Source organism: Sorex araneus, chromosome X (assembly GCF_027595985.1).
Source record: "Sorex araneus isolate mSorAra2 chromosome X, mSorAra2.pri, whole genome shotgun sequence".
NCBI classification, from domain to species: domain Eukaryota; kingdom Metazoa; phylum Chordata; class Mammalia; order Eulipotyphla; family Soricidae; genus Sorex; species Sorex araneus.
In genome coordinates this window covers 316,195,425-316,339,603 of record NC_073313.1, presented here as the reverse complement: position 1 = coordinate 316,339,603, position 144,179 = coordinate 316,195,425, and the positions used below count along the sequence as shown (strand labels likewise).

At 46.0% G+C, this 144,179-nt stretch overlaps 3 protein-coding genes across 4 annotated transcripts; all 3 read right to left on the bottom strand.

Annotated features, from left to right (window-relative positions):
* Positions 1-24,955: 24,955 nt before the first annotated feature.
* Positions 24,956-55,694, bottom strand: MALL (mal, T cell differentiation protein like). Its single transcript, XM_004609243.2, has 4 exons — positions 55,576-55,694; positions 31,252-31,419; positions 28,560-28,682; positions 24,956-26,223 (listed from the first exon to the last, which is right to left on the bottom strand). Exons 1-4 carry the CDS (start codon positions 55,678-55,680, stop codon positions 26,161-26,163), a joined length of 459 nt encoding a protein of 152 aa, XP_004609300.1. The 5' UTR covers positions 55,681-55,694; the 3' UTR covers positions 24,956-26,160.
* An 11,110-nt stretch (positions 55,695-66,804) lies between these two features.
* On the bottom strand, positions 66,805-122,988 carry NPHP1 (nephrocystin 1). Of its 2 annotated transcripts, none has more exons than XM_055120992.1 (20): positions 122,863-122,988; positions 120,771-120,844; positions 117,557-117,617; positions 114,524-114,648; positions 113,745-114,045; positions 113,228-113,329; positions 110,763-110,863; positions 110,402-110,444; positions 109,438-109,522; positions 107,729-107,823; positions 105,035-105,163; positions 94,644-94,718; positions 92,912-93,022; positions 90,149-90,231; positions 88,042-88,118; positions 85,873-85,972; positions 76,881-76,993; positions 73,619-73,692; positions 70,116-70,160; positions 66,805-67,993 (listed from the first exon to the last, which is right to left on the bottom strand). In XM_055120992.1, the coding sequence occupies exons 1-20, from the start codon at positions 122,929-122,931 to the stop codon at positions 67,721-67,723; spliced, it is 2,136 nt and encodes a 711-aa protein (XP_054976967.1). In that variant the 5' UTR covers positions 122,932-122,988; the 3' UTR covers positions 66,805-67,720. The 2 variants fall into 2 exon arrangements, with proteins under 2 accessions (XP_054976967.1, XP_004609363.2); XM_004609306.2 differs by having other exon boundaries at positions 66,806-67,993; positions 109,438-109,525.
* A 2,130-nt stretch (positions 122,989-125,118) lies between these two features.
* Positions 125,119-128,974, bottom strand: MTLN (mitoregulin). Its single transcript, XM_055122031.1, has 2 exons — positions 128,683-128,974; positions 125,119-127,873 (listed from the first exon to the last, which is right to left on the bottom strand). Exon 1 carries the CDS (start codon positions 128,957-128,959, stop codon positions 128,789-128,791), a length of 171 nt encoding a protein of 56 aa, XP_054978006.1. The 5' UTR covers positions 128,960-128,974; the 3' UTR covers positions 125,119-127,873; positions 128,683-128,788.
* Positions 128,975-144,179: the final 15,205 nt, after the last annotated feature.

Genomic DNA, 144,179 nt, shown 5'->3' with positions numbered 1-144,179 from the left:
TTAGCCTATTTGGGCTGCTCCGGGCCAGTAGCCACTACTATTCTGGCCATGGGTGTCCCTCCTGCTCTGAGCATCAGGCCCTGAACTTCGGCTTCTGTTTTTTTTCTGCGTCTACCCAAGCATCTATAACAATTGTTTCATCTTGGATTGTGCAACAGACATTTAAGGGAGGCCCTGGAGAACCCTCAGATTGTAGTGCATGAACTTGGGACTTTAATATTTGCTGTTTCTCAGTGTGCAACGTCAGGCAAATCACTTGACTTGTATTGGTTTCTGGTCCCCCACAGGACCATTTGCAAATGAAATGAGAAAAAAGCCATGCAAAGTCCCTTCCAGGAGATGCTGAGTGTCAAGATACGGAGGCTGGTCTTAATAGAAACTCACAGGTCACACACAGCCTGTATGTGTGCCTTGATGTGCGCATACTGCGTGGCTTGTGTACATTTATGTGCATGTGTGTTCACTCACTTCCACCTGGCCTCACTCTGCCCTCCTGCGCAGCAGATTCTAGAACATTCTGGCACTCATTCACACACCTGTGTCTCCGGCTCATTTTCTAGCGTCACCTCCTGGACCTGAGGCAATTTCTGCTTCTTCCTCTTTCTCCTAGTGGAAGTTTCTGTTCTGGTGATTGACAAACCACAGACCGTGAATGCCTGTGACTCAGCACATGGGAAGGCCACCGGAGCCAGCCCCACAGCCAGTGGTTTCGAGCGAAACCAAGGATGACATGGCACGGGTCACCCTGTCTGACCCGGGGCTCTTCCAGGGGTGGTCTGTGGCTCGGCTGTGTGAGGACAGAAAAACAAGAAACATCCCATTGCGGTCAGCAGTCTCGGCCCCAGGACAAGCCCGTCCGTGACAGATGCACGGCCTCCATAACTGACTGGACACACCGGAAGGGCTGGGGGCCAGCCGATCTCCCCCTGCTTCATGGGGGCCACAGTCACCTGCTTGGCTGGGTCTGCATGTTTCAGCCTCAAGTGGCCTCTGAGGTCTGCGGCTGGGGCCCAGTCCTACTCAGACAGGCCCTGGAAACAGAAGCAAGTCACCACAGACAGCTCCCCGGGCTCCACCTTGGGGCAGGCTCCTTCACTGGACCCCAAAGGCCCCACCCGTGCCTCCATAAGAGCCTTCTGAGCACCACCTGCATGGAGGCGCTAGATCCTACACCCTGCACCCCCCTCCTGAGAGTTGCCCTCAGCCCCACCCAGGAAGCGGGGGACATGGCACTGACTCCTCCCCTTGTTCCTTCCTTTGTCCTGCTCACATTTACAGTCATTTCTACCCCGCCTCCCCTTTACCATCTGCAGGAGCCCCTCCACAAATGGTCCCGGGCCAACTCAGACACAAATTCTCTCCCGAGATGTGCCGTCGATGCAGCTGCAGGCTCTCTTCTGCGCTGTGTTCTCTTCTTGGGTGCGTTGCTCTTACGGCGAATACTTGCTCTGCCCTCGTTGGCCCCAGTGTTTCCAGCTGCTTCTCTGAGCCCTTCGAGACCCTGTGATTGCCCAACACCTTTGATTGAAAACACTCTGTTCACGGTGGTAGGGAACACTGGTACACCATCGTAGCCACCTTCATCTTCACAGTCCTGTGACACCGAGGACATCCACATCGCTGGGCAACCGTTACTATCCGTCCCCCAGATTCTTTTCATCTTGCAGAACAGAAACTCTGCACCCACTAAACACCAAGGGGTCCTGTCTCAAGAGATAGTACAGGGCTTGAGGGGCTTGCCTCGCCTGTGGCTGACTCTGGCTCAATCCCCGGCCCTGCACAGGGCCCCCTGAGTCCTGCCAGGAGCAATTCTTGTACACAGAGCCCAGGAGTAAGCCCAGAACACTGCCAGGTGTGGCCCTTAAACCAAAAGAGAACAAACAAACATAAAAAAACCCCAAAGGATCCTTTTTCCCCACTCCCCACCCCACCCCAATGGAAATAGCTGTTCTTGGTTTTGTCTGATTCTGACTCTTCGTTCCTCGTAGAAGAAGAATCATGAGGAATTTGTCCTTTTGTGACCTGTTTATCTCACGTACCATGATGTCCTCCACCTTTATCCTAGTTTCAGTTTGTGTCAATTTATTTCCTTTATAAGGCTTCGGTAATATTCCACTGTATGTTTCTGTCACATAACATCTCGCATATCCAGGACACTCTATGTGTCTGTTAGATGCAGTTTACTGTGTCATGGAAGTCCTTTAGTTTCTCACTTATCTCCTCTCTGGTTTTTCTATCTGTTGTATGAAGCGCCTTGGTTTGGGTTTAAAGTCTATTTGTCTCCTTTCACAGAGCCAGACCCTGCTCTCCTTCAGTTACTGTTTACATGGAACACAATATCTTTTCCATTCCTTCATTTTCAAAGTGTTTGCTCTGTGAATCTCAGCTCTTACATTTAAATCTCTCATCCACTATATATTTGACTTATGTGACTTTATCTGTTCTGCCAGTCTCTGTCTTGATTGGGAGTTTAATCCACTTACATTTATTTATTTATTTTTATTTATTTATTTATTTTGCTTTTTGGGTCACATTGGCTATGCTCAGGGGTTACTCCTGGTGCATCACTCAGGAATTAGTCTTGGCAGTGTTCAGGGGACCATTTGGGATGCTGGGAATCAGACCCAGGTCAGCCTCGTGCAAGGCAAATGCCCTACCCGCTGTGCTATTGCTCCAGCCCCAATCCACTTACATTTAAAGCAATTATTGACAAGGAGGGGCTTATTTCTGTCATTGTACCATTTGTTCCTTCCATTTTCTACATTATAGTCTTTTTTCTGTCTTTGATTTTTTTCTTTTGGTAGCAAAATCTTTAAATTACTCTCTAATTTTTCTTTGTGTCTATTCTAAATCTATTTTCTTTGGTTACTGTGGCGGGGGTGTTACATTTTTTTAAATTTTATTTTTTTATTGAATCACTGTGAGATACAGTTACAAAGTTTTCGTATTTGATCCACCACCAAACCCCCGCATACACCTCTCCCACTCCCCCTCTGCCTGTGTGGCAGACATTTTTCACTTTACTCTTTCCTTACTTTGATTACACTCAATTTTCAACAGGGATCTCACTATCATTATTTGGAGGTTTTCCTCCAACAGTCAGACATGTTGGATGGCATCAATAGATTGTATGTTTTCATTTTTCAGAAAAGGTCGTGTGGCCACAGTTCGGAGCTGTCCCAGTCCCGCATGCCAGAGCCGTGTAAGTTGCTGCTCATTGTCGCCGGGGCTCCATCTGGAGAAGGCGTATCGGCTGTATCTCCTCCGTCTGGCTCCCCAGTGCTGCTGGCCTGGTCTGGGGTCCGGAGCAGTCTCCGGACGCATTGCTTACCGGAACACCTGGATTCTTCTCTGTTGAATGCGGCAAGATGGCGCCGAGGATGGTTTGAGGGCATGACTTCCGGCGGCCGAGGTGACCTGGGGATGTTACATTTAAATCCTACATTTATAATACTCCCATTTAGAGGAATACCAGTTTGAATTTAATAATAAACAAAAATTCTGCTCTGTTCCCAAATCAGTGCACCCCTTTCTGCTTCAAAACCACAACCAGATCCCCAGCCACAGGACCAACCTCCAGCAGAATGGTGCTCACTTATATATGACGTGCTTTTTAAAAAATTTTATTGAATCACCGTGAGATAGTTACAAGCTTTCACGTTTGGGTTACAATCTCACAATGATCAAACACCCATCCCTCCACCAGTGCACATTCCCCACCACCAATATCCCGGGTATATCCCCCCCTTTCACCCTCCCCCTGCCTCCATGACAGACAATATTTCCCATACTCTCTCTACTTTTAGGCATTATAGCTTGCAACACAGACACTGAGAGGTCATCATGTTTGGTCTATTATCACTTTCAGCATGCATCTCCATCCCAACTGGTTCCTCCAGCCATCTTTTTCTTAGTGATGGAATAGAGAAGGGATCACTAAGAAAATGACATTCTTCCGTAGTCGTGTTGACTATCTCTGGGGCATATTGGTACTTTGAATGGATTGTCTGGTTTTCCATCATTATGGGGTATGAAATTGTATTTATTTTCCTAAAAGGAGGTTTTTAAAATTCCCTTGGGCAGGCCACTGTCTGTGGGAATTGTCCTGAGGAGCTAAGTGTAACTCCTTGGAGATGATCAGAGGAAGAGCCTGTATTGATGAGTCACTTCTGATAACATGAGTTTCTAGAAGGGGGGTCAGTGGTGGCAGTTTTATCTTCAATGAGCCCCTGCAGATGGTCTATGGCTAATGGGTCTCAGGAGATTATATGTCCTGAGCTGGCCACCAGGTCATATGAGATGGGCAGGACTGAAACCCCATGTGGAAAGGGAGAGATTTCATTCAAGAGCCTTATAGATGATGATTCTTCATTATAAAGAGGTCAGACAGATTCCCTTTAGTAGAAGAGGATGGAAGTTGTATCAATCTTGGTGTGTGGCTGGAATCAGAGAGATTGAATTATGAGAAGTTAAAGGGCCTGTGAGAATATGGACACTCACTTAGGGGGAATTTGTCATTTTCTATGAAAAGAAGTTCTTTGAGAGGCCTGAGAGATAAGGGTTAAGGTGCTTGCTTTGCATGTGGTTGGTCCTCATTCGATCCCCAGCATCATATATGGTTTCCTGGGTAGTGCCAGGAGTGATCCCTAGCTCCAGTACTTAGAAATTGAAGTCCTTGAAGGCTTTGTTTTACCCTTAGTGGGATCACCTTAACTGGTGTCATGTATGATCGTATTTCTCAACAAACCACTTTGTGAGTGATATTTTAGGGCATCATAGGTATGGGAAATTTAGCCAAGGTTATAAAGCAAGGCATGCCATTTTTCTCTTATATTTTCTTTCCTAAAAACACAGAAAGCATCATTTTTGTTTGTTTGTTTGGTTGTTTTTTGTACCACACCAGCTGTGTTCGTGGGGTTTTCCTGAAAGATGCAGGCCAGCCTGGGTGCCAGCTCAGAGTCATAACCATGACAGAATAAGTGAGGAGTCTCAGGATGGGCCTCTGCCCAACTCCAACTCTTCCAGACATGCCGCTCAGGTCACCCGTCATCCTCTTGTCCTAAGTCCCGCCTCCCCAGCCCACTCCCCACCTCCAGCATCCCCTCCTCGCTCTGTGCCAGCCCTGGTCCTGGGGAGTAACCCACGAAGGCACGTTCATAAGGAGAAGAGCCAAGCAGAGCTGACCAGGCTGGCAGCACGTCAAATGGCCACACTTGTGTCCCGGGCCCCTCCCATGCTGTGATCTGGGACCAGTTACCCCGGCAAGCACTGTCCCCTCTTGCTGTCCAAGTGGGGTCACGGCCAAGCCTCGGCTCCCAGCACCCATTGTTCCCTGAGATGTAAAGGTTCCTTTGATGGTGCTCGCAGCACAAAGCCTCACACAGATGAAAGGCAGACTCTTAGGCTAGCTCCAAACAAGGGCAGGCGTCCAGGCAGGCCCTCAGCTGGACAGGGCAGCTGGTGTGGGGTAAGTGGAGTGGGGCTAGCCAGGTTTTGAAGGCTCCCTATGGGTAGCTGCCCTGAAAATTTTCTTGAGCCACAAGAAAGACACTTTAGAGGACCTGCTTTGTCCCAAATATTGATTAGAAATACTCCAGGGAATGCCAGTTGGGATCCCCAGATGGGAAGTTGTTGGGGTCCAAACCTCAGCTGCTTAAGGACAACTCACCAGCTTTGAACAAGAACCAGACAATATTATTATTTCTTTTTTGCATAAAAGCTATATTACCACCAATTACCAGAGAAATTGTACAGTGGTTAGGTAAATGCCTTACGTGCGGCCAACCCAGATCTGATCTTCAGCACCCTGAGCCAAGATCAGTCCCTGAAAGCAGAACCAGGAATAAGCCCTGAGCACAGATGTGCCCCCGGCCCAGCCCCCACACACATACACAAATCCCACTACCTTACAAATGTAGGTGGCTAGGGCCTTGTCTGTGGGGTGAGCAGGCAACATCTCAGCACATGCAGAACTCTATTTTTTTTATCTTTTTAATTGAATCACTGTGAGATAGACCATTACAAAGCTGTTCATGACTGGATTTCACTCATACAGTATCATCCAGGACTTTCTTATTTGCATATAGCACGTGAGGTACTCTGGTCTCGGTCAATGATTAGAAAGCTGTTCCAGCTGTTTGTTGTTAGTCATTAGTTCTGGCATGGGCAAGCACTACAACCCTGGCCGGTAAAGAGAATCCATTGGTTTTCTTCATCTGTACGTGGATGGCACTAAGATGTACTGGGAACTGCCTTGTCCTGAGTGTGGGTGGGTTCTGGGTGATTGGTGCTGGAGAGAACCAAGTCCCTTCTCTGTAGAGTTAACAACTCAGTCTGGGAGTCTCCTACAGCAAGAAAGGGTGTTGTCTCTGCCTTCTGTCCTTTTGGGACTGAACCTCCTGCTCAAGGATGGCCAGGAGGTGCTCTTTCCCCAGATAGGGAAGGCTGTCTGGCCTCGAGGTCGCAGGGACCAGGGCAGATAAGATCAAGAGGAGGAGGTGGCAGCCTGGTTCAGCAGGTGTTGAGGCAGCCCATGACCTTAGCGTTAGGCATAGACGCACACCAGAGGGCCCTATGGTGTCTTTATTGCTTAGAGTTGCGGCAGCCCTCTGAGATGATGAGTTAACCCAGGACCCCCCTCCAAGGAGCCTCTTTTCCTCATGTGTTCACAGCCTAAGCTCCCCTGGGATACCCCAATGGGGCTCCCATGATTCAGATGCCCACTGCATGACTTCCCCCTCCCCACTGGTGCTGCCATCATGGTGACTGAGCCCCCTGCTACATAGTTGTTGTGATTGGGGCTCACACATGTGGTTGCAGTGATTGGGGCTCATACATGTGGTAGTGGTCATTAGAGCTCACATACATGTAGTTGCAGTCATTGGGGATCACATACAAGTAGATGTGGTCATTGGGGCTCACACACACGGTTGTGTATTTGGTGCTCACATACATGTCATTGCAGTGCCTGGGGCTCACACACGTGTTTGTGGTGCTCCCATACCTCTGGATGTAGACTCTGCCAGGGGCTGCTCCACTGCTTACACGTGCTTGTCAGAATCCCACTCCTGACTATGGTGCTCTCATATCTTACTAGTTGTGGTACTCATGGGTCACATTCTGAAGTTCCGGTGTTTGCACTGTGTCTGGATGGAGTGTGGCTGGAAATCATTTGTGATGACTGTGGGTGCAGACAGCAGAGTTGCGAGGATTGCACCTGTGTCATCAGACCAGGATTTCACGCTTGCAAGACCTGCACTCCAGCCACTGAGCCTCCTCAGTGCCTGCCTTTGGCGACAGAATCTAGGATGCATCTCCATCCAGGAGAGTAGACAAAGCTGCAGATCTTCAAAAAGATCAAAATGACCCGTCCTGCTCTCTCTCCCATATTGCAAAGCCACATGCAGGCCTGTTCTATTGCTTTTATGGTCTTGAGAGTTGGGGCTGGGCATGCAGGTGACTGTGTACACACAGGCTGCCATGGATACACAGGCAATCATGGACATACAGGAAGTCATGTGCACCCAGAAGGTCTTGTAGACACAAAAGGTCTTAGACACACAGAAGATCGTGTGCACACAGGAGGCCATGTACGCACAGGCTGACATGGACACACATGAGGCCATGTACACACAGGAGGTCATGTACACACAGGAGGTCATATGCACACAGAAGACTGTGTGCACATAGGAGGCCATGTGCACACAAAAGGGCATGTGCAAACAGGAGGGCATGTGCACACAGGAGATCATGTACATGCAGGAGGATGTGTGCACACAGGAGGTCATGTGTATGCAGGAGATCGTGTACACGTAGGGGGTCATGTACACACAGGAGGCCATGTGCACCCAGGAGATCATGTACATGCAGGAGGCCATGTGTACATAGGAAGCCGTGTGCACACAGGGGTTCATGTGTAAGCAGGAGGTCGTGTACCCACTTCAGGTCACTGCACATGCCAGGTAAGTAAAACCTCCCCCCACCATTCCTGCCTCTTTCGCAGTCTACTGTAGAAGAGTCATTTGTTGACAAGCGGGGCATGAGGAAGTGTGGCGGGCCTGCCAGGTCAGCCCAGCTACAGAGAGTTGAGGGTGGTCAGTTGGGAGGGTAAGGGAGACAGAATTCAAACCTGATCCAGTCTGCATCAACTCAGAATGACCAGACTTAGGCTAAGAAGTAGCCCCCAAAAGTGACCACAGAGACCAAAGTCCAAATCCAGCTGCTTTCTCAGGGCCTCGCAGAGTCCTCTGTTAGCATCCCATACATGGCAGGGCTGGGTCTGGGGAGCAACCTCCCTCCTTTTCCCTCATCCCTTCAGCTCCGCGCACCCGGAGTTCACATGGGCAGCGCTGCTCCACGGAAAGGAGCGGGAGCCACAATGGCTGAGGGCTTAAGTTTAAACGTTCCAGTCAAAAGGAAAACAGAAGAGGCAGAATTCATTTTGAATGACTAAGATTTAGCCTACTGTAGCTAAAACATTTCATTCAATCCTGTCATTGATAGTAATTCTTGAGCTACTTTGCATGCTTGATTTTGTTCATGATAAGTCTCTGAAATGTAAATACATTTTTTTACAAACCCAACCCCCACCCCCGCCGCCTTTTTAAAAAATAGGTCGTACCCAGTGGTGCTTGGGAACCAGGTGGGGCTGGTACTTGAACTGAGGTTCACATGTGCAAGGCCTGTGCCCTCTCACGGATGCATGCCTCCTTGGAAGGGCCTCATTGCCACAACTGGTTTTAAGATTTTGAGCAGTGGTTTCACAATGTAGATGTTTAAAGATCTGATTCAGAGCTGCTGTTTAGTTTCAGACTGGGTCAGATCTTTAAGCATCTATATATCTATCCACTTTTCTATTGATATATATTTAAAGATAAAATATATCAAATGTGCACACACGTATATGTAAAAGTATGTGCACATGTAATAGGGTCACAAACAGCAGTGCTCAGGGACAACTCCCAGAAGTGCTCTGGGAACTACACAGTTCTGGGGATGAATTAGGGTCTCTCATGTAAAGATTGTGCTCTGCTTGAAGCACGAAAATTAGAGGCAGTAGCAGGAAACCAAAGACAGGACATCTGAGTGAGCCGTTCTCCGAGCTGGGCAAAGACAAATGGGTCATGAATCACAAACGTACAACAGACAAGAACAGGTCAAGGGAGCGAGTCTGAGCAAGATGCTTGAAGAGTAACGGGATCAGGGAAACAGGAAATGTCTCTGTGGATCTTGTGTATGTGAGCAGCCATGTTAGCAGTCCCTGTGCATGCTGCATGAAAAATGTTTTCCTGGAAGAGATGTGGGCTATAACTAGCCTCTAAAAGCTCTTTGTTAACGGTATTCGAATCTTGGTTCATTTTGGCGATAGCCAGGTTGAGTCCACATGTGTAAATAAAACTGCCGGCCTCTCCAGGAGCTAATCTGTTTCTTTCTCCTCTCTCTCCAGGCGCTAATCTGTTTCTTGGTCAGATTCCTGTACAATCGTAGTGCACTATTAAGGGTGCCACTTTTTAGTCAGTTCAAAATGGGGCACCAGCCCCCACCTCCAGCCCTGCTATGACCTGGCTTGGAAAACTGCAGAAGAGGCAGCAGGGTGCAAGGAGGTGCATTTCTCTCTTCTCACTTGATCTTTTCCTCTCCCCCCACCCCATTCCCCGCTGGTTTTTCTCTCTACCCAGACCCCTGGACACTGGGGTCTCCTTCCCTGATGTGACTTCTCCTGGGGCGCTGGGCAGGCCTTCTCCTAAGGCCCTGGGTTGGCTCTCCCCCTGGTGCTCCTGGCCTGGCTCCTCCTCTGCTGGCTGATCTCAGCTCTGGGCCTCTGGCTGCCACTCGGTCCTGGTTCCGCCGGCAGAGGCCACACTCTGCCTCTGTAGGTCTCCGGGTCCTTGGAGATTAACCCCCACTTCTCTCTAAGGCACACACCATCACCCCCTCTCTAGGATCTAGTACAGTGAGTGTACCTGTTTTTTTTTTTTTTTTTTTTTTTGCTTTTTGGGTCACACCCAGCGATGCTCAGGGGTTACTCCTGGCTTTGCACTCAGGAATTACTCCTGGCGGTGCTTGGGGGACCATATGGGATGCCGGGGATCGAACCCGGGTCGGCCGCGTGCAAGGCAAACGCCCTACCCGCTGTGCTATCGCTCCGGCCCCCAGTGAGTGTACCTGTCTCCCCACACCCCCAGCTCAGTTCTCAGATGTTGGCCCATGCCCTCCTCTCTTCCCTCCTACCCAGGCCCAGATGACGAACTGTTTGCTGCTGCAGAACCCCCCTTTAGTAGGTCTTCTGTGTATGTGTGTCGGGCAGGGGGCGCTTCCCATCACGGAGACTCTTGGCCCCTTCTCTCTCCATGGAGATGCTGGGAACCCAGGGCCAGGCTGACACAACCCCAGTGCACAGGAATCACATGACCCCCACTAAAATCTTACCATTGACCGTCCTGGGCTAGGAATGTTCCGAGCGATTCTTTTCTTCACTTTCGGCATTTGAACTTACAAGTATGTAAGTGGGTGTATTGTTTCTTAACGAGCTTGACTTTTGAGAAAACCAGTCATTTGTGGACCCAAATAGGGGAAGACTGTGGTGAGAAGAGAAGAGGAGAGTGCCGTGAGCAGGACATGTGGTGTGGGCCTGTGCAGATACGTGTCTACAGGATGTGTGTGTTTGGAGGGGGAAGCTTGGCTCACAGCTGCCTGCCTTTCTCAGCCCTGCTCCCAGGCAGGGTGCTGTAAGGTGGGTGGAGGGGAGAAACCATTGCTCCCCCTTTCTTCCTGGGGGATCTCGTGGCAGCGCTGTGGGCCCATGGGCCTTTAGTGAGCTCCCCAAAGCAGTGGAACCCCTCCCCCTTCTGATTTTGGGCCATGCCCAGCTGTCTTCAGGGCTTACTCCTGGCTCTGTACTCAGGTGGGAACCCTATGTGATGCCAGGACAGAACTGGGGTCAGCTGTCTGCAAGGCAAGTGTCCTACCCCTGTACTATCTCTCCAGCCCAACTGCCCTTCTTTCAAAACTAAAAAACATGCCCCCCCCAAAAAAAAACCCATACTAGGTCTTTGAGCTATGTATGGCTATGTATCCCTCTCTGAGAAATGCCTGACCTGGTTTTTAGCCGCCAGAGTGGACTGGACTGATTCAGGCAGCTGATCACAGTGCAGCCTCCCCGGGGCACCATGGCGGCTCAATCTTCCCCACAGGCCCGCCCCCCCGGGGGTCAGCACACGTGGAGTCCACAGGAGGCCCGTGGGTCTCTCTGACTTCCCCCTTGTAGCTCTGGAGTCCCCTCTCCCCCCGCCCTGCCCCACTGCCCCAACCCAAGCCCAGGCCATGGCCCTGGAAGCCCGAGTCTTCTGAACCCTGGGAACGCCTCTCACCTGGGCCCAGGGCCACACCAACGTTCCACTTTGACTCTGGCCGGCTCATGCTTAAGGACGCCTTCAGGACCTTTAAACCTGAAATGTCCAGATAAGCAAACAAAAGTGAAACGGAAGCAGATGGAAGTGACCGCCCAGGTCCTACAGGAACTCGAGGGAACAGCCGTGGCTGGCTCCCAGGGTTCTCTTCCTGAACCAAAGCACTTGAAAAAGAAAAAAAAACACCTTTTATTTTGAGATCATTGTAAATTCCCAGGCAGTTATATGAAATAATACACAGAGATCCTGTGTACTCTTTGCCCAGTTTCCTTTAATAATAATATCTTGAAAACCCAGAGTCTGATGGCCAGTCCAGGAACTCAAGTTGATACTGTCCAGTGAATTGGACAGACTTCTCCACCTTGCCAGTACTCACTGGTGTGTGTGTGTGTGTGTGTGTGTGTGTGTGTGTGTGTGTGTGTGTGGTGGTGGTGGTGGTGGTCTACACAATCTCACCATGTGCCTAGATTTGTGTGTCCATCACTAGTGAGGACAGAGAAGATAGCCCCACCTCTAGCGAGGTCCCTCATTTCCCCCCCATCCCTTCCTCTCCTGAACCCCTGGCACATTCATATTCTCTCCATTGTTCTAGTTTATCATTGTATGAATATTATTTCAGTGGAATTTTATAGCATGGAGCATGGGAGGGGGTTAGCTTGATCTTCTAAAACTCAGTATGATCCTCTGGAAATTTATCCAAATTGTTAGGTGGATTAAAAGTTTGTTCTTCTGGGGCTGGAGCGATAGCACAGCGGGTAGGGCGTTTGCCTTGCACGCGGCCGACCCGGGTTCGAATCCCAGCATCCCATATGGTCCCCTGAGCATGGCCGGGGTGATTCCTGAGTGCAGAGCCAGGAGTAACCCCTGTGCATCGCCAGGTGTGACCCAAAAAGAAAAAAAAAAGTTTGTTCTTCTGAATGATCAGATAGAATCCTGGGATCTGGAAGGGCCATGGTTTGTTTGAAAGTTCACCCATTGAAGTATACGCAGGTGATGTTCAGGTGAGATTATTCCAGATAAAGAGGCCATAAACACTCGCGCAGGTGTTTGCCTGACCCCGCTTTCATTGCTCTAAGATGGGTTGGGCGGTAGTTGCAGGTTCAATTTCCGTGAGATACCATGTTCTGTTCCTATCAGCAATGTCTAAGGGATATGGGCTCTCTACAGCCCCGCCAGCTTCCCGTGCTGTCATTAAGTCTTGGTCTTCCTGATAGGTGACGGGCTAGATTGTGACACTTCCCTAACAAGAAGTGGCTTCATCTCTCCATGTATTTATTAACCATCTGTACACGTTTTCTTTCATTCAAATCCTTTGTGTGCTTTCAGGTGTATTGTGGGCAGCGGGGATCAGGCCATCTCTCTGTAGTGTGCAGGGACTACTCTGGGTTCTGTGCTTAGAGCTGAGCCCTGACTGAGTTCAGGGGAAATGTAAGCAGTGCCAGGGGATTCAAACTGAGATTGTTAGCATGCAAGGCAAGTGCCTAACCACAACTCTTTCGTCTACTTTTTGGTTTTTGGTTTTGGGACCATACCCAGCAATGCTCAGAGCTTACTCCTGGCTCTTCTCTCAGGAATTACTCCTGGTGGTAGACCACATGGAATGTCAGGGATTAAACCCAAGTTGGCCTCATACGAGTGCCCTACCCATGGTATCATCACTCCAATCCCTGAGCACTGGGTTTATTTTTATTTATTTTTTAATTATCTGGGAAAGCCCGGCAAGCTACTGAGAGTATCCCGCCCGCACGGCAGAGCCTGGCAAGCTACCCGTGGTGTATTCGATGTGCCCCAAACAGTAACAACAAATCTCACAATGGAGACGTTACTGGTGCCCGCTCGAGCAAATCGATGAACAACGGGACTACAGTGCTACAGTATCTTTTATATTGAGTGCTACAGTATCTTTTATATTGAGTTGTTAGAGTCCATATAAATGGCTATATATAGATGCCATATATAAGGTCAGATATGTGATATATGAATGTCTTCTCCTGTTCTGTCTGTTGTCATTCATTTTACAATAGTGTCCTTTGAAATGCAAATGTTTTTAATCATTATACAGTTAAGTTTCTTATTTAGTTTGTGCTTTGGTATCATATCTAAGAAACAGCTGTCTAATCTAAGGTCATGAACATTTGTGCCTAAACCTTTTGTCTCAGAATCGAGTAGTTGTATCTTTTTCATTTAAGCATTTGATCCATTTTGAATTAAATTTTGTTTCTGATATGAGATAGGTCTCACCTTTATTATTTTGCCAGTGAATGCCAAGTTAACCCATTTGTCCAGAAGGTGATTCTTGCCTCTGAATGGTTTTGGCACGCAGGTCAAAAATCAACTGAAGCTAAGTATGAAGACTTCTGAACTTTTCTTTTTATTTATGTCTTTGTATTTATTTATTTGGTTTTGAGGCCACACCCAGAAGTGCTCAGGGCTTACTCCTGACTTGTACACAGGGATTACTCCTGGTGGGCTCAAAGGAATATAATGGAATCCAGAGACAAACCGCAGTGGTCTATACGCAATGCAAGCACCCTCCCGGCTGCACTATCTCTCCAGCCTCCTTCTTCCTCTTTTTTTTTTTTTTTTGGTTCAATGTCTGATTTATTGTCGGTACCACGCTGCATAGTTTACTGCACTTTCTATTAAGTTTTATAATTAAGAAATGCAAGTGCTTCAACTTTGTTTCTCTTTTTCAGAAGTACTTCGTTCTTCTGGTCCTTTGAATTTCCTTATGGATTTGGGGAGTCACTTTGTCAATCCCCACAAAAAAAGAAATTGCCATTAGATTTTTATAGGTATTGTACTGTTTTTTTTAATTTGAGAGAACATTGTTGTCTTAACAATATAAAATCTCATCCACAAATCCATGTTATGTCTTTCTGCTTATTTAAACATTTCAAGTTTCTTCCAACAATGTTTTGTGGTTTTCAGCATACAAGCCTTGCACTTTTGTTTTGTTTTGGTGTTTGGGGGCCACACCTGGCACAGCTCAGGACTTTCTCCTGGCTCTGTGCTCAGGGATCACTCCTGGTGAGGCTCATGGTACCATACAGGGTGCCAGGATTTGAACCTCAGTTGGTTTCATGCAAGACACGTGCCTTACCCAAAGTATTATCTCTCTGGCCCCATCTTGCACTTTGAAAATTCCTAAATGGTGGGACTCTGAACCCTGTGCTACCATGGCAGGGCTCTCAGTCACAGCACCCAAGGTCTCCGCTTGGAGCCCTAGACTCTATCCTCAGAGACCTCCAGCCCCATGTCCCCAGGCAAGGTTTCCTTTGTTCTGTTTTTTGCAACTGTTTATTGAATACCTACTATGTGCCAGGCATTGTGAAAGCAAAGGGCAAAGAACTTTCTCTCACACACTCACTCATGCGCACTCACCATTCATACATATACACATTTACCCTCTCTCACACACATTTACACACATACTCCGACATACACATAAAATGATGTACATACACATGCATACTTACATTTATAAACACAGTCACTCACAATCATACCTTCCCACATTTACGTTCACACACATTTGTATAACCCTCACACACTCAGGCATAATTGCTTATGCACTCACATTCATACACACATTCACACACATATGCACATAGGAACACTCACATTCTCTCACATATTCTCACACACACTGTCTCTCACACACATGGATAAGACAATTTTCAAGAGAGAGAAGTGCCATGAGGTGTTAATAGGATGTGATTGAAGTGATGGTGGGGTAGAGTCGCTTAGGTATTCTGAGGCTCTGATCGAAAGATGGGAGGAACAGATTACGGGACACGGGTTCCACTGAGGGAACTGTGCAGCCAAAGTCAACTTGCTCTCCTGAGGATCAGAAGCTGCCTACGTGACTTGAGGCAAGTGTGAGGGGCACACAGGCTTGGGGCCAGGCAGGCGTCAGGTCACCCGGGGCCTGCAGGCCTCACAGAGGGTTGTAGGCCTCACACTCCGAGCAATGAGAAGCCACTGGACAGCTTATGAGGGAGAGTGAGAGGATGTAAGGAAGCAACTGGTGTCAGTCAGCAGTGGTGTGGAGAACGGATGGGGCGGAGGGAATCACCAGGTGCTCAAGAGATGATGGTGGCTGGGCCAGAGGGGTCAGAGGTGGTGTGGGCTGTGTGTGGAAGGATGCAATGATGGCCAGGAAGGACCCAGCATGTCTCTACTCCTGAAAGGGTAGATGGGTGGGAGGGCTGTTTGTCAGCAGGGGGCTGATAAGGGCTTCTGAGGAAGGTTTGACTTAAAAATGCCCTTTTGACATCCTTCAGTGAAGAGCCTCAAGGAAACAGAAAAGTCACCACTTCAGCAGGAGAAACTGAACCTGGGCCAGTGGCTGTTGTTGGCGAGGGGCCACTGAGAGGAGGTGGGCAGGGAGGCAGCCTAGTGCTGGCAAGAACGGAAAACCATGGGCCACCCCCAGGTGGAGGGACCAAGCCCAGGTGGAGCTCGGTGACCCCATGAGCAAGGTCGCCCATTCTGGGACACTCAAGGAGCAGCGGCCCACGCTGCCCTTCTGGGTGGACACTGGGTGGGGACAGCTGCCAAGCTCAGAGAGAGACGTGGCAGAGTGCTTGACTCACAGCTCTTGCACATACCATGCTGCCTTAGAGACTTCTGGACTCCCCCATAAATGCCGTTGTCACCAAGGTGGGCTCCGGAGTCCTCGGCCTTGGAGGACACACTCTCTCCAGCCATCAGGAACATGGTGCTCTTTCCCAAGACTTGAACCCAGCTGCCTCTGAACCTCTTGGGGCCCTCTCTGTGCACACCAGCCCCTCTGCGGGACAGTGTTCCCAGGACGGGCAGAGGGAGCTCTCCGGGCTCAGCCAGGCATGGTGTGGGGAAGAAAGCACCCGCTCCCAAGCACTGTGTGTGGTGGTGTCTGGGATTTGTTTCAATTTTATCTTGGTATTGCTAGTGCCTTTAGAGAGGCTTCTAAAATCTCAGGGCTAGGACGAATGGAGACATTGCTGAGACTGCTCGGGAAATTCGACAATCAATGGGGGGATGATGATGATGATGATGATTGCTAGTGCCTAGATAGTGATCATCGCTATTATTTTTCAAGTAGAGGTCATTTCCTCTAGTGCTGGGGAGAGTCACAGGGTACAATCCCTCTATGGCTCTAGGATGATACTCTGTAGGACAAGCCCAGGGACAAAGGTAGGGCCCCGGGTAAGCAGTGCCAGGAACCCAACTCATGGCCTGGTACTATGTCATGCTCTGTGGCTTCAACGGTCTCAGTCCTGAGCAAGTACTTTTAAAAAATGTATTTATTTATTCATTTTTAATTTTTTAAATTTTATTTTATTTTTATAAAGCTGTTCACAATATTTGATTATATTTAATATTCGAACACTGATCCCACCACCATTATACCTTCCCACCACCATATTTCGAATGTTTCCATTCTGAAGCCCAAGCCCTGCCCCCAAAGCTGGACCGAGATAATTTATTTTTTATTTCTTGTTATGAATAATCCGCTAAAACTGTCACTATCACTGTCACTGTCATCCCATTGCTCATCAATTTGCTTGAGTGGGCATCAGTAACGTCTCCATTGTTACTGTTGAATCCGCTAAAAATGATCCAAAAAAGATTTCTTAGAGGAAAGTGTGTGAAGATCTTTGAATTTCACCCAGGAGCCTTTAAGCCCCTCTATAAAAGATTAATAGCACTGTAGCACTGTCTTCCCATTGTTCATCGATTTGCTCCAGCGGGCACCAGCAACGCTTTCATTGTGAGACTTGTTACTGCTTTTGGCATATCGAATACGCCACGGGTAGGTTGCCAGGCTCTGCTGTGAGGGCAGGATACTCTCGGTAGCTTGCCAGGTCTCCCGGAGGGGCGGAGGAATCGAACCCGGGTTGGCTGCGTGTTACCTGCTGTGCTATTGCTCCAGTCCTGTCCTGTCTTAATCCAGTGTTATTAAGAGATTAATAACATATATGTATGTATGCTTGTATGTATAAATATATTTACCCCTAAGATTGGTTCCCAGCAATCACTTTTAACAGGTCTTTGGTCAACATTTGATTTCAGGTGCAAACTCCCAGTGCCGCCCCCAACCTGCTGGTTCTCACCACTCGGCAACTGCTCGAGTGGAGCCCGCATGCCACCTAGTGGACGAAAGGGTAACTCCTTACTGCTGCTTTTTACCATTTCCAGCTAATTTTCAGGCTTACTCCTTTATCCTTCCTCTCTTCCTCCCTCCCTTTCTCTCTCCCTCCCTTCCTCCCCCTCCCTTTCCTCCCCCTCTCTCTCCCTTCTCTTCCCCCTTCCCTCCTTCCTCCCCTGCTCCCCAAAGCTTCAGCCAGTGCACTCCAAAAGTAACATCCTTCCCCATTATTCCTGCCCTGCCCCCGTCTGCTTCTGCCTTCCTGCTCTGCCAACCACTATATCCTTTACAGAATGTAAAATTGATTTTTGATGTGTTTTACCAGCTCATTTGGCTTCAGTTATTTATAGTCCTCATGTGTGTGAAGTCATTATGCATTGTCTTTCTCTCTGTTTTGTTTAACATCATCCACACTGCTGTGAAAGATGCTGCTTCTGTGAACCTCACCTAGTCGTCTTTCCACGGGTCTTGCTCATTCCTGATCCTTCATAGCATGGGGTGCTCTGACTCCTGAGGCACAAATGCCCTATTGAGGGAGTGTTTTTTTTCTATCTTTCCAATAAATGCCAAGGACAGCATTTTTTCAAATGTTGGAGTTCTGCTATTTATTCAGCTACTGATTAAGCTGATTGAATTGGGCATTAACTCCACATTACCTCTTTAGAAGTTTTTTTAAAATTGAATACCCATGAGATAGACCATTACAAAGCTGTTCACAATTAGGTTTCAGTCATACAATGATCCAGCACCCACCCTTCCACCAGTGTACATTTCCCATCACCAGTGTCCCCTGTTTCCCCACCACCATTCCCCAACTCCCTATCCCCTGCTCCCAGCCTCCCTCTATGGGAGGCACTTTCCTTCTTGCTCTCTCTCCTTTTCCTTTTGTGCATTATGATTTGCAATACAAGTGCTAAGAGGTCATGGTGTTTGTCCAGGGCATTCGGCATTTTTATTGGGACTGTAAGGCTGGAATAGCTTTTCAACTGGGTAAAAGCTTTGGGGTGTGGATGTGGCTGCTGAGGCTTCCAGAAGTACAAGGGAGGTTGGGGGAGGTAGCCCATCCTGACCCTGAAAAAACCTGGAGATTTCAGTCACAAAATCTGCATACCTGAATTTTCAGCAGATTGTATCTTGGTAAGGTCTATCCTGAGAGAGTGGAGTCAGGCTGGGGGTATGGCGGTGATTTTGGGTTGTGAAAGCAAGCGGCTGCCAGGGTCTCTGCTTGGGCAGGCACCAGGCCAACCCATCCTCCTCCAAATTACCCTGGTCTGTTCAGCCATGCAAGGGTCTGAGATTAACTATGACTTTTGATCTCTTTTGAGATTTATCTACGGGTCTCTGAAACAAGGCCAATAAATGAACTTGTAGAGCTGAGCCTGAGGTGATTTGTGGGCATGACTCCCACATACCTAACTTTTGGCTGTTAAATTTCTTGGTAAACTTGTTCCCAAGTTGTTGGGGTCTGGTCAAAGGCACAGCAGCAATTTTGGGGTATCAGGAAGCCTGAAGGCACCATCAGGCTGCAGATGCACTCACCCCACAGGAACAGGTTGACCTGTTAGTGATACCTGCTGGATACCCCCAGCATTTATTTATTTATTTAATTAATTTATTTTATTGAAACACCATGTGGAAAGTCACAAAGTTCTCAGGCTTATGTCTCAGTTATACAATGCTCAAACACCCGTCCCTTCACCAGTGCCCATATTCCACCACCAATAAAAACAAAACAAAAACAAAACAAAACAAAAAAAACAGTATACATCCCACCCCTCACCCCCCAAACCGCCCCCCTGCGTGACTGATAACTTCACTTCCTTTTTTCTTTACCTTGATTACATTCCAGATTTCAACACAAAACTCACTATTGTTGTTGGAGTTTCAACACAGACTCACTAATTATGTTGGAATTTATCCCCCAAGAATAAAGCTCTATTGACAAGGAAATATTTGATAATAAGTTTTCCACTGATGAGAATGAAGAGATAAAAAGTATTTACCACGGCCGCGCGGTTTACAATTTCTGTATTATAGTAATTAAGTCCAGGGAGATTTAAGTTGGAAAATGAATAATTTCCCTTTATGGAACAGCATGTAGCAAAAGCTTAGTTCACAGTAATTAAGTAATTAAGTCCAGGCCCGAGCTCCGGCCCCGGCCTGAGACTGCCCCCCAGCATTTTTTTAAAAGAGGAATCTTCAGGCCATTTTCCTATGTAATAATAAGTTTCCACAGTTTTGCATAGTGAAAGTGTATTTTCACTGCTACCCACTAGCTAATTTGAACTTTAGGAATAAGATTAGATTTTTAAATTTAAAAAAATTAGATTTTTAAATTAACAGCTCAAGTGAAGCTGTTAATTAGTGGCTAGCGCATTGGACCCCACATCCCCACCAATGGTACAACCCGCTCCTTTTCCAAAATTGTCACTCTAGAAGGAGAAAGATTTCTGGGATCTTAATAGCAGAAAGGGACAAGTTTACCTCAGGGGCATCCTACTGGGTTCTCAAAATCCTTGATGCATGTAGATTGGTGATCTGTAGAGAAGTCAGTAATATCAGGAATGATCATTCTAGTGAGCTCCCATAGCTTTTCCCTGTACCTCACAGCATCTTCCCCAAACTGTGCCTTGAGATAACGTGGCATCAATGAACCTGAATGTAACTGCATCTTAGCTTCACCTGTCAATAGCAGACACACACCTGTGTGTCTGATGTGAGTACACCTTGACACGGTCAGGCCTCTGTGGCATTATACCTTGGCCCAATGGTACCTGGATATAACTTCACCTTGGACCCCACCTCTGGCATATCTCCTTCTTGATGCAATTTCACCTGCAAATTAAAGTGCAAGAATATCCGTGCATATCAATTTATGGATCAGAAGTGTGAGAATAATTTGGTACAGCGGCATATTTCAGCCAAGGTTTATCAGAGGCACAATTATTGCTCACTAAAACATTCTGGGGCTGATGAGATAGTACAGCAGGTAGGGCACTTGCCTTTGATGCAGTCAACCCAGATTTGATCTCCAGCATCCCATGTGGCCCCCTCAGTACCACCAGGAGTGCTCACTGAGCACAGAGCCAAAAGTAACCCCTGAGCATTACTGGGTGTAGCCCCCAAACAAACAAATAACAACAACAAAAACTAAAGAAAGAAAAAGTCAAAATCTGGAAACAACCCAAGATGATACACATGGTAACAGATGGGTAAAGAAACTAGTTATTCATACACAATGGAATATTATCTGTCTATAGGAAAAGATGAAATTATGCAATGTGCTGCTATGCGGATGGATCTGGAGTATTGTACTGAGTGAAATAAATCAGAGGGAGAGGAGGGACAGAGAATGATCCCCTCCTCTAGTAAAGGGACAACAAATGTCCAAGGCCTGAGCTCACCTGAAATCAAAGTATTGGTAATGGCTTTTTCCTTCCACGGATCTAGGGAAGACGTTTTCTAGATCTTGGTGATCCAACAACCACTAATATTCCTTAGTTTATAGCTACACCCCGTCCAATTTTTGTCTTCTTGACCCCCTGACTTCCTTTCCTAAGTATCTGTGAATCTTTAAATCTCCCTCTCCTTGAAATTCACTGTTAAAATTGTTTAAAAAATCATTTTAAAATTCCAAAATAAAAGGTTCATTTGAAAAAGAGACGACAGAGGCCAGGAGAGAGTACTGTGGATAGGAAGTTGCCTACTTTGAGACTGACCCAGGTTTGACTCCTGGCACCACCTGGTCCCCTGGGCATCACCAACTGCAGCTGTGGAGGCCCCAGCACTATGGGGGGAGGCGGGCAGGACCCCAGCAACACCACAGCCTCTGGTCCTTGCACTGAAGCACCAGCCTGGTTGGCTCACAAGCATCGGCGGAGCCCCTTGAAAATCACTTGGGAAACCATCTCCGCCACCAAAAAAATAATTGATTAAACTAAAAGAGACACTTAAGAGTACAACAACAAAAATAGGAGCTTTGTGCATTCAAATAATATTAAAGCGATAACAAACTTTTATTTTTAAGCTTTTTATTTTAATTTTTTAATTTAATTTTATCTTACTATTTTTTAATTAGTGAATCACTAATGAAACAAAGTTACAGACTTACAGGTTTTCATGCTTACTTTTCAGTCATACAATGATCAAGTACCCATCCCTCTACCAGTGCCCATTTTCCACCACCCAGTGGTCCCAGCATCCCTCCCACCACCCCCACCCCACCCTGCCTCTGTGGCAGGGCATTCCCATTTGCTCACTCTCTCTTTTTGGGTGTTGTGGTTTGCTACAGAGGTATTAAGTAGGCATCTTGTTAGGTCTATAGTCTATTTTCAGCCTGTATCTCCCATCGCTAGTGGGCCCGCATAGCACCCTTTGCTTGGTGATCCCTCCTCTATCAGAGCTGCTTCTTCACCTAGGATGTGAGGTCAGCTTCCAAGCTGTGGAGTAATCCTCCTGGTACTTATCTCTACTATTCTTGGGTGTTAGTCTCCTACTCTGTTACTTTATATTCCACAGATGAGTGCAATCTTTTTATGTCTGTCCCTCTCTTTCTGACTCAATTCACTTAACATGATACTTTCCCTGTTGATCCACCTATATGCAAATTTCATGACTTTCATCTTTTCTAACAGCTGCATAGTATTCCACTGTGTAGATGTACCAAAGTTTCTTTAACCAATCATCTGTTCTCGGGCACGTAGGTTTTTTCCAGATTCTGGCTATTGTGAACAGTGCTGCAATGGACATATAGGTGCAGATGTCACTTTTACTATACTTTTTTGCATCTCCGGGATATATTCCCAGGAGTGGTATCACTGGGCCAAATGGGAGCTCAATTTCTAATTTTTTGAGAAGTGTCCATACTATTTTCCAAAAGGGCTGAACCAGTCGGCATTCCCACCAGCAGTGAAGGAGAGTCCCTTTCTCCCCACATCCATGCCAACGGTCGTCGCTTTTGTTCTTTTGGATGTGGGCCAGTCTCTGTGGTGTGAGATGGTATCTCAAAAACAATAACAAACTTTAAAACTACCAGCAGGGGGCAGGGAGACAGCTCAAGTGAAGCACATGGCTAGCACATTGGACCTCAGTAACAGCTGGTCCCCTAATACTGTTGGAGGAGGCCCTGGTGACCCTGAGACCTACAGGCAGGAACACTGAACCACCCCACCCCCACCCCCACCCCCACCCCGCAGCCCCGCCCCTTCCACCTGCCCCACACCCAGCACCATGCTGGTATAAGTGACCCTGAGTGTTCTCAAAATCTAAATTGCGTTAAAAATCATCTTACAGAGGCTGGCGTCCATGTGAGAGGCCCTGGGCTTGATCCCTAGACCCTGGGGTGAGGGAGTGAATATCACTCTAAGGAAAACACACGCCAGAGGCCCAGTTCCTCATGACTAGGAGCCACCTGGCACCTGGCCAGTGGCCCTGAGATTCTAGACGGCTATGGACCCTCTGCCAAGAAACACTAACAAGAACCTGACCAGCACCCTGACTCCACAGCTGCCCACTACACCTGGGCCCTGGGCTGGTGAGGGGCCTCCCTCAGTCTTGCTTCTGAAGACCCTGAGGGCATGCTCCAAACCCCCTCCCCCCCAACTCCTGCTGAGGACAGCAAGAAAGTCAAGGCTCTGTGAGAAGAGACGTGCCACCCGCTGCCCAGCATGAGAGCAGACGGACGCAGCTGTGAAGAGCGAATCCCTTCCGCCAGCTTCCCTGTGCTCTGCTCCAGGAGCTGAAAGCACCCGAGGCCAGTTCTACCCGCAGAGAGCTGAGACTCTAGCATGGAGGGGGGAGGAGGGGGCCCGCAGCACTGAGGGAGAAATCTGTCCTGGAGGAGGGGGCGTCTGGGGCTCTCCTGGTTATTTTCTAGAGCAGGGAGCGCAGACTCAGCGCTAACTTTCACCGAAGCCAAGAGGAGCTGCGAGGCTGGCCAGGGAGGAGGTGAGAAGTCAGTGGCCTCTGCAGGCAGAGGTGGGTGTCTGTGGCAGATCCCCGGCAGAGACCAGGGGAAGACAGAGAGCAGAAGGGAAGCAAAGGCAGAAGCGAGACCCAATGAGCAGAGAGGAAGAGACACGCTCTACCAACTCAGCTCAGCAGCTGTAGGCCGGGACATCCTGGTTCCACAACCTGACAAGCCCAGTGCCCAGCACTCGCTGCCAGGTGACACCAGCATCTTAGTCTGAGCAACACCCCAACCCCTGCCCCCCTGGTTGACCCCGAGTCAAGGACTTGGGTGCCAGGATCTGGGGAGTGCTGGGTGAAAGTGGGACGTAGAGAAGGAAACCCAAAGAGCTAGTAAAGCCAGAACCTCAACCACAGTGGGCCTCTGAGGAGCCAAGTGGGTGCTTTGGGGTGTCCCCACAAGTGATGTGGGCCAGCTGCAGGTGAAGTCAGAACTGTGTTCTCAGGGTGGGGATATGTCACAGTATTCGGGGGGCGATGGTGTAGTGGAGAAAGGGTCAACCCCTACCACGTTCTGCCCTTGAGACCGCAACTTAAATGGCATGAATTTGGTTTCTGGAACTTGCAATCCAGCTGTCCTTATTCAAGTGGAATCGATATCCCCACCCCGAGTCCAAGCCCTCAACTTACCCTGTGGTTGCCAGGAGCAAGGATCCCCCCACTTCCCCCAGGTAGGGGGCTGGATCTTAATTGCATCCAAAGTTGCTTCCTGTTTAACTGCTATCCTGGCCGCTGAAAAGAGGGCTGGTCCAGTGTTCTGCTACTGGGCTTCCTTTGGGTTCTTGTGGGTTCTGAGTAAGTGCTAACCAACAGGTGCTTCAATGTCAACGCCTTTGCATTTTACAGCTCATGGGGCAGCTCCAACAGCTTCTCCCACTCTGCAGCCACCAACCCACCATAACCAGACCATGACCTGACCTAAGCTTATATAGGTTATTCACCCTGATTTTGCTGTCTGATTGGTTACAGGAAGTAACTATGCAAATGAGGTTTTGTGAAACTGACCAATGCAAATGAGGTTGTATATGCCAATGCAAATGAGGGTTTGTGGACCCAGACAATCAGATCTCACATATAAGTGAGGGATCTAAGGTCTGTGGATCTAGCATTTCCCAATTCCTCCATAACAGCAGCCTCATAAAAGTGGTAACTCCATGCTTTGACTAGACAAACGATTTTTGTTGGGATATGGCTTCTGGGTAAACACTGAACTGTGACCATCCCAGCAGCTCCCAGCAATAGAGGGAGAGAGAAATTCAAGACTTTTCAAGAGGTTGGGATGATTGGTCAGCAAAAGTGAAGCCAGAGTTCTCCTTCACTGGATGCACTGCTCTTACCTAACAGGAATAGTGAAAAGTTGGTATGAACAACAGAAGACAAGTCCCTTTCACAGAATAATTTATTGCATTTCAAGCTCCAGCAGGCAGTGTGTTTAAGGGTCTGGGCCCTCCTCGGCACTGTTGTGACCACCACTGCGGAGATGGGGACAAGGGCTGTATCTTCCACTATACAGGTGGACACACACCAACAAGCCCAACTTCTTTCTGGAAATTGTTGACATGGAAATTGCAATCAGGCTTACATTTCTGTGTGGTCAGTGCCAGCCTGTCTTTGAGAAGGTCCAGTGCATTGGCTTCTGCATGTTCAGAATCCCTCCACTGGCTGAACAGACCCAGATCCCACTCAGGTGACAGTCCCATAGGCAGGCAAGAAGATAGGTGATACAGAAGGGGTTCCTGAGGCCCTTCTTGTGTCTTCTGATATGTCCTACCTGGTGTGATAGGAACTCAGAGAACCATCCTTGTTCTTGGACATCCTGTTTCTGTCATTGATGTTCTTTTTTGAGAGATGAGCCGGTGGGGTAGTGGCGGCCGGCCATTGGCTCATGCAGCCAGGCTTGGGGACAAGGGGCCGATCCTTTCCTCTCTTGCCCTCCACCCCCAATCTCATGGGACAGCGATTTTGAAGAGCCAATTCTTTATTTTCCTCAGAAAGTGACCCTTAAAGTTGATTTTATACCAGTTTCCCTTGCATCTGAAAGGAGGGAGGAAAGGGAAGGGGAAAAGGAAGGGCAGGGCAGTGTAGTGACTGGTGGAGGGGGGCTAGAGGAGGGGCTGGAGGTTGGGGAGCTAGTTTGGGGTAGGGAGGGACCACTACAAAGCAGAGGCAGAACTGTGGAACAAGGGTGGGGAGTAAGGTCTGTGGGTCTCAGGGTCCGAACGCAGTGACAGCACCATTTCAATTTTTAAAGAAGTTTGACGGAATGTTTCTGGATACAGACCATGGGCAACCATGGGCATTGCTACGGAGGTAGAACCTCCTAACAGGTGCCCAAGGGTCCTGGAATTCGCCACAGCAAACACCTTGGTGAGAGCTTTCCAGGGGAGCAATGTTCACCACCAGACAATGCCAAGAGTCAGGCGACTGCAGAAGGAAAGAACCACCTTCTCCTCTTCCTCAGGAACCAAGAAGGCCGAGCAGATATGCCGGGGCAGGATTTCATTGCCCCGACTCCACAGTGGCTCTGTTCACGAAGTGGGTGGCTTTCTGTTTTGTTGTTGTTGTTGTTGTGTTTGATCATCCAGAGGGTGAGTGTTGAAAGCTACTTTGGGGACCCAATAATCCAGGCGATGAAAGAGCACTCTCCCCTCAGTAGTAGTAGAGGCTGAAGGCGTGGAGGATGTAGAGGAAGGTGGTTACAAAGGCAAAGAACTGGAAGATGATGGGAGAGTTTCCATGTTAGACATGGCAGGCGCCCAGTGCTGCCCCCTGCTGTGTGGGATGCTATGTGTCAGCCACTGCTAACAAGTCCACCTGAGCCCACACTCCCCCTGTCCACCCAGTCCATCTCCTCTGAAGAACTGTCCCCTCCTGTCCCCACTTCTCTCTCTTCTCCTTGACGTACTCACTAGTCCAGAACTCTGCACTCCAGCAAGTCAGCAGCTCACAGACCCCCCAGAGCCTTCTCCTGCTCTCAGCAACCCAGAGACTCCACGGGCACAGCTTGGACTGGCTGCAGAACCTTTACTAGGTCAACTTTTCCCTCGTCGCAAGAAGACCTCAGGGTTCCCCCACTTCTGCTCATTCTGCCTCCCCTCTGATCTTCCCCCAGGAGGAGACTGAGGTCTTGTCATTCCCGTCACACATGGAAGACCACCCTGAATGTCTCCAGCTTCGTACACCTCCAGCCCACCACGCCCCCCACCATGGCCCCGCATCCATCACCCTCTGCTTCATGTAACCATTCAACACATGCCCTTTAAGTACCCACTAGACTTTGAGAAGTCTAAGAAGTGCCTACACCAGTGACAACACATGAAAACATTCCTGGTCTTGGGGCATGAGCAGGTCAGTGGGGAAGCAGAAAGTCAACAGGAGAAAGCGGGAAGGAAGTAGGTTGGCTGGGGAGAGTGCTGGGAGGAAAGAGAATGGGGGAGGAGTGGGTGTCCAGGGGAGAAGATTAGGAAAGGCCCTGCTGGCCAAACTGAGCTGAGCTGTTGCAGGGGAAGGCAGGTTTGTACCTGATCATGGCGAGTGCAGGGCCCACTGCCGGAGTTTTGAGTTCAAGGGAGGTAAATGAAGAGGCTGGAACGATAGCACAGCGGGTAGGGTGTTTCCCTTTTATGTGTGTGGCTGACTCGGGTTCAATTCCTCCATCCCTCTCCGAGAGCCGGCAAGCTACCAAGAGTATCCTGCCCGCATGGCAGAGCCTGGCAAGCTCCCTGTGGCATATTAGATATGCCAAAAACAGTAACAACAAGTCTCACAATGGAGACGTTACTGGTGCCCACTCGAGAAAATCGATGAGCAATGGTACAACAGTGACAGTGATAAGGTGATACAGTGAAATGAAGAGGCAAAGGCAGAGACAGGTTATAGGCAGCTGAAATACCTCTGGTCCCCCTGGTGCAGAGTTGTACCCAGTACTGGCTTGGCAGTACCTCTAACACTGGGCACAACTCCCCATGACCTGACCCTGGTCAGCTGATGCCTGGGCAGCTCAGATTAAGCCAGGATGCCAGCTCTCTGGCCACTGGGTGGCCCAGGTTCGGGCTGAGACCTCGTTCAGACATCAGCGTCTGTCTCTGGCAGTTTTTAGGACTGACGGAGAGGGAGGTTCCTGTAGGGGGCGAGGGGGAGGGGGCCCGTGGGGGGCACTCTTCTACCCATGTGCATTCTGCTCTCTACCTTGTGGGGAAGGGCATCAGTGCACCTGGAGGGGAAAAGAGGCACTTGAGAAAGATGAAAAGGGGAGGCTGACTGGCACGGAGGGTCCTAGGGGACCTAAGTCTAGGTGGTCCTGCAGTTTGTCTAGACCCCCTTGCTGAGGGTTCCATTAGCCAACAGGCTGCCCTTTGGGCCTAAAATACAGACCTTGGATGGTCTGTCCTGCAGAGACTCTGCAAACAGTGGGAACCATGAGGGGTGTTTACAGATGTGTTCCAATGCGTGTTGGGGGGCATGGGGGTTAATTCTGATGGCATGTAGTAAAAGGAAGAGAGCAAGACTGGTTGGAAAACCAGATGACATGAGGTGGTCCCTGCACTTGGACATGTTACACAGTGAGCTTGAGCAGCTGTGTTCACCCATGCATGCTCTCTCTCTGTCTCTCTCTCTCTCTCTGTCTCTGTCTCTCTCTCTCTCTCTCTCTGTCTCTCTCTCTCTCTCTCTCTCGCACACACACACACTTGGTGCACTCTTTTTTTTAATTAATTTATTCTTTTATTGAATCACCATGTGAAAAGTTATTGGTGCACTCTTAGTGTGTGCGCTCTCTTTCATACACATACACATACACACAGACACATGGTCAGATACAAGCACAGACACACACAGGCACATGCCTGAGCTCTCCCCCCCCCACATGCATGCGCGCGTGTGTGCGCGTGCACACACACACACACACACACGCACACACACACACACACCCCTCCTCCTCCTCCCTTGCTCCTAGCCTTTTTCAGTCTGTGGCATCTGTTCCATACGAGACAGATATCAGCCCCCACAGGCGCGTTGCCGGGGCCGTGCACGTTCCTCCGAGCTCTCACCGTAGCAGCCGTGTTCAGGTAGTAATGACTGATATTTTGCCCCTCAGAGATGATGGTGGCGTGCGCTTGTAGGACGGCTGCACTCATGTACAGGATGCTGGTGGTGCCCTGGTACAAGCTGTTCTGGAAAGGCAGAGAGAGGCCACAACCTTGTGATGTGGGTGCCAAAGAGCAGAGCACTCTCCTCTCTAACCAAGAGGAGAAAAGGCACGACCTGCTCCCCAGCCTGCTGGTTCCTTTTTTCCCAGCGATTCTAGTGCAGAAGCAGCAGACAAGAGTGTCTGAATCAATAGGAAAAAATACTTGGCCAGCGAGGGTGATTGTTCCTCTGTGCCAAGCTCTACACTAAACTTTTTTCCCCCTCATTATTCTCATCTTACCTTGTCCACGATGGAGTAGGTCCTACTGAGCACTGAGGGAGTAGAAATTCAAGGTGAAGGTCAATAAATGAGTAGCAGAGCCGGGAGCTGAGGTCAGGCCTCACGAGCTCTGAATCTTGCTTTAAGCCAGAGTGCTCTAAACACCTTCTATGTACTGGTCACTGTCTTAATAACATGCACACATCATCTCATTTCATTTCTATATTTAATTTCATAAGGCTGTAATCACTCTGGCCTCTTGACAGATGAGGAAATTGAGGATCAGCTAACACATGGTGGAGTTGCAAGGTCAAGCAGATCTAATTTCATTTCAGTGTTTGCATCTCTCTACAGTGCTCAGCTCAGCAGGAGTGTCATGGAGGGGTCAGAGAGATGGCACAAAGGGTTGCCTGGCATGTAGAGGCCTGTGGCCCAGCCCTGGCAACACATGGCCCACCAAGCACCACCAGGTTTGGGGGGATACATAAAACAAAACAAAACAGAGAAAATCATGTCATATAGTCATTTAAAAGATTATCAATGGGGCTGGAGCAACAGTACTGCAGGTAGGGTGTTTGCCTTGCATGCGGCCTATCCAGATTCGAACCTCCGCATCCCATATGGTCCCCCAAGCACTGCCAGGAGTAATTACTGAGTGCAGAGCCAGAAGTAGTAACCCCTGTGCATCGCTGGGTGTGACCCAAAAAAGAAAAAAAAAAGATTATCAAATCTGGAGGAAGCTTGTTGTAATAAGCAATGATCGTGGTAACAGGAATGTCACAATGGCAAACTGGCATTCTTCATCCCTTAATGAAGCATCCAGTTGGGGCAGATGAACCAGGAGATGAAAGGAAGCATTAGAGGTAAAGTTGGGGGGAGTAAGGCTGTTCCAGCCCTGTGTGAGGTGACCTGGAACCACTTTCAGGCATTCTTGCCACAAAGGCCTCATTCATTTTCTGTAAATCTTCCAAGCTAACTTCTAGTTTGCAGAAAAATCCAGGCACTAGAAGAGCAAGTAAGAAGTCAAGAGACAAATCCAAAATGGGGAACAGCCACAGGACAGTTGACAGGTTTTAGTCACAGTCTCTGGCAGGGAAAGCCATGCCAGATTCAGGGACCCCAAGAACCGTCATCCCCTGGCACTGATTCAAATGGGCCAAGTGCCAGATCACTCAGATACTGGGGATATCTGAGTCTGAGATGAAACCTGAGAATCACTCAGGGGTGTGTGTGTGTGTGTGTGTGTGTGTGTGTGTGTGTGTGTGTGTGTGTGTGTGTGTGTGTGTGTGTGCAGGAGTGCGTGCGTGCGTGATAATGTAAATATCTGCTTGCTTTCTGGAGCCATTGACTGTATAAAATGGGATAACACCATGGGGTTGATTTAAAATTATTCAGTAACAAAAAAGATCTGGGATTGGGAGATAGTACAGTGGTTAAAGTGCTGCTTACATACACCCAACCCACGTTCCATCTCCAGCACCACTGGGTCCCCTGAGAATGCCCGGGTGCAGCCCTGAAAGGTCCCGGTCCTGCCAGGATGGTCAGGGTAATCCCTGGTACCACAGAGTCCAAACAGTAGCTCATCCGTAGACCTTTGCATTGAACCACCAGCCTGGTTGACCAAGAATTGCCAGTGGGTTCCCCCCACCAAAAAAAAAAAAAAGAAAAGAAAAAAAGAAAAGGACTGATGAAGGAAGTGTAGTGAAAATCTTGACAATGCTGGGACCGAGGTTCCATGATGGTCCACAGTCTTAATTTCCAATTATTTTTGAATGTTTCAAATTGTCAGAAATGATCAAGATGACGTGACAGCACTGAGAAAGGCACAGTATTCAAGAAAAGAATCTACACCCTGGGTTCTGGTGCAGTGTGACAGAGCCTTCACATACAATGTAAAACAGAGACTGTGGAGGAACGAAGGAGCTGGTTGGGACAGGACCTGTGATTGGGCCCTTGTGTCCTGCTAGCATTTCCTATTACTCCGAGATGGGATACAGGCTGGGGGCACTTGTCAGGAGGAGCCTCATACGGCAATATGCAGCCTGTGTATCTTCTTTACAAGAAAGGCCATTGACTGCAGCACAACTGACTCCCCCAGGCAGAGAATCAAGGAAGAAGTGTGTTTTTACATCAAGTCAAATAAAACTATTTTCTAAACAAGACTATCTCTTTCAACACAAACCAGCAACCCGATATTACCCTTCCCGCCCAATATCACCTCCACAGGTTGCTGGCCCTGTGGGCAAGGCCTCTGGTTCATCATCCCCACCCAAAGGGTCCCACGTCTCCCCACACCCAGCCTGAGGAGCTGGGGTTGTGTGTGTGGTGCTTACCAGGATTTTCCAGGAGTCGAGTATTCTGTAAAATCCCAGCAAGTAAGACAGCAGGAACACCAGCGAGATTATGAAGGAGGTGAGGGACACATACATCACCCATCCTTGCAGCAATGGGTTGGCAACTTGGGTAGCGGCCACGAAGATCCAGACCCAGAAGCCAAATACCTGCAAGAGAAAACCACACAAGACGGGAAGGAGCGTTAGCGGCCGGTGTGGACATGCTTCCTCTCCTCTCCTCAGTGTCTCTGCTTCACACAACTCAGGCGAAGTTAGGTGGGCAGTTGGTTTCCCCAGAAGGGAAAAGGGGAAGGAGCAGGAACCTGGATCCCCGATGCACAGTCAACTCAGGTCCTCCCAGAAAACCCAAGGGGTCAACACAGAGGAAGAATAAAGGAAGAACTTGGCCACATTTGACGTGTAATTCTGTCTTTCCTCCCCCTAAAGAGTGTTGGGATATAGAGATTGTAAAACATCCCTAAGTAAGTTGTCAGCATTTACAGCTATATATTTCACATGAAAGATGCAGATGTTGGATCTTTTTTTGAGACATCTATAGTTCTGACCACATGAACCCACTTTGCAGGCCAGGAAGAGTTGTGACTGTCTCCGTCCCTTTTGGTTATGGGGGCAGGAGGGAGAGAGGAGTGGGCAGCAAGCGTAGGCTGTTGTCGATGTTGTGCTTTTCTTGTTGCATGGTAAGGAGAATCAAACCCAGGATCTCATGAATGTGAAGGACATGTGCCACTACGAGCACATCGCAGGCCCGTTGGCAGTGTCTATAAGAACCCTGGAGGGACCAGAGAAAGAAGCATATGTGTTGAATGTTTGACCCCCATATTTGCATAATTCTCCTAAGTAATACTGTGAGGGATTCCTGGTGCCCCTAAGCACCACTGGGTATGACCCCCACCCCCCCAAGCCAATACAAATAAACAAGTAAGTAAATAAAGCAAAAAGGACTTGGAGTCCTTAGAGAACCGTGCCCGACCCCATCAGCTGTGCACCAGGATGCCATGTTTCCCCTATAGCCACTAGCACTGTGGCTGTTCTCTTGGCCCCAGTGCCACTCACTGTGCCAACCTGACCTGTGGTATTTGGTATGAATCAGCACCCTCAGGATAATGCAGCCAGTTCCTTAACTGGCAATTCCAGGGCCATTTAGAATCCCTTTGGTGGAGAAATCAAATCTTCTCCTGGGCTAGTTGGTCTCTGCCCCTGTTGGCTTGGGCACTGGACTTGCCCCTGTTGGCTGAGTTCAGGAATGGAGCACCCACCCAGCAGTGGGTCCAGTTAGTGGTGTGGCCGTGTGAACACGGGTGGTTTGGGGCAGGTTGACTCAGTTTCCTCAGTAACTCTTGTCTAGGCCTCCTGGCGCCTCTGCTCCCTGATCTTTTGTCTGGGCTTTTAGTGGCTGGTGTGCCCAGCACTACCTCTGACCCATTTTTGTCTGTTTCCCCACAGCCAATTCCACCACTGCCCGGTGGGATGTCTCTGTGTTTCCCTCTGTAGAGGACCCCTGCATTTCAGGGCCCCTGATGAGATCCTTAATGAGGATCATATCTGAGGCACCTCCCTTGCTCCCCCCTCACCAGTCCTGGCCCTGTTCTCAGTGTTCTGCTTCCAACACGTGCCAAATCTGAACTCCCTGTTATCCTGTAGTCCTCCAAGACCCCCCTCAAACCTCCTCCAAGTGCTCCTCCTGACATAGAGAGGGTTGTAGGCATGGGAACAGAGACATCCAGAGAGACAGAGAATGTTCTGTATCTCACTCTGTGAATACACTGGTGCTTATCTTTGGTAGTCATAAAATTACGTTGGTTTCTTGGGGGGAAGTTTTGGGCCATACCCAGCAGTGCTCAAAGCTTCCTCCTGACTCTGTGCTCATGGGTCACTCGTGGCAGTGCTCAGGGAACCATATGTGGTGCCAAGGATGGAACCAGGGTTGTTCCACTGGATGCCACTGTCAGCTCCCTTGTGCCAGACCAGGGCATACTAGGGTGTCTTTGTCCCACCACACCCTCCTATACCTGGAAAGGGGTCCCCACTCCTTCAGAAGTGCCCTGTCCAGATTCCACCATCTTTACCTGCTTTCAATGTCCCTTAACCCCTGTGCTAGCTCTCTGGCCCATAAAGTCATAAAATAATTTCATGAAGGAGAACTTGTTGGAAATCGTAAGACCCCTGGATATTTGGCGGTGAGCCTGGGTGGTTACAGGCTTTGTGGTTTGAAGGAGTCATATAAGCAGATGTTAGACTTTCTACACAGCTGTAATCTAAAGAGGTGTCTGTGCAGAAGGCTCCCATATCTGCCCCTCTCAGGACACTGTTCATCCCCTTTCCAAGTTCTGCTTCCTTTTCATGGATCAGTTTGTCAATGTCTACAATACCTCTCTGTTGGGTTTGGGCTCTGGTAAATCTATAGGTCAAACTGGCAGAGATTAAAACCTCTTATCCATGTTGAATCTTGCAAACCATGAAACTGCTTGGCCTTTTCAACCAAGTTGGCCAATTAAAAAAAAACACCTCCAATTATTAAAATGTGCTTTGATTTATTTTTATCAATATTTTAGCATATAGATATGCCAAATATAGGCTGAAATAGACACCTTTTCTTATATGCACAGGTAAATATTTCATTTTGGGGGAAGTATTATAGATAGTATTACTTGAAGAATTTTCATTTCCTGGGTCCAGATTGATGAACTGTGTTCTAGAATTAAAGCAGTTAGATATTTTAATCTTTTTCTTTATACAGCTAGTGTTTTTCTTGTCAAGTTCAAGAAATTCTTTCCTATGCTGAATCATAAACATATTCTAGCTTTCTCCTGGGTTTATTTTCTTTCTGAAATGCAACTATTAGTAGTTTCTCTAATAAAGATCAGTCAGTTGTATTTAGTTTGTCAGAGAATATCTTTTTATCCTCCCAGCAGTAACTTTCAGCATTGTGTTCTAGAGCTTTCCATATTATCCTATCGAAGTGACTTTTGTTGTTCCTGCTGAGTGGCCAACTACCAAGTGAAGTACTTTCCCTCTGCCAGCGTGTCTGGGTAGCTAGCTGCTTTGAATGTCTTGTCTCTGTCTCTGGTGCTCTGGAGTTTTCTGGCAGTGATACAGATTTTGGGGTGTTAGCATATGCTGTTTTTATTAATAGTGCTTGGCATTTATCTTATAATCCATGAATAATTGCATTATTTCAGTCTTCATAGTCTCTGTTAATGTTTCCTTTGCTGTTTAGTGACTGGTACTCGGGGAGGGCTTGCTGGCAGGGTGGCTCTTCAGGGGAACTCTGCTCTCAATCAGGTTGTTAGAGAACCTCGGGCTTAAACAGCTCCACTGGCTTAGTCCAGTGCTGCTGAAAGACATCCAAGTTTCAGTTTCTGCTTTTCATAACATGTCCCTGTCTTTCGAGGACTGGCAGTTCTCATCTTACAGGCCAGCCAGAAGAATGGCACCCCATCCCTTCACGGGTCTCCACACTGCCTAGAAGAAAGGAAGTACTTTTGGGATGAAGGAAATCCATGGATTCAAGGGGAGAAAGGAAGCAGAGGTGAGGAGTCAGGGTAGACCAGAAGGCTGGTGGCAAGACACTCAGAAGCCTGGGCAACCCCTCTGGATCCCCAGATGCCTCGAAGCCCTGCTTGGGGGCACCTTCCCTCTGCCTGACAATCAAGTCCCAGGTGGACGGTGGGAGTTGTTGCCCGGGCCAGCACTTCTGGGACCGAGTCTGGGCTGGCTTGATCTGAGCAGGGGTTGAGGAGGATAAGAGGCCCTCCCCATGGACTGTCCAGGACTGAAATCTTGCATATCCAGCCCCATCCACCCACCCACAGGGCTAGGAGGCTGAAGGTGGTGCCAGGGATCCACAGTAGGGCTCCTGCCAACCTGTTAAACCATGGGAAATGCACACAATACCGCCCTCCTCAGCTCCCTAACCAATGCCACCTGTTAGTGAGAAGGGCACTCAGGACACCGCACTAGCATGTGGAATAGTTTAGGCTCACACTGGACCTCTGCGGGCAGAGAAGGGCTGTGCCTTGAAGCACCAGTTTCCTGGTACCCTGCCCCAGGGCCCAGAGCAAGGCAGTGATGGTAGGGTCAAAGGCCATTCTTTCCCATGGCTCTGTGCAACCCCACTGCCACCCATATCAGCCGTACAATTTACAGTGTGCACCCATTCCTCCTAGCTCATTTGGTCTGCATGGCCATTCTCCCTCCCTTTGACTTTCTAAGGCCAGCACTGCCATCTGAGCCCTGCTGAATGCCACTGTCCACTCCCTTGTGTCAGACCAGGGCATACTAGGGTGTCTTTGTCCCACCCCACCCTCCTGTGCCTGGAAAGGGGTCTCCACCTCCTTCACCCTTCTTCAGAGTTTCTATCTCCAGATTCCACCCTCTGCACCTGATTTCAATGTCCCCAGGCCATTCTTGCCATGGTCTGAGGCAGGGCTAGACTTAGGGAGAGTTCAGAGGCCAGGGGTCATGATGGACGTGAGAGGGACAATGCCGATTTTGCACCCCTAGAGCAAGAGTCTCTGAGATCATTGGGACGTTACTTACACTGTGTGGAAGCTTTCCGACACAACTGTTGTCCAGCCAAGGTTACAAGGAGGAATGTTATTCACTCTCTCTTTCCATGCCCTCTACCTCCTGGACAGCAGAAGGCACTGGGGCTAAGGACAAACTCCAGGCCAGCTAAGTCTGAGAGTTATCTCCTTTCCCTCTCTGAGTCCAGGTGGATCCTATATAACTAGGGCAGCTCAAAATGAACAAAACCCAAAACCCCTTCTATTTACCTGGGGAGTCATTTTAATTAGACTTTGTTCCATATTTCCCAGGAGCAGAAGTGTTTTCAGAGGTTTGGGGCAGGCCTCGAGTGGATGACTGCTCCACTGTGGCTCTCTGTTTCAATCAGAGGCATTTCTAGCTCAACTTGGCAGGAGTTTCTCAGAACAAACACAAACTGCTCCTTGGTTTTTATTCCAAGGCTGGACTGAGACCTGAAAGGCTCCTTTATAAGGTAGGATGAGGCCTAATGCTAGTGTAGGCACTGCTCTAGAATGTGGAAAATTACCCCCTTACTTTTTGAGAGCTGGCTGCAGAACTGGTGTGTAAAGATCGGGCCAACAGGAGGACTGGGACACAGTGCCGCAGCTGGAGGATGCTTGCCTTGCACGTGGCGACTGGGTCCCAGCACCATATAGGACACCCCAAGCCCCACCAGTAGTGATCCCCTAGCGTAGAGCTAGGAGCAGGCGCTGAACTTTGGAGTGTGCCCCCCCCAAACAAATAAACACATGAAAAAGCTGAGCTGACAGCACCCAGAGGCCGTTTGGGGAATGACCAAGTCCAGCCTGGGTCTGGGCTCCCTTCATCCAGACTCTGGGTCTAAGGCTCCTGTTGGCTCGTTGGGAGTCAGTCCGAGCTTCAGTTCCCAGCAACAGCTGCAAGACCAGAGCACACAGGTGGGGCTGAAATCCAGGAGGGGAAAAGGCTACTTGAGAGGGGGGAAAAAAAAGCCCTTTGGTCACTTTGAAGGAGGCTTAGTTCTATGGCCCCAATATTTATTATTCTGCAAACTGCTTAGTAAAGAATCCACAAACACGTGACACAGGGGTCAAGAGCTTCTGAAATGTGTGGGAAACCACAGCTCCTCATCAGGGCAGGATTTCTGAGTCCTGGTAGTAGAAGCCCAAGATCCAGGCTCCGCCCCAGAGACCTTCACTGAACTGGCGAAGGGGGCTGAGTGCGTCAGAGGCCCCAGGGATGCAGCCAGTCCAGCCTGTATCTCGTATCTGCTTCCACGCGTCAGAGCCCAGCACCTGTGTGTGCTGCCTGGGTCCTACCATGGCTCATCTGCTCAGCTGGGCCCCAAATGGAGCAGGTGGGGATTGCAGGGCCCCCCTCTTTCCCTGGGGTCCTCTGAGAACCAGACATGTCTCTGTGGCGTGCAGTGAGTACTAAGTACTCACAATTACTGTTGGTGATAGTCTTGTGAAGAGGCACAGGGTTGGGGCGTGGGGGAGAGTTCCCCAGGAAGGGCCTGAAGGAGGGAGTGTCCCGGCCTCAGACAGTCCCTTTTGAGGGGTTTGGGAGACCAGTCAGCTGGGTAAGTGAGAACATTTGGGGACCGAAGAGCCTTAGGGACTCACAGACCCTCTCAGCCCACCTGCAGCCCCTGGCTTGAAGTCAAGCCCATCTCTAGATTAACAATCACTCCTTCTGTAACTTGGCGAAAACCAATCAAAATGTCAAAGCGCATTCTTTATTCACTCTCTGCTGTTGAGGCTACAACTAACAGCGTAAGAGCAGTAAACCAGGCCAGGCTGTGGGCACTCACGGGAGCACTGCACACCCCTGGGGCTGGCGAAAGCCAATCCCACTTAACATTAGAGAGAAAGGAGCAACGTGCTGTGTCGGGGAGGGAGGCTTTCTGCAGACCGTTGAGCGGGACCAGCCAGGGAAAGGGTCCTTGTGTGGAGGAGCCGCGCGCCCAGACAGAGCAGTGTGGATCTGTGTGGCCTCCGGCCGGTGGGGCAGGTGACAGGCTGGTGCAGGGACGGGAACAGTGACGACCCCGTGGAAAGGGAGTAAGTAGGACCCCTCCCCCAGAAAGCAGGTCTCAGGTCTGCGTGGCCCAGGGCTTTGGCACGCCTGGGAAGCGAGTGAGTGCTTGGGTGAGGCAGGACGGGGCGCTGGGGAGCAGGGAGGGGCGCTGTGGGCGATACCCCGTGGCAGGTTTTTCTGCATAGTTGGGCAGGAGTTCAGAGTGGCCGGTCCCACTCAGCGCCGACACTGTCTTAATGCCCGTGAAGGCCCTGCCTCTCCTTCCCTGCGCTGGCACTCAGGTCCAGGCAGGCTGATTGTGAGAGTTCAGAAACCTTAGACACCAAGGGTGCGGGGTGGGGGGGTGGGGGTGGCATGGGGAGGGGGGACCCAGACCAGGCGGAGGCCCAGGGCAGAGGGCGCCAAGTGAACAGGTGCCAGTGGTGGTGGCCAGAAGGAAGGTCATGTGCTACCAGAGCCCAGGGGAGGCTGAGAGGCCCCAGACACTAGGCCCTGTCCAGGGGAAGAAAACTATTGTGGACACTTTGCAGCCAAGAAGCCTAGGCTTGTCCCTGGTAAAACTCTCCCCTTTAATTAATTAATTAATTAATTAATTAATTAATTAATTAATTTTGCTGTTTGGGTCACATTTGGCGATGCTCAGGGGTTACCCCTGGCTCTGCACTCAGGAATTACTCCTGGCGGTGCTCAGGGGACTGTATGGGATGCTGGGAATCGAACCCGGGTCGGTCTTGTGCAAGGCAAACGCCCTACCTGCTGTGCTATTGCTCCAGCCCCCAAACTCCCCCTTTATTAAAAAATAATTCTGTCTGATGAAATATATAGGACAAACATTCCCACTTAAAGGACCTGGAAGTGTCCAGATCAGTGGCGCTGAGTGTGCTCTTGCCACTGGTCCACATCTTCAGTGCTAGCATGTTTTCATCTGGTACAACTAAAACTCCCATCAAACAGTAACTTCCTGGGGCTGGAGAGAGAGGACAGTCAGAAAGCCACTTGCCTTGCACCTGACTGACCAGGTTTGAGCCCAAGTCCTGCCTGGATTGCTGAGCACAGAACCAGGTGTAGATCAGGTGTGGCCCCAAAACAAACACAAACACAGACCCATCGCCCTGCCCACAGCCTCTCCCGTGCATGGAATCATGAGGAGTATTCATTCTTCATGGCTTATATCACATAACATAACATCCTCAAGGCCCAACTATGCTGCAGCCTCTGTTTGAATTTCAATATGCCATTGTATGTACTGACCACATTGAGTTTATCATCCACACAGCCGTGGACACTGGGACTGCTTCCACTCCTGGCTATTCTGAAGAGTGCTGCTGAGATTTTTTTATTAATGTGTGACCTTGATCTGTTCGGTGCACATATATAAAGTAAGACCCACTAGGCAAGGTGCTCAGACACTCTTGGGGAGTGAGTTCTGGTGCAAAATGACCCAAGAACCCCAGCTCCTCGAACACATGAGTTTGTGTGAGAGGTGGGAGCAGGAGTCCCTCCAGGCTGCGGTGCTCTGGGCTCAAACACCATGACCCAGAACTAATTTACTGGCTCACACCAAAACCACGTGGAAGGAAGTTTAACTGTTACTATTTTTGAACCCACAGATTAAAAACAAATAACACCAGGGAATTTTTTTTATTATGTTATATTTCTTTTTCAGGGCTGGAGCTATAGCATAGCAGTTGGGCGTTCGCCTTTCATGGGGCCCACCCGAGTTCGATTCCTCTGCCTCTCTCGGGGAGCCCGGCAAGCTACCAAGAGTATCAAGCCTGCGCAGCAGAGCCTGGCAAGCTACTCGTGGCGTATTGGATATGCCAAAAACAGTAACAATAAGTCTCTCAATGAGAGACGTTACTGGTGCCCGCTCAAACAAATCAATGAGCAACGGGATGACTGATATTTTTCAGGCCTTGTTATTATGCATACATATTATTTTATATGGCTCATAAAACATACATTTTATATTCTATTTTTTTAATTATATCTCTCCACTTTGCAAATGGCCTAATGAGTTTATTCTTACGACTTGTGGGAGTTTCACAGAGCAACACTGGGTTGAATAAACAGTGAATTGTGGTTTCCAGGGGACAAGCTGGGTCAGGTCCCCTCAGGTCCAGAGTCTCAATATTCTCATCAGTTGATCAAGTCACAATCTTTTTTTTAAGGATGCATTATTACCTTTCACCTTTGCTTCCTTGCACATACGTGGTAGTACTCAAAGCAAAACATGGCTGAGTCACTGCCACAACTTGATGTAAGTCTCTGCTTAAAATCCCGAATCAACACACACTGCTGACCCATGGACATTGACCCATGGCCACAGCACCACGACCTGTAAGCGTATCAAATATGCCTCCCCCGGCCCCGAGACACACCTCAGCCCTCAGAGATGGCCCCGTAGCACAGTATCTGAGGCCGTTTAAACAGAAAGGTCATTAAACAAACTTTGGAGGGGGGGACAGGAGTGGGAGGGGGTGTAGTTCAAAGACTTGGCGTGCATGCTTTGCATGTGGGAGGCCCGGGTTTGATTTCTGCCACCATATGGTTCTCTAAGTACCATTAGAAATGACCCTGAGCATTGGGGTGGGGGGGGGGAGGTAGCTCCTGAGCACCTCTGGCTGTGACCCTCAAACTGGAAAAATAAGTAAAATCAATCTTTAACAACATATTAGTGATATCCTAAGGAATGCCTTAATGGCCTATGGCAAAATAGAACAATCTTTACACTCTTTCCTCTATGGATACTTTTTTGTAGCAGCATTTTCAGCGATTTTTCATAACAAACAACACAAAATATATTATTTCGGTTGTGCTTTGGGGCAGGGATTGGGGCTTGGGATAGAAACATCCTAAATATGGTGGTGGGAAGGTGTAATGGTGGTGGAATTGGTGTTTGAATATTAAATGCAATCAAATATTGTGAACTACCTTATAGAATAAGAAATTTAAAAAAATAAGAAAATAAGTCAAAACACCCAGATGTGAAAGGCGTGCTAAATAGACCAAGTCAGGAACTCCTGTTCGCTGACAAGAGAGGCGCCTGGAGCTTGCCTGTTAGGGGCGCCTGCTGGGCTGCTCTGGCCATGCATGGAAAGGATCACGCCGATGCTCCAAGTTTGGGGCCGGAGAGACAGGAGAGAAGGCACTTGCCTCGCATGTGGCAACCCCAGTTCAATCCCCTATCACCCCAGATGGTCCCCGGAGAACCACCAGGGCCCACTCTTGAGGACCGAACCTGGCACAGTAAAACTGCAAACATGGAATCGCTCAGTAAGGTTCACCAATGGCCCTTTCCATGCCACCAACACCTTCCACCAAGTGGACGAGACATCTCACCACAGTCCAGGGCTCGGAGCTGGTCCGGCCGTCTCCGCCTGGACCACACCAGCCGCTTGGCGCAAGCCTGCTTTGATCCTGTTTCTCTAGGGTACTCTCTCCTGTAGGACGTGTGTGTAGGTGGGAGGTGTAGGAAGGACTTTGCCATGAGGCTGCTTCCCGCCTAGCTGGGGACACATGGAGCCCTGGCCACTGAGGCTCAAGGGGACACCTGGGAAAATGCTTCCCTGCCTAAGGGAACCTGGATCAGGACGGCCCCTAATCTCACCAGGCCAGCGCTGGGCCTGGTGGCAGGAGGGAGTGCTGAGGTTTGAGACAAGGGCAGGGGATGACGCGGTTGGTACCCAGATCCCGAGTTGTAAGTTGTAGACTTCTTGTGTGTGTGTGTGTGTGTGTGTGTGTGTGTGCTTTTTGGGTCACACCTGGCGATGCACAGGGGTTACTCCTGGCTCATGCACTCAGGAATTATTCCTGGCAGTGCTCAGGGGACCGTATGGGATGCTGGGAATTGAACCCGGGTCGGCCACATGCAAGGCCTACCCGCTGTGCTATCACTCTAGCCCTCAGCTGCAGACTTCTTGCCTGAGAGGCTCCATTTCCCTCTGCTCTGGCCAGCCCAAGATAGGTCAGTGACTGTCACACTCCACCACGGACCTCCTGGCAAGCAGGTGAGCTCCTGTGGGCTCCTGCCCTGACCCCCTAACTCCAGGCAAAGTCAGGCCACAACTGAGGCTAACTGAGTCCTGGGCCCATGCCACCTCCCACCTCCAGGCTCTGTACAGCCTCCCAATGCCCCCAGCACTGGGGTTTCCATTCTTGCAGAGGGAGGTCCAACACTGGGTCACCTGGGTGTTGAAAAATGAAGCAGTCGAGAATAGAAGCTATAGTGGCACTTCCTACCTAGAGAAAAGGGAAATGCTGTTTCCTCGATCTTTTGTTTCAGTTACACACACACACACACACACACACACACACACACACACACACACACACACACACAGGTCGCCATGAGTCGATTTTTCTTGTGTGGCTCACCATCAGCCGTGGAAGCCAGTTTCCTTCCTGCCTGCCGCCGAGGGCCTCCATGGCTGAGTGCCCTCTTTCCACAGCCCCTCCTTCCTGGCACGCACAGTCAGGCCGCCCCAGCCCCCAGCTCCCCGCCTGGCTGCTCAGTCCCTTCCTAGAGTCGGTGGGAAGCGTGTGCTCCTCAGGGGAAAGGCAGGAAATTCTGCTGAGAGGCGGTGGGCCTCAGGACGCCCGTGAGAGTCCTGGCGGGTCTGCATCACGGAGTCAGGGACCCAGCTCTCTGCACCTGAGCCACGGCTGCAAGATATGAAGGGCCACGCCAGAGCCACGCCAGGGGCTGAGCTCTTGACCTCACCCCAGGGAGCCAGCCAGGGGTGCTGGCCTCTTGGGGGGGCATCCCCAGGGCACCCTGCACCCCACTCTGGAACTTCCTCCTTGGCTACAGGCCTCTGTGGAGGCTGCTCAGAGACTCGGGGAGCAGCTGCCTTTACCTTGCAGCACTGTGAAGTTTCTGGGAACCCCTGTTACTGCCTTGGTTCAGAGAAGGAAAGTTTCTGAGAAGCGACTCCCCAGAGTGACCCACAGCATCTGGGGCAGCCCGGGTGAGCTCACCACCCACCTCAACAGAGTCCTGGCACCTGAAAAGCACCAGGACCCAATCATGGCTATGCTCAAGGCTGATCTCCACAGTCTCGGGACGAGCTCGTCACACACGACAGTGACTCTGCTTAAAGCCTTAGGTTTGCAGGGTTTGTGACTGAAATCTCCAGGCTCACATGGAGTAGGGAATGGGCACCCTTCCCCCATCTCCCTGGGAGTGACACTCAGGAATTGCCTCTGACACCATCTAAGCTCATTCTTAACTCACAAATAAATCTTGGAAGAGAGCAACAAGCTGTAGAAATGCCTCCGAACCCCATAGTCACCACCTAGTTAAAAATTTAGTTCCAGTTATATCATAATATTTAAAATTTTAGAATTCCTGTAGCAGCTGCACAATATCTCATACTCTACACCACTGATGTACCAAGAGTAGAACACCACATTTGATGGGGTGTAAAGTATAAGGCAACTGATCTCGGTCTAAAAAAATATATGTATATTTGTATATATATTTATATATAAATATACATGTATGTATATATAAATATATATAAATATACACACATATATTTATATGTACATATACATATATATATATTAGAACACAAGGCTCAACCTGTAAAGTGTTAGTTATCTTTTATACAAGGGCTTAATGACTCCAAGGTGAGATACAACAATCTTCACACACTCTCCACTAAGAAAACCTTTGTGGATCATTTTTAATGAATTATTCATAACAAGCCATATGAAAGAAATTATTTAGAATCTGCCTTTGAGGCAGGCTTGAGTGGTGGTGGGAAAATTTGAAATAACGGTGGTGGTAACGTGTCTTAGTGGTGGGATTAGTGTTGGAATATTGAATGTAACAAATTATCATGAGCAACCTTATAAAAGGTCGTAAATAAATAAATAAATAAATAAATAAATAAATAAATAAATAAATAAAGTGACCCACGGCGCCATGGGAGGCTGGGGCTGGGATCCTGGACCTCAAACAACTAGTCTGATGGAGCAGTTCCTCCTTCTATCATTCAGCCTCGAACTCGAGCCCACTCTGAGCCTCCCCACCTGGTGCACACTGTGAGATTCTTTTCTGCTGGGGTTCCCCGGGGGGAAGTGAGGGTCCACTAGAGGTCTGGCCGGCCCACTCGAGGAACCATGGTGCTGGCCAGAGCTGCCTCCGCCACCAGCACTCCAGGCCCAGCTTGGCAGAGCAGACCCCTCAGTGCCCACCAGCACGCCCTGCACAGCTCAGCACGGGGATGGCGGCTGGCTGTGGGCTGGGAAAGTCTGGGCTAGCCAGGGGTGTGCCCAGCGGGAGGGGCAGGATGCATGAGTCACAGCCAGGCCTGTCTCTTCCTCCCCTCCCGCCATCCTCTTCCTCTCCAGGACACACCCACCATTCAGACCCCGTCCCCTTGCTGACTGGGTGTCTAGGTGACTAAGTAGCCATGATTTACGATGTGGTATAAAAGAGCATAATAAAAACACTCTTATCCATCTAAGGTCTAAAGGGCCTTTTCTTCTAGCCTCAAAGGGGGAAAAAAAGAACAGTAAACATTTGGGGAGCAATTTCTTTTTCCTGATTCTCTCAGAAAAGTTAGGGGGTCCAGAGAAGCAGGCAAATGCGACCACTCCCCGCCAGGCTCTATCACCTGGCCCAGAACACCACATGAGTCCAAGAGCCCAGCTTTAGGGATGCCCCGTCCCTGCTCTCCTGGGCACCCACTGGCATTAAATCATCAAGGACCATGTGTCCTTGAGGGCAGAAGCCAGGGAGGGCCCCGTCTTCCAAGAAGACTACCCTGACTGCTGAGCCCCAGAGAGCCCTCCCTCCCCTTGTGGGCTCCCTTGTGACCCCTCTCTGCTTCATTGTCTCTCTTTGGTGCTTCTTCCCCTGTCCTGAGCCCTGGATGCAGGCTCTGCCCTGCCAGCTGAGCGTCCCCGGGACGCTCAGAACCTGGTCCAAAGCAGCAGTGCAAATTGGCTTCTGCTAGCTCTGATGGTGGCTGTCAGCTTCCTCTCCGAGGGTCTCATTCGCCTGGAGGAACCTTTGGGGCCACCTCTGGGGCCGCCACTGTAGCCAGACGTGGACGAGCCTGTCCGCCAGTGCCCCGAGAGCAGGGACCTCTGTGCTCTCCCACCTCCCTGACCGTGGCCCTCAGCCTGCGTGTGTGACGACACACGTGAGCTGTCAGAGAAGCCCCCTCCCACCATGGCCGTCCAGCATCTCCAGGGCAGAGGGCCATGGGTTGGGGGCACTGAGGTCTTATAGAAGCAGAGAAGCAGAGCTCCGGTTCTCCTAACCGAGGCGAGGGGCTGTGGGCTGAGGAACCCACAGAGACCCCACTCTGGAGCCCTCTTGGAACCTTCCAGGGGCAAGACCAGCATCAGGCCCTAAGAACCCCCAGTAGCGGCCACTCTGACCAAGAGAGTGACAGCAGAGGGATAGAACTGGCTGCAGGGGTGAGATGGGCCCAGAGAAGAGAGGGGGGCGGTCAGGGAGCCAGCGTGGGACTCCTCCACCCCGCCCACCCCAGCTCTGACCTGCTTCCTCCTTGGGCCCATCTGAACTGCGCTCCAGAAACACCCCCCCTCCACCCCCGCCCCGCGCAGCTGCCTCTCTCTGGAGAAACGTTTTCCCAGGACACGACCCCAGAGAGCAGGAGCTACAGGCAGGGTGCTTATCAGTGGGACCGCTTATCTGGGGCTCTCAACGGTCCAGAGGGGCACAGTGCTCACCCTGCCCTCCAGCCTCTGCCCGAGAGCCCACATTTCCTGCCCCTGAGGACCCTGGCCAATCCTGTCCGCTTGGGGGAGAATGCCCGGCGCTGGAGGTGACGCGTGGGCACTTCCTGCTGGCTTGCCCAGATCCGATCATGGCTACTGCCAGGGCAGCGTCTGCTGCTGTCCCTGTGCCCTTCTCTGGGGTGGGCAGGTTTGCACTGGGGACACCCTGACTTAGCCGTCTGCTGATACCCCATGGGTAGCTTCGGCACCTGCCCCTGGAATGTTTCTGCGGCAGCCTCAAAACTTCCCTGCATAGGGTCACCTGGGCGCTATCGTGGGTGCTATCGTGGGCTTGGATGCACACATCGCGAAGAGCCAGTACCCCTGAAAGCAAGCTATGTGGCGCGTTAGGCTTCCCTGTGCCATCATAGCTATGTTGACTCTCTATTGGAAGTTGCCACAGCATGATGTCTAAACCTCCCCCCCCAGAGGTGTATGGAGAGTAAATGAGACACCAAGGCCCAAAGTGCTGTTGGATGGACAGTGTTTTAGTCCCGCAGGACACAGAGTTGTCACAAACTGTCCGTGTGTCCAGAAAATGAGATCCCTGGGAAGTGCGATGGTGAGTGCCTCCAGGCTATGACTGCTGTCTCCCTGCACTCGGGTGCACAGCACCACAGGCCCCTGCCTTGGGTTAGGCTCTAACTCCGCACGGTGGAAGTCACTTCCACTTGGCACAAAAAAGGTGCTCAGCAAACTCATCGTTTTAGTCAGACATCTTCCTCTTTCCTCCCCCCACTCCCTGCCTCTGGATCTATCTGAGCAAACGAAAGACGCACTGCTTCATCCAAAGCTTTCAGAAACATAACCACATGCAGAACCCCCCGTGGGAAGCAAGTCCTGGCCACCACTCTCGCTCCAGGAGCTTCTGGAGGGTTGTCACTGTGCAGCCCTAGTTTTTACCCCATTTCCCACCTCTGGATCCCTCCTCTTATTTGTGCATCACTCATTCAAGATAGGGTTCATGCTGGGGAAGTAGCTCAAGTGGCACAGCACTAGCCTGGCACGTTCCTGAGTTAGGCCCTCACCCCCCCAGCTCTGCATGGCCAGAAGAGGTCCTGGGTTTTCCTGGATTGAAAAACAAACAAACAAACAAAACGCCGGAAAAGCGAAGGTGAAACCACAGCATACCTTTATCCCTTGTTCATCATCTTGTTCTTAAGGCAAAGTAAACACTCATTCGTTTAAGATGGGGATTCGCTCACCAGAGATCCCACTGTTGACCAAACTCTCCAGGCTCTCACGGAGTCAGGATGGGCACCCTCTCCTCAACCCCTGTCCTTCCAGGAGCTAGGCAGTGATGCCCATAAACTGCCTCTGGCGCCGTATAAACTCATTAACCCACCATGATCCAGAGACTCACAAATAAATCTCTGAAGAGATCAACAAGCTACAGAGATGACTCCAGACTGCCAAAGTCACCATCCAGTTAAAAAATTTTAATTTAATGTTTATAAAGTCGTTCACAATAATTTGTTACATTTAATATTCTGAAGGTACATCATCTAGGACTAGAGCAATAGCACTGCAGGTAGGGCCTTTACCCTGCATGCGGCCAACCCGGGTTCGATTCCCCTGAAATTTGTTGTCTTCTACTTTACACCCCATCAAATGTGGTGTACATCAGTGGTGTAGAGTATGAGATGTCACATGACTGCATTCACCCTGGGAATTCTAAAATTTAAAATACAGTTAGACAGCCGAGGTTAACTTAATTATATTTTTAACTGGGTGGTGACTTTGGGGTCCAGAGGTAACTCTACAGTGTATCATTTGTATTATTCTGGATTGATTTGTGAATCTCTGGATCATGGCCATTGATGAGTTTATATGGTACCAGAGGTAGTTTCTGGGCATGACTGCCATGCTCCTGGAAGCATAGGGAGATGGGGGAGGTCACCCCATTCCCGATTCTGTGCGAGCCTGGAGATTTCAGTCACAAGTCTGTTATACCTGGGATTTTCAGCAGATTCACTCACAGAGGAGGATCATATGAGTCTGTAGAGATCAGTTGTGGACATGGCAGCAATTGAGTTCTGGAGACTTTTGGCTGCCAGGGCTCTGTTGGGGTGGGGCAGAGAACTCACCTGCCCCCTCTGGGTTGCCTCAACTCAGTTAAAAAATTTAACTCCAGCCATATCACCTTATTTGAAATTTTATTTTATTTATTTATTTATTTATTTTTGCTTTTTGGGTCACACCTGGCGATGCTCAGGGGTTATTCCTGGCTCTGCACTCAGGAATTACTCCTGGCGGTGCCTAGGGGACCATATGGGATGCTGGGAATCGAACCCGGGTCGGCCGTATGCAAGGCAAACGCCCTATCCGCTGTGCTATCGCTCCAGCCCCATTATTTGAAATTTTATAATTCCTGGAGTGTGCAGCTGCAAATGTGGTCATGTGCTACTGATATGCCAGGAGTAGCACACTGGATGGGATAGGATGTAAAGTAGAAGACAACTGATCTCAATTAAGAAAGTATCAGCACACAATCTGTAGCATCATGCTAGTATCTCTCATACAACAGCATAAAAGCTCCAGGATGAGATACAAGAATCTTTACACACTTTCTTCTAAGGAAAACTTTGTTGATCATTTTTAGCGAATTATTCGTAGCATGCAATACAAAATTAATTATTTAGGGCCTGCTATTGGGGCAGGCTTGGGTGGTGGTTGGAAAAATTCGAAATACTGATGGTGGGAAAGTGTATTGGTGGTGAGATTGGTGTGAGAATATTGAATGTAATAAATTATCATGAACAACTTTATAAAAATAAAATTAAGTTTTACAAAAAGAGATCCCACTGTCTTTGGCAAGCAACTCAAGACAAATTCAAGACAGCATGGTTGGGCACTTCTCAAGCAGCACTTCAGCTGGCACTGTCTTTGCCATCCCAACTGCTCTCTCACCATTACTGAGGTCAATCTGTCCAGGCCTCACAACAATTAAACAGAAGAGTCAGATCTTAGGCTCCACCCATCTCTTTTAGCAGGGTGTGTGTGTGGGGGGGGGGTGACTGGGCCGCAACAGTACTTGGGGGCTACTCCCTGCTCTGTGCTCAGAGTGGTGACTTGCGGTATTCTGTGTGGTTCCAGAGATCCAACTGAGTTGGGCCACATGCAAGAGAAGTGCCTGAACTCCTGTATTATCTGAACACACTGGGCATGCTTCCCCTTTCTGTTCCCTCTGGCCAAAGCAAGGGCCGGGTGTCCCAGCTGACCCCCTGGTATACTGCGAGAACAGAATGGCAAAACCCGCGGAGGCTGAGGGGCTGCCTCTGACATCTGCCTACCTCTCTGCTCCTTTCTTCTTCCCAGCCCACCCTTCCCCCTACCCCTGTTCTCCTTGCCAGCATTGCCTAAACAGGCATCCCTGGGCTCTATTACCACAGGGCAGAGGTGCCAGGCTCCTGAGTTGGTTGGCTCTGCCCTCCCGCAGGAGCCAGGACAAGGCTGAGTGGTGGTGAGTTGGGAGTGGATGGAGGGACAGACATCCCGGAGATGAAGCAGAGCTGGTACACAGAGGAAACATTTGTGCCCCGGAATCCGGAGGATTGGTAGGCAGTGAAGCAGAAGAAAGAAGGGAAGCGCCTTTTCTTTGGGAGCTCACACTTGCTTAGGCAATGCTGGAACAAAGGACCAGGAGCACCTCAGGACGAGTCTCAGTCTCTTCCTCCCCTCCCTCACAGAAACTCCTTCTCTGCCCTTAACAGCTCCTGGGGGGCCCTCTGCCAGGATGGGCACATGTCCAAATAGGCAGAGATGAAGGTGCTGATGAGGAATTCAGAGACTCTAGTGGGGAACAGGGAAACAGGGAGTTTTCCAGCTGTGAGAGCGGGAAGGAGTCGTGAGCTGCACCCACCATCACACCGGGACATATCATGGCGCATTGTCAAATTTTCTCCTCCGACTGCCAGGGTGAGTCAAGAAATAGGAAATGTCAGACAACAAACGGTCTCGCCTCCCTGAGAACCGGTGGCTCTCCAGAAGTCACAACATTTCTTTATAACTAGTCAGACACCTAACTGGTCACCTACTGAAAAGGCGTCCATGGACTTGCCCATCACAGTCACTGGGTCGTCTGAGCTTGTAGAAACGTGGAGGCATTGACTCAGCCCGGAATCAGGCCGCACTGGTCTCCACCTCTGTGGGACTGTGACTCACGACCAAGGGAAGTGGGGATTAACGGTGTCATCAATTCAACTGGGAATCAGTCCCTCACCTTGCACCAACATTTTCAACTTCATATTCTCTCCAAGACAGACATCTGAATTTACGACACAAATGTTAACTTTAGAATCTCAAAAGGCTTACACTTACACTGCTGGTAAGGAGGGAAAAAAGCAATTCACCAGCCCTGGGAAACAGCTAGGGTTTCTTTCCCACTGCCACTACCGTTAGTCCAAGCCTGCTCCTACTGTGTGCCTGGTAGTCAAGCTCTGGCATTGCCCTGGAGAGGGGGAGACGGGAAAAGTACATCCATGCAAAAGCCTCTGCTGAGAGTTCACTGCAGCTCTGTTCAGACCAGAGTGGAATCATCTCTCGAGACCAGCAAATTGGGGTCCCTCCCCTCCCCAGCCCTGGATACAACACCCAGGAGGGACACCTGATGTACACATACAACCTGGGCAGCTCACAGGTGTGTTTTGAAGAGGAAGCAGTTCATTCCTGAAGACAAGTCCACTTATCTATCTCCCTTTCTCACTGAGAAAGATGGAATGAGGTTTCCAAGAAGTGCAGTCTGTGTGTGTGCATGTGTGTGTGCGTCTGTGTGCACGTATGTGCATGCGTGCATGCGTGCATACGTGCATGTGAGTGTGCATGTGTGTGCATGCATGTATGTTTGCATACGTGCATGCGTGTGCGTGTGCATCTGTGTGCATGCGTGTATGTGTGCATGTGTGCATGTGTGTGCATGTGTGTGCATGTGTATGCATATGTGCGTGTGTGTGCGCGCGCGCGCGCGCGCGTGTGTGTGTGTGTGTGTGTGGTGTGGTAAAGGCAGTGGAGGAACAGGTCTTTATCTTGTCAGCAGGTCAAGATATATCACCATGTGGGTTCCCTGGGAGGTGCCACTGCATGGAGCTTGGAAAGAGGCCAGTATGGGAAAGCTGGATGAGGGTATGGGAGGTGGCGTTGAACTCTCTTTGCAACCATGCAAATACAATCACTGTGATATAACAAGTTATTTTGCAACATAATTATTTCAAAAGATCACTTTCAAATCTGTGGTCCAATGAGGAATGAGAAAGACCCGGGAAGAAAGCCCAGAGCTGTGAGAGCAGAGCTGTAGGCAGCACACAGCTCTCCCTGGCATCTGCGCCATCCTGGTCTGGCGGCATCCTAGATGCCAAGGAGCCTGAGGCTCAGAGCTGGCACCTGGCCCAGGGAACTTGGGACAAGCCTGGCCTCTTTGGGGCCCTTGTGTAACTCTGCTCTCCTCATAGTTTGGGGCCCTTGTTCCCACGGGAAGGTCCTTGACCCAGGACCTGCTGCTCTCCAGACTTCACACAGGTACGGGCGAGGGGGGTGCCCAGAGCCTGCAGACACCATGATGCCTGCCTTGGCTGGCCCACATTTTGCATCTGTACAGTTATAGCATTTACTTTCTCTGTCTCTTTACTTTTCTCTGAGCGTCTGGGTTTAGAATTCTCTTAGAGCTCACATAGTAGAACACTGACTATCTCTTAAGATAGGGAGAATCCACTGGAACTTTATGGCCTGGTATCTGTGGTTGGTACCACTGGAGGGCAACGAAGGCCAGGGAACAACAGATGCCCCAGTGAGGCTGGTTCTGCACGCTCCCCTCCAGTCAGGATGTCTGCTGATCAACTGAACTGCCTTGACGTCCTTGCTCCGTCTCCTGTTTACCTTCCTAGCCTTCACTCCCAATACACGATACACAACACCTTCCAACCAAGAGTCTGTGCTGGCTACTCACAGGAAGGAGGAAGCAGGCATGAGGACCTCAATAAGAGGTTTATGTGGCCAGGTGAGAATAGATGCAGAGGGGCTGGAGCAATAGCATAGCATGTAGGACGTTTGCTTTGCATGCAGCCAATCTGGGTTTGATTCCCACATCCCATATGATCCCCCGAGTACCTCCAGGAGCAATTCCTGAGTGCAAAGCCAGAGTAATCCCTGTGCATCGCCGGGTGTGACCCAAAAAGGAAAAAAAAAAGAATAGATGCAGAAATGATATTTCCACCCCTGAATTCTACCTCTGAATTCTGTCTGAATTCCATCTCTGAATTCCTTATCTAACTTTTGCTTCTTTGCTTATTTTCTAAGTTTCTAACAATGAATAAGGATTACTTGTAAACCAAAAATGAGGTCGGAATCTATCTCACACATACACAAAAGTTAATTCAAAATGGATTAAAGACTTTGAGATTAGACCAGATTCCATAAAACATATTGAGGAACATAGAATTTTTCAGGATATGGACCTCAGAGATGTCTTCAATGATTAATACTCCCTTAGTAAAGACAACCAAAGCAAAAACTAACAAATGGGACTACTTCAAATTAAAAAGAGCTAACATGACAAAGCAAAGTTGGGCTAAAATAAAAACAACCTATTGAATGGGAGAAAATATTTGCACACAATGGGTCAGATACAGGACTAAAATCTAAGATATATAAAGCACTCACAAGGTTGATCAACAACAAAAAAACCCACAAAAAACAGGGAGAGGGGATGAACAAACACTTCCATGAAGAAGACGTCAGGATGGCAAGTAGAGATATGAAAAGGTGTTCAAGTAACCTATTATCAGGAAATGCAAATTAAAACTGAGAGATATTATCTCACAACAGTGACAATGGCATGTATCCCAGTGTTTATGAGGAGGTAGGGAAAAAGAAACCTCAGTTTCACTTTTGGTGAAAATGTCGTATGTTTTAGCCTCTATGGAACATAGGATGGAGATTTCTCAAAAGAGTAAAAATAGAGCCAGCAATTCCTTGTCTTGGCACCTACCTCCCAAACACAAAGACATTGGGGCTGGAGCGATAGCACAGCGGGTAGGGTGTTTGTCTTGAACGCAGCTGACCCAGGTTTGATTCCCAGCATCCCATATGGTCCCCTGAGCACCGCCAGGAGTAATTCCTGAGTGCATCACCCAAAAAGCAAAAATAAAATACAAACAAAAAAATAACACAAAGACATTAATTCAAAAGATATGTGCATCTGACGTATATAATGCAGCACTAACTACAACACCAGGGTATGGAAATAATTCAAAAGTTTGATGTCAGAGGAGTCACATATATACACAGTGGAGTACTCTACAACTGTAAGAAAATATGGAATCTTGCAGTTCACTGTAACTTGTTTGGAACTGGAGGGAATCATGTTAAGTGAAATATATGAAACAGACTGTCAAGCAGGGGGCACTGGATACTGGGTGGAGAAGAAGAGGCAGTGGGAGAGAATTTGGGGCACCTTGGTGGTGGGCAAGTCATGGTGACTGTGTACATCAAAACCATGAGTGTTAGCACTACTGTAACCATGATACCCAGGCTATAATCATTAACTTAAAAAATTAAAAAAAAATTAAAAAGGCAAATGAGGAACTAATCAGAGCAGTCCACACAGGAGGGATGTCATAAAAAAAAAAAACAGATCAGTACTCTTCAAAAGCTTCAAGAGAGAGGGTGAGAAACTGCCCCAGGTTGAAGATTTTAAGATGAAGGAGATAAAGCAATGGAATAGTGGCAGCCCTGGACTAGAAAAAGAACATTAATATACAGACCAGTAGAATTCAAATAAGGAGGGCAGTAGTGCTTAAACCTGTTCTGGTTCAGCCACAGATGGCAGAAGGCTGCAGGATACTGAAGAAAGAGAGTAGGAATTCACTGTACTTTCACGAAGTTTTGCTAGAAATAAAAAAAAAAAACTATTTCCGAAGAAAATGAAACAGAATACAACTGAACCAAGAGTGATACTCCACACCCTCAAATGGCTTCAACCCTGTTGAACAGTCCTTATCTGCTGTTCAGAGGGAACAGTCAGGAACCATGCAGAGGGGGCACAAGACGGCCCCTTGACCTTGACCCCAGAACCCCAGAACCCAGCACTTCCTGTCAACCCATGTCTCCTGAACAATAGACTTTCCCCTTTCCTGAGACCTTACCCAAACTAGCCTTGGAGGGCCAAACTGTCACCACATAGCCTGGACCTCTTGCTGACGACATAGCCTCATGGCCCCTCTGGCTAGTGCCCTAGCCCTGCACCGCTTCCCCCTCAAGAAAGGTCTGATTGGGTAAAAGTGCCCATGAGTTGCTGTGGAGAGCAGGTTTACACCATCCACATCAAGTAAGTGCCTCACGAAAATGGTAGCAGGCCCCCAAGGCATAGTACAGGGATCACAGCACACGCCTGTTGATCACCAGCACCCCAATGACTCCCAAATATCTCTAGGTGCAGTACTGGCAGCCCCAAGTACCATGGGGGCCTAGCTGAGCATGACAAACCACTTTTCAGAGAGAGAGAGAAGTGGTGGGGTCCACAGAGATCCTGACAATTCATCCTGTTCCTCTGAGCTGCGGGACATACCCAGGCCAGGCCAAAAGGCTCACCAGAGTGACAGAACATTATGAGCCTGGCAGGATGCCCACATAGTGACCCAGGGGACAGACTGGCAGAAACCTGCCAGTTGGGTGGAGTTCTGCCCAACACACCAAGAGCCGGGCACTCCCTGACTGTTTCCCTTTCTCATGGCCTTCATGGGTGCCCTTTAGTCAGTCTGCCGAAAGGTCCAGGGTCAATTGTCAATTGGCTCAGCCTTCCAGGTGGGAAGGGGAAAGGCATGAGCTGCTGGGGCCAAATGAGAGTCAAAATCACTTTATGTATTTATTCATTTTAAGTTTCGACTTTTGGGCCACACCCAGAGGTGCTCAGGGCTTACTCCTGGCTCTGTGCTCGGGGATCACTCCTGGTGGTGCTCAGGTGACTATATGTGGTGCTGAGGATCCAATCCGGATCATTTGCATGCAAGGCAAGTGCCCTTCCCGCTGTTCTTGCTATTTATTTGCTCTGGTCCCTGAAACTTGGACTCACTTTCCGTCCCTTCCTCTTGCCCGAGGAAACACTGCCCAATTGAAAGCTGGTAAGAAAACACAGCCCACAAGCAAGGTATTTCAGAAAGGGCTGGAAACTCTTCCTGGCCCTCAAAGGCTCGCCAGACTGGCCCACACCAGCAAGCAGGGCCAGGGGAGAGCTGATTCAGAGAGGACTTGGCAAGACTGCAGAGATACACCAAGAGACAGGACGGCTCGAATAGGGCGCTTTCTTCCTGGACCCAGGTTCCATCCCCGGCACCCACCATGGTACCCGCAGCCCCACCAGGAGGGATCCTTGAGCACCACCAGGTGTGGCCCCGAAACAAATAAGAAAACAACCACAACACAAAGGACTCTGCAATAAAGAGCTCTGCAGGAACCCCACCGAGCAGGACCCCGGTGAAGTCCACAGTCCAGAGGAAGGTTGTCCCAACGGGTACGGCAGAGACCGGCACTGCCGCACAGGGACGCTGCACCAGTTGGTTTGTCTATGGCAGATGTTGTCACCAGCTACCTCCTGTGGCGAGTCCACGGAAGCCAAAGGTCAAAGCAACTGATACTGCAGCCCAGAGAATTCTGGAACAGCAACTCAGAAGGGAATTCAGTGTGTCCCCCTCCCCGCCCCCCACTCCCTACACACACCCTTAAACTTCAGAGAAGGGCAAAAAGGCGTCGCGAGAAAGAAAAGGTTAAGAGGAAAAAGTTGAAGAGCCTTCCCACCCCTCGATCACCTTGCGACGACCGTGGGGGACCCCAGCCCCGGTGGGCAGCGGCGGCCAGGACGCGCAGAAGGACCTCGCGGCCGTGCGCGCAGCTCCCAGACCCCGGACCTCAGCAGCCACGATCTGCTCCACCTCCCCGGGGGGCGGACAGTGGGGAGCACAATCCACCGCCGCCCCCCTCTCCGCAGGGAGCCGCGGCCGCACTCACCAGCTCGGGCAGGAAGAAGGCGTAGGGGATGGTGAGGAAGAGCGCTAACCCCGTGGGCACCTCGGGCCGCGGCAAGGTGGTGGCGGGCGGCTCGCGCGAGGCCATGCTCTCCCCCTGCAGGCGCCCCGGCTCCGCGGCCGCGCCCGCCGCCCGCACATATAACCTCCCGCCCGACACACCCATCGGACGTCGCCTGGGAGGGATGAAAACGTTCCAGCCGAGCAGGTCCTTCCACTGCTCCTGCCAAAAGTATCCTCGGGAAGTGCGCGGCGCGCATCAGCGGGGCCCGGCGGCCGGGAGACCGAGCCCTGCGCCCGCCCGCCAGGAAGCACAGAGCGGGTCCTTTCAGGGGCTCCCTCCCGAGTTCTGAAATCCTCCCGCGTCGGACCCCAAGGCCAGCGATCTTGGCCCACCCAAAGCCTGTGGCCAGCGTCTCCGGATTCCTCTGCACAACGTGGAGATTTGGTTCTTGGAGCTCTGGCTACTAACTAGCGGCTCCCAGCCCGCTGAGGGGGCTTCTCCCCCTGCCCCAAGGAGAACAACCTCCGCTGAGTGAAATCAGGGTCCCAAAGCTGGTCACTGGGCACACTAAGTGTCACATGGCTGTCCCAGGGGGTCCGGTCCTTTCTTTACCTACGGAGTCACCACCAGCCTCAAAGCGGGGGGTGGGGGGGGGAGAGGTAGCCCTGACTTGCCGCTCCAGGACTGGGCACCCCTCTCCACACGCCCTCTCCACAGTCTTTGAAGAAATCCTCCCAGGAGTTGGGTGGGGGCTGCAGCAAACCAGCACCCTTTTCTCCGTTGCAGCCCACTCCCACCCCTACCCCCTCACCCCAGCCCTAGGAAGACAAGAGCAGGCTGGGCCAGGCAGTTCCTTCCTGGTCTGTCGGGACCCAGAGCCAGCAGCTCCTTCCTTGCCGAAGTCCACCCTCCCCCCCTTCCAGCGGCCCTTGCAGCCTCAGCACCTACCACCCAGCAGCAAGGCCAGGTTGGCCCAGAGTCAGCTGGGAATGCAGGCCTTCCTCCCTACCTTCATGGCCTCCAGCCTGAAGCCACTCCCTGGCTAGGGGATACGGGGTAACCAGCTGTTCAAAGAGAGTCCACTGTCTGCTTCTGAGTTCCAGGACCCACAGGGGACTCGGGGAGAGGCGGGAGTGGTCCCAAGCTGGGACTTTGTCTTGGCTGAGGAGAGCCAGGGAGAGGGAAGCCAAGGAATCAAAGCAAAGTAAAAAGCAGAAGGGCTCAGGGAGAGAACCTCACACCAGCCTGGAGATCTGCAGGGGGAATGAAGCGCTAATCCCACACCATGTGGGCCCACTGCCTGCCACCTCTCCACCAGGCTACCACTGGGTCTCCTAGTGGGATACAGGACATTCCACCCCATGACTTGATGGCAGAGACAGAGAGAGAGGGAGAGAAAGAGAGAGAGACAGAGACAGAGAGACAGAGAGAGATAGAGAGAGATGGAGAGAGATGGAGAGAAGTAGAGAGACAGAGACAGAGAGAAAGACAGAGAAAGACAGAGACAGAGTGCAGAATGACAAGGTACCTTTTCCAGGCTTTTTCTTTTCTCCTTAAACTCCAGGTCATGCTAGAATGCAGAATACCTTACATTATATAAGACCTAAGCCATTTCTACCTTCTGAAGCAAATAGCATATTAAAAAATGAAGATGCGGGGGTCAGAAAGATAGTGCAAGTGGGTAAGACACTTGTCCTATATGTGGCTGACCCTAGTTCAATCACCGGTACATATAGGGTCCCCCAAGCCCTGCCTGAAATGATCCCTGAGCATAGAGCCAGGGGTAAGGCCTGAACACCAATGGGCATGGCAGGGAAACAAAAACTAAAATAAAACAAAAGTGAAGATAGGGCAAAATTAGGTTACTAAATTGGAGGGCATAGTTGAAACATTTGCATTTAATCATGTGATACTTTGTATGTGAACATCTACAGTACATTCTATATTTGGTAAGAAAATGCAGGATTGTCATAGTGCCACAGGCCTAAGGTCTTAGAAGGAACACACTGAGAACCCACACTTTGAGTCTGTGCAAGTCTGGGGCTGTGGGTATGGCTAGGGGGGACCGTGGGGATCCAGAAGATCTTTCTTGACTTCATTGCAACCTGCTGATCCTGGAAGGCATTCAGGCGGTGCATGGAGCTAACTGTTAGTGTGATCAGTGCCTTCGTTCCTCATTGGCTACTTGGATGGGTTCAATGAGATCAGTTTGATGCATACTACATAGAGGGATGGGGGGTCTTTCTCGTGCAGACTGAAGTTAATCTGAAGGCAGTACAGACACAGAATGATCTCTTTCTGTTGCAGGAGAGAAAGAAACAAAGTAGGAGAATAACAAATACCCAAAGGCAACAATAATGGAAAACTGGTTTTTGGTAGGAAGCTTACCACTTCGGTGAAGGGGGTGTGGAGATTGGAGATTGAGGAGATTAGGGTGGGGGACACTGGGATAATGGTGGAGGGAAGTGGACACTTTGAGAGAGGGTGTGGTGCTATATTGTGTCATGCATGAAGCCCTACCATGAACAGTATTGTAAAACAGTGTGCCTAAAATAAAATAGAATGAATAACTAAAAAGTTCAGGAGTCAAAAAATTTAAAAAGTATATAGCACAGTGGGTAGGGTGTTTGCCTTGCACGCGGCTGACCTGGGTTTGATTCCTCCGTCCCTCTCCGAGAGCCCGGCAAGCTACCGAGAGAATCCCGCCCACACGGCAGAGCCTGGCAAGCTCCCTGTGGTGTATTCAATATGCCAAAAACATTAACAAGTCTCACAATGGAGACGTTACTGGTGCCCACTTGAGTAAATCAATGAACAATGGGACTACAGTGCTACAGTGCTGTATACTATATAGTAAAAATATATGCTGTATCTATATTTAAATACATGCATTTGTCTATGTGGATAATGAACCCAGGACCTCACCTATGCTAGACAAGTGCTCAACTCATGGGACTCATATATATTTTAAGATCTACATTTTAATCCTGAAATTAAGTTTTTTTCATGTAAAAATTAATGAACATTGTAACCATGTTACCTAAGGCACAATCCAAATTAAAGCACGCACGCACGCACGCGCACACACACACACACACACACTTAGAACCATTTATGGCAGATGCTTATTAAGTCCTTGTATCTCTAATTCTGCTCCTGAAATCACTTCTCACTCTCTTTCCTTTCTGTGGAGAGACAGCACCTCCACTAAGAATATTTCCATTCTGATTTTAAGCAATTTTCCAAATTGCCTCTACTGATGTTTTATTTTTATTTAATCACTGTGAGTTCCAAAGTTATTCATGATTGAGTTTTAGGTGAGCAATGTTCTAACCCCTCACTAGCAGCCTCTTCCCTCCACCAAGTTTCCCCCCAACTAAAGCCTATCTCTATGGCAGATACTTTTACCCTTTTAGGCAATGTGGTTTACAATACTGTTACTGATGGTATAACATACATATCCCTTTATGTCCCTTTAGCACCCAGTCTTTGTCCAGAGTAACCACTTCCCTTCTATCATTGTCATCATGGTGGTCCCTTCCCTGACCTAGTGGTCCCTTCCCCCTACTGCCACAGTGTAAAGATTCTTACCAAGGACCAGTTCTGCTGCTCTTATTTCTATTGCCTTGGGTCATTAGTTACTTCCCTACTGTATTTCTTTCTATCTCACATATGAGGGACATTATTCTGTGTCTGTCCCTCTTCCTCTGATTCATTTTATTTGGCATGATACTCTCCAGAGCCATCCATGTATCAGTAAATTGCCTGACTTCATCTTTTCTCATAGCCAAGTAATATTCAATTGTGTCTATTACCGTTGCTTCTTGATTGTCATCTGTTCTTGGGGACTTAGGTCGTTTTCAGATTGTGGCTATTGTGAATAGTGCTGCAATAGACATAAGAGCGCAGCTGTCTTTTCTGCAAGGTTTCTTTGACCTTAGAGTAAATTCCCAGGAGCTGAGTCCTTTAGAAGCACAATTCCTAGCTTTTTGAGGAATGTCCATAATGTCTTCCCAAAAAGACTGGACCAGTAGATATTGCTGCCAGCAGTGAAAAAGGATCCCTTTTCCTTCCCATACCCGCCAACACTGCTTTTCTTTTGATTTGTTTCTTGCTTTTTCTGAGAACCAGTATCCCTGATAATTAGTGATACAGAACATTGTTTTCATGTGCCTTTTGACCATTAGTATTTCTTCTTTGTGGAAGTTTCTGTTCATCTCTTCTCCCCATTTTCTGATGTTTTATTGTTCTTGTAAACTTCTATCAGTGTTTCATATATCTTGGATAGTTATCAAATGAGTGGTAGGCAAATAACTTCTCTCAGTCTGTGGGCTGTCTTTGTATTTTAGTCACCATTTCTTTTGAAGTGCAGAAGCTTCTTAGTTTAATGTAGTCCTATTTATTTATATTTGCTTCTACTTGCTTGGTAAGTGACTTTTCATTCTTAAAGATGCCTCTTTGTTTCAACGTCATGGAGAGTTATACCTATGTTTTCCTCTATGTACTATATGGATTTAGGTCTAATATCGAGGTTTTTTTTTCTTTTTGGGTCACATCTGGAGATGCACAGGGGTTACTCCTGGCTCTGAACTCAGGAATTACTCCTGGCAGTGCTCAGGGAACCATATGGGATGCTGGGATTTGAACCTGGGTCGGCCGCGTGCAAGGCAAACGCCCTACCCGCTGTGCTATTGCTCCAGTCCTTAATATCAAGGTCTTTAATCCATTTTGATTTGACTTTTGTGCAATGTATTAGAAAGAGGTCTGAGTTCATTTTTTTTGCATGTGTCTGATCAGTTTTCCCTGCACCATTTATTGAAGCGGCTCACCTTCATATTTTTGCTCCTTTATTGAAGACTAACTTAGCATATAACTGAGTTTGTCTCTGGATTTTCAATTGTTTCATTGATCTGAGGGTCTATCTTTAGTGCCAAATTATTTTGATTACTACCACTTTGTAGTATTGTTTGAAGTTGGAAAGTGATGCCTTCCATCTTCTTTTCCGATGATTTCTCTGGCTATCCATGGCAGGTATGTCCTCCTTATGACTTAACTGACAGCACGGTGTCCTCCAGTTCCATTCAAATTGCAGCAAACTGCAAGATTTCATCTTCCCTTACAGCTGCATAGAATTTTTCCTATATTGTACTCTCTCTTCTCTCCTATTGATACTTTTATGACATGACTATTTTGTATTATTCTACAAGTGTCTGATAACTTGACTATTTTTTTCAATCTAATTTTTTCTCTGTTGGCCAGTTGGAAAGCTTGCAGTGATTTTTTTATTGCTCTTTTGAACAATCTAGTAAATCTATCTTCTATAATCTATTGTTGAATCCACTCAACAAATGTCTTCATTTTGGGTGTTTTTTAGTTTCTAAAACTTCATTTCCATTCATTTTTGTGTTATCTGCTTCTCTAGTGAGATTGGAGATCTTTCAATTAATTCATTAACTTCAAAGGAATGATTTCTATGAATTTAATTATAATCACTGCTTTCGTGTCTCATTTCCAACAACTATGTCATCTCAGATGTTGTCTCTTGTTCTTTACTTGTCTTTTCCCCTCCAGACATGTCAAGATTTTCCAATGTCTTCAAATATCAACTCACTGTGGATTGCATCCTGGACCTTTCGAAGATCATGTTAGGAGGTGATGGAGGTCTCCTCTAGATCCTGTGGGAAGTGTTGGCTTCTGCTCTGTTTCAGCAAGCAGCCTGATCGGTTCACTTTGTCTTGCAAGTTCACAGACAATGCAGTGTCAGTTCAGTTGTAAGACTCCACAGTGTGATTGCAATCTCCTGTATGGATGCTACTCTAAAGTTCCTTGGTAGACTGTCTAGGGTATGAGCTCAGGAATTCATATGCTATTTCATAGGATCAATTTCTTTGGCTCCATCCTGTCCATGATCTCCTTGTTTCCAGTTCCCAGAAGTCTCTACCCCTCCACAATCACCTTAGATCTAAGCTAAAACATCAAATTTTAGTTGCCCTCTTCTGCTGTTCCCAAAAGCAAGATAGAGTTACAAAGATTGAGATCAAGATAAATGATATCATATATAATATGATATGTATGTATATGTATATAAAAGAGTAAGGCTGGAGTGAAAGCACAGCTGGTAGGGTGTTCGCCTCACACGTGGCCGACCCAAGTTCAATTCCTCTGCCCCTCTCGGAGAGCCTGGCAAGCTACTGAGAGTATCCCGCCCACACGGCAGAGCCTGGCAAGCTACCCATGGCGTATTCGATATGCCAAAAACAGTACAAGTCTCACACTGGAGACGTTACTGGTGCCCGCTCAAGCAAATCGATGAGCAATGGGATGACAGTGACAGTAATAGTGACAGTGACAGGGGGATGAAGAATTAGGAGAAAGTAAGAAAGGGAGGGAGGGAGGAAGAGAGAGAGAGAGAGAGAGAGAGAGAGAGAGAGAGAGAGAGAGAGAGAGAGAGAGAGAGAGAGAGATGCTACCTTCTTTCAGAGTTCCAGTCCCCTGTGTAGGGGCCACTGTTTCTGCAACCACTATCACTGTATTTACATGGCAGGGACACAAGGAAGAATGGGGAAAGTTACATACACAAAGGAACAGGGGAGTTTTTTCTTCTTCTGCCCTAATGGTGCTCTCACACTTTCCCGACCTCAGAGCAGAAATAGAAAGCTTCTCTGGGAGATGGATTCTGTCTGTCTCCTGTACTCTACAGCCCCTGCTTTCATGCTGAGTCCAGGCCCAGAGATACCAGAGGAAGTGGGCAGGAAACTCACCAGCACTTGGGCAGAATTGTTAGTACTGGTTTCCTTCTCAAATCATCAAATCATCTCCTGTCTGCTGTCCGATTCTGTGATGCCTATGCCCCAGCTACAGGCTGCCTTCAGTGAGAGGAGAGATGGAATGTATCTTTCCACTTGGCTAGAACTGAGGCCACGCCAGCCTGTGTGTGTCTCCACCTAGCACTCATCACTCCCTAATACTCTTTTGGCTCATCCTCTCATTTGCCCATTGTTTGTCTCCTGTCCCTGCCATTCTCCCCCCACCCCACCCCCGCCCCAGGATGTTCGCATCAAAAAAAAAAAGCAGGAACTGGGGTTGTTTTGAGTATTGCCTAGTACATGGGAGGCCTTCTATAAACATTTCTGACTCAAGCAAGACCCTGTCATAAAGATGTTGCAGAAAACTGTTGCGGCTGCTTTTTGAACTCCTCTTCCTCAAACTCTTGACCTCCTTTCTACAACTTTCCCCATGATTTAGGGGGCAGGTTGGGACAAGGTTGGAGATGCTTGGGGATAGCCGGAGGTGGGGGAGATAGCCCGCTGTAGTCACTTCCCATTGCAGGGGCTAGAGGCAACCATTGCAACAGTCTTTGAAGGACCGAAGGTCTGACTTTAGGTATGTTAGAAGTTTAGAGAAAATGTCGGCTTCAGGTGAGGCTTGATCCAGTGACCCAAGCACTGCTCTCCAGGAGTAGATCCCTGGCACTCCAGCCTATCACTCTAGGTGAAGCTGTTCTCCACTCTTCTGTGCCACGCTCATGCCCACAGCCACATAGTTCTAAGCTCTCCCTTTTTGGCAGCAAGTGCCAAGGATTGCAGTGCTGCCCACACCCATCTTACATCTCCCACCACACTGAGCAAGGAAGGAAGAGTTAATCATACGAGAAATCTCCCAGGATTTCCCCATTTCCACTCCATCCCCAGAACCACACTGATCAGCTTGAGCCCATCAGAACCTGCTCCTGGAACTGGAATTGGTATAAGAAGGAGGAACTTTTGGGAAAAAGTATAAAGTTGTGTATAAAGCAAAAGCAGCAGATGACTGTGACAATGACTCAGTTCATCCTGGACATTAGTATGGACAGTTGGATTGTAGCTACTGTCTGTACAAATCACAGGAACCTCAACAGTCGCACAGGAGAGCTGGAACCCACACAGAGATGGGCCCAGGTCTGGGAAGTTAACACAGCCTAACACTCAGTTCCAGTGACTGTGGGGTGTGGGCAAAACGCTTCAAGGTCAAATGTCAGCTGACTGCCAGGAAGTAGGAAATACTCAATGGATAAAGTTTGGGTCCTCCAGAATATCCGCCTTGGAGAAGGACCCATAAAGCACAGATCCCGTATCAAGACTCCCCGAAAGTGCCTCTTGGAAAGGACAAAGTTCAAGCATGGGTTAATTGTTGCTGGCAGAGTCAGCCCCAAGCAAGCAGGTGAAGGTCCAGTTTGTCTCCAGAGCTTGAGGAACTGACTACACAGAAGCCACGCAGACGGACGCCAGAGTGGAAGCCGCCTCCGTGGGTAGTTTCGTTTCACACCGCGGCTCACAGACCTGACGGCCCTTGCCCCATGGCAGCCAGCCTGGAGCCATCGAGCCCCACCAGCTTCAGCTTCCTGTTCCAGGTGGCACGGCCCTTCCTGACCATTCTCTCTCTCTGCCTGTCCCTCCCTGTCCCCACCCATCTGGTGACTGCAGTTCCACCTCCGGGAGTTCCGATAGCCAGCCTGGAGTGGGGCAACCCCAGGCGGTGGGGCCCACGTGCTCCTGAGTTTCAGTGATAGCAGCCCAGTGTCGGAGACTGGACCTCAGAGAGGGCGGGCACGGGGAGGAAGGAAGACCTGCACCGCCCTTATTTCATGCCTTATGGTCCGCCCTTATGGTCACACCTAGGCCTCAGTGGTGTTGCGGTTTCCAGGAAATGACAACAAAGACACAAACCACAGATACTCTGGTCACCTGCAGCCTTTGTCATGAGTCTTTCAGCATGATCACCAGCCGTTCACTTCACAGGGTTCGTGTCAGAGTGACCCCCCACTGTCTCCTCTAAGCCTGGGGTATAGTAGGAGCTTAATGAACCTGCTCCCTGAGTGAAAGAACGGACAGGCAGTTCCAAACAGCACCCAGCCATGAGGTGAGAGCTGGTTCTATCACTCTATACCCCGAGGAAACCCCCACACTGAAATTTCACACAAGGAAGTGGAGCCGGTTCACGCACAGGGTACTCTTGACATGCACACACAGACACCGAGGGTTTGGGGGAGGCCTCCCGTGTTAAACTGATGGGCTGCCCAGGTGCTGCCAGGTTGGCAAGTCGAACCTGCTCTGTTTGTGAGTGATACCATGTTTTCAACTCTTTCCCTGTGAGTTGTTCCTTCACGCATTAGACCATAACACCACCAGAGACAGAACCTGCTCTGAAGCACACGTCTCGTGCCTCTGCCATCTCATCACACACAGGGAGGAGCACGGGGAGTGGAAGCATTCCTCACCTGCAGCAGACCTGCTGCGGAGGGCACTCAGCCATCAGGGGGCGGGCCTGTGGTCCAGGGGTGCAGCCTAGAGCCCGCCCTAGCCTCATGCCCTCCTCTGATGTGGGAGACCCACCTTCTTTGACTCCCGGGTCCCTCTGCAGAGGCCTCTGGTCGCTCATTTCCCACAGCCAAGTCTGCGCATTGCCAAGTCACACTCCACACGGCCCCCGGACTCATTTCCAGGATGCTTTTGGCTCCCTGACAACCTCTTCCTGTTTTGGAAGCTAAAAAGTAGCATTCCGACAGTCAGCGAGGTTCCATTGTTTAAAAGAAAGGTCCCCCTGAAGGGAGATGTGGAGTCTCCACAGCCTCCCTGAGCGACAGCCGTCTCTTCCTCTCAGACTAACTGCCTGTGTCACCTCACCTTTTTGACTTCAGCGCTACTCAAACTGTTTACTCTGTGTTCTTCATTTTACTCTTGGGTCAGAAACTGCGACGCTGTTGGCACTTGTCAATGATGACACATTTCTGACCACAGAAACACAAGCTGTGAAAACACATTGAAAAGAAAACTCTGCCCCTTCCTTGGAAAGGAATTCACGACATTATTTTCTTTTATTCAAAATGCCACACCCCTGGCTTATAGGACTAACAAGCTGAACCTTTTTATTTTTTTTTTAACTAGGAAGATGAAATTTAGGAATGGAAGATTCTACAGGAAAATAACTTCATGGTGGCCAGCTAGACACTTCCTTGTCCCTGCAAAAGGCGCTGTCGGGGCCATAAGGAAGCAACGAGTGATGGAATTCTCCTACCTCTGTTCTGGAAGGCCGGAATCCTTTCTCACTGTGTCAGGTGTGGGGGTGGGGTGTGATCCTAGAATAAGGGGGTCAACCCTGGGAAGGGGACAGGTGGCCTCCTCACAATGGTAAATGAAGGTGTTGGACACTTACTTCCTGGAGCAGCTGAGAGCAGAGGGCAACTTGCCGGGCGGGACTCTGGGAGCTCTCCTCGTTGTCAGCCAGGAAGGCCCAGATTCAGGTGAGGGGAGCTAAGATGTTGCCCGGGAGTTTCACAACATCATGGATCTGCCAAAATAACCACCACCCCCACCCCCGGCCCCAAGGTACCCTCAACTGGTACTGATGGTCTAGGTTCTAGTTTCTTAAAACGTGGGCTGCGAACCACCTGCGGTTATATAAGCCTGATGTGAGGCTTGCAAAAACTCTTCAAAATTGTTCTGAAATTAACTTCTTGGAACCAGAGAGATGGATCCACAGCTGCGTGCAGGCGTTGCACAAAGGAGGTTTGGGTTCCATTCCCAGTACTGCACGGCCCCTGAGCACAGCCGGGGTTGGCCCTGTCTGAGCAGAGCTGAGAGTAGCCTGTGCACTGCTGAGCATGCCCCACAAGTCACAGAATAAATTAACAAATTTCTCTGTGCTTAAAGAACATGTTTGACTGTGTATCTATTTGTGTATCTATGAATCTGTGTTCCATAAAAACTTCTTGGGCAAATGGGATTGCAAGTGGAAAGTTTCAGAAGCCCTAATCTAGGTTAAATCCTTTCCAAATTATGTTTTTCTTCAGTGAGTCTTCTCATGTTGTATTTTAACATGCAATTCTTTCTGTTTGGAGTACACCTGGCAGTGCTCAGGGCTAACTCCTGGCTCTGTGCTCAGGGTTAACTCTTGGCAGTGCTCGTGGTGGGGGGGTGTGGAATTGGACCAGGATTGCTGTGTGCAAGGCAAGTGCTGAACCATTTACTAGGGCAATCTTTTATTTATTTATTTTTAATTGAATCACTGTGAGATACACAGTTACAAAGTTGAACATGACATAATGTTCCAACACTGGTCCCTGGTCCCTTCACCAGTATATATTTCCCAGGACAATGGCCCTGGTTTCTCTCCTGTCTTCCCTACCCCCTCCCCCCCGTCCCATTCTCTCTCTCTCATTCTCTCTCCCATCCCCCCACTACTTTTGGGCATTATGGCTTGCAATACAGGTGCTGAAATCATATTTGTCCCTCTACCTCCTTTCAGCACTTGGTTCTTTGAGTGCTCAGAGTGATCATTTCCAACTGTCATTGTCATAGGGGTCCCTTCTCTGTCCTAGCCGCCCTCTCCCCACCACCACCTGTGGCAAGCTTAGGCAATCTTATGTGCCTGGCTCGTTTCTTCAGCAGTAATAGAGGAAATAAGGATATTCTCCTATGGTAGGTGTGAGGATTAATCCAATTAATCAAGGACACACACACACAGACATGCTGCAATGTCTACTGTATCAACAATGTTCTTTGATAAAAATAATATGATATAGATGCCCTGAGACCACTTCCCAGAAGTCACAGTTTGAAATGTAATAGCAGCTTTGTCCTTCAACATAGGGGTAAGACAACGCCCCAAAGCCTGCAAGTTTGCTCATTATTATTATTTTAGAATGAGCATTTATATAGATTTTTAAAGAGAAAAATAAGATTTTCTTTTATATATAACTAGGAAAAACTTCAAATAGCTGATTTTGAAAAGTAACCTTTTCAAATAGGTTACTCTGATATTCCCTTTATCTCACAGCATAAAATTTATTAGCAATAATCGCATGTTAATATGCTATTCTGGGTACTAGACTTCTTAGATTTGAGAAAATATCTTCCATTTTGGGGACTGTGGATTTACTTTCTTGATCAAAGTTGTTAGTTGTTTTATGAAAAAAGAAAAAAAGCCTCTGTTTAGGTATGACAGTATTCCTTATAACTTTATTTTAGGGTTCCATGGCCTTCAAATTGTGGGGCAATTGTACTTTCCTATAGAACATGATCCGCATGAAGAGGATTCGGACCGAATCCTCGGCGACGTCGGCTCTAGTCGCGGCAGGCCACCGCCATCAGGCTGTGTTCTTCCTTATTTCGCCCAAAAAGTCATAGGTCTGTTCGGACATGTCAAAGGGCTCGTGGGTCCCATCTGGTGACAGCAGAGCTTGGAGGGCGCCCTGGTTTTCTTGATTTTGCTTCAGGAAGTCAGCAATCACTTTCCAGCGTGCCACCTCGGTCTCCTCCTCGGCCCAGCGGTACGGGGGCAGGAGTGTGGAGTGGAGCAGAGGGAGCGCACAGTCGTGGTACACCAGGATGAACGCGGCCTTCAGGAACTCCCTGTCTCTCTGGGAAAGACACCACGCAAAGAATCACCAAGGAAGCAGCAGCAGGGTTGCTGGGCAAAGCCGAGGGGCCAGAGAGATGGCACAGCAGGCGGGCGCTCACCACATACGCGGCCCACCACGGTTTGATCCCCAGCACCACATAAGCCCCCCCCACCTCCCGCCAAGCCCTGCCAGGAGTGATCCCTGAGCATAGAATCGGGAATAAGCCCTGAGCACTGCCAGGTATGACTCAAAGTTGAGGGGTTTAAACAAAATTATTATTTATTTTTAAGTTGTAGGGATCACTCCTAGTGACACCCGGGGGCCAGGGCCGTGCTGAGTGGTGGAAGTGGTGGGAGGTAGGTGCCAGGCCAGAGGTGCTGGGATCAGATTTAGGTCCTCAGATGCAAGGCCTGGACCCCATGCTTGAACCTGGGCCCAGCCCTGCATCACTGCTTTGAAAGTACCGAGTGCTAGGAACTCTGGGTACAGGGGTGCAGCACGCGTGTCTGATATGCGCGAGGCTGGGAACCGGGATGCTGGCAGGAAAGCATAGCTGGAAGGAAAAACACACAAGAGTCTCTGAGAGCCAGACAAGCTGCTCTCCTGCAGGGTCCCAAGGCTCCCTGGAAATAGAGGATCTCCTAAGCGCCTCTGTGGGGTCTCATTCCATCAAGAGACCCAAAGCAGGGAGTTTAATTCTGGGGACAGAGGCTCCAGGTACTCAGCACTCAAACACCATGCGCAGGCAGCCAGACCCACTCCACTGCACGGCTGACTGCAGCAACCGGAGAGCAGTCGGACGAGGAAGGCAGCAGGTGTTCCTCAGCTCCAGCGGGGACACCCCAGGGTGCGGCCAGGCTGTCCCGGGTAACAGACCAAGTGCAGTGTGGACCCTCTCAGTGAGCCACCCCCTCCCCTCACCCCCCACGCCGAGGCTGGGTGGGGAGTCAGCGGCAAAGCAGCGAGAGACAGGGACCTAGAAGTAGGCGCACCTGCGTGTGGGCTGGCCCGCTGAGCACGCTGCGTGACTGAGGGAGCGACGCCTGCAGGCCCGGGGCAGGTGCCCATCCAGCTCCTGGAGCAGCGGGAAACCTGCCAGGCATCGAGGACTGCATGTAGGCAGTGCCGGTCAAATGGGAAATACACTAAGGACGTGATGCACTCACATGCTGCTCAGGGTTATGGGGTTTTAGTGTGCTTTCCCGTGTTCCTGGCAGGTCGTGAAAACCAAAGGTTCCCATGTGAAAAACAGGGCCCCATAGTGCAGCCCCATTGTTGCATCTTGCGGGCTGACTGAGGGGTTGACCTGCCTGACCGGGGTTCTGTGATTTCCAGTAAGGTTACTGGAGACTGCCTCGTGCAGGCTTTATAGAAGCAGAGGCTGTCTGATGGCGTCTGGGGGAAGAGGCAGGGACAGGCATTGTGCAGTCATGACAGAAAATCAAATTGTGTTTCGTCTGCTCTAGTCCAGGACTGACTGTTGGTCTGCCCTCATCTGGCCTCTGCAGAGAAGTCAGTTCTGGACTGGAACAGACCAAGCTACAATTTGTTGGAAAGGGCCAAGTGCTGTCTGGTCACACTTCCTCGGCAATGTGAGCAGGACTCCAAACTTTGAGCCTGCAAACCAGGCCAATTTCCCTTTTTTTAACTTAATATGCACTTTGAGAGCTAAAGGACATTTTCTTTAAATATAAGATTTTTGTTAGTCAAGCAGGAGACTGGGTTATAAAGTTCCCTCAATACAATAAAACTGATCGGATGAAATGAGCCTGGTTTCCCCCCTCTCATGTTTTTTGGGGGGTGTTTGGGGGCTACATACAATGATTTTCAGGACTTACTTCTGACTGTGCTCAAGGATCACTCCTGGCAAGGCTTGGGACCTGATGTGGTGCTGGGGATTGACTGAACTGAGGTCGGCTACGTACAAGGCAAGTACCCTGCCCACTCTCTCCTGTCCCAAGGCTCTCACGGTAAGAAATGGACAACCCCCCTCCCCCAATCTAGGCATGTGGACAGGCAAGCACAGCGACACCGCTTCATTGTGGAGGGGATTGGGACTGGCTGCCCTAGCTGAGGGGGATATCAGAAGCACCAGGAAACGCTGGGCAGTAAAGAAGCTCAGTGTGGCAAGTCATTTTACCTTCTCTGATCGTTTCAGTGTGATTTCCTTCTCTGCCCAAGAGCTCTATAAAACAAAGAGAAATAGTATATCATTCTGAACATCCCTAAGTTTTTATCCACACTTCCATAAGTTCACCGTTGTTAAACTTAGGGACCAGATTCAAGCACTGAAAGAAGCTACATGGAAGAAGAGAATAGTTAGCTACGGATGCTAACAATCAGAACCAGACTGGGTTGTTCACTGTATCACTGTCATCCCGTTGCTTGTCAATTTGCTCAAGAGGGCACCAGTAATGTCTCCATTGTGAGACTTGTTACTGTTTTTGGCATATTGAATACGCCACGGGTAGCTTGCCAGGCTCCGCCGTGTGAGTGAGATACTCTCGGTAGCTTGCCAGGCTCTCCAAGAGGGGCAGAGGAATCAAACCCAGGTCAGACGCATGCAAAGCAAACGCCCTACCTGCTGTGCTATCACCCCAGCGAAAACCTAGTACTGCAAACCAGAATGCCTACATGAAAAATAAGAGTGATCGAGTGAGAGAGTGAGTGAGCAAGCAAGAGAGAGAGGGGGAGAAAGAGAGAGAGATGTATCTGTAATAGAGGAATAAAGGTAGCGAGGGGGAGAAAGACAGAGAGACAGAGAGAGAGATGTATCTACAATAGAGCAATAGAGGCAGGCAGTGGGGCAGGGTGGTGTGGGCAGGAGAGAAACTGGGGACATTGGTGGCGGGAAAACTCAATCCTGAACAACTTTCAAACTGTATCTCATGGTGATTAAACTTTTTTTTTTCTTTTTGAGTCACACCCGGCAATGCACAGGGGTTACTCCTGGCTCTGCACTAAGGAATTAATCCTGCCGGTGCTCAGGGAACCATATGGGATGCTGGGGATAGAACCCGGGTTGGCTGCGTCTAAGGCAAATGCCCTACCCACTGTACTATCACTCCAGTCCCCCCTCACCATTAAACTTTTTTAAAAGTTTTAAAAAGAAAAAGACACCCAGAAGAATTTTAAGAATAATCTTAAAAATACTTAAAAGAAGATTTTATTCAACAATAAAATCATGGGACCAAAGGTAGGATGCTGGCCTTGGACATGGCTGATGCGTGTATGATCCCTGGAACCACCTATGGTCCCCTGGAGCCTTGCTGGGAGTGATTCCTGAGCACAGAGCCAAGAGTAAGCCCTGAGCACTGCTGGGGTTTGCCCCCAAACCCAAGTCAAATAAACAAACAAAAAAACCCCAAACTACAATAAAATCAACAAAGCACTACAGGGCCTGAGAAGCACCACAGGCAGGCCCCAGACTCTGGTCCTCGGGCCCAGTTGGTGGAGTATGCCCAGAAGTGGCCCCCAGGCCTGCTGAGCACTGCTGAGGAGACCCCAGGTTGTGCCACATGGCCTGGGAGAGATCAAGGCATGAGAGGAGCATGACATGCACAGCCTGGAATTCATTCCCTGGCACCACGAGGCCTCCTGAGCACAGCTGGGCATAGCCCTGGAGGTTTCTGGGCACTGCAGGGGGGCCCTGTGGCTCCCTAACTGCTGGCCCGAGCACGGTCACATTGCCAGTCCCTAGAACTGAACTGTCAGGCCCAGTGATCTGAGCACTGCCAGGAGAAACACAGAGCCTGCACAAGAAACTAACACCTAAGCCTGTAAGGTAGGATAGAATGCAAACAGAAAACTGACAAATATCAACAAAGATACCAACCGGTAATATATGGTAAACTGAAGTATAGCTTTTCAAGTAAATATTTTATTTTGTTTATTTATTTATTTGGCTTTTGGGGTCACACCAGGCAATACTCAGGGGTTACTTCTGGCTCTGCACTCAGGAATTACTCCTGGAAGTTATTCAGCAACCATATGGGATGCTGGGAATCGAACCCAGGTCAGCCGTGTGCAAGGCAAACACCCTACCTGCTGTACTATCACTCCAGCTCCCAATATTTTAAAGTCTGTCTATAAGTAGTTTCACAAATACTTTAAAAATATTTTTGTCTTTTTTTTTTAGTTCTTAATTTTTATTTGAAATTGAGGTCTCATAGTTCATAAGACTTTTTGAAAATTGAATCACGGTGAATACACAATTACAAAGTTGTTCTCTACTGGGTTTCAGTCATAGAATGTTCCAACATCTATCCCTTCAACATGTACATTTCCCACCACTATATCCCCAGTTTCCCTCCTGCCACTGCCCCCACCCCACCCCTAGCCTGCCTCTATGGCAGATACTTTTCTTTTCCTTTCTTCTTTCTCTCTCTTCCCTCCTCCCCCCCCCCCCCCCGCCCCACTTTGGGGCACTATGGTCTGCAACACCACAGTGAAAGGTCATCATGTGTATCCCTTTACCTACTTTCAGGACACAGTTCTTGTCCAGAGCGATCACTCCACGTATCATAGTTTACTGTACTTTTGAAATCACTTTTCTACCTGCAGAACCACACACAGATCCCTCCCCCAGGGCCCTATGGTCTTCCCCCTCTTACCTTCTTAGATCTCTTAGTTCCAGGTTCTAGAGCTCCTGTCTTGGGGTTTCTTGGGGATTGTCTAGTCCAGTTTTGCTCACACATCTCCCCACCGTGTCCCCTCCTGACCTTGCTTCCGTCCTGTAGCTCCCTGTCCTACCAGTTGGATCCTGGTCTCCTGCTGGGGTTCCCATTTACCTGTGCTCCCCTGGAGTATCCTGGCTCTCCCGGGCTGGATGGCCCTGGCTGAGAAATGCTGGTGTCATTCCTTACATCCTTTTTTTATTTTCCACCTAAGAGGGAACTCAGGACACTCTCCAATTCCTTGCAATTGGCAGCAAACTGCAAAATTCTATCTTTTCTCATGGCTTTTTGACAGCATTCCACAGTGGTCATTACACAGGCCATTCACTTTCTTTGCCAAATTTATTCTTAAATATTAATCTACTAGAATAGTTACAAATGGAATTGTTTTCTTAACTTCCCCTTCATTTAAAATGGGCGTACAGATACTTGTGATAGATTCTTGTAGACTAACTTTGCAAACAGCCACTCTTCTGTATTCAATTGTTTCTCATGGTTTTTCAGTGGAGTCCTTAGGATCCTCTCTCTGTTACCATTTTATCATCTATGAGTAATATTCACTTCTTTTCTAACTTGGATCCCTGACTTAGCTTATTTTTCAATTGCTCTGGCTATAGACTCCTATGCTACATTAAATATAATTAAGATATAAGTATAACCTGTCTTCTTCCTAATTTTTTTTTTTGCTTTTTTTTTTTTGCTGGGGGGTCCACCCCCCTGGTGGTGCTCAGGGTTTAATCCTGGGTCTGTACTCAAGGATCACTCCTGGCAGTGCTTGGGAACTGTATGTGCTGCTAACTAGGAAGGGAAAGGTAAGGCCAAATTAGCCAGACAATAAATACAGACTGGGAAACATCATCTGAAGGTGGTGACCCTCCCAGAAAGCAGGTGTGAGCAGGTGTGACTCCTGTGCTAGTTTTACCACTTCCGAGCCCACCAGCCTCCCATCTTAGTGCACGTTACCCACCCTGAGCGCGTCCATGATGTCAGGCTGCTCCAGGAGCTTAGGGAAGGTGGCTAACACAGGATTACTGATTAGATCTGAAATACAGAAGAACATGAAGAACTTTATGCAGACTTTAACCAAAATATTTCATGCCAGTAGGCATAGAATAACTTATTTTAATTAATATGATTGTGCTACAGGATTTGTTGATAATGCATGCACTCTAACCCCTGTAGCCTCTAGGAGAGGCTCAGAGCTGTCCCTCCAACATCCCCTCTGGCCCTAAATCGATACTCCCTGGAGATTCTGAAACGAGTTTGTACCAAGAGGGTGGGAGGAGAGGGGCCCTAAAGAGAATGACTAGAAGCTTTTGTTCTGATCACCACGTCTTTTTCACAACCCTGCTCAGGCCTGATTCCAGGCCCCTCTCCTGGGTGCCTGGGGAAGGGGCAGACTGGCACTGACTCAGGTCAGAGAATGGTGGCAGGGACCCTCTATGCCTAAAGACTTTGATTCCAGAGACCTAACACATTCGGGCATCCAGCGCAGCTTCTAATAGCAATGCACTGGGACTGTGAACTGGGCTACAACTCCGTACTGCCCGGGGGTGGATCTTCCCTCCCCATCCTGTCTTCCTGCATGGAAAATGGCGGCGGCAGCAGCATCCACATGGCAGGAGCCATCTTTTAAGACTCCTAACCCAGAGGTAGATGATTTTTACACTTGGGGCTCCTAGGGAATCAGGGAAAGTGGGTGTAACCGGCACGACCTCGGCCCAGATAAATTCGGAGCTGCTGAGAGTGAAACGGACCCTCTGCGCCTAAAGACTTTGATTCCAGAGACTTCTTACAGCAATGCCCTGGGACTGTGAGATGGGCTATGCAATTTCTGGCAGAATTTTCCCTGGACTTTATACAGAAATCCAAAACCTTAACATATTAAGAGACTTAACATCTATAATTGTCAGCAATGTGAAACGGTTCCTTTTTAACAGGTCTGACTTGGGGGGTAAACTCCAAATAATAACAGTGACTTTTTGTTGAAATATTGAAGGTTATTAAAGTAGCAGCCACTTCGCTGGACTGTGAACTAAGCAACAGCCCCACGCCGGCCGAGAAGAGGAAATATCCCTCTTTCCTGGTTGTCTCCCATTTTCGGGGAGAAATGCGGCGTGGCATCCACCATACTATGAGGTGCAGGAAGGGGGATGAGGGGAAAAATAAAAAGGAAAAGGAAAAAGGAAAAAAAAAGAGTTTTGTACTTGGATCAGTGGGGCTACATATCTTTTCATTCTCAGCAATGGAAAACTAATTATCAAATGCTTCCTTGGTAGTAGGGCTGTTTTTCTTGGGGGGAAACTCCAACAACAATAGTGAGTTTTGTGTTAAAATATGGAAGGTAATCAAGGTAAAGAGAAAATGAAGTGAAATTCATCAGTTATACAGTTGGGGTGGGGGGCAGTGGTGGGGGGTATACTGGGGTTTTTGGTGGGGGAATATGCACTGGTGAAGGGATGGTGTTTGAATATTGTATAACTGAGACATAAACCTGAGAACTTTGTAACTTTCCACATGGTGATTCAATAAAAATAAAATAAAAAAAACAAGACAGAGAATGGTGGCAGATGAGAGGAGAAAAGCCTAGAACTGGGGTTTCTGACCACATGCCTCATTCCCGTGCAGGACATCACTGACATTCCACTAGAAATAATGGCACAAGGAAGACCTGAGATCTGTACAGAGAAGTACACTAGGATGTACACTTTTGGAATGGTAAGAGCGGTAGGTTCTACAATCTCATTCCCTAGTAGAGGGGGGAAAAATCCTTTCTCTAGACCATATTGGGTTTATCATGATGGTCAGGTGCAGATGAAGCCAGAAGTTCTGAGTAAGCTTCATATCTATAGGAAAGTGAATAAGCTTTTCCTTCTTTAAGACATTATGTCATTTAAAAAGTATTTCAAGTCATTGAAACAAATTTAAAACGTAAATGACTCTGAAAGGCTTGCCTTTCCTTTAGAATTATAATTACTTCTTGAAAAATTGTCTGTGTTCCAGATTTTGAGGTCCCTTTCCATTGGCCTATCCAAGTGGCAAATCCCTGGGAGGAGATTTCTCTCTAACCACTGAACTCTCCTTGTCCAGTGTCACAGTGTTAAGCTATGTGCTCGCCCTCTATCTCATGTGGCTCCAGCCTCGATGGCTTGCTTTCAATGTCAGTCCCTCCAACACAGCCATGTTTTCTTGCCTTGGGACTTAAGACAAGCACATCCCTGCATCCAGGAAGGGTCCTCCTCCATCTGTAACTCCTCTTGAGGTCTTAACTTAAATAATACTAATAGCCAGAAAAATCTTTCTTCATACTCTACACATTAATTTAGTTCTTCCCATTTTATGTTCTGTTGTACCTTCCTTCAGATGACATTATTTCAAAACTCAAAAAGAATTGTCCACGTTATTTTAGGCTGGTTGCTTCTCTAGGGGATGACTGTGCTTGTCCTTTCATCACTAGGTCTAACACAGTCCTGGTGAGCACTCATTACAATGAATTAAAATAATGTATCCCTCCGAATCACAGGAGGATTCAATTCCAAGAACACAGTCCTCCCTACAATTTTAACTATGTAATCACTTCCTGATTTTAAAATTTTTACTTGAAAAAGATATCAAGATTCCTAGGTTGGAGGGAGAGCTCAAGGGGCGGAGTGCATGCTTTACCGGCAAGATGCACAGGTTCAATCCCCGGCACCTTCTGAGGAGCTGGGAATAGCCTCTGAGCCACACAGAGCCTGGTCCACAAATGGACAAAATATTCAAGCCTACGAAAGCTTGCAAAAATAATAATATCACATCGAAATTCTGAGCACCCCATATCTAAAGTAGAACTTTCAACTAATCCATTGATATTCAAACTTTGGATATTAGGAACCTGTTGTTTTGGATGACTTTGGTCTCCTTCTGATAAGGTGATAAGTACACTAAACATATGGAAAAAAGACTAGACTTTTCAGAGACATTAGGAAACTTTGTATGTGAGTGTTAAGATTCAAGTTTCCAGAAACTGAAAGTGTGAAAATATGTATGTTGTACAAACTGAATAGAAGCTGAATTCTCACAGGATACATATGCAACACAATGTTTTTACTCTAAAGTCATTTACTGCCATTGCTACTTTGCTTAATATCTTACTCCCAACATAACCTCAGAGGATATAGTTTGCCATGGGCTACACTTAATGCAAACAGCGACGTGTCACTGTCAATTGGCAATTGTAAGGACCTTACCAGCATTCTGCATACTCATTCTTTCTTTCAGGAGTACATCTCCAAGAATTTGGCGATAGAATATAAGCAAATGAATGGAGCACATATTTCCAATTAATGTTTCTGGCAGCAGACTATTAAAGAAGAAAAAATACTGATTATTACCTCTGCAATCCAAACTGTTTAAAATATGCACACTTATGACTTTAATAAGTGGTTCAAGCTTTTGTTCTGCTAATTGGAATAAAATGTTTAACAACATTAGGTAAATTTCCATTCCAAGTTGGTCACATTCAAGTTCAGATAATATACTTTTATGGGTATATTTTCTTTTCATTAATAGTTAGGCTTAAAAATTTTTTTTTTTCTTTTTGGGTCACACCCGGCGATGCACAGGGGTTACTCTTGGTTCTACACTCAGGAATCACTCCTGGCGGTGCTCAGGGGACCATATGGGATGCTGGGATTCAAACCCGGGTTGGCCGAGTGCAAGGCAAAGGCCCTCCCCACTGTGCTATTGCTCCAGCCCCTTTAAAATTTTTTTTTTAAGAGTACAAGTAAACAATGAAAAGCAGTAAAGGAAGAAAAAAAAGTCAACTTAACACAATGGAAAGTAGTGAAGGAAGAAATGAGGGGCAAAAAGTTATTAGACACATAGAAAATAATGTGACAAGAGAAAGCCTTTCACTCGCTCTACTCTCCTTAAATGTAAACGGATTCAATAGATTCAATTCCCCAGTCAGAAGATGCATTGAGAGAATGGGTTAAAGAGCTGGACATGGAGACTAGAATGACAGCACAAGGAGTAGGGCACTAGCCTTGCACATGGCCAATCTGGGTCAATCCCCAGAACCCCATGAGTGATCCTTGAGTGCGGAGTCAGGAGGAAGTCCTGAGCACCGCTAGGTTTGTCACAAATTTCCCCCCACCAAAAAACCAAGCAAGACCCAATTACATTATATCTGAAAAAGATTCACTTTCAAACTAAGGCACTCCTGTTGAAAACAAAAGGATGGATAAATGTATTCCTATATTAACATCAGAAAATACAAATATTAAATAAAAATGTTAAGAAAAAATTATATATAATTATTGGATCAGTTAAAAAGATGACATAACAACTCTAAATATCTAGGTACTAAGCATTAGACCTTACAAACATATTAAGCACTGACTAAAAAAACTAAAGACAAGTAGGTATGTACAATAATTGAAGACTTCGATATTCTACTCAGTAAGGGACAGAACAATCGAAGGAAATAAGGGGGTTGAAGGACACTGTAAAGTGGTTAGACAGTTCTAACTAAAAGACAAACAGGCCCCTCTGCCAAGCTATAGGAGAGCACAAATTTTTCTCAAGTGCACATGCAGTACTCTTCAGGACAGATCAGGTGTTAGATGACAATACAAGTCTTCATAAGTTTGAAAGACCAATCTTACAAAATACCTTTTCATCATAATGGAAAAAAACCCCAATAACCTATAAATCAATAGCAGAAGAAAAACTATGAAGTTCACAAACATGGAGAAGAAAACACACATTCTTTTTCTTTTTCCTTTTTTTTTTTTTTTGGCTGTTTTGGATCACACCCAGTGATGCACAGGGGTTACTCCTGGCTCTACACTCAGGACTTACTCCTGGCAGTGCTCGGGAAACCATATGGGATGCTGGGAATCGAACCGGGTCGCTGTGTGCAAAGCTACTTGCTATGCTATCGCTCCAGCCCCAAAACACATATTCTTAAAAAACTTATTTTAATATTTATTGTAGGTTAGTTAACATGACAATGATAGGATTAACTTAAAAAAAAAAAAAACCTGTCATGCCAGCTAAGAATCTTTGGTATTCTTAGGATCTGTAGTTTGTCTTTCCCTTCTATAATTGTTTTTTTTTTTCTTTTTTGAAAATAAGCCTAAAGGTTTACAGATTTATCTTTTTTGTTTGTTTTTGGGCCACACCCGGCAATGCTTGAGGGTTATTCCTGGATCTAGGTTCAGGATTCACTCCTGGTGGTGCTCAGGGGAACATATGGGATGCAGGGATTGAAATCGGGTTGGCTGTATAACAGGTAAAAGTCCAACCCACTACACTATCGCTCCAGCCTCAGGGTTAACATTTACAGTTTTGATGCACAAAATTATTGCACATGACCATCACCAAAGTACCCCCCACCCCCCACCACTGTCCTTAAGTTACTTTTTGTCCAGTCTTCCTTCCCACAACCCTTCACCCCAGTGCTTGGTAATCTTAGTTTTGAAACCAAGGGCCAAATTTAACCATTTGTATTGCCTATTTTCTTGTTTTGTTTCCCTATATGCCATGTATGATTAAAAACATCTGGTATTTGTCCTCCCTCTGATTACTTTGCTTAACATGTTACTCTATAATTCCATCCAAGTTGCAGTAAATAGCAAGACTTCATCTTTTCTTTTAGCTGCATATCCCAGTGTGTGTATATAAGCCACAACTTCTTCATTCATCCGTCACTTTGGTGGGATATTTTGTACATGCAATCAGGAATCACCTTTCTCCAGTTATGCTGAAATTCTGATCTCATATATATCTTTCCTGGATCTCACAGACTGGTTACAGAGACCATAGAGCTATCTTAAAGCCATCTTGGTACATTCTCAGTGTTCGTGCTGTGTTTACCTAAGACTGTTATACATCCTGCCCTTTGGTCTGTGGCCTGGAATGGACATCATTTCAGTGGTACACCCAACCTCTTACCTCATGCTGAAAAGAAGCTATTGATTTTGTGAGAGGAAGGGGTGGAACTTTCCTTCCTTTCCATTTTCCTTCTCTTTCTCTCACATGTCCACCTACTTTTCTGTCTGGTAGGCATCACTTCCAGCCGACACCAGAGGCGTCAGTCCTTCGACAGTTTGGGTGACCACTTTCCTTCTTTCCACAACAGGAAGAAATGTTCCTTACTCTTTTTTAGTTTTCTTTAGGAAAATCCTCCAAGTTTCCCAAAGCACCAAGATAACAGAAAAGCTCTCAGCTACTAAAGTTTGGTTGAGTCAAACAGTAAAAATCTACTTCTTTCTGATCTAGATAGACCAGCATCTGGTGGCAGAAGAGCAACAAACATAAGAATGGGCACAGAAAAGTAATACAACTAACACTTATTTGGAGCAACAGTACAGTGGAAGAAACAGAGGAAAAGGGTGGGGAAAGGCATTAAAAGGGAAAAAATCATAGGAAATTTATAAACATATATTTACAACCTACTATGACTATAGACCAGTTTTTCTTGGTGACTATAATTCGAGAACTGGGAATCTGGCTCTAAATTCAGGACTTTCCATCAGTTGGGCTTTTAAATGCCTCTGGCCAAATCCATCAGGTTAGATCCTTGGTAAATAGCTCTAAAGTTATAAAGGCAAATCTTCCTGAAACTGGAGGGCTCTGTCTGCTCCCCCTTTTGATAGTCACCATTGTCCACCATTGTCACAACTATCTGCACGGAACAATATCCATGGCATAGAAAGGGCTGTCACTTGGCAAAGAGGATGAGTCTACACTGATCGTGCACATTTTTACAGGTCTCCCTGGCTCTGGTGGGCATGCTCATGTAAGACTACCAGTTGGCTGAAAAGGTGGTATGAAGCCAAGCAGCAAAGCAACTGGGTGAAACTGGCACTAACAGAATATCTAACCAGGTTTCCTAGCCTAGGCCCTATCCTCCCATTGTTGTGTGCCACTTGGCATAATAGAAAGAACCTCTGTCCTATCTTCCTGGGGGAGAGAACTGTGGCTAAGCAAAGGTGAAGTTCTTAAGCACGAGCCAGTGAGGATGGGTAGAGATGGGATCTACTTTTGAAGGAGAGGAGGGGGGAGGCCACAAAACCATTCTTTGCCTTTTCCACACCCAGAAGGTGGTCAATGAGGGGAGAGACGTGAGCTGGAGCAGGACACTGAGATGGGTCAGTCTATCATAGTCTCCTCTCTCCCCTCCATCCCCTGCCGGCTTTGCAGGGCACACAGGCTCCGAGTGGTGCCCGCTTGAAGCACTCATGCTGGCGCTCAGCTCTCCACCTTAAACCAGCAGCACAGCCCTCATACCCTGGCTCATAACAAAACCTGGGCCTCTGCTTCACTGCCTGGTTTCTATGAGTGTCAGCCTGAGTTTGAAACTACACCAGCCACAGTCACAGTCACCATCACCCAGGGAGTGCACTTCATGCCAAGTGGGGTGAGCACTATCAAGTCTCAGTGTTCTCGGGGGAGAGAAGGGCACACAGCACGACAAAGTAAGTGGGCGTGGGGAGGGCACAGGGATGACAGGTGCTAAGCTGAGCTCCGGAGAGGTGCACTTTTACCAGCAGGAAGATCTCCGTTCTGTTTACTTAATACACATTCCTAGGTGTGTCTCAAGTACTGGGATCAAGCAGGAGTCCCATCCCTGAGGTCTGGGTGACAAAGGTTCTTTAAGAATCCATCACATCAATCATTGTATGACTGAAACTCAAACATGAAAGCTTTGTACCTGTATCCCATGGTGATTCAATTTAAAAAAAAAATCCATCATGTAGAGGAATCTACAAACTGTTTTTCTAGCAGATGTTTTTCACCAATTGAGAGAATGGGTTCCTCTTTCCCTGCATCCCCACTAAAATGGTTTCCAGTCATCTTGATATATGCCATTCTCACTGAAGTGACAAAACATGGAGGTTCCTCAAAAAGGTAAGAACGGGGGCCAGAGATGTGGTATAGTGGGTAGGGTGCTTGCCTTGCGTGTGCTGACCCGAGTTCAATCCTCAGCATCCCATATGGTTCTCCCGAGCACTTCCAGAAGAATTCCTGAGTGCAGAGCCAGAAGTACCCCTTGAGCATCACTTGGGTGTGCCCCCAAAATAAATTTTAGAGAAAAGTAAGAATAGAATTCCCATATGATCAGTGAACCCACTTCTTGACATCTATCCTTAAAACAAAATAACACATAAAAAGATATATTTACATCTAAGTTCTAGCAGTGCTTAGCATAATGACTAAGGACATAGGATATTAAAACAACCCGTGTCCATGAGCATATGAATTGTGCACACATGCACAGTGGAATGCTGTAAGTTTTAAGAAATGATGAAATACAGCTTGCTGCAATGTGGATGGAACTGGAGGAGATCATGTTAAGCAAAATAAGTCAGAGGGAGAAGGGCCGATAACAAATGGTCTCATTTATCTATGCAATAGGGAAAAACAAAACAAGGGAATAGACATTGATGAATAATGATAAACCCTTGGCCTTGGACTACAGAACTGATTCACAAACAGTGGCGGGGAGCTATGGAGGGGAGTGAAGATCCGACCAGAGGTGACAAAAGGGCAGTGGTGAAAGGTCTTGGGTACTTTGGTGGTACCCATGTAATCATAATACCAAAATATAATAAAAATAAACAGGAAGATTTTTTAAAGGGAGAATCATCTAGAAGAAGATTTCCTGTATCTGTGAAAGGGCCTGCCTATCTGAGCTCTGCACCACTCAGCACAGCTGCCCAGATCGCAAAATGTGCCTGCAAACCTGTGTGGGGGCCAAAGCACTGTTAAGAGCTGTGCTTGAAAGACATGGAGAACTGGCCTCTGGGGACTTCACCAAGGAGCTGAGTGGCGGGAGGCTGGAGAAGCCAAACAGGATGTTTCTTTCACAAAGGCTGCTTCTGTACTCCTTTTTATTTTTAATCTTGAAAATTATTTTCCAAGGAAAGACCAGTGACAAAAGGGAATTTATAAGCTCCATGAACACTGATGGGGGAAGGGAGAAGCCAAGAGAATAAATGCTCATGAACACTTTACTGATGTCCATTGAAAGATTCAACTGTTAATAAAATACATTTCCATGGAGACTTAAAAAGGGATATTTAACTTAAAGCATGATTGAGAGTGAGAAAAGCAACCACTCAGTGGAGTGTGCAGGTATTTTGCTTTTGCTTACTTCCCCACTTCTTAATAATGTAGGAGTGGTCTTCCAGCTATGGGGCAATCCTCTTGGCCCTTGTATCTACTGTCCTTGGGTGTCAGCCTCATGTGATGTTATTCTATACTCCACAAATGGTGGAGGGATGGGTGTTTGATCATTGTGTGATTGTAACCCAAACATGGAAGCTTGTAACTATCTCACAGTGATTCAATAAAATTTAAAAAATGAAATAAAAAAATAATGTAGGAGTAGAGAGTGATCCCTTAGGGCTGTCCAGCTGCATCAGTCTCTGTTCCCAAGCCTGCCTGGGGTCCACCTCTGCCATCCATGACCATGACGAGCCTTCTGTGGAAAGTTCCTTCCCTCTACCTCTTCACATGAGCACATCTCTCTGGACCTTCAAAACCTATCTCAACTTCCCCCCAGTATTACTGCTATTACACAGTCCTTTTTTGCAGGAAAGGGAATTGGGGTTTGGGGGTCAGATTGGGTGATGCTCAGGAGTTACTCCTAACTTTGTGCTCAGAATTTACTCCTGGGACCATGTAATGCTGGGAATCAAATCTGGGTCAGCTACATACAAGGGAAGTATCAATCCTTATACTACCTCTGGCCCCTATATAGCACATCTTTATTCGAGTAAATTTTGTCATACCCAACACCATTTTTGTGATACTATATTTACACAGATCCATTACATAATAGCTAACATTATATTTTACTGTGTTCCATGAATTATAAACAGTGTTTTTTATATGTTTTCTGTGCATTAAACTTCATTAGATGTAGTTTTATGAGGCTGATATTATGATTATGGCTATTTTACTTATTTTGGTTTGGGGGCCACACCTGGTGGTGCTCAGGACTTACTCTAGGCCCTGCTCCCAAGGCCCACTCTTGGCTGGGCTTGAGGGGCCATGTGGGTTGCTATAGACCAACCCACGTAGGCCACATGCAAGACAAGTGCCTGACCCACTGTACTATCTTTCCAGTCCTGGTTATGCCCATTTTAAAGATGTTAACATTGAGACTCTGAGAGAGATGATTCAATAAGGTTTGTCCAAGAAATTGCTGAGTTAACAACTGACCAACCGTGATTCTATCAGTGTAAAAGCACCATAAAAAAATTAAAATTAAGATTACCATGAGGCACTATTATTTATTAAAATGGCCAAGAGAGGGAAAAGTTAAGAATACCCAGAATATGGAATTAAGCACACTGCCTTGCACACAGGTGACCCGGGTTTGATCCCTAGTCATGGTCAACCAAGCACCTCCAGGAGTGATCCTTGAGTGCAGAGCCAGGAGTTCTGAGCATCATTGGGTCTGGCCCAAAATGTTTTAAACAACTTTAAGAAAAGAACATAGAGGGACTGGAGTGATAGCACAGTGGGTAGGGCGTTTGCCTTGCACGCGGCCGACTCGGGTTCGATTCCCAGCATCCCATATGGTCCCCCAAGCACCGCCAGGAGTAATTCCTGAGTGCATGAGCCAGGAGTGACCCCTGTGCATCGCCGGGTGTGACCCAAAAAGCAAAAAAAAAAAAAAAAGAAAAGAACATAGAATAATTAGAACTCCCACACATTTTTGATGGGAGAATAACCTGGTAGAGTCATTTTAGGAATCACTTTGGCAGTTTCTGATAAAGTTAAACATCAGATGACCTAGCAATCCCATAGGAAATAAAGATATATGTCCCGTCTGAAAGAGGAAACCTCAGCTTCCCCTTGCCAGTGAGAGAGGAAGCTAGTTTTCTCTCTCTAGATGTTCCATCTCTCCCCTAACCACTTGACACACATTCCACCCACAAGGTCCTGTCTTCCAGGAGACATTCCCGGGTTTTCCCAGGAACATAAAATTCTGCCCTGAAGTCTCTGATGACAGGGAAGCTAAGATAATAGGCAATGATGTCCAGACAGATCGATCAGCTAGACATCCCTGCAATTTTCTGGAATCTTTTGTTAACCCTTGCCAACTGATAAGGAATGCAAGGAACCTTTAAACGGGCACACACAAAACCCCCTTTGAACTTAGTCCTATACCAAGGTCCTCCCCACTCAGGAAGCTTCTTCTCTTTCCTCTTCTACTTTCCAATAAACTTTATACTTTCAAACTCTGAGTCTGAGCATCTTTATTACTCAACAGTTTCATCCTTGAAAATATTGAAGAACCTGGGAATCGTGAACAGAGACCAGCCACTGCTGCTTCTGCCTCATTGGCATCACATCCAAATTACTCACATGCAAATATCTAAAGCAACTGCACTCATAATTGTCATATGTCGGTACGATCCGTATGTCCACATTATGGCATATCCACCAAATGTAGCCACACAAGATGAACAAATTACTAGCATACTATGGAAAGAATGCATCTTGAATTTGTTTTAAGATGCTGGGCTCCACAAGTTATATGCAATATGATGCCATCTCTATGACAGTCCAGAAAAGGCAAAAACTACCAAGGAAGAAACCACTGAGCTGTTGCCCAAGGTCTGGCTATGATGCTGACTCCCAAGGGGCAGGAGGTAACTGCTTACGTTGAGGAGAGTACTGCCTTGATGCCACGTTAGTCACTCAGATCTGCCCAAAGTCAAACAACAATGTATTGAAAGGGGTAAATTTTATGATGTGCAGAGCTCCACAAACATTTTTAAAAAATGACATTTAAAAAAAATCCTTTGAAGATAGCGTCATAGACCAGTAAGCTCATTTAATCCAAAGTTTTCTGCCACTTCCAGCAGGTGCAAGGATATGGCTCTGGTGGAGCACCTGTAGCCTGCATGCGTGAGACCCAGTGTGGATCTTGGGCATCTCTTGGTTCCCTCCCCTGAGTACCGCCTAAAGTAGCTCTGGGGTCCCCTGAGCACTGCTGCTGGGGATAGTCCTTAAGACAAAAACATTTCTGATCAAGTATAGTAAATAGAAGAATACGCTAAGCTGAAAGGTACTGCTACTCAACTTCCCTACTGATTTTTGACTGACAGCCTAACGTGAAGAGAACAGCCAGTTACAGATGAGCTGGCAGAGGCCAGACAGAGCTAAATGCCAGTGCTGAAGGGCTTGCTTTCCCCAGCACGCGGTGGCACCAACCTTAGTAAGTTCCTTGATCTCTTGTTCAGCGACCTCAATTTGACAAGAAGTTGGGGCTGTCTTCTCATTGTCATCATCTGGTGGAAAACGTTCCCATATGCTATAAATATAAAACAAGGTAAAAAGCGATATTTAACTTAAATACTTGCCATGCTTAGGGACTAGAGCAACAGTACAGTGGGCAGATGCTTGTCTTGCAGGCGGCCCACCTAGGCTCCATACCCAAAACCCCATATGGTCCCCTGAGCCCAGGAGTGATCCTGAGTGCAGAGCCAGGAGAAAGCCCTGAGCACAGCCAGGAGTGACGCTCCCCTCCCCCACCCGCCCCCGGCCCAAACTAAAACAAAGCAGTGCTGAGCTGTAAGAAGGCACACATCGCTGGCACACCCACTAGAGAGTGTGATCCTACTGCTCTTCGCGGCCCTGCAGGCAGTCACCACAGCAGCTGCCTCAGCGAGATCACTGAGGCCAGACTGCAAGGACTCCTGGGGAGCAGAGAAGGGATGTCTGGCTTCCCCCAAACTCCTCGGTCCCGAGAAGTGGAACCGACATCGTGGGGACAGCAGCACTACTGTATTTCCCACAGCATCAAACACGGAGGGGGACGTCTGAGGAGCAAATGGAATGTCCCCTAGGCCAGGAGGCACTCCGGCTACTGCACTCTGTCCTTTTCCCATGACCTAGTGCAGGACCTGGTGGACGACCATATTAAAAGACGTGGGCCAGAGTGAAGTACAGCGGGTAGGGCATTTGCCTTGTTTACAGCTGACCCAGATTGCATCCCTGGCATCTCATATGGTCTCCCAAGCACCTCCAGGAGTAATTCGTGAGTGCAGAGCCAGGAGAACCCCTGAGTACTACCGGGTGTGGCCCCAAAACAGAAAAAAGAAAAGGAAAGAAAAGAAGAGAAAAGAAAAGAAAAGAAAAAAGATGCTCTGTGTTTCTGGAAGACAATTGGCATGGCTTTGTGTTTCAGATGTCCACACCCTTTGATCTGGCAGCAGGCGTTCTCTGAATTAGCTTCTTCTATTCTTTTTGGGACAGTGAGAGCATCAGCCTACTGCTCACTGGAAAGAAAGCAACACAGGGACCCCCCATTTCTTGCTTTCTTACACAAGAGGAACATGTGCTACCAAGAAAATAGCACCTTGACTAAAAGACTACAATTTTAATAATGGGAGCTGGGGTGATAGTACAGAGCGTAGATTGCATGCAAGGCAGCCCTGGTTCCATCACCAGTACCATGTGGCCCCTGGAGCATTGATGGGTGAAGGCCCGGAGGCCCCAAGCACTGCCAGGGTAGCCCCAAGCTGCAACATACCCTCAACCCCAGCACCGAATCATCTGGCTTGCTTGGCTGTGTATCACCAGGAAAGGCACCCCAGGTCTCCTGCACACTAAGTTGGGAGGCCCTTCACCTCCCCCAAAAGATGGGCTGGGGATGTGGTCCTACATCTAGCACCCCCAGGTGTGGTCCCACAACAACAGCAACAATCAGAGGGAGAAAAACGTTTAGTATATATATACCTCTCCGGCAAGCTACCGAGAGTATCTCATCTACATGACAGAGCCTGGCAAGCTCCCTGTGGCGTATTTGATATGCCAAAAACAGCAGTAATAACAGGTCTAATTCCCTGACCCTGAAAGAGCCTCCAATTGTTGGGAAAGATGAGTAAGGAGAGGCTGCTAAAAATCTCAGGGCTGGGACGAATGGAGACATTACTGGCGCCCAGTCAAGTAAATTGATGAACAACGGGATGACAGTGATACGTGATACAGTGAGATATTGACAGAAGAGTGTTCTGTGTACTTCAATGTACTGTTTCCTCTGATGAACCTCGTTTAATCCCTTTACACAGAGATCACACCCAGTGGGGCAGCAGGGACACTCTAAGCACTGTTTGGTGCCAGAGATTGAACTCAGAACCTTGAATATTCCTGGCATGTCGCCCCAAGCAGCATCATCTCCTCAGTGCCTCTTTAATTGTTGATTTGGGGGGGAGGGAGGGTATATCTAGGAATGCTAACAGCAGTGCTCAGGGGACCATGTAGTGCCAGGGATCAAACCAGGGCTCCAGCATGCAAATCATGTATTTCAAGGCAGCTCTTTCTCTGACCCTTCATTTACTTTTTAAGGGAAAGAAGGAAAGTAATATATAAGTACATCACCTCTTCTGGATAGTGATGGGTCAACTTCTACACCTTTTTCATAAGGGGTGCCACCATTCAAGAAGAGTTCATAGGTTCTACAAAAGAATAAAATACCATTATGAGACACATCGTGGGCATTTGGTAACATGGGAATGGGAGTGATAAACTTTTTAGCACAGATATTCACCAACGACGCTTTCTATGATGAAAACTGTTGATTCCTTTGTGAGCTAACAGACTAGTAAATAAAACTTTTCTTATTTCTGAACTATAAAAAATAGATTTTCCACATCTTAGTTTTGACTTATTGACGCCAAAAACAATAACAAGTCTCACAATGGAGACGTTACTCGTGCCCGCTTGAGGAAATTGATGAACAACGAGACGATAGTGCTACAGTGCTATAGACATGTTAAAGCACATGTGAATGTTACGTTTTTATACATTTTTAAGTATTTTTAAAAGTGCTCAATAATTTTAAATCAGGCTATTATGAACCAAATTAACACTATTCTTTAAAATATGAAAGTAGGGCCCAGACAGAGCTGCTTTTGTTGTGAAGAAAAGGTGCAGTTACAGTCTGCCTACTATCCTACAACTTGCTTTTTCATATAATAGACATTGGAAATGTTTCTCTATCAATACATAGTGGCATTCCTCATTTTAAAAGGAGCCACAATTTTACTTTTGGAAAGAGAAGAGGAGGTATATATACCTCTTCCCACTTAAATACTACTCAAAATTTAGAATATTATTAGAAACAAAAATCATAAGCATCCTGGTGACTCTATCCATTGTGTGGTAGTGGCGCCTGAGCACCCGCCCACTTCTGCCTGGTGATTTCACCCAGCAGAGCGCAGTTAGGACTTTCACCTCTGCCCCAGGAAGGAGGCCACACCTACGCCCGTGGGGTCAGAGGAGGCCAAGGTGGCACGGAACATTAACTGAGCTAATCTCACCATAAACCTTGTGGCAGTAACTGTAATACCCCATTCTAAAGATGAGGGAGAGGCCAGAGGGATGATAGAGTGGGGAAGGTGCTTGACTTTCATGCAGCCCAGCAGGATTTGATCCCACACACCCCATGTGTTCCCCAGAGTCACTGAATCAGGGGTAAGCCTTGAGCATAGTTGGGTAGGGTATGGGTAATTTTTGCCCCCCCCCCCAAAACCAAAACCAAAACAACAACAACAAAAGAGATAAGAGAAATGGAAACTCAGTGACATTATGGATCCTGCTCACAGTTCCAAGGACAGAGCTTGACGAGAGCTGGGGGGTTTCACCGAACCTGGGATGAATCACCAGTTATTCACTGTCCTTTGCAGCGCCTCTCTAATTCGTATATATTTCCCAGACTTGGATTGTTTGTGTGCACCCATTCCAAAAGTTTGCTAATTTCCTTGTTGGTTTTTGAGGGCTCTTTTAATATTAGCAGTAGTAATCTATTATTTATATATTGCAAATATTTATTATTAGTTTGCCCTTTGATTTTAAAAGTTAAAGATGTTAACAAGAGCTCCCATTACAATTTCAATGCATCATCTACAAAATAAAGGTAGAGGCAGAGATGTGGGAAGACTGGACATGGCTTTCCAGTTCTTTGGAGAGAATTAGGCTCTGTTTTGGTGTTGTGAAATGTGCTAATACCAGAAAAATAAATTTTAAAAAAGAACTACTGAAGGGATGTTCTTAGCTGCAAGCCAGCATGAACATCTCTTCAAGTTCAGGGGTCAGAGTGAGAGCACAGCAGATAGGGAGCTTGCCTTGTGAGCAGCCAACCTGGGGTGGATCCCCAGCACCACATATGATCCCCTGAACAGCACCAGGAATGATCCCTGAGCACAGAGACAAAAGTAACTCCTGAGAAGTTGGGTGGGGCTCCAAAAACAAAAAAAATTAAATAATAATAAATTCAGTATGTCTCATTTCTTCCTTCTTGGATGAGTTGGCATGCTGTTTTTATACACTGCCCCGAAGTAGTAAATCAATACAAAACACAAAACTTTCTCTTCAAGTTACTGAACCGCAAACAGAACCAATGTTCTGCAAACATGAAGTATCAAGAAGCTAAAAAAATGAATTTTTATAAAATCATTCATTGAGAAGGAAAACGCAGCTAACTTACTTTGCTGGGATGGGAATTCCACTGTCATCAAAAAGTTTAAGAAACACCCAGCCACAACTCAGTTCTCCTCTTTCACCAGTAGACTAGAAAGTAGAAAGGTACACAAAACTTAATACCTGAGCCAGTCAAATTTATAAGCAGTTAGCAAATTTTCCAAAGGAACAAAATTAATACCCATTATTATTCACTTTTAGAACTAATACATTTTTTTTTTTTTTTTTGCTTTTTGGGTCACACCCGGCGATGCTCAGGGGTTACTCCTGGCTCTGCACTCAAGAATTACTCCTGGTGGTGCTCGGGGGACCATATGGGATGCCGGGGATCGAACCCGGGTCGGCCGCGTGCAAGGCAAACGCCCTACCCGCTGTGCTATCGCTCCGGCCCCAGAACTAATACATTTTTTAACAAGAAAATTAAATGAAACTCATTTATACTAACAGATCAAATGAAAGTACTATCAAATTAACGTTCAAATTACTGTTGTTAAGTACTTAAAATAAAAATAATCTTGTTAAAATGTTTCTGAATAGCCCCCAAACCTGATGCTATGACAACTATGACTATTGTTTATTGAATGTAAATATATTGTGGAATAATCTCAAGTCCATCAATATTAATTATGAGGGTTTGTTTCATCAAGAAATAGCACACTCAAATAAAATTCAAAGGTCTTTTGGCTCAGTACTTTATCGCCACAAATACTGCCAAAGGCTTCTAGACCTGTTTACACACTCGCAATCCTTAAAGAACTGAAAATGGGGCCAGGGAAATGGTTCAAAGGGCTGAGCATAGGTTCTATCCCTGGCACCACATGGTCTCCTGGACACTGCCAGGAATCACCTCTTGGCACTGAGCCAGGACCAGCCCCTGAACCCCAGTGGGTATCTCCCACACTCCCGCAAAAAATAGGCAAAAGAAAAATTACCTAGAACTGTGATCAGCAGTATACATTTTGCCTGTTCGGGGCCCTAAGCTCAACCCCCAGTTCTGCATGCCCCACTGGCCTCTTGGGATGCACCCTGCTGGGCTCTGGCACAGCTACCTCTGAGCAGTGCTGTGTTGCCAGGCCCAGCACTCAACAGCCTGGCATGATCTGCTAAGCGTTACCGGGACGAGGGCCCAGGTTCCCTGAACACTGCTTGAAGCCTCTCTCCACATTCGGAAAAGAAGAAAAAAGAAAGAAAGAAAGGAAGGAAGAAAGAAAGAAAGAAAGAAAGAAAGAAAGAAAGAAAGAAAGAAAGAAAGAAAGAAAGAAAGAAAGAAAGAAAGAAAGAAAGAAAGAAAGAAAGAAAGAAAGAAAGAAAGAGAGAGACAGAGAGAAAGAGAGAGAGGAAGGAAGGAAGGAAGGAAGGAAGGAAGAAAGAAAGAAAGAAAGAAAGAAAGAAAGAAAGAAAGAAAGAAAGAAAGAAAGAAAGAAAGAAAGAAAACAATAACACAGTGTATTTCCATTACTGTCATAATAAGTGGTTCTCTGGGTTACTTCACAGTCAAATATGTATACATATCTCTCAAGGTATTATTCGAATGTGGAAACATTTCATTACCATCACAGATGCCACCCACTGGTTCCATCACTTATACATATAAACTAATCCATCTCTCTGATGCTCACTTTATAAAAATTACCACTCTAGCGGTCTCTTCATTAGAACCCCGCTTACAAGGTTAAATGTATTTTGACACTTTCTCTATTGGATACCATACAGATTTTTAAATTTTTTAATCACTTTCTGCTAAGTCCTGTCCCTTTAAAATCTTCATTCTATAAAAGAGTGATGTTTCTTTTAGCTGTAAAATCAAATCAATGAACTTTCATTCTAAACACTAAAGAATGTTTCATTCTTTTTTTTTTCTCTCATTTAATTTTTTAATTAAATCACTGTGAGAAACACACTTGCAAAGTTTTTTATGATTGGGTATCAGTCATACAATGTTAAAACATCCATCTTTTCACAGTATACATTTCCCACCACCAATGTTCCCAGTTTCCCTCTAAACAACCCCATTCCAGCTCGCCTCTATTACAGACACTTTTCTTTTCTCTCTCTGTCTGTCTCATCTGTTTCTCTCTCCCTCCCTCCCTTTCTCTCTTTTACCCTCACTCCTTCTCTCTCTTCTTCTCTCCCTCTCTCTCACTCTTGTTCTTGCTCTCCTGCTCTCACTCTCCCTTTCTTTTTTTTTTTTTATTAGTTTATTTTTAATTAGAGAGTCATCGTGAGGGTACAGTTACAGATCCATACATTTTTGTGCTCATGCTTCCCCCATACAAAGTTCAATAACCCATCCCTTCACCAGTGCCCATTCTCCACCACCCGTAAACCCAACATCCCTCCCCCCCTCCCCAGACCCGTCTCCCCCCACCCCACCCTGCCACTATGGCAGGGAATTCCCTTTTGTTTTCTCTGATTAGGTGTTGTGGTTTGATTAGGTGTTGTGGTTTGCAATAGAGGTGTTGAGTGGCCATTGTGTTCAGTCTCTAGTCTGTATTCCACCCGCCTCACCCTTCCCCCACATGACCTCCAACCACATTTTACTTGGTGGTCCCTTCCCTGAGTTACCCAGAATGAGAGACCAGCCTCCAAGCCATGGAAACAAGAAGAATGTTTCATTCTAAACATTCACTACACAGAAAATTAGAAACACAGCACTTCTCATTTCTCAAGGAATTAAATTCAGTTACATGTAAAAAGCTTGATTATTTTACTTGTAAATAGTGTTCTTTTAATTGATATGTAGAAAACTTTTGTCTTTAAAATGACATACATTGCGAATATAAGAAATTCCAAGTTCAAATAATATTCCAAGATCTGGAGATGAAGAATTGGACCTGACAAAACAATCACCATCAAGCAAGCAGGGCAAAATGCCAGTAACCTGAAACAAGAGAGAACCGAAAGTCATTCAAAAATTCTAAATGGGAGGGAGGTTTTAGCTGTATCTACCTGTTGATGCTTCCCAGGTAAATGTGTTTTAAAGGAAACAAAAAGCAGAGAGCTTTCTTCGTCCCTACCACTTATTTGATATTTTCAGCCTTAACATTTGTGCTGAAGGGAAAGAGCTTTACCTTCACTTACTCTCTGCTTACAGGAGAGGTTAACATGAAAAAAGCATTGGACCCAGATACTCTATAAACAGAACGAAAATGAAGGACTATATACACATTTGCTCAATTTTACTGATGAGTGCCTTGTAAAATCTATTTTTCTTTCCTTTTTGTTTACTCCCTTCTCTCTCCCTAGGCCACGAAACTCTCTTTCTTGCCTATAAAATCCTATCCAACCTTCAAGGTCTAGTTTCTTCATAGAGCCTCAGAACTCGAATCAAGTTCTCCCTCCTTGGGGCACCACAGCCCTTGGAGTCCTGTAACCATTACATTCACCTGTGTGAGAGGCACACTCACTACACAACCCAGAGCACCACTCTCAGGACCCCTGAGAGCAGACTTGGAGGGGCCTGCTATCATGCCTGGCACATGAATGGCGAGTCATGGGCAGAGGATAATGCTATCATACATGTGTGTGTTTCCTCCCTACAACACTGAAATGCCCACATTACTTAGGAAAAATGCCTTGCACCTAACAGATGCCTAATTTCATTCAATAAAATAACATGTGCTTATTATTTATCTTTCAAATAGTTCATTGTACATCTGAGAAAACATTAGGGAATTCTACTCTCGGCCCTTCATATACATAGAGATGCTATATCAGAATTGTTAAGTGTTGTGTCAAAATACAAGCAGTAGACAGCTGGAAGCTCCTGGGGGTTTCAGTAGTGTGGAGATGTTTAGCACACAGGGAGGGGCTGGGCTTCCAATGCCCCCTCTGCCCTCTCACCAAACTCTATCTTGCTGTAAGATCTTCTGATGCAGTAAAAGGAAGGATAATGATAGGTTCTTAGCTTTCAATGACCACAAAGGAATTATTGTGGGCAGGAAGTGAATACAAAAAATGTAGGCCATAGAAAGAAGACAGTAAAAATAACTATCAAAACTTTATAATGAGAAGACCAGACGTCCTTGTCCTTACTGGCACCTATGGAATACTGACTCCGTGACATGGGACTACCTAACCACAGTCTGGTCTTTTTTTGTTCCAGCCTTAACAGTTCTTGGATGTGATGCACCAACCAGTCCCCTAGCACTATGTCCGATGTTATCTGATGAATAACATTGTTCTCATTAGCACATGTTTGAACACACTTCCTTAATTTTATTCTTCAATTTCTCTTTCATCAAAGGTCTTTTTCTAGCACTGAACTCTGAAATGCACCAAATGGGATGATTCATAGGAATTATAATTATGGTGAGTCATAAATATGAATAATTTTTTATCAAAGTCCTCAATGAACATTTAAGACACTAAAGATGCTTATACAGTCCATCCATTCTGTGCTAGACATGAATGGCACTTAAAGAGAATGCTCTGACTACCTCATCATAGCACTTAGTAGGACAAAGCTCATTTTATAATCTTTTTTCTCACAAATGACTTACCTGGGGAGAAAAAGTCCATGTTTTGGGCTTTTTGGGCTGCCATGTGGCTCTGACTGTATGAATGTTGCTCAGGACCTGAAATGAGATTTTCCATTTGAATTCCTTGAATCAACACAATTTCTACATTCCAAATAGTCAACAGGGTTGACACTAGGTAAGATTTTTTTACTTATTACTTTATACAATTCTGCAATGTTCTTTCTAAATCAAACATATATATATATATAAATTTAATTTAAAACACGTCAGCAACTTCTAAAATAAACTCAGACTCAGATATTCGTGCTCATAATAAATTCAATTCAATTAAATACTTGATATTTGAGAAATATTTACCAGCAGATATTTCCAGTTTTATTTTTAGTTTGTACATATTTTAATTGTTGAAATTTTGGGGGGGAGCAAGAAGGAGAAAGAAGGGGCATCAGAGAGGAGGCTGGAATAAACTGCAGTTGATATCGACCAGCCTAGCTCTCGCGCCTTCCTTCACCTGCCCATCGCTATCGGCCTCCCCAGGGTGGGGGAAGCGGCCTGAGACCACCCTTCGCAAGCGGCAGGAGAGATACAGAGCTGCTGCCCTTTGGTAAATACACAGGGCACTTTTTCTCATTGACAGTGAGGGATTATAGAAAAATATAATTAATATGTCAATATTAAACTTATTCAGGTATATTTTGTTCACTTTTTAAGGAGTGATCATAGTTATATTTGAAGGTTGACATTCATGAATTATGTTAGTATCATGGCTTTTAATTATATTATTTAATTAGTTACATCTATTATATTTAATTTCAGATCTTGGACAGACTTTGTTATATATTCTGTGATATCCCCATAACTATAAGAGCATGTGTAATAAGTGATATTTTCTATATCTGTGAAGATGATAGAACACTCATGTTTAGTAGCTCCACCTCTATGTATATAATGGAGATTCCTGATCATTGTGGTTGAGGATTTATGTTATATCTAGTATGTGAGTTTATGATGTTTCATTGAATATTTTTATTGACCACAGACCTGATAAGACAACTTCTATTTTAGACTATTACATAATCACTGGACACATTTTCAATATTAATCGATTCTTGCATTCTATTCTTCAAATAAGTCCTATAGTTATGCACTATTTTAATATATTGGCAGAATATTTTAAAATAATTTTGCTTACAACATTTTTGTAGTCATTAGTGATATCACTCCATCATTCTCCTTTATGATACCTTCCATGTTCATCTTTGACACTTATTATGATGACATTGTAAAATAAGAATTGGCTTTTATTTCCGGCACTAGTGCAGAATGCATGTAATTCAAAACTTCTCCCATTATAGAAGCTCGTGAAAATGACCATGATCATAAAGCATGCAACCCTTCGATTATAAATGCCTTATATCACAGAATATATAGCAGACCAAATAAGGGCAGAGAACTCCAGATAGTAATCAAGTTAACTCCAAACTCTCACGAATTACCATCTATATAGTTTAGATGCAGAATCTCCTACCCCTGCGCTAGGCTTTCTTCACCGGGGCCCCTTGGAGGGGGGCGGGTTGAGTTTCCTTCCCCGCTACAAGCAGAGCCCTGGTAGCCAAAAACCTCCAGAACCCAGCCACAGCCATGCTCAAGGTCACTCTCCACACACTCGGACGAGCCTCACACATGAAGGAACTGGCAGAGGAACCCACGCATGCGGGTCCTGGGGCTGAGATCTCCAAGCCTGCTGAGCCTCCTCCACCCAGACCCCCCATTTTCCAGTAGGTTGGCAGCCACACCCAAAAACTGCCCCGTAATCCCATCAGCATGTAATCCTATCAGCCAAGATCCAGAGATTACAGAAAACAAAGCTCCCAGAAGCGCACAGCCGAGAATAGTGGCCGCTTGACCTCTTACAGTCTAGCCCACTGATGTGCCTAAAGCAGCACATGTGTGTTTGGTTTTAACATACTTGCTTGTAGTCTCTGATCCACATTCTCTGTCCCTCTCAGAGAGCCTGGCAATCTACCAAGAGTATCCCACCCACGTGGAAGAGCCTAGCAAGCTCCCTGTGGCATATTCAATATGCCAAATACAGTAACAATAACAGGTCTTATTCCCTTGACCCTGAAAGAGCCTCCAATCATTGGGAAAGGTGAGTAAGGAGAGGCTGCTAAAATTTCAGGGCTGGGATGAATGAAGATATTACTGGTGCCCACTCAAGAAAATCGATGAAAAACGGGATGACAGTGATACAGTGAAATTTTTGTGAGGGGTGTGGAGTGGAGCACTCAAGCTGTTTTCAGAGCTTACTCCTGCTCTGTGCTTAGGGCTGGAGTGATAGCACAGCGGCTGGGCGTTCGCCTTTCATGCGGCCGACCTGAGTTTGATTCTTCCACCCCTCTCGGAGAGCCCGGCAAGCTACCGAGAGTATCGAGCCCGAGTGGCAGAGCCTGGCAAGCTACCCGTGCATATTGGATATGCCAAAAACAGCAACAATAAGTCTCTCAATGAGAGACATTACTGGTGCCCGCTCGAACAAATAGATGAGCAACAGGATGACAGTGTGGAGTGGGGCACCCAAGCTGTTCTCAGGGCTTACTACTGCTCTGTGCTTAGGGATCATGCCTGAGAGGGCTAGGGGCACAACATGTGGTGCTCAGAATAAAATCTGAGTTGGCTATGTGCAAGGCAAGTGCTTTTACCTAATGCAAAATCTCTACACACAAAAAATAACATACCCTTAACCCAGACACTTGAAGAAATTCCACTTGACTATTACCTACTATTTATGTAATACATTTTAATTATTTTAAATTCTCTTAATTTTTTTCAAGAAATATTTACCACTTCAAACTTGTAAGATGTCCTTTGCAATATTTCAAAATTGAGATCTTACACTATTTCTCCTTTTACATTTTCAACTTTACACTCAGGAATAACATCTCTTTGTTGTTTTACATTTCTTGATTTATAGACTGTGCTAAAAATGACTTCCTCCCACCATCTTGTTACACATTTGAGAAAACTGTAGCCAGAGATAATAAGTGACTTACTCAGAATGACACAAAAACCAGAATGCAAAGGACAAAATGAGGCAATCAAACTTCAAAAAGTATATACATTTTCCACTCAGCAGATAAACATTAAGAGCACCAAAGGACTCCTGTTAAAGAATACTGACTGTGTGTATCAACATAGCTGCTGTGCTCCAACATAGAACAATCATCATTTACAAAAGACAGGGCAGGACTCAGGAGGAAGAGGAAGATTTCAAGGGATCACAAATAGAAACGCAATGACAACGGGGAGACTAAAACTGGGGTCTCCTGGGCACTGGGGTCTCCTGGGCACTGAGTAGAGAGGCAGGCTTTGGTGAGAAGCAGCTAGATCTAGATATTGCAGAGGTTAATGGTACTCAACACACGAAAGAATAGAGGCAGCTTTACTGTTTGGAACCAGCAGGGTGGGGGCGGGAGCAGGGGGATGGCAACCTTCCTGCTGAGAGGAAGTAGGAGCCTGTGCAGATGGGACAAAGGTGGAGTCATGACACCAGAGTCAGAATTATTTTTGTTCTTTCAATGAACAATAAATAGCCCCAATAGCATCTTAGATAAAGAATTCTAAACTCCACTACAAAATCTGGTTCTCTGATGTAGCAATAATACTGCTAGATAGGGCAAAAGAAAGTAAGGTATCTTCAACGTACGTGTCTCTAAGAGGTACATGAAGACATCAAATACTAACAACACAAGCTCTAACGCTGAGTGTAAAAAAGAACAAAACAAGTTGGGCATATGTAATTAAATATTATTTTATATTCAAATTGGATAAAGATAATATCTAGACAATAATAAGGTGAAGACAGATTATTCAATAGGTTGCTAATATGTTCATATCTGTGATGTATAAAGAAGGAAGATAGGAAAGATATGAAAATAGAGATTTACATTTAATAGTTTATAGCTAAGCAGGTGAGCTAAAATCTTTAAAGGTGACCACTTAAATTATAGAAATATAAAATTTACTAATAGTAGAATGGAATGAAGAAAACAGTATTTCAATATCCAATACTCTATTCAATATTCTTATATTACTTAATCCTGATACAGATAACAAACAAAAAAAGAAAATCAAAGGCCTATTTCACTTTTAAATTGTAATGCAAAAATACTAAGTACTAGTGAATAAAATTTCAGTAATTTTTTAAAGCAAAATAGTTTATGATCAAGAAGACTTATCTCTCCTGTTTCTTTTTAAAACTATATTATTTTTGTTTAACTTTTAATATATTTAAGTATTCCAAACATACCAAACAGTAACAGTTATACCTGCTGTACTATTGCTCTGGTTCCCTTGACAAAGTTTTCCTTCTTTCATGAAGTGTTCTGGTCTTTTGTCTACTTAAAAGTTTCAGTGGGCTGGAGAGATAACACAGCAGGTGAGGTACTTGCCTTGCAAGTGGCCAATTCTGATTCAGTCTCTGGCACCATAAACAGCATAAACAGTACATTGGGTAGGGCGTTTGCCTTGCACACGGGGGGCCAGGGTCAATCCTCGGCATCCTTTAGGGTCCCCCAAGCACTGCCAGGAGTAATTCCTGAGTATAAAGCCGGAGCAACCCTTGAGCATCACTGGGTATGCCTCCAAAAGCCAAAAAAAAAAAAAAAAAGGAGTTCATAAAGAATATAAATACTGGGGCTGGAGTGATAGCACAGTGGGTAGGGCATTTGCCTTGCACGCGGCCGACCCGGGTTTGAATCCCAGCATCCCATATGGTCCCCTGAGCACCGCCAGGGGTGGTTCCTGAGTGCGCAGCCAGGAGTAACCCCTGTGCATTGCCAGGTGTGACCCAAAAAGCAAAAAAAAAAAAAAAAAAAAGAATATAAATACTGTATCTTAAAGGCATTAGAAATAGCAAGTGGTTTCAATAAAATTTTAGAATACAGAATCAATTTCCACCAAGAGGACCCCCCTCTTGGTGGGGGGTCAAGGTAGGGGGTGGTGCGGGAGATGCTTGATATGGTACTCAGGAGCCCAGGATCCAGTCCCTGCAATTCTAGACCAGCGTGGCTTGTCACTGAATGTGAGAGTTCAAGGATGATATAGCGTAGACCCTGCAGCACTGGGCATCACTGGGCCACACCTGATGTGCTGGGATGGGAACCACCTGGGACCTGTGATGGGGAGTCCTTGGGAGCAACCTGACAGTGCTCAGGGCTGCCAGGGATATGCCTTAGCCCCTGTGCAACCTCTCCAACCTCACAGAGATGTGTAGACTTACTTTTATGCTTTTGTAAGTTCAACTCAGTATAAGAGGCACTGCTAGACTAGGAGACTGCAGCACGCACCAAGCAAACACACCATGGGCAGCATATGGCTCTTCATCCAATACTCCAATGAGAAAGAGAAAATTTTGAAATAACAGGGAAATCTGAACATAGGTGAAAATATGTGAAAAGAGAAAAGAATTCCTGAAGGCTAGAATTCTTCCTAGTGTATAAAGATGGCTATGAAACATAGGTAGTTATGTAAGAAAATGCTTATTTTTGTACATATATAAGTACAAAAGCAGACATGTATGACTGCAATAAAATGTCCATTTTAATCACTTTTTTATTTCAAAAACAATTCAGAAAAACTGGGTATAGATCAACCAGTTTAGTAAATTCTTGATAATTCCATCTTTCCTCTACTTCTGTTTATACTGAATAATGTTATGATAAAAATTCATTTTTAGGGTTCTAGCATGATAGTAGGGTGCTTGCCTTGCATGCAACTGACCTGGATTCAATCCCTGGCATGCCATAAGGTCCCCTGAGTTCCATCAAGGGTGACCCCTGAGTGCAAAGCCAAGAACAGGTCCTGAGCACAACTGGGTGTGACCCCGCCAAAAAAAGAAACCAAAATAAGTTTCTTATTAAATTTATTTTCAAATTTGAAGTAAGGCTGGCTAGAAATCTAACTAATACCACATCTATCTATTACCAATGTGATTTCATGTTTTACTACATTCTCAAATCATGACTTCTAACACATTATACACCAGTATTCTTGGTAAAAGAAGAAAAAGGCCATGGTAAAAAAAGAAAAGGACAAACCATGAAAAAAGTGGAAAGAAGGAAAATGGCATATATTTTCTCGAGTTTTCTAAATTCTGTTTGATGACTGAAGTAAAAACTAAAATTTTGTGTGAGGTGTTTCCTACTGTACATAGAAGTTTGACAGTGTTTCTATCTTTAGATCCATTGAAACACTTTTAAGTAACTAACATGAGTTATTTAGTGACTTCCCAGTTTGGAAATGAGATATAAATTAGATTTAGATATTGTATTTCATATGAGATAACCCTGATGTATCATTACAATTAGAGTTTCCATCTTTATTTGATATTCTCATATGTGAGGATGGGATGAGGCATAGTAAAATATGCACCAATGAGGAAAAGCAGGCAACCCACATTGTCTTGGTCACTCATGACACCTACTGGCTCACTGATGACACTGCTTTTGTACAGAGCGTACAAGGGAGGAACCACTATTTTAACCCAAGTTCATTTATTTAAATACCAGGTGAAAGGAAGGTTATTTGCTCCAGTGGAAAGTTAGAAGTGCACGCACTGTGAACAAAACTAGATCCACAAACTCCTCCCAACTAGATCCCTTTCCAGGGTAACATCACCATCATCCATCTGGATGTGGAAGTCAGAAGTCTCATATCATATGTGACACCCAGTTTGTCTCAGCCAATCTATCAACAAATTCTGTTCACATTTACCTTAGAAATAACCTGTGAGCTACAGCTTTTATCCCCAACTCCACATCTAGAATCTAACTTATCAGAATGATTTCTCATCTAATGCCCCGAACACTTATTTAATTCTGTATTGTTCTACATGCTTACGTTAACTCATTCAATTCTCCCAACAGCCCTAAGAATATGTGCCAGTTAGGTAAGATACAGCAAGGTCCAGTCAATCAGCCTCCTACACATGGTAAATGATGGAGCTGGAGTTGAACCTAGCCAAGCTGGCTCCAGGCTTTATTTTTTGGAAAGTGACATTTTTGACCTTTTGACCACCATACTGTGGTCAAAGCTTCTCAAGTGATCTGAGCCACTTAGGTTCATCATTCCATAATATAAAACAAAATCGTGTCAGTTCCTCCCAAGGATTTCCCTGTGTATGAGACCAAACTCCCCTGCATCACAGTCATGACACCTTCCACTGTATCCTGCGTCTCAGATTCCGTATCCCACACTCTCTCGGGCTCCCTCCACCCAGCCACAGTGGTCTTCCACCCTCATGCTGCTACCCAATAGGACCTTTGCCTGTGCTGCCGCTCCTCCTTTCCCTCTCGGCTTGGCTAAAGCCTGCTCACTCCTCAGATTACTTCCTCAGGAAAGAGCTTGGACTACTGATTTGCGATTTCTGTATTTTTTTAACAATGTAATATACTTCTCTGTTTCTCAAAATTTTCCATCTTTGGAAGCTTACTTTGTCTCATATTAATATTTTGTGAATGGCATCTTTTTTCTATCCTTTGATTTTTAACCTGCCTATACTATTACACTTTGGGTGGGTTTCTTTTACATAGTATATCTCACTGTGATTTTAGTTTGCATTTCTCAGATGATTTAGCATATGTTGAGCATCTTTTTATATGCCTCGTGGTTTTGTTTATATTTTCTTTGTTAAGTGCCTAGGCAAACCTTTGACCATCAAAATATTGAACTAGATGGTTTTATTTCTTAAACATCCTAGATCTTAGGAAGGGGAAAAGTTCAATATTTTATCATTACATATGATGATACTTGTAGGATAACATAGCCACAAGGAGCTTAGGTTTATCCGGGTCACACCCATCAAGGTGCTCCCAAGTCACTCCCATTCCTTTGTCTGTCTGTAACCACTTCTCTATACTCTCTTCCCCAACCAGTTAATCAGCTTTTCCCCCTAATCCGACTCTGTAAATTTGTAAGGTCAGATCTTTCTAGGACACTGAACTTATATTGTAAGTTAATATTGCCTTTCTCCTCTCCTTATGTCTTTTGAATAGTCTACCTTAAAGCAATGTGGCTTTTGTATAGACACAAGAAGACAATATTATGCTTTTGTAATTTGGGATTTAATTGGCTTCAAATATTATTCATTCCTGGGCATCTGCTTTCTTGACTTAAGACTCAGTTGCCCTCAGTTCCTAGCACCCCAAAAGCAGGGTTCCAATGAGGGATGGGACGGACCCAGGGCAAGTGGTGAGTTATGTGCTACCCTGGCCAAAGTGCCACGATTCTAAACTATAAGTTAAGAGCTTGATCATGGACAAATACTGTCATGATCTAAAAGTAACGACGAGACTAGGACCCTGCTAGGGATAGGAAAGACTAATCTGGCCTGAGCACTGTAGTCTGAGATCAAGATGGCCCCAGGAGAGCAATTCTATAAGCTTAATATATCTCTTACTGTGTCCATACAAAATGGTTAATATTATAAATGCTTATATGTTTATTGGCCTAGGAGAGGAGAAACACACCCATTGGATTCCACCCTTGGGTGGGCCATCCTGCTGAAAGAGAATCTGTCTTAGAAGCAGTATCCCCTGAGGGAAAGAACGTTACCCCTATTGATTGTGACCACACCTATGTATAAGCCCCAGCACCTCATGCTTGGGGATTTAACTAGGCTGTAAGACTGGGTTGTGGGGAGAGATCAAGAGCTGGGAGAGAAGCAGAGAGACAGGAGTGAATGGAATAAACGGCAACTGATCAATTAAAAACAAGAGCAGCTTGGCTCTCATTTCCCCCTCCCTCTGCCCCATGGCCCGGGCCGCTCTGGCTGGGTGAGCAGGGTGAGCAGCCCAGGACTGACCCCCCACCCCCCGAATCTGGGGACGGCTGATGGGGAGAGCCACAGGGGCTCTCCCCTGGTTGCCCCCTGCCAGATGTTTTTTACAGCTACTAGCTTTAGTTTTCCCTTGCTGCCCTTTACCAATTTGAGAAATTCCCCAGTGTTCCTATTTTGTAAAGGTTTTTTTCTCAGTCTTACTGAGAATAGCTAGCTTATACTGATACATAAATTTAAGATATATAGCATGAAGCTCTGATTTAGATATACTGTGAAATGACTGCCATCATAGGTTCTGCTAAGTTCCATCTTCTAATACAGATACAATAAAAAGAAATGAAAGAAAATAAAAACAGGGAGGGTTAGAAAGTAGGGAGGGAGGCACACTGGTGATGCGTGTGGTGTGGGAATCACATGCATGGGAAACCACCAATAAAGGTGTTGCAAATCACAGAATCTCAATAAAGTTTTTTTAAAAGCAAAACCAAATATTTCTCTTCATATGAGAAAAAGATGTTAATTAATAAGATGTTGAAATTTGTCCACGCTTTTTACTTTTCTATTGAAGTAAATGGTTTCTCCATAAGTTCTGTAAATATGACAAATATAATGACCAATTTTTAAAGGTTTAAATATTGGTTATACAGTATACAATTATACTTGAATTCCTAGACTAAGTGACAATAGATCATGATATACTATAATTTTTTCAAATATTGCTAGGTGAAAGTTGCTAACATTTTGTTTAGGGTTTTAATTTTAATATTCATAAGAGATACTGATTCTGTAATTATTCTTCCTCAAAATGTTGTCATATTTTACATGTTTTTCTTGGGAAGCATTTCCTCTTTCCTAACCTTTGAAATAGTTTATATACTACTGTAGCTAGGTGGTCACACGCAGGGACTACCCCCAGCGCCATGCAATCCCACCAATGGCCAACATCCAGAGACTATAAAACCAAGCTCTTGGAAGAGAGTGATGCAGAGAGTCTCTTGTCCACGAGCCTGGCTGTCTTTACTGGGGCCCCTCAAAGGGGGTGGGTCTCAGTTTTCCTTCCCACCCCTGAGCAGAGCCCCCACAGCCGAAGACCTCTGGAGCCCAGCCATAGCCATGCTCAAGGCCTCTCTCCACACGTTCAGACGAGCCTCACACATGAAGGAACAGGCAGAGGAACCCAGGCGTGTGGGACCCGGGGCTGAGATCTCCAAGGCTACTCGGATTGGGACTGGGCCTCTTCCGCCCAGATCCCCTATTTTCCAGTAGGTAGGTGGTCACACCCAGGGACTGCCCCCGGCACCGTGTAATCCCACCAACGGCCAATATACAGAGACTACAAAACCAAGCTCCTGGAAGCGACATCCTATAGCCTGGGAGGTAGGAGGGATCTTGGGGACATGGGTCGGGGGGTAGTTGACACTGGTGTTGGGATTGGTGTTGGAATATTGTATGCTTGAAACTCAACTATGAATAACCTTCTAAGCCACAGGGCCTTAATAAAAAAATAATTTAAAATAAAATAAAATGCTTTTCTATTTAGGTGCAAACTGATACCACTGCCCAGTAAACTCACCTTAGTGCCATCAAACAGACAGAGGCGTATGTGTCGACTAAGAACCTGGATGCTCGTTCCAGGAAAGGGAATCATCTTACAGCTCCACAGGGTCAGGATCAATGAAACACGACTTGGTCTTGACCTAATCTGAGAGAAAAATCAGTTATAGAAAACGTTTATTTGTATGACTGACAAAACAGACTCAATTTTGATGCAATCTTACTCTTTGATAAAGAGTAAGAAAATGTACATAAAATAAAAATAATAAAATAAACATTTTATACATAAGTTCATAATACCATATTTTCAGGTATTAGTATAATAAACAGATCAAACACAGCAAACACTACATATTGACTCCACAAAAACATTTCACACTAAGTATTTTCCAGGGGGTATGGTGCAGCCCAGCAGCAAACCTGTGGGGGCGAGTTTAACAGCAGCCTAATGGTGCTTTCAGGTTTCCTGATACCCCAAAATTGCCACTGTGCCTCTGGCCGGACCCCAACAACTTAGGTATGTGGGAGTCACACCCACAGGTTTGACTCAACTATACAAACTCACTTATCAGCTTTGCTTCAGAGACTCACAAATTAAATTTCAAAAGAGATAAAAATCAGACCATTTAAACACATTAACGGTGATGATTCAGAGACTTGCAAACAATCCTGGAAGAGAGCAGCATGCCGCAGAGATGTCTCCCCACCCTGTGTCAGGCTGATTTCACCAGCGCACCTTGAGGGGTAGAGGTGTGTCCCTCTGCCTGCCCCAAATGAACCCTGACAGCAACAAACCTCCAGAACCCAATCACCGTCAGGTTCACCACCAATCTTCACAGGCTCGTCCAGAGGTCCTCACGCATGAGAATGAATCCACTGAAAACCCCAGGTGACTGAAAACTCCAGGCTACATGGAGTCAGGGATGGGTGGCCTACCCTCATCTCCCACCCTTCTGGTTTCCTGGCAGTCATACCCAAGAACTGCCTCTGGGCACCATTTAAGCACACTAACGATCATGATCCAGAGACTCACAAATGAATCTCAGAAGAAAGCAGCACGCTGAGAGATGACTCCAGACCCCAAATATTTAAAATATTTTAGAATTCCAGGATCACATGGCTGCTTTTGCACATCTCCTACTATTCATAACAAGCAACACAAAATATATTATTTAGCATCTGCCTATGGGGCAGTCTTAGACGGTGGTGGGAACATTCACAATAATGGTGTTGAAAAAATGTAATGGTGGTGGGAAGTGCTGAATGCAAACAATTATTGTGCACAACTTTGTTTGTTTGTTTTTGGATCACCTCCAGCAATGCACAGGGGTTACTCCTAGCTCATGCACTCAGGAATTACTCCTGGTGGTGCTTGGGGGACCATATGAGATGCTGGAAATTGAACCCGGGTTAGCCGCATGCAAGGCAAACGCCCTACCCGCTGTGCTATTGCTCCAGCCCCTATTGTGAAAAACTTTATGAAAATGAAATCTAAAAATTAAAAAGAAAAGTAATGTGGAGTTCATGCCTGCTTCAGTCAGCTTAATCAGTGGCTGAATAAATAGCAGTACTCCTACATTAAAAAAAAAAAAGAATTTTCCAGGCAATGCTCAGGTAAAAAGGCACTAAAATTCTATGCTATCCCTTCCCACAAAACTTAACACACATGATTCTCTCTCATTCTTCCTTTGCAGCTATAGTTAGGCAGGAGCGGAGTGGAAGAGGAAAAAACAAAGAGGCAGTGATTTGCTCTAATGTGAGCTATATTTGCAAAAATAAATGAGCACAGAATTAAAGATAAAGAGGAATTTCTACTCTAAATTGTGGCTATTACAGGAATCCCTTATTTGAAGCTCTCCCCCAAAGAGTATAATCATGAAGTGCTGTCCACTTTCTTATACCTACTTAATTAAAATACTATCATTAATAATGACAATAATAACAATCATGATACAGCCTAATGTTTACTAAATTCTTACTATGCACAGGTACTGTTCTAAGCTGTTTACACAGAGAATGTAATTCTCACTTCATGTTGAAAGTATTATTATTATTATTCCCATTCATTCATTCATTCGTTCATTCATTTTGGTTTGGGGGCCATACTCACCTATGCTCAGAGCTTAATCCTGACTGTTTGGGGATCATTTCTGACAGTGCTTGGGGCCATACACGGTGCCATATCAGCCACATGCAAGGCAAGTGCCTTAATCTCTATCTATACTATAATTCTCTGGTTCCTCATTACTCCCAATTAGGAAATGAGGAAAAGAATGGTTAAGATAGATATCTAGATGATTTCTCAAGACAGTAGAAGAAAAGAACAATGGGGAAGAGAAACAAAATGAAGTAAAGGTAAAAACTATTCAAGTTTTGAGACCGAAGTAATAGTACAGAGTGTAGGGCACTTGCCTGGCACATAATCAACCCAGGTTTGATCTCCAGCATTCCATATGGTCTCCCAAGCCCAGCCAGGAATAATTCCTGAGCACAGAGCAGGAGTAATACCTGACTCGGTGTGGCAAAACCCCCAAAAATCCAAGTTTTATCCCGGGTATGAAAGTATTTATTTATTTCAAAATTATAATATGGAAAGGCCTTTTGACTTTGTTATGCATTAATCAATTAACATTTCATTGTAAAGACTTTACATATACTTATAATCATGACAATCTGGAAAAGGTATCATTTCACTGAAAGTAACTGTACTCACAGTGCCTGCCTGAGCATCCCACAGAAGATCCTTGAAGGCCAGCTGTGAAGGAGTGAGCTCTGGTTGTAGGAAGTAACGTGCTCGAAACTGATTCCCTGAAAAAATAATTCTTCATTTGCTTTTGAAGAGTCAAAATCAAAACTAAAATTCATGATTTTATGCTATACACTTGGGTAACAGACACCTCCAAAATGCTAAGTTGCAGACTAGAAACTTGCTTCCTAAGAGACAAATTTCCTCCATCAAAATAACTGTAGGAAGTTAAAGCCAGAAGTACAGAAAAGCTGGTCTTAAAGAAGCTCTATGAAAGAAAAGATCTAAAAGGCTGCTCATTCTTTCTTTCCAGGAACATGCCCTCTTCTCTCCTGTTCTCTCTTTCTCCCCTAAATAAATCATTTTAAAAAGAGGAAAAATCTTAGACTTTTAGAACAATCAAATATCCCATGATGAAGATAATTCAGTTCAATTTTTTTTGTAAAAAAAAAAAACAACAGAAAAACTGCACATATTTATTGAAGATTTTACAGAAACTATAAAATCATTATTTTTTACTTAACAAAAATCATTTATACTGCTTTTACATGCTTTCTTTATGTACACTACTTAGTACATCATCATTTACTCATCTGAGAAATAATTCTGTGTTCCTACTCAGCTCCTACTAGGAACTGGAAATAGAAATGTGAATCAGAGAATGAGGTCTCGTGCTCTCATTAGTCAATGGCTGGATGGGGGGTACTACGTAAGAAATAAACAGGGGCTGCAGGGACATGGCTCAGTGGCAGAGCCCCTGCCTTGCTGGTGTGAGGCCCAGAATTAGATGCTCAAAACATTCCCACATGCTGGGTGTGATCCCTGACACTGTGTGATTGTGATACTGGTTGCACCACAAGAGCAACCCCCAGTGCACTGCAACCAAGTGAGTGGGGGCACACGACAAATGTGTGACACTCCCACTTACCCACCCAGACACTACCACCACCACACACACACACACACACACACACACACACACACACGATGAGCAGGGGAAAGAAAGAAATAGACATGAGAACAAGCAAAATAAATGTAAGCTCACATAAACCAATATAGGATACTCATGAGAACGGCAGCAGGGGAAGTGCCAGGACTCAGGAAGGCATCCCTGGGAAGGAGAAATTAGCCCAGAGGTTCAGGAAGAAGGAGCAGCCTGGCATTTAGCAAGGGCTGGCCCCTTTTCCAACCTGGACAACTTCAAAGCAGCACAGGTATTCAACAACTTGGGGTAATGAGAAGAGCACCTCACTACCACCACCACCAAACGAGCTCACGGATGAAAGCAGAAGGGAAATCTAAGACTGAGTAAAATCAAAATCAAACAAAAACCAGACATGGCAAATGAAGATAATTCTTTGGGAAAGTCCCGTTATAAAGACAAGCAGGGAAAGGAAGACCAGCTAGAATGAAAAGAGCTGGAACTGTTAGTTTCTGAAAGGGGGCTGGTCATCGAGAGAGCTGGGCTTCTATCACAGAGGAGAGGGGAGGGGACCCAGAATGTAGGGAAACAGACTGGCCTCCGCATGCTCAGAAGCCTTCCCTCCATGTCACAGGAAGAACAAAGTGAAAGATGAGCCCCCACCCCCACACCCAGACATGTGTAATTCAACATCTTCTACAGCTTTTTCTGGCTGGCTGAAAAATCAAGAATTAATCTGACAGGTACCTCTTACCTTCTTCCAGAAGCTGGAAAAGTGTGGAAGGCCTGAACCCTGACGGTATGGCTCCCATTGTGGTTAACGTGTCAATGGTATGTATCTGCTGAGGAACGTGAACACAAAAATGCTCCTTTTCATTTATTTCTTCTCTTCCAGAATACTTTCTCTTTATTACTACAGCACTACAACCCTCCACAAAGATTTTAGTGAAACCCCAGATTTTAGTGAAAGAAGACAGGAACGTCATCCCAATTTTGAGAATGCCGGCACTGAATCCTGGCTCCTTCCAGGTGCTCAGGTGGTACCCTCCATGCTCACACCAGAGCAGCTGCTTTCAACACGCTATTCAAAACTATTTAAAAACCAAAGCCCAGCTCCGGTCCTGCTGCCCCATAATGCACTGTTATGTGACTGAGGAGTTAACATCCCAATCAATGTGCACTATAGAATGCGTGGTTGTTTTGGTGGATGTTCAAGTGAACTCTCTCTCTCTCTCTCTCTCTCTCTCTCTCTCTCTTTTTCTCTGCAGGTCCATATAAATTAAAGGCAGAATAAAGTCTGGAATAATATTTACCAACTAAAGTGTATAAAGTGTTTATGTTTATTTATGGTGAGTAGAGTTTTATGTCTTTTTAAATGATACTCAATAATTTCTTATTTCTTTGAGCTTTTGAGAATTTTTCAAATAGTAACTGAAATTGAACTTTACCCAAATGAGTTTTCCCGAAATGAAAGTTCAACAAGAGATCTCCAAGTCCTCAAATTTATTCATCCTACAGAAAAGATCTAATGTCACTCAGAACAGAGATTGATGAGGCCAGAAAAATTTGCCTTACGATCTGTATATGACCACCTCGTGTCCTATTTAAGTCTCAAGGTTAACTTCCAATGTCTCCATCGTGTTTGCAGTGCTTCTGAATTTGATCAGAACTATTCAAAAACAAAATGATCTACCATTAACAAGGTAAGAGATACCCACCTCGGAGATAGCTCTCCGAACAGCACTCCAGTGAGAATCAGTTCTGGGGAGACAAAATGGCAAGAGGATTGCATGGTCTATTTCCCCAATTTGGTGACTTCATTAATAAGGGAGGAATGCATGCAAGTTTAAGTTCTGAACACATAATAGAGAACAAATGAAATTATAATAGAATAACATGCACTAAAATAATCATGATCTTAAATAATGTTCTTTAAGCAAATAATATTAGAAGCACAGATCTCAGACAGCAAGGTGTTTCCATTTCAAGAAATTTCTGAGTTGTTTATAATAGTAAAAATAAGCAAAAAGTTACTCAGCCTACTTCCTCCCCACATTTGTTTCCCCTACATCTGTTTACCTTTGTTTTATTTCAGTTCCCTCTGCTGTTTCATTCCCCACCTTGGCATCTTCTTCACTGCTTTCTTCGCTTGATTCTTGCACTTCTTCTTCATTATAGGGCTGAAAAAATTATTATAATATAAAATGCTTTACCTGATACAAAGATAAGCTCAGAAAGATATTCTCAGAAAGACTTTACCTTATTAAAGTCATTACTTATGGGATCTTTTGTAACTCATAGTATAAGCTAATTCCAATTTCATGTACAGTACAATTATCATAGTCATTAAGATAGTTACCATAGTAATCGGACTGGAGCGACAGCACAGCAGGTAGGGAGTTTGCCTTGCATGCAGCCGACCTGGGTTTGATTCCTCTATTCCTTTCAGAGAGCCTGGCAAGCTACCGAGAGTATCCCGCCGGCACGGCCGAGCCTGGCAAGCTACCCATGGCGTATTCGATATGCCAAAAACAGTAACAACAAGTCTCACAACAGAGACATTACCAGTGCCCACTTGAGCAAATCAATGAACAACGGGATGACAGTGCTACAGTGCAGTGCTACCATAGTAATCATGTTATCATATTTGTCATACGTATATATCGTTCTTTAGGTCTGAAACCACCTAAATACCCATTCTATAGAATACCTGAATACTATAGCATTCATTGAAACAGAATGTTTGGGCCAGGGCTGGACAGTACTACAACCTGTCATCAAACATATGAAATGTAATTTGTCCAAACTGAGCTGTGCTTTGCAGTATAAAATACACACTGAAATTTGAAGTGCTTAGTATGAGAAAAGAATTTTCAATATTCATTATATGTTAAAATGTTCCTATTTTATATATTATAAAATGAAACATATTATTAAAATGTTATTTTAATTTTTAGTGGGTGAGGAAGAATGAAAAAATATATATTTTGCCTTCATGTATAGTTTTGGACAGTTACTACACTGTTTGGAATTTCCTCAGAGATTGTAGTGTCACTGTCATTCATAAGAGCTTATGATAATGAAGTGTGAGTACCAGATAGCCTCAAGATGAGGCTGGCACCTGAAAGACTGGGACTTTCAGGGCCCCCACCTCACCTGGAGAGTGGGGAAAAACGCTGGAGACTGAACTTAATCACCAATGGCCACTGATCTGATAATGTTGTGCAGGCAGAAGGACACCTCCATACAACAAACTCCAAAAAGGTAGGTTGAGAGGTTGTCCAGGCCAGTGACCATCTTTGGAGTGCTGAGACAGCGCTACAGAAGCCAAGAAAGGTCTCAGTCCTTCTCCGGCCACATCCCATCGCCTTGCCCCTTTGAATCTTCCCAGTTTGGCTGTTCTTAGTTTGCATCCTTGTTAATAAGTTAATACACACAAAGTATTTCAAGAATTCTATGATGCCTCAGGGCTGGAGCGATAGCACAGCGGGTAGGGCGTTTGCCCTGCACGAGGCCGACCCGGGTTCAAATCCCAGCATCCCATATGGTCCCCTGAGCACAGCCAGGGGTGATTCCTGAGTGCATGAGCCAGGAGTGACCCCTGTGCATTGCTGGGTGTGACCCAAAAAGCAAAAAAAAAAAAAAAAAAGAATTCTATGATGCCTTCTAGAAAATTATCAAACCTAAGGAGGGTGCATGGGATCCTCCAAATTTACAATCAATCCCTCAGAAGTACAGGTGGCCCCTGGGACTCATGACCAGTATCTGAACTGGGGCAGCCTTTTAGGACTGACCCCTTAATTTGTGAGGTCTGGATAACTTTAGTTTAGTGTCAGATTTGATTTGAGAATCTAGATATCCAGTTACTACCAGGAAAGAAACATGTATCTGCTGGATAAAAACCATACACTTGGTGCCAAAAGTGGTATCCAAAAAAAGATCTTGGCTGGGGGTAGAGGGGTATGAACAGTAAGGGAGAAACAAGACAATGGTGGAGAGACACAGACTCTCCAATAAAGGTGGTGGTGTTGAAAATCTATGCATGAAACCTTATCATGAGCAGGATTATAAATTATGGTGCCTAAAATAAAATATTAGATTCAATTAAAAGATCTCAGTGTGACTACTACAAATTTCCAAATTCTGTGGTTGACTTTATACTTCTTCTGTTGTTCAGCAATGATAAAGACACCTAGTCTAATGACCTTGCTGTATTTTGAAATAAATTGACTATAAACAAGTATGGATAGTATGCTCACATTTTAATAAGTGATCACATTTGTGGAAATCAACACAAACTTACTGTGGCTATTTTTGACAACAAACCGAAAATGTCTTTGAACTTTTATGAGCAGCATTAATCCAGAAAGCATCTTCACTGTGAAAAAATGCTTCAAAGACTCTGTCTTTCTCCATGCCCACTTCCTCTAAAATTAAATTCCATGTCTCAAATCAGTCAGTGGTCATAGAACAAAGAGTGCAGGTAAACATTTTCTGAGAAAGAAAAAATAATTATTGAAAGAGAAAAGGAAACAAAGACTAACCTCCAAGTAGGTTCTAGGAACGAGACCTATACCTCCTTTGGCATTCTTGGCTCTCCACCAACCATCAGCGTTTTTTTCAGTTATATGGAGAATTTCCCCTTTCTAAATGTAAAATCAAGTTTAAAAAGTTAATAAAACTCAACAGTCATGCCTGTTATTTCATTACTTAATGCTTTAGAATAGATCTTGGCAAATGTTTCATTTTTTTTCCCCCTGAATCTGAAAGATGTTTTCATCTGAAGGAAGAGTTTAGAAGAATAAATTCATTTGGATGTTTAACACTCATCCAAATGATATATTCAAAAGGGCGACCCTTCAGCCATCACTTTCAGGGGCCCCACACTTAATCTAAAATATCACCTTATGGATAGAAATGATCATGTAACTTCTGCCTAAAAATCACAACTATTTACAACAGACTTAGTCTTTCAACCTTACTACCAGGAACATATAATACAAACAGAGTTTAATTGCTCTGTTAGGTATGAAAACATCCCTAGATCTTTATTCCACCGACCTTAAAGGTAAGATCCTCAGCTTGTTGAGCAGTAAAATCTCCAATAGCAATGTATTCTCTTTTTACTGACTGCTGGTGAGATTTACTTTCTTCTTTCTCTCCCTCTTCTATTTTTTCTTCATCCCTGCTTTCTTCGCTTTCGTCTTCATCATCATCTTCATCATCGTCATCATCATCAATCTCTTCTTTTTCTTCTTCTTCTTCCTCTTCTTCTTCATCTTCTTCTTCTTCTTCTTCTTCTTCTACTTCTTCTTCATCTTCAGAAGAATCATTATCTTCCTCTTTTTCAGTAAGTCCAACTCTAACAATAATAATTCTAATTTATTATATTATTATTATTATCTATGATAAGAATCCCTTAGAACGTATGGAACAAATCAAGTATGAATATTGCTTACATATACAGAAACCATATTTGAAACTACTCTCTCATATAATCATCCAAATATCATGATAGTTCATATAATTTTTATGTCATTGCATCAACTATTTCATATAAGAATTGAAATAATCTGCTTATATCATTAAAACTGATATTATAGGCATCATCCCTATTTTCTAACATTTGTTTATTTGGCTTTTTAGATCCCCGTTTTGCTTTTCCAACTGCACTGTAAATTGCCAAAGGCAGAGGGCAAAACTTCTGCTGCTTTATATCTCTTCTAGGGCTAAGAATAAGCAAATATGGATTGATTATATTGTGATTATATTGCTACCGCCAATTGTTTATATCTGTACTGGAAACATAATACTGGAAAGTGAGAAGAAAAGGCACATACCCAGTTCTGTTTTCTGTACTCAGGGACACAGCAAGCTCCTGCAGCTGGCGGGTCAGCTTATCCAGCAGACTGTGCTCCTCCTCTTTCTTCTGATTGTAGTTCCCAACGGGTGCAGGTTCATCGGCCTACATGGGAAGAGAAGGCTGTTTTGTGGAAAGATTTATTTCAATGTCCTACTTATTAAAAAGTAATCCTCCACTGCTGAGAGCAAAACGGACCCTCTGAACCTAAAGACTTTGATTCCAGAGACCTAACACATTCGGGCATCTAGCGCAGCTTCTTACAGCAATGCACTGGGACTCTGAGCTGGGCTACAATCCATGCTGCCCGGGGATGGACCTTTCCTCCCTACCCTGTCTTTCTGCACGGAAATGGCAGCGGCAGCAACATCCACATGGCAGGAGCCATCTTCTAAGACTCCTAACCCAGAGGTATACAGTTTTTACACTTGGGGCTCCTAGGGAATCATGAGAAGTGGGTGTAACCGGCACGCCCTTGGCCCAGATAAATCCGGAGCTGCTGAGAGCGAAACGGACCATCTGCGCCTACAGACTTTGATTCCAGAGACCTAACATTTGGGCATCCAGTGCAGCTTCTTACAGCAATGCACTGGGACTGTGAGATGGGCTATGCAATTTCTGGCAGAATTTTCCCTGGACTTTATACAGAAATCCAGTGTCCGAGTGACTTAACATCTCGTAATTGTCAGCAATGTGAAACGATTCCTTCTTAGCAGGTCTGATTTGGGGGGGGGAACTCCAAATAATAACAGTGAGTTTTTTGTTGAAATATTGAAGGTAATCAAAGTAGCAGCCATTTCTCTGGACTGTGAACTAAGCAACAGCCCCATGCTGGCCGAGAAGAGGAAATATTCCTCTTTCCCGGTTGTTTCCCATTTTCGGGGAGAAATGCGGCATGGCGTCCACCATACTATGAGGCGCGGGAAGGGGGATGACGGGGAAAAAAACAAGGAAAAGGAAAAAGGGAAAAAAAAGAGAGAGTTATGTACTTGGAGCAGTGGGGCTACATATCTCCTCGTTCTCAGCAATGGAAAACTAATTATCAAATGCTTCCTTCCTTGGCAGTAGGGCTGTCTTTCTTGGGGGGAAAATCCAACAACAATAGTGAGTTTTGTGTTGAATTATGGAATATAATCAAGGTAAAGAGAAAATGAAGTGAAATTCATCAGTTATGCAGTTGGGAGTGGGGGGGCGGGGGCGGGAGGTATACTGGGGGTTTTGGTGGTGGAATACGGGCACCAAAAAAATACTGGTGAAGGGATGGGTGTTTGAATATTGTATAACTGAGACATAAGCCTGAGAACTTTGTAACTTTCCACATGGTGATTCAATAAAAAAAAAAAGGAATCCTCCAAAAGTATTAGAAGATAAAGCATACATCTATGTTAGAGAAGAGTTTAGAGAATGATAGATTACTATGCTTGAGTGCAAGTCCAATGAAAAACCACATTGTATTATTGCTTTTTCTAGTTTCCTTGATGTTACACACCATCTCTAGTCAATAGGGAGAAGGCTGGCATTGGTGTCAAAGACAAGTACCATACCCAGGTTGTGTCACTTAGTAGACACGAAAAGGTCACTTAAGGACCTTGGTTCCCTCATCTATGGAACAATGACATTACGTTTTCTAATTGAAGGTCAGTCTGCCTCCAAATTTCAAAAGTTGTCTTAAACTGTGGGCCACAGCATCAATAATACAGCATTGTATAGCCTTTTAAAATTTGATTTTAAGGGGCTGGAGCGACAGTACAGTGGGTAGGGAGTTTGCTGTGGATGCGGCCAACCTGAGTTTGATCCTCAGCATCTGATTCCCCATATGGTCCCCCAAGCACTGCCAGGAGTAATTCCTGAGTGCAGAGCCAGGAGTAACCCCTGAACATCGATGGGTGTGACCCAAAAAGCAAAAAAAAAATGCTTTCAAGATAATTTTATGATTTATCATCAGTAAATGTTTTCTTTGTATACTTATTTTACCAATCATAAAAACTTATTGATAGAAAGGGGTCACAAGTGGAAGAAATTAAAGCATCCACTTTTTCTATCACTAGAGACACTGGGGAAATTCAGAAAAGATGGGGCCAGAAACACAGTACAGTGGGTAAGGTACTTGCCTCATATGTGGCTGACCTCAGTATGATCCCTGGTACTAAAGATTGTTCCTAAGTACCACCAGGAATGATCTCTGAACACACAGCCAGGAGTAAGGCTGGACGTGGTCCCAAGTACCATGATCTCTCCTAAAAAAAGAAACTCAGAAGAGACGCTCAGTGGACACTTGATTCAGGTGTGTTCAGGGGGTCTTACAAGCTGACACAGATATTTTCACAGAAAATATTCTGAGTCTCTGGACACCTAGCTCAAGTTCAGATTTAAAAAGAAGGGGGAAAAAACCCTGAAGAGACTGCCAGGGGAAACCCAGCCCCTGACACTTCTGCAAGGTCACCTCTATTTGAGCTTTTCTTCGCCACTTACGCTAAGGATTGAATTCTATTATTTCTTCTTACAACATAGAAAACAACTCTAAATTGTAAAGCATAAATTTGTACAATTCAAAAATAAAGGGGCTAGAGCAATAGCACAGCGGGTAGGGCATTTGCCTTGCATGCGGCCGATCCGGGTTCAATTTCCAGCATCCCATATGGTCCCCTGAGCACTGCCAGGGGTGGTTCCTGAGTGCAGAGCCAGGAGTAACCCCTGTGCATTGCCGGGTGTGACCCAAAAAGCAAAAAAAATTAAAATTAAAATTAAAAATAAAAAAATGAAGACAGCTGCTGCTTGGATTTTCTGAGTTCCCCATTCTGGGTCTATTCATCCCAGCCGAACCTGGATGCAGGCCTCTCTTCTCTGCACCAAAGCACAGGCTGAGCCATGGAGCATGTTGGCCAGATGAGCTCTGACACAGGGAGAACTATGGCAGAGGCACGGGCCAGAACACACGCCTACCGACTTCTGCTTAAGGAAAAAGTTTATCTAAAGACAGGTCTTCTGTTATGTGATGAACTGTGGCACTTACTTTGCTTAATTTTTGGAGAGTATTTTTATTTTCATCTATTGCTTGCTTTAACTGGATACATCTAAATTTTGAAAGAAAAAGAAAAATGTTAATTTTTTTTCGATTGTCAGAACCAGAATGTTACTTTATAAGATTATACCTCATTCTGTAAGTAAGCAAGGGGACTAAGAACTACATAGATGATGCTGAATATTCACAAGCAAACACGTTCCACACCAGCTCAGGTGTGATCCTCACAACCAATCCTAAGGTACCCACAGAATAATCAAAAGGCTCAAAAGGCTCAGGTACCTTGGGGCTTCAGTTTCCTACCTCTGAGATAGGAAGAACACCAACTTAGAAATGCTTCTCCTGCTTTAGAAACCCAGAAAATTAAAATTTAGTCACAATACAACTGATAGTGGTAGTAATAGCTAAGTCACTGTGCATCACACTCAATGCTCAGGCACTTACAAGCCTGCCCTCTTTTGAGCCAATAACAATCCCCACTCCAGCTCAAGGCAGCGAAGCTCTCTGAGGTGCAGGCGGCACGCCAGTGACGGTTAAGGGCACAAGGCAGCCGGGGTTCCAGGGCTCCCTTTTCACCACAGCATAGTCCCCATGTAAACTTGTCCTTTCCAACTGGGCACAGTGTTCATCATTCCATACACAGCTCATACAATTTAGCATAAGTCTTAGACACTTAAATAAAAAGTACAAAAATGAGCAGCCAGAAAGATAGGACAGCGGGGAAGGACAGCACAGAAGGTGCTTGTCTTGTACGTGATTATTGGGGTTCCAAGCCCCACTAGGAATGATTCTTGAGCGCAGAACCAGGAACAAGCCCTGAGCACCTCTGAGTGTAGCCCACTAAACCAAAATAAACAGCATTGTAGCACTGTCGTCCCGTTGTTCACTGATTTTGCTTGAGCGGGCACCAGTAATGTCTCCATTGTGAGACTTGTTATTACAGTTTTTGGCATATCGAATACACCACGGGTAGCTTGCCAGGCTCTGCTGTGTGGGTGAGATACTCTCAGTAGCTTGCTGGGCTCTCTGAGAGGGACAGGGTTGGCCGCATGCAAGGCAAACGCCCTATCCACTGTGCAATAAATAAATAAAATGCTATATGGGGATGGATGATCTTTTATACACAGAGAACACTATAGTTACTTGGGTTTTAAAATGATTGTTAATTTACTAAAATTAAAATTTTAAATGTAGCCTTTTTTGAAACTTTAAATTCAATATATCACCTTATCACTGTCATCGATTTGCTCGAGCGGGCCCAGTACTGTCTCCATTCATCCTAGCCCTGAGATTTTAGCAGCCTCTCTTTACTCATCCTTCCCAATGGTGCCGCATTAGAGGCTCTTCAGGGTCAGGGGAATGAGACCCATCATTGTTACTGTATTTGGCATATGAATATGCCACGGGGAGCTTGCCAGGCTCTCCCCTGTGTGGGCAGTAAACTCTCGGTAGCTTGCCGGTTTCTCCAAGAAGGAGAACTAGGCTATCAGATGTCTTTCATGCGTGAGGGACCCTAGTGAAAACAGCCAGGCATGGGGGCAAGAGACTCTGCGTCACTCTCTTCCAGGAGCTTGGTTTTATAGTCTCTGGATGTTGGCCACTGATGGGATTACACGGTGCCAGGGGCAGTTTCTGGGTGTGATTGCCAGAAATTATATAATTATATAATATGTATAATATATAATATTATGTGATATATTACATATTATATAATTATAACTGTGAATTTATACGTAAATTCAACATGTAAATGTTAAGTATTAGACATAATTAAGCAAGTATGGGGCTGGAGTGATAGCACAGCAGGTAGGGTGTTTGCCTTGCATGCAGCCAACCCGGGTTCAATTCCTCCGTCCCTCTTGGAGAGCTTGGCAAGCTACCAACAATATCTTGCCCGCATGGGAGAGCCTGGCAAGCTTCCCGTGGCATATTCAATATGCCAAAAACAGTAACAACAAGTCTCACAATGGAGACATTACTGGTGCCCACTCGAGCAAATCGATGAGCAACGGGATGACAGTGACAGTTGTAAGCAAGTATATCACCTTCACTTTATTATTATTAGTCAATTTATCTACTTTGAACAAACCCCTTAACCAATCAATCCTAATAACAAATAAAACCCTCTTTGACATTTTATAATTCATTTACATTTTACTTTAGATTTTGTAGTTTTGGATGCCTGACTTAAGACTTTTCTAAATTATTCTAAAGATTTTTTAATAAATAATGTGAATTTCATGGTCTTTTGAATGCTATGATATCTTTAAAATATCTGAAATATAGTATCTTGATCCTAATGCAAAAATATTCAGAGTATAATTTGATTTATTTCTTCTTATCTATGTTTTTGGGTTTGGGGGGGTTCTTTTTGGTTTGGGAGCCATACCCAGCAACACTCAGGTGTTATTCCTGGCTCTGTGCTCAGGAGTCACTCCTGGAAGTACTCAGGAGACCATACAGGGTTCTGGGAATCGAACCTGGGTAAGCCTCATACTAAGCAAGCTCCCAGCCTGCTGTTCTATCTCTCCGGGCCCATATCTGTGAAATTTATTGAGGTAAGGAGTTTGGACCACAGCCGACGGTGCTTAGGACTTATTCCTGGCTCTATACTCAGGAATTACTCCTGTTGATACTCAGGGACTGCATGTGGTACCAAGGACGAAATCAGAGTCAGCATACAAGGTAAGTGCTATACCCCTGTATCCCTTTGCCCTACATTTTGAATTATCTTATTTGCTGTTACCTCAATATTAACCACTATACGATCATAGTGCCCCACCAAGAAACACCCTAACAGTAACCACAAGTCTCACAATGGAGATATTACTGGTGCCCACTCGAGCAAATCGATGAGCAACGGGACGACAGTGCTACAGTACTACCTCAATATTATTTCTAGCTATCCTTGCTTATTTGGGGGGCATTCCTGACAGTGCTTAGTGCTTTCTTCTGGCTCTGAGCTCAGAAATCATTCCTGGTGGGGCTCAGGGACCATATGAAATAACAGAAATCAAACCCAGCTCGGCCATGTGCAAGGCAAACCTTACCCACTGTACTCTCTCTCCAGAACCTGCCATTATCTTGTCTTTTTGGAAATTGTACTAATTAAAAACAAATTTCTAAAATAATTTCTATGCTGTAAATAATACTCATTCAAGTTGGCACAATTTCTAAAAAGTTCAAATAAGTTAGTATGCTTTACCTTTGGTAAAGATCTCGCTTTTTACTGGTTTCTATGACTTCTTTCACTTGGCTCTCAGAAAGCAAATTCTCAACCTACAACAAACAGAGAAAGTTTAAATGATCTTATTGCAAAATGTCATAACTTCATGAAAGTTTTGGTTATTTCTACAATATTTTATAATATGCTTTCCAGAGTACAATGAAGTTGAATTGTACAGGGAAACCCATTTATTTACCACCACAATTCTACATTTTACCACCACCCTTATTTATTTTTTTTTTTTTTATTAAATCACCGAGTGGAAGATTACAATGCTTTCGGGCTTAGATCTCAGTTATACAATGCTGAAACAACCATCCCTTCACCAGTGCCCATATACCACTACCAAAAAAAAAAAAAAAACCCCACGCAGTACACCTCCCATCCCGCCCCCCACCCCCTACCTTGTAACTGATAAGTTTCATTTTACATTCTGTTTACTTTGGTTACATTCAATATTTCAACACAAACCTCACCATTGTTGTTAGGAGTACCCTACTAGATTCAGACCTACTGTGAAGACAAATAAGGTCGCGCGGCCGCAGTAGCGGCCGCGCGGTTTTGAATTTCTGTACTTTAACAAGAAGTCCAGGGAGATTTCTTCCAGATATTAGATAATTGCAGGCTTGAAAACCCAATCTGTGGTCGTCTTAATATGGCGGCCACCGCGCCCTTCATCCCCGGAGAGAAAGAGGCGAGAGAGAGAAACACCTTTCCCCTCCCGGGCGGGCACGAAGCCGAGGCTTAGTTCTCAGGCTGGAGACATTCTGCGAGGAGTTGCTCACACCAAAAGAGGCTTTGCTGGGTCTGGATTCACGCTTGTACAGCTGCGGAGAGGCCGCACATGTGTGCGGCCCCCGTTACCACCACCCTTATTAAACCCATCTATCTACCCCTCATTTTATGTATTTTAAAATAAAGTGTAATTATTAATATATTTCCCTCTAAATAAAGCATCCATGATTTCCCTAGTTTAATATTTGTCACTTAATAAGCATGTGTATGCATCTGTGTATATATACAGATATGTATATATATATATATATATAGCCATCAAATATTTTGCTTTTCAAAGAAGTCTCAAATGAACTGAACATTCAGAAACTGTTCCAAGTTTTACAATGTTTAAAATTATTTTGGAGCCCAGAGTGACAGTATAGTGGGTAGGGTGCTTGCATTGCATGTGGCTGACTTGGACTTGATTCCCAGCCTCTTATAATGGTCCCCTGAGCCTGCCATGAGTAATTCATGAATGCAAAGTCAGGATATAAGCCTAAGCCCTGATGGATGTGGTCCAAAAAAAATTTTTTTAAGATTGAAAAATAATTTTATTTACTTACTTCCTGTAAATTTACAGGAAGTAATACTTGATAACAAAGTCAATGAAAACTTAAAAATTGCAAGAAAAGGCCAGAGAGAAGTTACAGCCGTTAAGCCGCATACCTTCTGTGCAGCTGGTCTGGGTTCCCCAGCTCCTCCCCATCCCCAACACCTCCTGGAGTGATTCCTGAGCACAGGGCAAAGAGTAAGCCCTGAGCACTGCCAAATGTGACGATAAACAAAACAAAACAGAGATTGCAAGAAAATAACAACGTGAACTATGAATTTCAGAAAAGAAACAACTCATACTTCTCCTTTTTTCTTATTTTTAAGGTAGTATACATCTCATGCTCACAATGATGAAAAATATAACATGAAGAGAAAATAATCATCTCAGTGTGTCTTCTATGTTTTCTATACACATATAGAGTAAAACGTTTCTCAAAATACTATTTAATGTTATATTATTCTTATAACTTGACGTCTTATCACACACGTGTTCTCTAATATTAAAATCTGTTGCACGGGCTGGAATGATGGTATAGAGAGCAGGGTACTTGCCCTGCCTGTGGTTAGGGCTGGAGTAAGGGTTTGGGGTTTTCGAACCCTGTTTGGGTGCTGGATTACTGAGGCCGGGGTGGATTAAGCCTTTGGAAAGAGGGTTAGGAGTAGGGTCCCAGATCTTGCCCGCCGCCAGGGCCCTGAGTACCTCAAATAGCTCAGACCCCGCCACCCAACAGCCAGGCCATACCTGTTGCTTCAGTTCCTGAGTGCGGCGCTGCACGGCTCGGAGGGGATCTCGGGGCCGCCGGGTCAGCATCTCCCGCTTCCCCGCGCGGAGAGGCAGCCGGTTGCCGGGGAAACCAAAGCCGCGGCGCCTGAGAGTGACGTCATCGCCGCGCGCCGTCGCCCGGACCGGCGCGGGCGGGTTGGTGCTGGTGAGTTCGTGGACGTTTCTGCCCCGCAGCGCCTGGACGCTCGGCCCCGCCTAGCCGAGCCGGTCGAGGCGTCTTTACCCGAGGAGTAGTGGGAGCGGGGAGTATGGCCCCGGCGTCCGAAACTACAGGATGTTGTTGGTTTCTGGGCGTTGAACTGCCTGCTTGCTCCCAGCCCAAGAATGGGTTAAAGCAATCTGAAACTCTTGAATGAATGAACTAGATAGGAGGTCGCCCGGGCATGTTTCTTTACAGAAGTCGTTTCAGAAGGCGTTTTAAATGCTTTGCGAGGGTGGGCTTGGCCGGTTCCATTTCCTTCTTGGTCTTGCACGCTGCCTGTCCTCAATTCTACGAGGATGGTAATTCTGTCTGTTCTACAGCTTGACTGAACAGATCGATATTTGACATCTACTCTCAGGATGTTGGGTCAGGTTTCCCCTAAGCAGGACTGAATCCCGTAAATCCAACGTCCCAAACCTCTTTCCACCAAATATGAATGAGGACCTGAGCTCACTTTTCAAATGATGAACCATGCTAAAGTCAAACACATTATTCTGATTGCACCGTCTCAACGACTGATGGTATTTTCCCTTCAAGATAAAACACAGGGGGAAGTGACCAGCGTCCCCAACTTCTCACTTGTCATCACCCTTATCAAGATAGAGGTGATCAGTGAACCTGATCAGCTTACCCTGCACGCAGACTACAGGGTTTGATTCCAGCATCCCATAGTGATGTCGGTGGGCCCCAGAGGTGACTTACATGAAGTGGGGAGGAGAAAGATGGTCACTTTCTCCCCAACCGCCTCTACCACCCGGGACCCAGAGTTACTGGGCTCTTGTCTCGCTCTCAGAAAAGAATTTCAGGAGTAGACAAGCAGTGAAGTAAATAGATTTTATTTGGAGGTTTCTGAGGGAAGGAGGAAGGGGTAAGTGGGAGAGAGAATAGTAAGAATAACACACTCAAAAGAGAACGCGGGCTTCTCCAAGGGTGGAGGAAGCCCCTACACATAACGGAGCTTTAGACACAAAAGTATGAAAGTACACATCTCAAGAGGGGAGATGCGAGCGCAAGCAGCACATGGGCTCAGGCAGCATATGCACGCACCTCCTTTGTTGAAGGTGTCCTTTATAGGGTTTCTTCAACCTGCCCCCATGTGGGGTTTCTTTCCAGGTAAAAGTTTGTTGCTAAGGTTACCAGGGAGGTTGGGAGTGGTGATGGCCTTCTTTGGGGAACTTCCTGGGGAGGGGTCCATTATCCTCAGGGTCTGGCTGATGGTTTCCTCGGGTCTTTTATTTTCTTGAGTCTGCAATCTTAAGAGTCTCCTTCCCAGAGACTTTGTTAAATCTCAATTTTCATTGCCAAAGGCCTTTCCCTATCTACCTGCCTACATCAATAGGATGCCCCAAACCAGCCTGGAGTGATTCCTGAGCAGACCTAGGAGTAAGCCCTGAGCACAACCGGTCCTTCTCTCCTACCCCCAACAAGTAACAAATGAGTTTTAAGTGCTATAAAATATATTAATGGATTGATAAATTTAAAAGTGATCTAGTAAAGGCAAACAAGAATCTTCCTTTCTTTCTAGTCCCTACCTCCCACTCCATCCACCCTCCATAGTAAGCACTATCCTAAAGTCTAAGAACAAAACTTGTCTGCCTCTTTGGAAACAGTGCCATGCAACTGTCTTGGCCTCTCGGCTGCCTATTTATTTCCCCCAAGTTGTACTTACACCCTTATAGAAATGTAAGCTTTATTCTTCAAATCTTTGACAGCACTTGGTACACTGTTTATTTTGTGGCTCAGGTTTTTAACTCTATTATTCCCCATTAGGGCTCATGAAACTTAAAATAACTATAGTATTTCCATTAAAAAATATTAACAATAGGGGCTAGAGTAGGCACAGCAGGTAGGGCCCTCTCAGCTAGATTGCTTTGCACAGTTTATGGGGTTCAATACTGGTAGCCCATATGTTACCCTGGACCTGTCAGGAGTGATCCTTGAGCACAGACCCAGGAGTAAGTCCTGAGCATAACTGAGTGTGTCCCCCACCCAAAAAAGTAACGAATAAGCACTAAATGCACAAAAATATATTAGTGGGTTAATCTACTTCAGAACAACCTTGAAAAGGTAAACAAAACAAAAAAGTGCACTGATAAATCTATCAAAATGTTGCCAATTTTATTGATGTGCTGGAATTTACAATACTATTATGCTTCTCATGCATACATCATTCCAACATCACGCTCATCACCAGATCCCACTTCACTCCACCAGTGTTCCAAGGGCCCTGCAAGCAACAGCCTCCCACCCCCAACACGTCTACTCAGTTCTGTAAATAAATCTTCAATTCCAATGAGTTTGGCCATTTGTAATTCTGTTTCTTTATATCCCATATATGAGAACATCAGGATCACTGCCTACACCCCAATCTACAAACATCAAGAATTTCTGGTCAGCTGCAGGGATCAGTATTTATAAAGCCCTTCCCCACAGCCTTCAGGTGATTATAACATGCAGCTCCATGGAAAACCTTCACTCTCTCCAGTGCTAACAAACGAATTTCCATCTGGCAGTTTTTCTGGTTGAGAAAGATCTACAAACTAGGGATGAGATGTAGACTGGGAGTTGAAGGAGTGTGCAGGAACACTACACACTGTACAGAACCCAGATGAGTACAGCTGCTGTTAGAACCTATCTGACCTAGTCAAGTGAAGAAGGCGAAGGGTCTTTTTCTTACCAGTTTGGTGACTCAGGAAGGCAGAAGTGAATATGGAAACTAAGCCAAACAGGGAAATCTGGGATGAGTGATGACATCAGTTTCATGGTGGGAAAACCAGTGTTCTGGAGTGGACAATGTGCAGAGATGACGCGTGGAGGATGCCGTTTCCTCTGAGGGAGGTTTACCAATTGAAAAGAAAGAAGGGAAACCTAGCACAATGTGATGAGATCCAAGCCTGTGATAAGATCCAAGGCATCTGAGAGATGGAACATAGATGGAGAAAGGCATGACAGGGGAGTATGTTCCTACACAGGTAACTTGTGATGACAACAACAGAGACAAATAGGAACGCTACACACTGTACAGAACCCAGATGAGTTCAATAGGAGGGAGATGGCTGAACGCCTGGTATCATTTCCAGGTTAACCATTCGACCAGGACTCCCAACATCAGTTGTCAGTTTTTGCTGATATGAAAAGTAACATCTCCTTGTGAGTCAAAGGTTTCAGGGATAAAAAAAAACCCAAAGTGTTGAAGGACAGGGTAGAGAGCTAGACAGGGAATGTGAAAGGCAATTATGAAAGGAACTGACAGAGTGAAGAACACATGGACAGAGTGGAAAAAGGCATCAGGCCAAAAGCTAGGGGAATATCAGGAGTGCTATGTATTGGCTAAAAAACTACCTAAAAACCTAGAGACTCTCAGGAATAAGTTGCAAATGCCCAACGGGACAGGGATGACAGAAAGGGAAGTAGATGAGCGAGTCAGGCACTGCAAGTAAGTAATCAGAAAGGAATCAACATACGAAAGACCAGGGTTACCAGTTACCAGAAGTAGCTCACATGCCCACAGAAACAGATTGGAGCCACTGGGGGCTCGGGTTTAGGAAACTGACCTCTCACAGCACCTCAATTCTAAGTCTTGATGAAGAATGGTGGCTGATATACTTGAGCAAATGGCAGTCCAGCTGACACAGAGCTCTAAGAACTAGTTTTAGCCCCTGAGTAATATCATCTTAGAATGATAATTAAGCTGAAAGCAAGAAAACACAGCAGCCCCAGTAAAGATGGAGGAAATCCAAAGTGAAAGTAAAGTGAGGGCTGGGGAGGTAGGGGCGTGGGGGGAGGTATACTGCAATTCTTGGTGGTGGAATATATGCACTGGTGAAGGGATGGGTGTTCAAGCATTGTATAACAGACTTAAACCTGAAAGCTTTGTAACTTTCCACATGGTGATTCAATTAAAAAAATAAATTAATTTAAAAAAAAGATAGAAGAAATAAGCTTCCTATAGAAATGCCTCAGAATTTTCTTATTTTTATGAAGCTATTCAATTTGATAAGCCATAAAATTAATCTTTAGAGGAATGAGCAGAGGTCATGTTCTCAAACTCATGTCTTGCAAAAGCATGCTAACTGGACACTTGGTCATCCACTGATTCTTACAGTTGAAAATGATCACTAAGTGCTATTCAGGAGGGTTTCTCCTTCACATGTATATCCTAAAATACATAAATGAAGTCTTTGCCAAACAAAAACCCAGAAGAAACACTTATACTCTGTACTTGAAGGCATACAGTCACTCTCAGAAAGCAAAGTCTTCTATCATTTATATCATTCTTACCTGTTACTTTCAGTTGTCTGCTTCCCTAAGCAGATCCCCTCAAATAAAGTTAACCAAAAAGACACATAGGCCAACTGTCTTGCAGTAGGTACAAAGAACTGGCATACATTCCTGAAAAGAGAATGTATCTGGGGCCAGAAAGACAGTTTGGGATTAAGGCACATGTAGGGACCCCAGAGCCATGCTACGTGGTCGCCCAAGAGCATCCTCTGGCCCTTGTATTGAACTGCCCCTTCAACCAATATGGGAGGGGCCCCACTTCGCTTGAACACTGCTTGGAAACTCCCTTTTAAAAAGATTATATCTACTCAAAACAAGGTTTGAGACTCCCAGGTTTCTTGATGCAGTAAACTGGTAGGCAAGCAACGTCTTTCGCTTTGATAAAAGGTTCAAAGATGTCAATATTTTTTATTTTAAAAATAAAATTTACTCATAATTTACAAGAAGAAATTAGTTCCATTCAGGGCTCTAGATCCATCTTCAACACTATTGGAAACAGAAAAGAAAAAATAAATAAATTAGAAATACATCACGGTTAACTTCTACTCATTACAGTGTGGCACTCAACCATGAACTAAAGCATCTGGTGTTACACGGAAAATCTGTGACACAATGTATCTAAGATTTATGTAAAAGCAAGGCTTTTTCCAGGTCTCTGATCACTCTACATAACCAAGTTGCCAGGAACCTAAGAATTTGGCTTGGTGGAGCATAGCTTCATACACTGCGGTGGAACCCCATAAGAGGCTGCATAATTGAGTATGTTTTTAAATAAACATTGATTAGGATCAGAGACATAACATGGCTTGCAAGCTGTGGACTCAGGTCCCATCTCCGCCACTGCATACGGTCCCCTAGTACCTCCCAAGGTCGCTCTTGAGTACAAAAAGACAGGAAGAAAATAACCCCTCCCCAAATAAAATAAACATGATTTGTTTGTCGGTGTTTGATTTGTACACTTATTTGATATGTCTAGGATCTCAGTAAAAACTCTGGGACAAAAGAAGGCGGTGAACGGGAAAAGTTTAAGAAGCCCCATACGGTGACACCAAGGATATGAAAGAAAAGTATAAGGTGGGGAAGGTCTCCGCGGCTTGTTCTTTTCCCCTTTCCTTCTTTCCAATTCCCATTTCCAAAGTGCAATTTCCAATTCCCCATTTCCAAAGTGCAATTTATTTGGGAATCAGAACTTCCTCTTCTCCGAGGTCCGGAGCACGGGGGCTCCAGCAGGGGGCAATCCAAACGCCCTTCTGCCCCAACCCCTCCGCCCGACCCGCAGCCTGGGTTCTGCTCACCGACCCCGCGGGCGCGGCGGGCTCGCGGCGGGCACACCCGGCTCCGGTGGCCGCAGCGGGAAGGCGACGCGGCCGCCCAGGGACGCGCACAGGAGGCAGCGCGGGCTCAGGCCAGGTCCAGCTTCTTCTGCATCACCGCCAGCTTGTCCTGCAGCCTCCGCTTCCTCCAGTCCAGGTAGCGCCTCCGCAGCCGGTTCGCCTGCCAGCCCACCAGCACGCCGGAGGCGAAAGCCACCAGCACGGACAGCTGCAACGTCCTCTCGGACACATCCGCCATCGCGACCTCCGGGCGTGCAGCGCGACCTACGGCGCGGCGGAGGGGTCAAAAGGCAAAGCGCGTTACGGAGGCCGCAAGTGCAGATTTGTCTGTTTTACTTTCCTGCAGATGGCCTTCCAAGAGACGTGTTGTGCATGCACATCTGTTCCTTCTCTGAGCCCCTACAACAATCAGTTGTTTGACATTGATCAAATATTGCCTGGCATTTTAAGCTAACTTTGGTTGTTGCGTCTTTCCAAGCCCCTTGCAAATTCAATGGAAGCTCCTTAGAAACTGTCAGCCTTGAATAAATAGCAGTACTCCTCCTATATTATTAAAAAGAAAAAGAAAGAAAGAAAAAGGAAACTGTCAGCCTTAGAATGCAAGCCACAGATGCTTGCTTAGTGGTGTAATGAGTGAATCCGGTCGAGTACAACCTACTTCAGGATAATGATGAGACTGGTTTGTCTTATTCAAAAGGATCTTCCTGATATTTCTGGAAGGATTATAGGCAGACAAATTCTGCTATACTAGTCTCCAGTATTTAAAACAGACCTTATTTGTGTGACTAGCACACAATATAATCCATATAATCCTCATTACATGGAATCGTAGACGATGATCATAAACTAAAACGGGAGTGATCTCAGTCATGACTATAGTTCCAATTGTGGTATGATTATTGCAAAATGCAGTGGAACTCTACTCACACACGGTCTGTTGTCACTGTCACTATCATCCCATCACTCATCGATTTGCTCGAGTGGGCACCAGTAATGTCTCCATGTCTCCATTGTGAGACTTATTGTTACTGTTTTTGGTATATTGAATACGCCACCGGTAGCATGCTAGGTTCTGCCATGTGGGCAAAATACTCTCAGTAGCTTGCCGGGCTCTCCGAGAGGGGTGGAGGAATTGAATCTGGGTCAGTGGCGTGAAAGGCAAACACCCTACCAATGTGCTATCACTCCAGCCCACACATGGTCTGTTAACCTAGTAAAAGTTTTCTTTTTCCATTTCCTAAAAACAAGGAATATAAAATAATTTTTATGTATATGGCAGCACAGTATACCTTCCTGTCTTGCCATGGGCTAAGCCAGTTCTCCTGTAATGATATAATCCAGAGGACCTTGACAGTCTTAATAACCCACAAACCAATAGCCTGGTTCATTCTTGGAAGTTTGAAGCAGGATATGGTAAAAGCTGCAGATGCGAAGACATCTAAAAGCTAGAAGGTGATAGAGAACCCTCTGGCTTATCATTTCTCATATAGGGGCCAGAGCGACAGTACAATGGATAAAACATTTGCCTTGTATATGGCCCACCTGGGTTTGATCCCCAGCATCCCATATGGTCCTCTGAGCACTGCCAGAAGTGATTCGTGAGTACAGAACCATGAATAAGCCCTGAGCACCACTTGGTGTGCCCCCCAAACAAATAATAATAATAAACAACTCTTGGATAATCTTTTTTTTTTTGCTTTTTGGGTCACACCCAGCAATGCACAGGGGTCACTCCTGGCTCATGCACTCAGGAATCACCCCTGGCGGTGCTCAGGGGACCATATGGGATGCTGGGATTTGAACCCGGGTCGGCCACGTGCAAGGCAAACACCCTACCCGCTGTGCTATATCACTCCAGCCCCTTGGATAATCGTATTTGAGAAAGTTGTGACTCCTGGTGCATGGTGAGTTTCTATTAGTTCAGTGGTCTCACACATAGCTGGAAAGCCCTCTTAAAGAGAGAAGTAAGCTGCTACACCTCACACTGCTTTGAGCAGTAGGTTTCTTTGGATTTGCAGCATTTGGGTGTGCTGCAGTCAAATGATCCAGACGCTGTGCGGTGAACTGCCCTGCACTTGGGCTTTTCACCAAGCCCAGCCAATGTTTGGAAAGTGTTTGTGTCCCTGATGATGATGTCAAAGAGAGTTTCTGGCGAACTCAGAATTTAGGGCATGATCTCTCCTTCCCTCTTGTGCAATTATTCTCCATTAGTAAAGCAGCTTTTGTCTTATTATTTGTTCCTGATAGAATCTAAGCACCTGAGCATGGCATACCAAGACTCTGCAAATGGGCATGGGGCGGGGAAAGAGGGGTTGCATCAGGTGGAGGAGAGATGGTACAGGGCTTACCCACCACGCTGCGCTTGCCTGGGTTCAATCCCTAACATCCCATGTGCCCCTCCCACCCCAGTACTGTTCATAACAAAGATATGCATTTTCTGGTGAATGAAAGCAGAGAGCATGTGGCTGCCTTCCATAATAAAATGAAGTAATAAATGAAAAACTGGGTTCCCGGAGACATAGTGGGTAGGGTGCTTGTCTTGCATGCAAATGACCCAGGTTTAATCTCTGGCACATAATTCCTGAGTTCAGAGTCAGGAGGATGTCCTGAACATTGCTGTGTATGGGCCAAAACCAAAATTAATTAATTAATTAATTAACAAGCAAATGAGGCTGGACCCAGGTATGACTGGAAGGCACACATAGACTTGTGTATAAATTCATGGCTTAAACTTCCTTGGAAATTTTTTTCTCTGACTTGCTGCATCTCCTTTCATCCACACCTAAGTGCTCAGAGGAACCTGTGAGTTCCCTACAACTGGTTTGCAAAAAAGGAAAAATCACAGATCTGGTTCATGGATTGACCTCCATGGAAAGCCCAAGAAAGACAGCAATGGTAGTGGAAGCATCCAAATAAGCGATCTATCATACAGATATAGGCACCCACTACTTCTACCTCTAATTAGTTCAATAGAACCATACAGCATGGTTATGTAGATGTGGATGGACGCTATGCATAGATTCCATACATGTTCTGCCCTCACCAAGATCAATACGTCTACCACCATGATTGAGTGCTTATAGCAGAAATCAATAATGAGCCCTTGGAACAGCACCTGTGGTGGGTGGGGCTGAGGTGGGGGAGGCTGACAGCTGGACTGCATCAATTCTTTCAATCTTGAAGAGGACAGCAACTTATGCTATCATAGTGAAAATCTTGAACCTGGCTATGGATTTGCACCCCTTGCCCACAACACCCCTTCCAGCATGCCCATTCGCAGATTCATGGAAAGCACCACTCACAGCATCACAATATAAATGTGACACTATGTTTGACAAAGGGTGTTTGGAACAGGAACCTCAAGCCCCTGGGAAGCTACTGGTTTTGCCAAACAAGTACTTGCTGGACAGTGAAGTGGCGTATTGAAGGCTCAGTCACAGTGCCAGGTGGAACACTGTGAGGTTGATGCACTGCCTGACAGATTATAACAGCAGTCTGGAACCATAGCAATATTTTCATATACTGAACCAACATGCCAACACTTGCATTACATGAATGAATAGATCAGGAATGGGAACAGTGGCCCCATCGCTTTCCTGTCCAGTGCTTCATTAGAATAACTTTTGCTTCTTGTGTCTCCACAGTCTTGGTCTCTGGGTCTAGAAGTACTGATAGCACTGTAGCACTGTCGGTAGCACTGTCGTCCCATTGTTCATCAATTTGCTCGAGCAGGCACCAGTAACATCTCCATTGTGAGACTTGTTGTTACTGTTTTTGGCATATCGAATACGCCACGGGTAGCTTGCCAGGCTCTCTCGTGGGGGCAATATACTTTCGGTAGCTTGCCGGGCTCTCCGAGAGGGAAAAGAGGAATCGAACCTGGGTCAGCTGGTCAGCAAATGCCCTTCCTGCTTTGCTATCATTCCAGTCCGAAGAAGTACTGATGCTCAGCGGAAAATTCTGCAGGCTGATTTCTGTGAACTGTAAGGGAAATTGCGCCCCCACCCCAACATACACCATCCCCATTCCAGCTGAATAGGTTGTTCTCATATTCTGAACCAACATGCAAAAAGCACGATGGCTACATGGATGGAGGGAGAGGTCTGAATGATCAGGCAGAACTATGTCTGGAACTTGGGGGATTCATGAAGATGCCCTTTAGTATATTTCCATGTTCTATGGCACAAGTTTATGGAAAACTACAACAACCCAATGAAGAGAGTGAAATTGGTCCAAAACAAAATAAGAACTTGATTCAAAAATTCAAAACACATCAAGCGCTTCTGGTTAGAAGCTGTTGAGAATGAAAGGAATGTGTTTTTTTTTTATCTTATCCTTCCCTCAAAGCCTTTCACCAGGAAAACAACATGCAGGCTGAACCCTTCCCCCTGAAAGGTCTGTTTAGATTTGGAGATAGAAATCATCCCCAGGGAATTGGCTGACCACTTGGGTCCCCACCAGTCTGCTACCGGCCCCTTCTAAAAATACACTTCTCTATTTTTTTCATATGTAAACTGCTTATTGGGACTGTGTAGACAAAATGGCTTGCTAGGAAGTAAGGCAACTGTCTTCATTTTGCTTGTTTGTTGTCAATAACGCTTGCTCTCTCTCTCTCTCATCTTATACTTTGTGTTGTTTTTGGTTTAGTTTTGCTCAGGGCTTACTCCGAACTCTGCTCCTCAGAGGTCACTCCTGGTAGCGCTGGTGTATCATAAGAGGTTCTGGGAATTCGAACCAGGTTAGCTGTGTGTAAGGCAAGCACGTTACTCCTTGTACTATCTCTCCTGCCCCTCTACCTATCATCCTGTGCTTAGATGGATCAACTTCTCAAGCAGCAGTAGAACTGTACCTTGATGGTGCAACAAGACACCCACTAATACAGTCACTGTCATCCCGTTGTTCATCGATTTGCTCGAGCGGGCACCAGTAACATCTCCATTGTGAGACTTGTTGTTACTGTTTTTGGCATATCAAATATGCCATGGGTAGTTTGCCAGGCTCTGCTGTGTGGGTGAGATACTCTCGGTAGCTTGCCGGGCTCTCTGAGAAGGGCAGAGGAACTGAACCTGGGTTGGCTACGTGCAAGGCAAACATCCTACCTGCTGTGCTATCACTCCAGCCCCACTAATACAGAATGGGGCAGAATGACTGGGTCATCTTACTAACTTAAAGACCTGTTCATCCAAGGCCAAGTGAATGTCATTTTCCCTAAGACCTCAGCACCATCTACAGAGCAGGAATTGTAGCAGCGACATGAGGGTCTCTGCCCTGGTACCTGGGAGGTCAGCTTTCCACGTGCCAAATAGACCCAAAAGTGACTTGATTACTTTTTTACACCCTAGCGAAAGCAAAAGTAGATGCTGAGGCAAATTGTGCTGGAATAGATCCTTCCGGTCTTTGCATCTTTTGATCAAACCCAGGATAGCCAATTAATGTGATCATATTCCATACACTCTCCTCTTAGACTTCATGGGTGTGGCCAGGAAGGACAGTCATCAGGCAATGAGGAGCGGTAGAGACTGGGGTCGTTATTTCTGAATCCTCTCCATGGAGTCATCACTGTCTGTACCCTCTCTTCTCCAAGTGTTCTTTGGGGTTCAGGACCAGGTATTCAAATCGGATCTTGCTTCCAGAAATGCCCCGGGCTTGAGCTTTCATAGTCTCTGGTTGATCTCTTGAAATATGGGTCTGACATAGAAGGACTGCACTCATTTGTGGAGTATAGAATAACATCACATGAGGCTGACACCCAAGGACAATAGATACAAGGGCCAGGAGGATTGCCCCGTAGCTGGAAGCCTGCTTCATGAGCAGAGGGGAGAAGGCAGATGGAATAGAGAAGGGATCACTAAGAAAATGATGGCTGGAGGAATCAGTCGGGATGGGAGATGCATGCTGAAAGTAGATAATGGACCAAACATGATGACCTCTCAGTGTCTGTGCTGCAAGCCATAATGCCTCAAAGTAGAGAGAGAGTATGGGGAATATTGTGTGCCATGGAGGCAGAGGAGGGTGGGAAAGGGGGGGGGTTACTGGGGAGATTGGTGGTGGGAATGTGCACTGGTGGAGGGATGGGTGTTTGATCATTGTGAGATTGTAACCCAAACATGAAAGCTTGTAACTATCTCACAGTGATTCAATAAAATTTAAAATTTTTTTAAAATGTGACAGTCACCCCCCCAAAAAAAAAGAAATATGGGTCTGAGGTGAACCCAAAGCTCCATGTTCTATACTCCAATGCTGAGCTATGTACCTCCAGTATCTTGAAAATCCCAACAGTGTTTGGATCTGGGTCTGGTGAATCAAGTCTGCTGAGATATTAGAGTAGCCGAGGGTCTTGGAAACTTGAATGAGCTGCAGTGTCTGCTAATGGAAATGGGGTTTCCCACCTGCTCCTGACCTGGTGTCCCTCCTCCACTCCTGCTTCCCCTCCACCTAGGGCAAAGACTGCTGAGGTCCTGAAGCCCAGGATGATGGGTGAGATGTTCCTAGAGCATGGTAACCCTTTCTACCGCCAGTCAGTGGCACCAGTTCATTATAAATTCAACTGTACAAAAGCAGAAAGAACAGCAAGAGCTCCATGACACACGTCAACATTTACCAACTCATGGCCAACTTTGCTCGACCCATATGCTACTTGCCTCTTATTCTGCTGGATTCATTGAATACAAATCCCAACTTCCGGATCGGCATGGAAAGTATCATGCTAAGTGAAATGAGTCAGAAAGAGAGAGACAGATATAGAAATATTGCACTCATCTGTGGAATATAGAATAACAGAGTAGGAGACTAACACCCAAGAATAGTAGAAATAAGTACCAGGAGGTTGACTCCATGGCTTGGAAGCTGGTCTCACATTCTGGGAAAAGGGAGGCTCAGATAGAGAAGGGAACACCAAGCAAAATGTGGTTGGAGGCCACGCGGGGGAAAGGGTGAAGCGTGCTGAATGTAGACTAAAGACTGAACACAATGGCCACTCAACACCTTTATTGCAAACCACAACGCCTAATTAGAGAGAGAGAACAAAAGGGAATACCCTGCCACAGTGGGGGGGGGGGAGATGGGATTGGGGGGGTGGAAGGGATGTTGGGTTTATTTGTGGTGGAGAATGGGCACTGGTGAAGGGATGGGTTTTCGAACTTTGTATGAGGGAAACATGAGCACAAAAATGTATAAATCTGTAACTGTACCTTCACTGTGACTCACTAATAAATAAATTAAAAAAAAAACAAATCCCGACCTCCTATTATTTTTATCCATAAAACAATCACTTCTTATCTTAAAATCATTATCACATCACTATTAACCACATATCATATTTTAGTAATTCATTGATATTATCAAGTATTCAATCAGTTCAAGTTTTTTTTTCTCTGATACATTTGTGAAAGAAATCAGGTGATACTTTTTTCTGTAGAATTTTTCATTACTGGAGTAATTAATTATAAATCTCAAATGGCACTTGACACATTCTTTAGTTCCTTGTATTTCTGAAACCTAATAATTTTATCTAGAGATTCAGTCACATTTAATTTCCAGTTTGGGGCAAACATTCCAATGGGCAATAGTAGTGACATATTCTTCCTTAAGGGAACAAAAGTTTCTCTCTCTCTTCTCTCTTTCCCTTTTCCTCTCACTCTCTCTTCTCTCTCTATTTGAATGTTCACTATATCACTGTATCATTGTCATGATGTTGTTCATTGATTTGCTCGAGTTGGTGCCAGTAACATCTCCATTAGTCCCGGTGATGTGCTAGTGTAGCCCGATGGCATATTGGGGTCTCTTTCAGGGTCAGAGGAATGAGGACAGTCATTGCTACTGTTTTTGGCAGATCAAATATGCCACGGCTAGCTTGCCAGTCTCTGCTGTGCAGGCAGGATACTCTCAGTAGTTTGCTGGGCTCTCCGAGAGGGATGGAGGCTTTTGTGGTGACTTCTAATCGCCTTTATAGGTGTTCCCAGTCAGGCATATATATATTTTTTTACATACAAAAATACATATATTTTCCTATATATATAAAAAATATATATTTCCCTCTATGATTTGTTGCCTACTGTCTGAACTCCATCAAATATGGTGTGGTAATTATGGAAAATGAATAGGGAGTGTCTTATGATGTGTCATACGGCCACAAAAGCAGCCGTGCAGTCGAGGAATACGTTCACTCATATGTGAGGCTCGGCCCAAGCATGTGGAAAGTGGCCTGGAGTGTGGCGGCAGTTGGGTTGTGAAGGTTGGCTGCAGGGGCTGGGTCCCTTAGGGCAGGGAGGGCTCTCACCTGCCCCCCTCTGGGGCGCCTTGAGTGAAAACAGCCTGGCGCGGAGTCTGGTGGCATGGTTATAGGGGCCTCATTTTATGCTCCCTTTTGGGAGAAGCAGCCATGAGTTCTGGACAGTGGCTAATGAGGAGGTTATCTGGCGCTGGCAGGAGGTGGTTTATGGGCGTGACCCCTAGGTTGTTGGAAACTGAGGGAAGCAGGCAGAGGATCTCTGCTCCTGGGTCGCGTTGAACCCAGAGTCTAAGGTCACAAAGTTCCACATTACCTGGGTTCCGTGGGACTTCACTCATGCGTGAGGCTTGGCCCAAGTGTGTAGAAGGCGGCCTGGAGCGGGGCGGCAGTTGGGTTGTGAAGGATTGGCTGGGTCCCTTGGGGCAGGGAGGGCTCTCACCCGCCTCCCTCTGGGGCGCCCTGAGTGAAAACAGCCTGGCACTGAGTCCAATGGCATGGTTATGGGGGCCTCATTTTATGCTCTCTTCTGGGAGAAGCAGCTGTGATTTCTCTTTGAATGTTAGCAGCCATAAATTAAGCAGCCAAACATACTAATTGCAAATTATAAGTGGTTACATTTTGGTTCTGTATTCCTTCTTTATTTCTCAATAATAATACTTTCTGCTGATGTAGGCAGGAAGACGGGGGAGGGCCCATGGTGATGGAATTCCTAGGAGGTAATAAAGCCAATAGCCTTGAGGCTGCAAAAGCCCACGTTGCAGAAACAGGAACCAAAGCCCGATAAGACCTTCACCTGGACCAACAGACCCAGAGAAGGCTTCTTCCTTGCTTACTCCTGGCTCTATTTCTCACTCTGAGAGAAGCTCCAGCAGGAACAAAGGCCAAGGGAAGGGATTTCAAAGAGTGCTATTAACCACTTCAAACTTACCCCCTTGGCAATCACCCTCGTAGTGGACTCTCACCTAGCCAGAAGTCCCAGAGTGGGGAATCTTGGGGAAAGTCCTATAAAAAGCCACCTTGAACAAAGGAGGCATGCGTATATGCTGCCTGAGTCTATGTGCTGCTTGTGCCCACATGACAGATCACATGTGGTACCCGAGCATATGTGTCCCCCACATCTCCCCTCTTGAGAAGTGTACAGGGGCTCTCTCCATCTCTGGAGGAGCCTGTATTCTCTCTTAAGTGCATTACTCTCTCTCCCTTTGCTTTCCTTCCTCCCCCTTCCTAAAAACCTCCCAAATAAAATTTTTTCTTGCTTCACTCCTTGTCTACTCCTATAATTCCTTCCTGTGAGATAGGACCAAGACCTGAAAACCCTAAGAAAGGTCTAAGTCTGGCTTTTCTTTCCTGCAAAGAGCTATTCAAATGGCACTCTTTGAAATCCTTTGAGTCTGCAGCTCTCCGGGAGAGATTTGGTGAAGATCAACTCCCTTGCCGAGAAGACCAAGCAGGCAAACGTCAGGTGTGACTTGATATTCACCTGGTGGAGTTGGCAGGGCTCTGGCCTGTGCTACACAGGGGATTATCCACAGACTTTATCAGTCCTAGCCTTCCCAACCCACCTCAGGGCTGTAGAAGCAGATTGGGAGAAAGTGACTTGTCTCTCTTTTAGCCTCACATAAGCCACCTGTGGGGTCCCACCTACTTCACCACCATTCACTTTCTTCTTTTTTTTTATTTTTTGGTTTTGGGACCACATCTGGTGGTGTTCTGTGCTTACTCCTGGCTCTACATTTAGGGATCACTCCTGCAGGTTTGGGGGACCATATGAGGTGCTGGAGATCAAATCTGGGTCCGCTGCCACAAAGTATAAGGCAAGCTCCCTACACTCTGTACTACACTCTGGCCACACTCTCAGTCACCTTGAGTATATATTCCTCAGAAAGGTGGGAAAGATGTTTAAATTATCCTTTTTACTAGTTTCTCACAGAATCATTTGGTTTCTTAGTATTCTTTAACTATATTTAAAAATATCAGAATTCACAATTTTTAGCATGAACTATTCTTTTACTATCTTGATTGATGCTGAAATTGCCCACCTTAACATTTACTGTTTGGTACCTGAGTCCTTTTGACATCCTTTGAGTAGTCCCAGAGATTCTTGCTTTCTGATACCAGATGTTACAAATCTGTTTGCACATTTCCTCCTCTTGTCCTGAAATTTTTTGTTTCTCCATTCCTTTTGATAGAATAGGCTATGAAAAAACTACTCTTTGAAGGTTAGGATGGCACAAATCCTCCCTCCAAATAGTGTCTTCATAAAGTAATGTACCCTGCTCTTGGTTTTTTTATTTTGTTTTGGGGCCACACCCTATGGTGCTCAGGGTTTATTCCTGACTCAATCTCATGCCCCTATGATGTCACTATAAGCAAATATACAAAAATACAATGGAAATGCAGTTTAAAATGAAACTTATGAGAGGAAAAGTTTTTTTCACGTTTCTGCCTGCTGCTATGTGATCAAAAAGGAACTATTGATCACGCTTGACTTCAGAATCTGTCTTTTTAGAAAGTCCTTTTACTCATTTATCAGCAAATACAGGTATAAGAATCCTTTAGGAATTTCTGTGAAAGGCATAAAAGTCAGTGCAGAATAACTACTGACTCCCCCCTTCATTTTATATATTTTTTATCAGCTATAATGATCTACCTCATTCATTCTCAGATTCTATTATAGAGCTCAGATAATTCTCAGTGCAAAGGGCAGGTGGTTTTTTAAAAATATATATATATTTAAATGAATCACCATGAGATACAGTTACAGACTTACAAACTTTCGTGATTACATTTCAGTCATACAATGATCTAGTACCATTCCCTCCACCAGTGCCCATTCTCCACCACTAATGTTCCCAGTACCCCTCCCACCACCCCCACCTCATCCCCCTACCCCCACCTCTGTGGCAGGCACATTCCCTTTAACTCTCTCTCTCCTTTTGGGTGTCATGGTTTGCAATACAGGTAGTAAGTGGCCATTATGTTTGGTCTATAGTCTACTTTCAGCACACATCTCCCATCCCGAACGAGCCCTCCAAGCATCATTTACTTAGTGGTCCCTTCTCTATCCCAGCTGCTTTTCCCCTCAGCGTGTGAGGCCGGCTTCCAAGAAGTGGAGCGATCCTCCTGGCCCTTATCCTTGTGTGTTAGTCTCTCAATGGTTTTATTTATTTTTTTTAAGAAATATTTTATTGAATCACCGTGAAAAAAAGAAAGAAAAAATACAAAGCTTTCAGGTTTAAGTCACAGTCAAATACTGATTAAACCCCCATCCCTTCACCAGTGCACCTGTTCCACCACCAAGAACCCCAATACACCCCTCCCACACCACCCCCATCTAAGTAGCTAATGATATTCCCATTATTCTCTATATACTTTGAGTACATTCCATATTTCCATACAGAACTCACTATTATTGATTGGAACTTTTCCCCAACAATCAGGCCTGCTGAATAGGCATCATCTAATAATTTCTCTTCATTGCTGAGAGTGAAGACTTTGAGTGAAGATTCTGGGTTTCTAATATTTTAGCTCAGTTCACAGTCAAAATGGATGGCTGCAAGAATCCGCTCTGGTGCCAAAATGGGTTAGGAGACCTCAGGATCACAGTCTTTAGGCGCGGAGGGTCTGCTTCTCGTGCTGGCTCCGGTTCATCTTTGGGCGGAAGGCGCGCCGGGAACGCCCCCCCTCCCAGGACCACCTACAGGCTACGTCACTAAAGAAAGTCCTACCTCTGGGTTGAGGGGTCTTAGAGGGTGGCTCTCACCACGTGGTTGCTGCCGCTGCCACCATTTTCGCTCAGAAAAATGGGGTGGAGAGGGAAAAATCCCTCCCTGGGCTGCACGAGGTTGTAGCTCAGTTCACAGTCAAAATGCATGGCTGCAAGAATCCGCTCTGGTGCCAAAATGGGTCAGGAGACCTCAGGATCACAGTCTTTAGGCGCGGAGGGTCTGATTCTCGTTCCCAATGGTTTTAGAGAGGAATGTACAAAAGGCAGGTCTCTCTTTGGCAACTGGAGCCTACATGGCATCCTCATCTGACTGGCTGAAAGGGGCCTAGGAATGGCGCCTGTTTTCCTGTAGTTTTTGTTCTCATTGACATTCGTAGGAGAAAAGGAGAGAAAGAGAGAGATAGAGATAGACAGATAGAGATTTCCTGCCCCAACAAGCCCATAGCGTCTTTTAAATTATTTTTTTTATAAGGCTGAACTCATTTAAGTCACACTCTTCCCTCATTAACTGTTGCCAAGAAGGCACCCTGTACAGACTGACCCAAATTCAGCAGGATCCTTGTCTGTGTGAGATGCGTCTGTGAGAGATGCAGTGGAGACCTGAGGAGTCCCTGGATGGATGGAGTGTGGGTGAGAGGGAGGGAAGAGGCAGAAGTGTCTGCAGAGTTCATTGGAATTTCATCAATACACAGCCACACATGTGTGTGCTTAAGAATGTGCATAGAGGGGCTGGAGCCATAGCACAGCAAGTAGTAGGGCATTTGCCTTGCACATGGCCAACCTGGGTTCGATTCCCAGTATCCTATATGATCCCCCTGGCACTGCCAGGAGTAATTCCTGAGTGCAAGAGCCAGGAGTAACCCCTGTGCATCACTGGGTGTGATGCAAAGAAAATAAAAAAGAATGTGCATGGAAAGAGAAATGTGGATGAAAGGAACAACTCTGCAAGTCACTGGGATAGAAATAAGAATAGTCTTTGCTTTTTGGGTCACACCCGGCGATGCACAGGGGTTACTCCTGGCTCTGCCCTCAAGAATTACCCCTGGTGGTGCTCAGGGGACCATATGGGATGCTGTGAATTGAACCTGGGTTGGCCACGTGCAAGACAAATGCCCTACCCGCTGTGCTATTGCTCTAGCCGCCCCTAGAACAGTCTTTTCTGAAGAACAAATAATTTTGTTTTGTATTTTGATATAAATAATGATTTCAGACATGCTGTGGTCATGGGACCTTGGGTTCCACCTGACAGTTTTACCTCCCTACCAGATGCCTATTTGGTGCTGCAGCTGCCAGTCAAAGGTGAAGGTCTCCTGTCCCTTTCCCCACCAGGTACACGTGACCTCGTGTGTGTGTGTGTGTGTGTGTGTGTGTGTGTGTGTGTGTGAGACGCCATGTTGAATGGTTGAATTGGTGGGAGCTGTCAGAGCACAAAGCAAAAAATAGCACCCGGCATGCTTAGCACCCGTCCTGCTAAGCACCAGGGCTCATGGCTAGAACAAGAACTCTCAGGCTGACATGCAGATCTGTGGCCTATATTCATTTTCTCTGTGTAACAAAAGACCCACCAAAAATGGGGCCTTCAAACAACTTTCATTTATTGTCTCGCAATGTACAGGTAAGGTGGCCAGGAAGACACAGAAAGATTCTAAGTTCTGAGTTTCCCACAGAGGAAGCTTAGGCCTTGGCAAGTCTCTTTCCAAAGACTCCATTGGGGAACATTCTCTTCCAGGATCATTTCAATTTGGGTAAGGGTGATTTTAGTTCCTTGTAGATTCCTGAGACCTTCAAGGAGGGAGCAAGTCACAATTGGTCCTCACTAGGCATCCAAGAATTCGATCTCCTGTGGTTCCTCCTTTTTTATTGTAACCTTGGTAAAGACCACACCTGGGGTGCTCTGGGGTAGGGATTGAGCCACTGTAGCCTAGGCTCTCACAGGTGCTCAGCTTCAACCCTGTGGCCCTGGGGATGGAACCCACGTCTTAGCGCATATAAGATCTGGGTCGGATTCTATTGGCTCTTCCTTCCTTCCTTCCTTCCTTCCTTCCTTCCTTCCTTCCTTCCTTCCTTCCTTCCTTCCTTCCTTCCTTCCTTCCTTCCTTCCTTCCTTCCTTCCTTCCTTCCTTCCTTCCTTCCTTCCTTCCTTCCTTCCTTTTGTTTTCAGATCACACCTGGTGATGCTCAGGGGTTACTCCTGGCTCTGCACTCAAGAATTACTCCTGGCGGTGGTCAGGGACCATATAGGATGCCAGGAATCAAACTCAGGTCGACTGCATGCAAGGCAAGCATCCTACCCACTGTACTATCTTTCCAGCCCACTAGGATATGTTCTTGAACCCTTCTGCAGCCTATTCCTCGTGTGCTTCTGAAGGCTAATGCGAGTCAACTGGATCAATCCACCTAACCCAGTGTGACCCAACTGATTAGTAGCCTCAATGACATCTGTAAAATTACTTTTGGGGAATAAAGAAACAGATGCACCCTCCCAGAGATTAGAATATGGAATCCTTTGAGTGGACACCATTCTGCTCGACACAGACCACAACCTGGGCCTTGCCAGTGTGACTCCTGATACCCATAGGGATACCTTGCCTTTTCCCAGGTGACCCAGCTCAGTTCCACCACGGCCCGGCTCATACTCTTCTTCCTCTGGGACATGTCAGAGAAGTTAGTCCTGAAGACCAGTTTTACTTGCCAAAATGGCCCAGACCCATCTAAAGAATTTGCCTGCCAGGACTGAAGAGATAGTGCAGAGGGTAAAGCACTTGCCTTGCTTGCAGATTATGTGGGTTATAAGTACCCAATATGGTCCCTTGAGTCCTGCCTGGAGTGACCTGAGCACAGGGCCAGGAGTAAGTCCTGAGCACAACTGGGTGTGACAGGGAAAAAAACTGCCTGCAATGGTTGTTATTATTACCTTGCTTTTGGGGTCAGACCTAGGAGTGTTCAGGGCTATCTACTGACTCTGCGCTCACTATCACTCCTGCTCGGCCTTGGGGACCATATTTGGTGCCCGCGATCCAACCAGGGTCAACCACACACAAGGCAAGTGCCTAAACTCCTGTACTTAAACTCCTGTGCTACCTCTCTCTGGCTCGCTAATTATTATTTTTAAATTCACTACCAACACTTAGAAAATCAGTCTCAGGCTGCAGCGATAGCATAGCGGGTAGGGCGTTTGCCTTGCACGTGGCCTACCCAGGTTCGGTTCCCAGCATCCCATATGGTCCCCCGAGCACCGCCAGGAGTGATTCCTGAGTGCAGAGCCAGGAGTAACCCCTGTGCATCGCCGGGTGTGACCCCAAAAGAAAAAAAAATCAGTCTCCTGAAAAATCTAGATTTCTACTTTGTCTTGAAAAATTAGCGGCTCCCATAGCCCCTAAATTCCCTGCCAGGCCGCATCTGGGTGCGCCCACCGCATTCAGTTCTTTGACCTCTGTTCTCTCGGGTCAGCCCTTGGGACCCCGAACCTGAACCACACTCTGTCCAAGGGCTCCAGTAACC

Bases quoted from the DNA above. Each gene is read 5' to 3' on its own strand.
- MALL (XM_004609243.2), bottom strand. From the start codon at position 55,680: ATGGCCTCGCGCGAGCCGCCCGCCACCACCTTGCCGCGGCCCGAGGTG. The intron at 31,420-55,575 runs GTGAGTGCGGCC...TTTCTCTTGCAG, and splicing joins CCTTCTTCCTGCCCGAGCTG to GTATTTGGCTTCTGGGTCTG. The intron at 28,683-31,251 runs GTAAGCACCACA...CTGCCTTTCCAG, and splicing joins TCGACTCCTGGAAAATCCTG to AACAGCTTGTACCAGGGCAC.
- NPHP1 (XM_004609306.2), bottom strand. From the start codon at position 122,931: ATGCTGACCCGGCGGCCCCGAGATCCCCTCCGAGCCGTGCAGCGCCGC. The intron at 109,526-110,401 runs GTGGGTATCTCT...CACGTTCCTCAG, and splicing joins TTCGGAGAGCTATCTCCGAG to CAGATACATACCATTGACAC. The intron at 85,973-88,041 runs GTGATGTACTTA...TTATATTTATAG, and splicing joins CCCATCACTATCCAGAAGAG to CATATGGGAACGTTTTCCAC.
- MTLN (XM_055122031.1), bottom strand. From the start codon at position 128,959: ATGGCGGATGTGTCCGAGAGGACGTTGCAGCTGTCCGTGCTGGTGGCT.